At 46.1% G+C, this 143,811-nt stretch overlaps 2 protein-coding genes across 9 annotated transcripts; both read left to right on the top strand.

Annotated features, from left to right (window-relative positions):
* Positions 1-22,266: 22,266 nt before the first annotated feature.
* Positions 22,267-108,705, top strand: CCDC114 (coiled-coil domain containing 114). 6 transcript variants are annotated; one of them, XM_033961655.1, is made up of 17 exons: positions 22,267-22,540; positions 47,204-47,465; positions 48,234-48,307; positions 49,012-49,111; positions 50,641-50,830; positions 53,284-53,406; positions 53,547-53,660; positions 53,926-53,993; positions 68,190-68,377; positions 70,323-70,457; positions 70,736-70,818; positions 71,385-71,553; positions 89,695-89,855; positions 90,785-90,891; positions 91,969-92,062; positions 92,662-92,814; positions 107,155-108,705. In XM_033961655.1, exons 2-16 carry the CDS (start codon positions 47,359-47,361, stop codon positions 92,761-92,763), a joined length of 1,815 nt encoding a protein of 604 aa, XP_033817546.1. In that variant the 5' UTR covers positions 22,267-22,540; positions 47,204-47,358; the 3' UTR covers positions 92,764-92,814; positions 107,155-108,705. The 6 variants fall into 6 exon arrangements, with proteins under 6 accessions (XP_033817546.1, XP_033817547.1, XP_033817550.1 ...); XM_033961656.1 differs by lacking the exons at positions 22,267-22,540; positions 47,204-47,465 and adding an exon at positions 46,394-46,453; XM_033961659.1 differs by lacking the exons at positions 22,267-22,540; positions 47,204-47,465 and adding an exon at positions 46,762-46,782.
* A 14,553-nt stretch (positions 108,706-123,258) lies between these two features.
* Positions 123,259-140,173, top strand: MYADM (myeloid associated differentiation marker). 3 transcript variants are annotated; one of them, XM_033962002.1, is made up of 2 exons: positions 123,259-123,311; positions 137,967-140,173. In XM_033962002.1, exon 2 carries the CDS (start codon positions 137,986-137,988, stop codon positions 138,889-138,891), a length of 906 nt encoding a protein of 301 aa, XP_033817893.1. In that variant the 5' UTR covers positions 123,259-123,311; positions 137,967-137,985; the 3' UTR covers positions 138,892-140,173. The 3 variants fall into 3 exon arrangements, with proteins under 3 accessions (XP_033817893.1, XP_033817892.1, XP_033817894.1); XM_033962001.1 differs by lacking the exon at positions 123,259-123,311 and adding an exon at positions 125,742-125,901; XM_033962003.1 differs by lacking the exon at positions 123,259-123,311 and adding an exon at positions 133,655-133,764.
* The last annotated feature ends 3,638 nt before the right edge of the window (positions 140,174-143,811 follow it).

The following is a 143,811-nucleotide window of genomic DNA, read 5'->3' as shown; positions in this document are numbered from 1 at the left end:
ACCCCATTCCACCCCCAGCCCCGCCTGTTCTGCCTCCAGCTCCACCCCATTCCACTCCAGCCCCACCCCCACATGAACCTCCCTGACTTGGGACCGCGTCTGCGCATGCGCGGTATGTCGATGCGAAGAAAGCATATACTTATGAACGTGCATGCACACGCATATGACATCATCATGTTGACATTCATGCATGTGCAGACTCTCTCCAGATGCGGCCCAGATATCAGGGACTTCCAAAACCCGGACAAACTGTTGGGCTTTGGAAATCCCTACCCGGCACCCGGAGAGTGGGTTTTTCCCGAAACGTATTGGATACCCTAATTCCATGCCCAGGAAAAGGATCTAGGTGTCCATTGTTTCAGATACGTTGAAACCCTCAACTCAATGTGCGGCGACTGCTAAGGAAGCAAATAGAGCGTTAGGAATTATCAGGAAAGGAACGGAAAACAAAGATGAAAATGTTATTATGACTGCAACATGAATGCTGTTTGCAAGCATGTCAGGTCAAAAGTGCGCTGGGACAAAGGCGCGCCCAGACAATTGAGCGCAGCGTGGAGGTGCGCGCCGCTCAAAATTACTGTTTTTTAGGGCTCCGATGGGGGGGGCGTGGGGGGGACCCCCCCCCACTTTGCTTAATAGACATCGTGCCACGTTGTGGGGGTGTTGGGGGGTTGTAACCCCCCAAATTTTACTGAAAAACTTCAGCTTTTTCCCTGTTTTTAGGGAAAACGTTAAGTTTACAGTAAAATGTGGAGGGTACAACCCCCCCATAACGCCGGCGCGATGTCTATTAAGTAAAGTGGGGGGGTTCCCCAATAATCCCCCCGTCGGAGCCCCTAAAAACTGTAATTTTCTTCGGCGCGCGCCTCCGTCTGCGCTCAGTAGTCGGCGCGCGCCTTTGTCTTTCACGCCGTTGTCTATGAAACCGTTTGCAGTTCTGGTTGCCGTATATAAAAAAATTTTTTTAGTGGAATTAGAAAAGTTACAGACAAGAGCAACAAAAATGATAAAAGGATGGTACAACTTCCCTATGAGAGGAGACTAAAGCGGCTAGGACTCTTCAACTTGGAGAGGGGATATGATAGAGGTTTATAAAATACTGAGTGGCGTCTAAACGCAGCCTGCCTTCGTTGCCAGGCTCCGGAAGCATAGCTTGGGACACATGTTTTGGACTTGTCCTAAGGTGTGCAACATTTTTTGGACTGCTATCTTTGCTTTTGTGGAGAATCTTTGGCATGTCAACATTCACAGCTCACCCTTGCTTTTGTCTGGACTGTTCCTCACTACTTTCCACGTTCTAAAAGGAATTGCAGCTTTCCTTAAGTGGTCTATCCAGATTGCTCTGAAAAGTGTAGTTACTTACCTGTAACGTATTTTCTCCGTGGACAGCAGGATAGTCAGCCACATATGGGTGTTGTCCCAACACCTCCCAATTTGGCGGATAAGCTCTCCAATAGCTCAGAGAGATTTTTTTTTTTTTCTCTCTGAGCACGTGCAGTGCCCGGGGCCCCACTGGGCATGCCCGAGCCTTACCCATTTCCCCCTGCTTCCCCCTAATCCCCAGGATGTTCCTAGCTGTGGCCGGAGTCGGCCGTATGGGGAGGCGGGTGGGTTGTGTGGCTGACTATCCTGCTGTCCACGGAGAACCTACGTTACAGGTAAGTAACTACACTTTCTCCTAGGACAAGCAGGATGAGTCAGCCACATATGGGTGACTCCCTAGCCGAGGGATGTACCGACTGGACCTGCGCCTTAGCGCTTTGTGCATCCCTCGCCTGGCTGTGGAGGCCGAGCCGGGCAGGGTAATCAGGCAAAGCAGGTAAAGTTGTGGAAACAAGGTTTTAGATAAAGTGCTGTGTTAACTGAGCAATAATACTCACAGAACAATGAACTGGTCAATGACAATCAATGAACAGTGAGAAACCAACTGGTCAACAGTGACCATTCGTACTTGTATGTGAGAATTCATACTTGCCTATTCCACATTCAGTCTAGACAGGAGTGCTGGAAGACCTACTTAACTCACAGAACAGCGAAAACTGGTCAATGACAATCAATGAACAGTGAGAAAACCAACTGGTCAACGGTGACAATTCATAACTGGTCAATAGTGACAATTTGTACTTGCATATGAGAATTCATACTTGCCTATTCCACATTCAGACTAGACAGGATTGCTGGAAGACCTACTTAACTCACAGAACAGTGAAATTGGTCAATGACAATCAATGAACAGTGAGAAAACCAACTGGTCAACAGTGACAAATCGTACTTGCATGTGAGAATTCATACTTGCCTATTCCACATTCAGTCTAGGAAGGAGTGCTGGAAGACCTACTTAATCAATATCTATAACACCCTACTTGAACAGTGTTTGTCAAGGCTGTGCTAGTGGTTGCTGTCCCTCCCGTGAGGAAGAGCCACTTCCAAGACTGCTCGGCCGAATGCATTTGGAGCATGGAATGCTATGTCGAGGCAGTAGTGCTTGGTGAAGGTGTGCATGGAGGACCAAGTGCTGCATCGCAGATGTCCCCTATTGGTAGTGTGGTGCAGAAGTGCCGTTGTGTTGGCTATGGTTCTGCGCTGGTGGGCGTTGGCTCCCACCTGCGGTTGATGCTGCGCTTTTCTATAGGTGAAGGGGATGCATTCTTATATCCAGCGCGAGCGCCTGCGATTGGTGGCCGGAAAGTCCTGGTCTGTTTTGGTCGTAGGAGACGAACAATTGAGGCTTGTCTAATCTGCTGCATAGTCAGGGCCCGCACACAGTCCAGGAGGTGTTGCTGAGGTGGCAGTGTGCCTCCCTGTGGGGAGATGTAGAGTGCCGGGAGGCACGCTGAAAGCCACCTTCGGCAAGAATCGGGGGTGGGTTCTGGTACCACCCTGTTCTCATGAGGGAGTGTGTCGGTAGAATCTTCTGCAGGACTTAGGATGTTCCAACTCACAGACAGACCGTCGGGGCTGAGACGGCGATGGGTTGATCTCTTTGCGCAGAAGGTCGAGTATTTTGAGTTCGGTTCGGTTGCAAACAGGTCGATGCTCGGTGTGCCCCAGGTGCTGAAGATCTTCTTCATTCGCCGCTGGGTTGAGACACCACTCATCGGGATCCAGCTGGTGGCTGAGTCTTTCTGCCAGGTCGTTCTGCTCCCACAGGAAGCAAGTTGCCTGGATGGGGCATTGAATGGAGTTGGAGAACTCCCACATGTGGCAAGCTTCCTTGCATAGCGAGGTCGACCCTGTCCCTCCCTGTTTGTTGATATAGTGCAAGGCCACCTGATTTTCTGTTTGGGTGAGGACTGCCCTGCCTGTTTGAAGGTTTCAAGGGCATTCCCTAAGGCCCTGAGCTCCAGTAGGTGGGTAGTCAGAGGTTGAGTACACTGGTCCCAGTGACGTCTGAGGTGCCCTTTCAGGGATCACATGAGTAGTCTGGTGTGCTGCACAACAAAGACCGGAGCGTGCTGACGATGAGCTGCTGGCAGGGATGCGCTGGGCCAGGGATGTCATGGCGTCGATCTGGTAGTCCCCGTAGGATGGCCTTGGTCTGCGTGGTATTGATGACTGCCCAGATGAACGATATCCCCTGGGTGGGTATCAGGTGGGATTTCATGTAGTTGATGAGGAACCCCAGTTATTGGAGGAGGGTTATGGTGGTTGACGGGGCTGCCAGCTGTCGAGATAAGATAGGATGCGTACCCCTTGAAGGCGAGGATGTGCCACTGCCATGCACTTTGTGAATGCTCTTGGAGCCATTGAGAGTCCAAGGGGGCAGGACCTTGTACTGGAGGCGTCTGTCTTGGCTTTAGAAGCGACGATGCCTCCTGTGGGCTGGGTGCATGGGATACTAGCCAATACACGGGCTGTAACAGGGCCAAGACTGTACCCAGAGAGTGCGTCTGGACCTTGTGTATGCATCTGTTGAGCTTACAGAGATCCAGGGACAAGCGTTGTCCTTGTCCATGGTGACGCGGGGGTTCCTGGAGTAGAAACCCCTAGGTGATCTCCTCTGTTCGTCACCGCCTCTATTGATTCTGCCGAAACAGGTCCTCTCCTTGCTGCAGGAAAGTTGGGTCGTCAGATGGAGGGTGCCCCGCCCACTCGGGGGGGGGGGCGGGAGTGGAGACGAATTCGGAATCCCTGCTTGATGATGCTGAGGGCCCACTGGTCAATGGTGATCCTGGGCCAAGCCTTCGCAGACAATCTGATCCTGCTGGGCCGGAGGGTAGTCAAGGTTCTATTTTTGTCTTGGGGAGAGGGCTGTCCTTGGATGCCCCTGCCCCTCGGGCCGGTGCTTGTTTGCGTAGCAGTTATGTTACTGTTGCGAGCGCTGGGGCACAGACTGCTGCCAGTGTGGACTGGCTCAGTTGTGAGCTCGAGTCTCTATTTTATTTTATTTATTTCCTCTCACTGGCCTCCTGATAAAGCCGCATCTGGATCTGGAGCGCAGCAATTTTCGTGCGCTCAGCATTGCGCCCTCGAAGGTCTTTTTCCCCGTGGAAACCAGGGTTTTTCAGGTCCTTCCCTGACGGGGGTTGGAGGGGGGGTTGTGCTGCCCCGTTTCTCTTAAGCTACCGCAATGTCCATGTATGGCTGCTGCAGGTTGTCGAATCCCTGGGCTGGAAAGATCTGGTACTTCAATCCCAGTCTCCTTGATGTTGGTTGCCCTGAGGGAGTCAGCCAAATCTTGTCTCTGTAGTCCAGGAGGTTCTTGTGGACTGGAATCGCCACTGCCTGCGTGAAGTACTGGTACTGGTAGTTCAGGCCTTGTAGTACTCTGTCTTGGGTACTTGTTGTCCACCCACGTGGATCTTGAGAAAGGCTGTGAGTTTCTGGAGGGACTTGGGGTGAGTCCTCATTTGTGGGGGGTTTTTTTTTTTAGTAAATATTTATTTATTTTTGTGGGTGGTGACTCGGGGCGTGGCTGGAGGCTGGTGTGTAGCTTGTTCCTCCGTTGCTTGGGTGCATGGCATTCCGCTGAACCACGCCATGTTGTTGTGCGTGGCTCCCTCTAAAGGGGGACATAGTGGGGAATGTAGCCCGCTGAGAGAGGAGTGGGTCAGCAGGAGGATTAACTGTGGCTGCTGGTCCCACCCCTGGTGGTTCGCAGGTTCATGTGCTGCTCCACTTGACTGGTTGGGTGGCTCAATGTACCCCACCGCCCTTCTCTGTCCTTCTTGAGAGGGGGGGGAGAGCCTGCAGAGAAGGGGCAGGATGCACCCCTTCATCTGTGCCAGTGCTCCTGGCTGCGTTTCCCACTGTGCCTGGAGGCAGAGAAAGAGGAGTGATAATGCCTCTTGAGTGGGCTTCTGCTGCTGTACTGCCTATTGTATATTAAACTGTACAGCGCTGCATATGCCTTTCAGTGCTATAGAAATCATGAATAGTACAGAGTCCCTCATGCTAGCTGGAAAAGCACTCTTCCTAGGTTTTATGAAGAGCAAACAGCTTTTTAGATTGAGGAGTTTCAAACCCCCACCTTTGGAGAGGCATGGTCTGACATGCCGCATCTCTGAAGATATCAGCACCCTGCTGAGAAAGGCAGACTCCTGTTCCCCAACATGAGAGGGGGAGGGGGGCAGGGTGGGAAAGGTGTGAATTGTAGACTCTGCAGGACCCAAGAGGGAAAGAAACATCGAGTGTTTTTTTTTTTTCAGCATGTCCTTTATAAGCTGAACTCTGGGGCAGCATGTCTCCTACTGGGGGGAGAGGTCTGCAGGTCCCCTCCAAGGGAAAGAAGCATGGGAGATTCTTTCTCCTTAAATTCAGATTGGGAGGAGGGTGGGGCAGAGCCCTCGGGGCTGCAACAGATTATCAGAGGTTTTCCCAAAAACAAGCAGATAGGACTTACCTTTGAACCCCAATCGGCTCCCTGCAGAGGCTGGCTGTAAGAGGCAGCATGCTGTCTGGAGGGTGAAAGCCCCGATCTGTTGCTTGCAGAGGCTGTGGATTTACGCAGCAGCATGCAAGACTCCTATCGGCTGCCCTGCAGAGGATGGCTGTAGGTGGCAACATGCAGGGATTCCTGGAGAGATCTCTCGGTCTGGCGAGACTCCTATCGGCTGCCCTGCAGAGGCTGGTTCTAAGCGGCAACATGCAGGGACTCCGGGAGATATTTTCTCTACCGGGCCAAGTGCAGGCGGGGGGATTAGCTGAGCCAGGGCATCCTGGAGGCTCCTTGCCACTGTAGCTTGTGGATCCCCTGCTGCTGCATTCTGATGAGGATGGCTGCTGGAGGAAGATTCTCGGGCCTCACTTCTCTTCATGCCTGGCTGTAAGCAGCAACATGCAGGAACTCCTGGAGAGATCTCTCGGTCTGGTGAGACTCCTATCGGCTTCCTGCAGGGGCTGGCGGCTAGCGACAGCATGCAGGACCTCCGGGAGAGATTTCTCGACTGGGCAAGTTGCAGTCAGGGGGGTTGACTGAGCCAGGATGTCCTGGAGGCTCCTCACCGGATTCGTCTGTGGATCCCCCACTGCTACGCTCCGATGAGGATGGCTGCTGGAGGAAGATTCTCGGGCCTCACTTCTCTTCATGAAGTCTCTCAGTGCCCTCTTCCTTAGCTTGCGTGCACGTGGTGACATGTGCGCACAATGCAAGCCACACGGAAACCTCGAGCGCCGGATCCAATCAGTGGGCGCACAATTCATGAGGATCCAGTGTGTTCATCCTCCTCCTGCATCCCAGTTGTTTCTTTAGATGATTCAGGCATCTTCAAGTTGATGAGTAGAAAAGTTGTAATGGAGAGCTGTAGAAAAATCCGACCGATGGGAACGGGCGGAAACTAAAGACTGGGGATTAGGGGGAAGCAGGGGGAAATGGGTAGGGCTCGGGCATGCCCAATGGGGCCCGGGCACTGCACGTGCTCAGAGAGAAAAAAAAAAAAAAATCTCTCTGAGCTATTGGAGAGCTTATCCGCAAATTGGGAGGTGTTGGGACAACACCCATATGTGGCTGACTCATCCTGCTTGTCCTAGGAGAATGCATCTTGCTGAAATGGCTTGAGGCCGAAGCTCCGGACTATTCCCTCTGGAGATGTCGAATGATTTCTCTTCTGATGTGGGAGCGGAGGGATGTGCCTGATTTATCCTCTCGCCAGGGCCGCCTTTTCCAGACCACTTGGGAACCTTTTTGGTCTACTTTGACCCCTCTGGCTCCTAGCCGGATACTTAATTGAGGATTCTTGTTTGTACCTGCCTTTTTGTGTAGCTTGGTGTTTTACTTTCTTTTCTAATTCTTTGTTACTATGTACTTGGAAGGAGGACCCTGGGGTGGGAATGGGGGTGGGAGGGGGGTTGTTTTCGTTGGGGTTTGGGGGGGGGTTCTTTTGGGGACATTTCCTACTCTATTGAGCTGGTTTTGTACTTTGTTGTGTTGACCTGTTACTTTTTTTGATTGCTCAATAAAAATATATTTGACCATAAAATACTGAGTGGAGTGGAAAGGGTAGATGTTAATCACTTGTTTACTCTTTCCAAAAATACTAGGGCTAGGGGACATGCGATGAAGCTACTAAGTAGTAGATTTCAAACAAACCGTAGAAAATATTTCTTCACACAATGTGTAATTAAACTCTAGAATTTGTTGCTAGACAATGTGGCGGAATCAGTTAGGTTAGTGGGTTTAATCAAAGCTTGGATCATTTCCTAAAAGAGAAGTCCATAAGCTTGGGGAAATCCACCACTTATTCCTAGGATAAGCAGCATAAAATCTGTTTACTAGTTGGGATCTAGCTATGTACTTGGGACAAGGGTTGGCCATGGTTAGAAACAGGATACTGGGCTTGATGGACCTTCAGTCTGTCCCAGTATGGCAGCTCTTATGTTATGTGAGCCAAGTCTAAGACAATGAAGCCATTGTGACATCACTGATGAGGTTGGCTCTTAAAAGAGCAAACAAAACAAAACTGCAGATCTGTTCAAGATGTAGGCAAAATTTATTAATGACAAAAAATAATATTTATTAATGACAAAAAATTTTTATATGCAAACCCTTTTACCAATCAAGGGACCCGACACGGTCCGTGTTTCGGACACACCTTCGTCAGGGGTCCATGGTAAAAGTAGAGGGAGAAAACAAAAAAATCACAAAAATACTGTATGGTGGTAGCAAAACATAAGCGACGTCACAATCCGTCACTGTAAAAAGCCGTCAAAAGGTTGGCTCTTAGGCATTGGTGGAATGAGGCATTATGACATCACAATCTCAGCTCTGGAATGTTGCTTCTCTTTGGGTTTCTGCCTGGTACTTGGGACCTGGGTTGACCACTGTTGAAAACAGGATACTGGGCTTGATGGACCTTCGGTCTGTCCCAGTATGGCAATTCTTATATTCTTATGTGAGCCAAGTATAGGACAGTGAAGCCACTGTGACATCACTGCTGAGGTTGGCTCTTAGGCATTGGAGGAATGAGGCATTATGGCATCACAATCTGAGCTCTGGAATGTTGCTACTCTTTGGGTTTCTACCTGGTTCTTGGGACCTAGATTGGCCACTGTTGGAAACAGAATATTGGGCTTGATGGACCTTCGGTCTGTCCCAGTATGGCAGCTCTTATGTTCTTTCATATTGCTAGCTATACATGCTACATAGAATTAGACATGTAGGCCTAGATTCTCTAAACGGCACCAGGTTTTTAGGTGCCAGTCGGCACCTAAGCTCAGTGAAAAATGCCATGTAAACACCAGTTTTCACGGCGCCTAAAAATATCGACGCTGGAATTGTGCCTCCATAGGTGATTAACACCGCCCAATGCCACTGTAGGTGGCATTAGGCGGCGTGGTTCACCTCTAAGGTAGGCGCCGGAAATGGTAGGCCTGGAAAATCCTGGCCTATGTGTCCGGTGCCTACCATTGCCGGAGGTGTGATTCTCTAACTGGCGCCATTGCATGACTGACACGTGATCGGCACCAGTTAGAGAATCCAGGCCATAGTATAAGACGTATGAAACGACCAGCTCCCTCTAACGTTGTTATTGCAGGGGCTATATGTTCATTAGAATGTCAGTGCTGTTAATAAGTATCCCCCCACCCTTTTACTTAACCATGGTGTGGTTTTTAGCGCCTGCCATAGTGGTAACAGCTCCGATGCTCATATACTTCCTGTGAATGTCGGAGCTGTTACTGCCATTGCTGGCCCTAAAAACCGCGCTACGGTTTTGTAAAAAGAGGGACTGTTTCACAGTAGTCCTATTAAGTTTCCAGTTTACTGATTTAGATTTTACCTCATCCATTGAATCTATGTTTATATTTGGTCTTTTTACTCTTGTTATGTTAACAAAATTGTAAGTTCCGGCATGTCCCCCTTTTTTGAGGACCGTCCGCGTGCCCAGACGGACTTTCCAAAACCCGGCAGTTTTGGAAAGCTCTGGCCGCGTCTGGAGGCCCTCTGAGTGTGCGCGGATGACATCACAAGCGACTGCGCATGCTCGGAGACCCTCCAACGCAGCCTGGAGGTCATAAATGAAAAAAACTAGCTCTCTGGGGACGGGGCTAGAGGCCCGAATGGAGTGGGGTGGGGCTGGAGGTGGCCATGCATCCAGGATTTTACACAGCAAAATATGGCAACCCTAGCCTTGGGTGAATCTCTTCATAAAGGCAGTTAAGAAATCCCAATAAATAAATAAATAAGCTAGGAAAAAGGAGACTTGTCCTTTCCTCGGGGCTGGGATTAGAGTATAAAGGAGATCTGCCTCTTCCCTAGGGCTGGAATCAATTTTAAAGGAGTCCTGCCTCTTTTTTTTCAGGGTTATGATGTGTGTGTGCAGGTTATAAAGGAGACCTGCACCTTTATCAGGGCTGGGATCATTGCGTGCAGATTGCAAAAGAGATCTGTAGCTTCCTCAGGCTTGAAGCAGTGTTTGTAGTATGTGAAGACCTGTCTCTTTATCAGGACTAGAATCAGTATGTTTATTGTTTATTATAAGCTTCTATATTTGCAGCTGCCCTTCTCGGCCTGCTTCACAGGGTCCCGTAGTCTTGCAAGACCAGTTGACGTCACACAATCCGACTTCAAATTGAAGCCAGCAAATGAGGTGGCCATGGTACGAGGTGCTGCTGTCCTGGGGGAAGGTGTGAGAGGCCAGGAGAACTGTGCCCTGAGTGTGTGGGAAGAAGAGGACGAGAGAAAATCCACAAATCGTAATGATGCTTCTTGAGATCAAGACCTGTATAACATGTCTATGTTTGCAGTATCACCAGACATCCTGTACTGTACCTGGCTCTGCTTCTCACTCCTATCTGGTGAAGAATTGGAATAACTGTTTCTGTATGGCATTACTAATGTTGTACCAAAAAAATCCCCATGCCAATAAAATGGTTTTAGACACACACACAAAAAAAAAAAATAAGCTTCTATATTGCTAGTAATGACTGCGGAGTCAATTCTGAGTGGTTTGCATGAGCTTCAGTAATATGTGAATATATGTGCAGTGCATAAAAATGACCTATGGTTTGGTGATTTTTCGACTTGGGCCAGGGTCTGTAAATCCACAAATGGCACCTGTGGCCTGCCAGACAGGAAGGTTCCCCCCCACTCCTTTTTCCCGTCATCTGATTATGTAGATCCTTCCCTTTGCCTCTGTGACCTGGAATACAAAGAGGACTCTGTCTCAGTGAGTCCCCCCCCCCCAAAAAAAAAAAGAAACTTGCAAATTCAATGCCCTCGCTCTATCCCGATGGTTTTCCTATATTTATTTGGTCTTTCTGGGTAAAAATAGCTGCTAGTTCATTCAGGGGACAGACTGAGAACTTAGGAGGGGAGGAGGGAAAGGTTTATTTGCCAAATCTTTTTGAGTTTCTAACCACATAATATGCAACTTTTTTTTTAGTTTGTCCCCTTATTCTGTATCTAATGCCTGTTACTCTATCTTTTCCATCTCTGTGCTACTCCTCCACTTACATTCTATGCCAGTATCTCGCAAACTAATTCCAGTTACGGCACACTAAACAAGCGGCCGCGGCTCGAGGGCAACCCAGAAGTGCGTGGGCATCGCACGCGTGATGTCATCGTGCCGATGTCTGCGCATGCACGAAGGCCCTGCAGACGGGGGCCTTGAGCCGGCAGTGTGGGGGGGGGGGGAAGGTCAATGGGAGAGGCGCGGAGAGGAGTAGAATTGCCAGGGAGGAGGAGAGCCGCCGATGCCAGCTGACTGTCTCCGTGAGAGGCACATCCTGCAGGCAGTCAGCCGGCGAATTGTGGCACACTTCAACCGAGGCAAACAGTTTGCGATTCCTTCCTCTATGCTAGGGGTGTCCAACCTTTTGGCTTTCCTGGGCTACATTGGCCCAAAAAAATATTTCTGGGGCCGCACAAACGTTGCAGCAAGACAGAGGAGGGAGCCAGCAAGACAGTAAACACCCAGGGGCAGCATAGGAAAACACTGCATCGCCCTCGACTGGGGACGCACAAAATACTTCACTGGGCTGCATACGGCCCTCGGGCCACAGGTTGGACACCCCTGCTATGCTATTAAGAGTTTTTTTGTGTATTGTGTTGACCTTAAGTACTCTTCTTGTCATACTGTACACTTTTACAGTATTTGAATTTTTTTTTTTCTGCGGAAACAGTCCATTCTCTATGTCCAGATCCTTCTTGTTGTGCGTGGCCTTGGCTGAATTTCTTCAAAAAGGCAGCAAATAAATCCTAAAAAGTCAATAAATAAACAAACAGAACAAGTAGGATAAATCCAGTGCAAATCGTAACCTGTTAACTGTAAATTATGTATGTTTAAGTTGTAACCCGTTCCGAACTCTTTGGGGAAAACGGGATAGAAAATGAATTTAATTAATTAACTAACTAACAATAACAGCACTGTGTCCACCAAGACAACAATCGAGAATCAGTTATTCCAAAATAATACAGTAGACACTCAGTTAACCGGTAAACTAAACTAAACTAAACCTTAGGTTTGTATACCGCACCATCTCCACAAGTGTAGAGCTCGGCACGGTTTACAGGGTTAGGTTGAAAAGGAGCTACAATGAAGGGTTATAGGAAAGGAGCTAGGAAGATAAAGAACCAAAGAGCGGGAAGTGTTAGATTTTTGAAAAGAGCCAAGTTTTCAGGTGTTTGCGGAAGGATTGGAGGGAGCTTGAAATTCTGAGCGGGCGGTGTGAGGTTGTTCCAGAGTTCTGTGGTTCTAAAGGGGAGGGATGTTCCTAGTTTTCCTACGCGGGATATACCTTTTGCAGAGGGGAATGATAGTTTCAGTTTTTTGGGAGGATCTAGTGGAATTAGGGTTAGAGGAGTTCCAGAAGAGTGGGATAACGGGAAGGCAGGATGCCATGTAGGATCTTGAAAGCTAAACAGGCACATTTAAAGAGGACTCTGGAGTGAACTGGGAGCCAGTGAAGTTTGGACAGGAGTGGGGAGACGTGGACGAACTTGCCTTTAGCGAAAATAAGCTTGGCCGCGGCGTTCTGGATTAGCTGAAGTCTATGGAGTTTTTTGTTTTTAGTTAGACTTCAATAGATGGAGTTGCAATAATCCAGTCTAGAGAGGATGGTGGATTGAACAAGGACGACGAAGTGAGAATGATGAAAGTACGATCTCACTTTCCTCAGCCTATGAAGACTAAAGAAGCATTTTTTTACCAAGAAGTTGAGATGGTACCCATGGGGAATGATAGATGCTGGATAAATGTAATTTCTGGTTGCTTGAGAGTTACTATTAAAAGTCAGGTTTTCAGGATAGCCCTAATGAATATGCATGAGAGAGATTTGCATATAATGGAGATGACAGGCATGCAGATCTGCCCCATGCAAATTCATTAGGGCTATCCGGAAAACCTGACTGGCTAGTGGTCCTCCAGGACAGGGTTGGGAACCACTGCTATACCCCATACAATGCCATATCATAGGGTTGCCAGATTTCCTCTTTGAGAAAAAAAATGAGGACGCCTGGCCCCGCCCTGTTCTGCCCCATTCCTCTCCCCAGCCCCGCCCCCACACGAGCCTCCTCCAGCTTGAAGGCCACATTTGGAAGCCTTTGAGCATGCACAGATGTCGACACAATGACATCACACGCATGCGTGTCTGCGTATGATGTCATCACTTGTGACAGTCGCGCTTCCAGACATGGGCTTTGAGCTCAGGATTTCCAAAACCCGGGTTACTCCAGGCGCCCAGACAGTCCTCTAAAAACAGGACATGTCCGGGTTTTCCCGGACGTATGGTAACCAGTGCTCCCTCTAAGCGGGCGGGTGTTGTGAGCAAAATTTTTTCGCTGTGAGCTAAAAATATCGGGCGCGCCAGCAAGTTATGAGCCAACTCGCCCGATTCTCCTCTCGCCGCCCTGCCATCTGCCGTACGCCGTGCGCTGTGACGAGAAACTTGTGCGCTGCGATGTAGTATTTTGTGCGCCAGCGCACGCCAGCGCAGCTTAGCGGGAACACTGAGTAACCCTTCCATACCATACACTGTTCCAGACAAACTATCGGACATGTGGTAGGCAAAGTGTGGGCGTACTCAGATGTGGCGTGCCAAGTTTACACTTAAATTTCCACCAGAAATTGATTTTATTTTTATTTAAAGTTTTACAGTATTTCTTTGATTTTTTTTTTTTTGCTGGTTGCTTGAGTTCCGGTTAAGAGTCTACTGTAAATCCAATTCATAGCACATGATGAGCATTTCGCCTTTATTCCTTTATTTTTGTGAAGACGACATGTACTTATCCAGTGTTTCCCATTTACATATCAAATAGTGCTGAGCGGGATATTTTATGACCACAATATTTTCATATCCAGTTCCACCACGTTGCAGTATAACATAACATAAAACTCGCTTGTATACCGCAAATCCCATAAAGTTCTATGCGGTTCACAAAGACTAGTAATACAAATGAATAAACATCCAATATCTAACTTCCGTAAGATTCCCTAAAAAGATGCGTCTTTAAGGCACGTCGAAATTGTTGATACGAATTTGAGAATGTGAAGATGTGAGTTAAATCCCTAGACCATAAGGCTGCCTGAAAAGATAAAACCAAAAACTGTGGATACAGATGTTCTGGAGATAATTTATTAAACACTGACATATAGTAACATAGTAACATAGTAGATGACGGCAGATAAAGACCCGAATGGTCCATCCAGTCTGCCCAACCTGATTCAATTTAAATTTTTTTTTTTTTTCTTCTTAGCTATTTCTGGGCGAGAATCCAAAGCTTTACCCGGTACTGTGCTTGGGTTCCAACTGCCGAAATCTCTGTTAAGACTTACTCCAGCCCATCCTCCTCCAAACGGCCATGCACAGACACAGACCGTACAAGTCTGCCCAGTAACTGGCCTAGTTCAATCTTTAATATTATTTTCTGATTCTAAATCTTCTGTGTTCATCCCACGCTTCTTTGAACTCAGTCACAGTTTTACTCTCCACCACCTCTCTCGGGAGCGCATTCCAGGCATCCACCACCCTCTCCGTAAAGTAGAATTTCCTAACATTGCCCCTGAATCTACCACCCCTCAACCTCAAATTATGTCCTCTGGTTTTACCATTTTCCTTTCTCTGGAAAAGATTTTGTTCTACGTTAATACCCTTTAAGTATTTGAACGTCTGAATCATATCTCCCCTGTCTCTCCTTTCCTCTAGAGTATACATATTCAGGGCTTCCAGTCTCTCCTCATACGTCTTCTGGCGCAAGCCTCCTATCATTTTCGTCGCCCTCCTCTGGACCGCCTCATGTCTTCTTACGTCTTTCGCCAGATACGGTCTCCAAAACTGAACACAATATTCCAAGTGGGGCCTCACCAATGACCTGTACAGGGGCATCAACACCTTCTTCCTTCTACTGACTACGCCTCTCTTTATACAGCCCAGAATCCTTCTGGCGGCAGCCACTGCCTTGTCACACTGTTTTTTCGCCTTTAGATCTTCGGACACTATCACCCCAAGGTCCCTCTCCCCGTCCGTGCATATCAGCTTCTCTCCTCCCAGCATATACGGTTCCTTCCTATTATTAATCCCCAAATGCATCCATTCTATTAACTTTTAATTCTTATGGCTTCTATTAGGCACTTTATAGATTTTTGTGCTTAAGCTTATACTCTAATACACACCATTGCACTTTTTCGGCACATTTTTTCCTTTCATGTCTCTTGTCGATGTTTCAAGCCTCTGTATATAGCATGATCACACTTGGCTCACTTGTTTTATCTTGCAGTCGAGTTTAGACACTAATATGCATGCTCCAGATTGGCATCATAGTCACTTCTTATCTTTCTATCTTTTATCTTTCTCTTTATCATTATTCATCATTGCCTCTTCCTTTTAGGCCCCCTGAGGAAGGCGTGTTCGCCGAAACACGGACCGTGTAGGGACCGGTTGGATTTTTATCACAGTATTTTTTATCATTGTACTTTTTTAATTGAATTTTCATGGTTTTATATGTCAATGTTTAACAAATAATAATAATAATAATAACAAATGTTTTTGTTTTCACTGTGGATCATTGGGTTGCCCCATTTTTCTTTGTTGTGCCTGAAAAGATAGCAATCGTTCTAGCCCGGAGTTCTGATTCACTGTTCGTTTCAGATCTAGAGACCAACAAATCGAAGAGAGGTTTATCACCTTCAGACACAGCAACAGGAATTGCTAACAATTGCCAGACAACTGACTTATGTCGAGATAGCAACATCACCATGTAAGATTTTGTAGGTTCTATGTCAGACCTTGGTATGGTTGCACCTTGAATACTGTGTGCAATTCTGTTCATGGTCTTTGTAGTCAGTTTGTATATGTCTTTGTTTAAAATTTTTGCATTCCCCTTTTTTCATTATTGTATTCTCGCCTAAAATTATGATAGGCGTGTAATCAAATCTATAATAATAAAATGTTAAGCGCGCCTGCGCACTCTCACCGCGTGTTCCCTGAGATCTGATGTCTGGATGTGCCGGCAAGAGTGCGCATGTGCGCTTACTACGTCACCACAGGCGAACGAATGCGGAGTCCTGCCGTCGCCTTCCTGAGCCTGCTACTTACCATTATGATGCGTCCCGGGCCCGTAGCACGGCGGAAACAAGAGCGGAGCGAAACTGGAGGCGGAAAAGACAGCGGACTTCCCCCTCCCCTCAGAGCAGGCCACACCGCGCCGCCCCTTCACAACGCCAGCCACAAGGGTGATGTGTATTGGCTGGCTTGGCGGCGGGTTGGCGTGACAGCAGCATTGGCTGCTCCCGCCTAGCACCGCGGAGCGGCCGAGACCAAGGCAGCCACTGATTGGCTGGGGCGACGGCGCTCAGAAGCCCCAGCTGGGAGCACGAGACTGGCAGGGCGCTGTGGCTGTCCGGGGGTTGGAGGCGAGGCCATTAGAGTGACGAAGACCCGGCGGGGCACCGTGACGGCCCTTGGGAGAGATGGTCGTGCACAGGGAGGAAGAGCCGAGCGAGTCATTCGGCACCGGTTTTGAGTCACCATCAAAAACTCTTTTCAAAGCGCCAGCTCTCTGTTTAATTTTAGCCTAAATTGTCACAAAACAAAGAGAAACAAATCTTGCCCAGACTGACAGAGATATTGTGCAGCCTTCTCGGCTGTAATTCCAAGGCAAAGTAAGTGATTTTGCATGAGAAAAAATAAATAAATAAATCCAAACCAAGATAATTAGTCTGCAAGAAACTGCTACACCAAATGTTGAGTTTAAATCTATGATCCAAATAAGATTACTTCACAGTTCAGTAATGGACAACCATCTCCTGCATTCTCTCCCCCAATAAAAATAAATATATTTCAGACATTAATTGGAAAATCATATATATAAAATCAAATCTGTGTATATATAGGCATTTAATCCTGTTTTGGGTTAAAAAAAAAAAAAAATCCTTCGCTCATTCTGCACAGACCTAATGAAGGACAGCCACAAATACACTGCCTTAATCCAATAAAAAGGTCTCACCTACAGCTCTGCCCAACCCCGGACTCCCCGTTATCCCACGCGCCCCGGCCTCCTCCTCATCCCGTAGATGTGAAAAAAATACAGAAATACTGAAACAGGCTAAGCACAGAGAGAGAACGAAATAAATACAGACAAACACACACACACACACACATATTCTAGCACCCATTAGAGACAGAAAGAAAGACAGGCAGAGAGACAGAAAGAAATCCAGAAAGAAAGAAAGAGGGCAGGGAGAGAGACAGAAAGAAAGACAGACAGGGGGGAGAGAGACAGAAAGAAAGAAAGACAGACAGGGGGGAGAGAGACAGAAAGAAAGAAAGACAGACAGGGGGAAGGGAGAGCGACAGAAAGAAAGACAGACAGGAGACCAAGGAAAGAGACAGAAAGAAAGAAAGGGAGCGAGACAGAAAGAAAGAAATAAATGTCTAAGTCTACACATCTATTCTAGCACCCGTTAATGTAACGGGCTAAAAAACTAGTTTAAAATAAACTATGAAACTATGGTTGCCGTATCTGAGATTTCAGGTGTACCGCGGGTACACTGGGGAAGAGGAGAGGTGCCGGTCGACTGTTTACAGGACGTGCCTCTCGCAATCTCCCGATGCCGGCACCTCTTCTCTCTGCCGGTCCTTCTCTCCAGCACAAGTCCTTCTCTTGGCTCAAGGCCCGTTTGAAGGGCCTTTGCGCATACGCTGACGTTGGTGCATTGACATCACGCGCCAGTGCACTTCCCGGTGTCTCGAGCCAGGGACACTAAAGTTTGCAAGACACTGAGTTAGGAAGAGGAGTGTGTGGCGCAGTGGTTGGAGCTACGGCCTTAGCACCCTGGGGTTGTGGGTTCAAACCCTGAACTGCTCCTTGTGACCTTGAGCAAGTCATTCAATCCTCCAATAGCCCCAGGTACATTAGATAGATTGTAAGCCCTCCGGGACAGATAATAATAATAATAATAATAATAATTTTATTCTTATATACCGCCATACCCAGCGAGTTCTAGGCGGTTTACATTAAATTAGATTAGGATCCGCATAGACTTGTAGATTTACAACAAATTTATAGGATTTACAACAACTGTAGCCAAAACTTGGCAGATGAAAAGGGAAATTTACAACAAGTTTAGCCAACTTCGTAGATGAAGAGGGCAGAATTACAACAAATTTATCGGATTTACAACGGATTTTGGTCAGATTTGGTGGATGAGGAGGGAAGTGGGTAGGAGAAGCAGGGGGAGATAGGAGCTATCGTGAAGGAGAAGAGTCGGATAGGGGGCCCTGAGATTATCTGAAGGGTCAGTTAAGGGTCTTGTTTGCTGAAAAGGTAGGTTTTGAGTGATTTTCTGAAGTCGAGGTAGGTGGGGGCCTCGAGTATCATTAGGGCTAGCCATGGGTTCATCTTGGCTGCTTGGAAGGCGAGGGTTTTATCTAGGAATCTTTTGAGTTGACAAAGCTTTGGCGAAGGGAATGCGAACAGCTGAATTCTGCGGGATTTCTTGTTGGTACAGTGAAGATTTAAGTGGGGAGTGATGTATCTTGGCGAAAGATCATTTATCGATTTGTAGCATATGCATGCGAATTTGAAAAGAACTCTGGATTCGAATTGCAGCCAGTGAAGTTGGTTGTAGTATGGGGTGATGTGTTCCCATTTCTTCAGGCCATAGATGAGGCGAATGGCGGTGTTTTGGATCGTTTTTAGTCTCCTGGTGGTTTTCTTTGTGGCGCTCAGATAGATAATGTTGCAGTAGTCCAGAATGCTGAGAATGGAGGATTGTACTAGTAGGCGGAAGGAGGTGTCATTGAAGAATTTTTTTATGGTACGAAGTTTCCAAAGTACCATGAAACATTTCCTGACAATGAGGTCTGTGTTGTTTTCTAAGGATAGGTTTTTGTCTAGAATGACTCCCAGTATTTTTAAGGTGGGTACTAGGGGGAAGGTCAAAAAGAAAAACGACAACTTCAAATTGTCCAAAATACTGCTATTAAATTAATCCATGACGCCAAAAAATTTGATCATGTAACTCCTCTCTTCATCGAATCACATTGGCTCCCTATTTGCCAGCGCATAGAATTTAAGGTCTTGTTACTTATATTTAAAAATCTGATATTCAATCAACCCCAATGCATTTCTAAAATGTTAATTCCTTATAGTTCTATACGTACACTTAGATCTTCTTCCCAAAACTTACTAGTTGTTCCTTCCTTAAAAATAATAGGCACTCGACGATTAGATATGTTTTCTGTAGTTGGCCCCCAATGGTGGAACTCATTGCCCCAATACATAAAAATTGAAAAAGACATTTTATCCTTTAAGAAATCCTTAAAAACATTTCTTTTTAAACAGGCTTTTAATATCTAAAATTTATTTTATTTTTTATTACTCGAGCTTATAAAACTCCTTTATTCCCTAATGTTCTTTCCTTTAAATGTATTTTCCAATATAACAGATGTAACTTTTACCCCTCTTCCCTCCCAATTGTTGTTGGTCATGTTGATTTCTATTGTCTATATATACTGTATGTGTTTTAACTTAATTGTATTTTTTACTATGTACATCGCTTTGCATAAAGATATAGCGATTCATCAAATAATTAATAAACCTTGAAACCTTGAATTCCTTTCAGATGAATTGTGATGTTTTTTATTTTTTCCTTGGGGGTGGCTAGAAAAAATTTTGTTTTGTCCGGGTTTAGTTTCAGCCTGAACGATAACATCCAACGTTCAATCTGGTTGAAAATGTTATTAATGTAGTCAAGTAGTTCTGGTGTGAAATTGGTAAGGGGGATGGCTATTGTGATGTCGTCTGCATAGATGAAAAATTTGAGTTTGAGGGTGTGAAGGAGGTTGCCTAGGGAGGCCAGGTAGATGTTGAATAGAGTGGGGGATAGGGGGGAGCCCTGCGGGACGCCACAGGTGTTGTCCCAGCTATGTGAGATATTGTTGTCCTTGAGTACCTTGTAGGATCTATTTTTTAGGAACCCCTGGAACCAGTTGAGGACCTGATCAGATATGCCAATGTGTGCCAGGCATTCGAGGAGTATGGTGTGGTCGACCAGGTCAAAGGCACTGCTTAGGTCTAGCTGTATGATCAAGGCACTTGAGCCTAGACTGAAGAGCGTGTGAAGATAGTCGAGGAAGGAGGCTATTATGGTTTTGGTGCTGTGGTCCGTGCGAAAGCCTGATTGATTGTCGCTGAGGATGTTTAATTTTTCTAGGTAAGTGGAGAGTTCAGTCTTTACCACCCCTTCTGCTATTTTGGTGAAAAGGGGGATGTTTGCGATCGGTCTGTAATTAGATGGGGAATTTGGGGATTCTTTTGCGTTTTTTATAATTGGGGTTATCAGAATATGTCCTTGCTTGAGTACCTGATTGTAAAACCACTTAGATAACCTTGATAGGCAGTATCTATAATAATAAAACCCTAGCCACACATGTGCACTTAAAACTCCGTGCCTCCGTGCAGTGCCTGCCTCAGCTGATTTCCTGCTCCAATCTCCGATGCCGGCTGACTTCCTGCCTTCTGACTACACTGCTGGGGCGCTTCTTCTTCTCACCCCCAGATCAGCAGCGGCAGCAGCCGCTGTTTCATCAAGCAGCTGTGGGGCATTTGCTAGGCTGACCCACTTCGATAATGCGAGACGGGCCAGCCTAGCAAAAGCTCCGAGGCTGCCCAGGCTAGCGGATGCTGGACAGGGGGAACAGGAAAGGGAGAAGGGGTACTACTGGACAGGGGGGAGGTAAAAGTAAGGGAGAAGGGCTACTGCTGGACAGGGGGAGCTGGAAGCAAAGAAAGAAAGGCCTCAGCGCCCCATTGTGCTAAAAGTTTACACTTCTATTCTAGCACCCGTTAACGTAACGGGCTAAAACACTAGTATATATATATAAAAAAAACCTAACCTAAACCTAGATAGTGAACTTCAAACACCCAAACACCCACGAACCAAACTGGGTTACTGGGTTTTGAAAAGCCATCCGGACCCCCGGACATGTCCTCGAAAAGGAGGACACGTCCGGGGAAATCCAGACTTCTGGTAACCTTACTCTCAGTTCTGTGTGGTTTACAGAGTACAGATACTGGTCATTCACAGTGAATTACAATCCATTAGTTAACAAATGTACAAAACAAGTATGTTTTTAACAATTTTCTAAATGCCAGCTAGGTGCTGGAACTGGAATATAAAATTACCAAGATGTTTATCCCAAATACCGGCCTGATAAGATATAGCAATGATTTCCCTATTGCAGTCTATAAAGAAAGAAAGACTACAAATCCCAGCAAGCAATGGTGTAAACCCAGGCCTCAATCAATCCTGTCCATCACTTTAACAATACCGAATAAAGCAATAGAAGCTTGGTTCAAAGCATGCAAAAGAAGAGATCTGACTCCAAACTGTGCTTGTTCTATAAGTCAAAATTCAAGAAATGAAAACAAAGCAAAAAATAATAATAAATTCAGCTACTCCCTGCATGAACGGTCTCTTTTGGTTTTCTAAATGTTTGGAGAAGTGCAAAGAAAATGCAAAGGACGTGACATATTTCACGTGAACAAATAAAGGCACAAGTACGCTGTGCGCATGATCCGAGAAATAACACCCTTGCACCGTTGTCGAGGCAACTGGTCTTCCCGCCCCGATGTGTGACGTCAAGACGCCAACGCCCAGGGAACGGCTCTAGGGGAGGAGGGGCGGAGCTGGGAAGATGGGCGAGCAGCGAAGAGTCACGAGCGGAGCAGACATAGGACGGGCGGAGAAGTGGGGCGGGGTTCAGGGAGAAGGGGGGGGAAGAGGGGCGAAAGGGGAATGGAGGCGGGGCGAAAAAAGAGGAGGGGCGGGGTGCGCGCCGCACATGCGCAGTAAAGGGTAGCTAAAATGAGTTACGGTCGGCCTAAGGCGGCCTCAAGGTGAGAGGAGGGGGTCAAAGGTCGCGGCAGGAAGGATGAGATTATAAGGGGGGGAGACATGTCATGGGGGAGGACAGACAGGTACAGGAAGAAAAGAGACAGGAGGGAGGAGAGAGGGGAAGGGGAGAGGGAGGAGACAAGTACAAGAAAGAGGGGAAGGGAGGGAATGAGACATGTGCAGGAAGAAAAGGGGTGGGATCAGTTACAGAAAGGAGAGGGATGGTAGAGGGGGAGAAACAGGAAGTAGGGGAAAGGCAGAGGGGTGGAGTTTCAGGAGGGAGGGAGAAGAAAAGGGGAAGAGACAAGTACAAGGGAGGGGAAAGGGGAAATAGGGAGGATACAGGTATAAGAGGGATGGGGAAAGAAAGAGGTACAGAATGAATGGGAGGAGAAGGGAGGCCAGGAGGGAAGAGGAGAGGAAGGGAGGGGATGAGAGATACAGGAGTGAGGAAGAAAAAGGTTGGGGGGGGGGCCACTAAGATACAGGAGGAGAATCAGAGGAGGGGATGCTGAGGTACAGAAGGAGGTGTGGAGTGATGAACTCCTGCGATATGGAAGGGGGTAAAGGAGTCCTAATAGGGAGAAAGCAAAAAAGACACAGTTTCAGGAGAGAAATTCTAAGATGTCTGGGCTGACGTTCAGGAGAGGGATAGGCCACGTGGGTAAGGTTCAAAAAAAAGGAGAAGAGGGTTGACATTAGCTAGGCGGGTGAGGTATTTGAGAGGAGGAGGCAGGAAGGTGGCTTGGGTGAGGGACAGGGAGGAGGTCCCCTTTATCTGGCCTTTATCTTCCGTCATGTTTCTTCTATTTGCCCCCAACAGACCGCAGTGGTGTCACCCTCTTTTTAAATATCTCTTTCCCGCATCATTCACCCGCCGTACACTTCAGTGGTGCCACCATCCTCTCTTATCCACACTATGGAGCGGAGAGATAACCCATCTGGGATCCTGAAAACCAGACGCTGAGGTGCGATACAAGCGGGATGTGGCCCTCCCTCTGCTATGGTGTTCCTGGATTCTCTGGAGAGATTAACAGGAGCTTTGACCTATGGTTGGCTTTGCTTTTGATGCCTTGCTGTGTTTAGGTCTTTCTATTTCGGGAAAGACTATCCTTCCGGTTTCCTTGTTTTTGAATCTCCTCCTCAGATGCGCCTTTTTCGACTCCTCGTTTCCCTAAGCTATATTTAGTGTCTTTGTTTGACGGGCTTAGCCTTGGTTCCCCCTCCTCAGGTCTTCCGTAATTAAACAAATAAAAGGGTGTTTGCTGTCCTGTCCTCCTCCTCAGGTTTCCTTCACCGACAATCCTCTTTCAAGGTCACAGGGTGTTGTACCCTTCAATGCTTAACCCTACTCCTCTGCCCTCCAACCTAGCCAGCTGATTAACCATTCCCCTTAACTGTTTCCATGACATCCTGTTTGTCTGTCTTGTCAGTTTAGATTGTAAGCTCTTTTGATCAGGGACCATCTCCTTTGTGACTCTGTACAGCACTGCGTTCGCCTGATAGAAACAATTCCCAGTAGTAGTGTGAAGAGTTTCAGTCTTTGGGAAGCGGAGCTGAGATTGTGATGTCATAATGCCTCATTCCACCAATAAGAGTCAACCTCATCAGTGATGTCACAATGGCTCGATTGTCCTGTACTCCCCCTCTGCCCTCCAACCCAGCCGGCAGATTAACCGTTCCCCTTAACTGGATCCATGATATCCTGTTTAGATGGTAAGCTCTTTGGGGCAGGGACTGTCTTCTTTGTGACTCTGTACAGCGCTGCATACGTCTGGTAGCACTATAGAAATACCTGCAAGAGAAAAACAGCTGTATTATATAGTGTATTAGCGTAACACATAACATAACAAATAAGAGAGATATGATACATACTAAAACGGAGACATAACACTTATCAAGCATCTAATAAGCACAAATCAGAACATTTAAATAATAGAGAAACTATTATTTAAATGTTCTGATTTGTGCTTATTAGATGCTTGATAAGTGTTATGTCTCTGTTTTAGAATGTATCATATCTCTCTTATTTGTTATGTTATGTGTAGACTTGTAGGCAAATATAAACAAAAAAATCCAACGGAACTGTAGTGAAATATCACGTAGAAGAACAAAGGCAAAAACCGCAGTGGTGATGTACAAGATGCCAAGTCTTTAATGGAACGATCATAAAAATAATCTTAAATGAACAATCATAAAAAATAAATAATATAATCATATAACAGTTTGTATCCAAAAGAATTGATGAACCCTTTTGGATACAAACTGTTACACTTCTCCCTTTATATTCGCGGTTTCAGCAATCGCGGTTTCGATTATTCACAGTTTTTAGCTTGCTGGCTCCTCCCCCCCAAATTACATCAGCTTGCATAGAGAAATCGCCGATTCCAAGCGTTTACAGAGAAAATCGCTGATTCCCAGCACTTTCTTCACCGTGTTTTGCCTCTCCTTCAGGTCTCCCACCATGTTATTCGCAGTTTCACCATATTCACGATGGTTTTTAATAGAAAACAGCGAATAACATATGAAAAAGTTATTCACAGTTTTTCTGTATTCGCGGGTCTGTTAATCCCTTATCACAGCAAATACGGAGGGAGAAGTGTATATGATTATATTCATTATTTATTTTTTATGATTGTTTATTTAAGACTATTTGATCGTTCCATTAAAGACTTGACATCTTGTACATCACCACTGCGGTTTTTGCCTTTGTTCTTCTATGTGTAGACTTGAATCCAATTGAATCCTCGCTAAACAGAGTTCTAGGCAGGTTACAAACAGTTTATCATTACATAGAATTATACATAGTATCATCCATGCTTAGGGTTGCCAGATTTCCTCTAAAAAAAAAAAAAAAAAGAGGGCACTTGGTTCCACCCCATTCCACCCCCAGCCCCGCCTGTTCTGCCTCCAGCTCCACCCCATTCCACTCCAGCCCCACCCCCACATGAACCTCCCTGAGCTTGGGACCGCGTCTGCGCATGCGCGGATGTCGATGCGAAGAAAGCATATACTTATGAACGTGCATGCACACGCATATGACATCATCATGTTGACATTCATGCATGTGCAGACTCTCTCCAGATGCGGCCCAGATATCAGGGACTTCCAAAACCCGGACAAACTGTTGGGCTTTGGAAATCCCTCCGGGCACCCGGAGAGTGGGTTTTCCCGAACGTATTGGAACCCTAATCCATGCCCAGGAAAAGGATCTAGGTGTCATTGTTTCAGATACGTTGAAACCCTCAACTCAATGTGCGGCGACTGCTAAGGAAGCAAATAGAGCGTTAGGAATTATCAGGAAAGGAACGGAAAACAAAGATGAAAATGTTATTATGACTGCAACATGAATGCTGTTTGCAAGCTGTCAGGTCAAAAGTGCGCTGGGACAAAGGCGCGCCCAGACAATTGAGCGCAGCGTGGAGGTGCGCGCCGCTCAAAATTACTGTTTTTAGGGCTCCGATGGGGGGGGCGTGGGGGGGAACCCCCCCCACTTTGCTTAATAGACATCGTGCCACGTTGTGGGGGTGTTGGGGGGTTGTAACCCCCCAAATTTTACTGAAAACTTCACTTTTTCCCTGTTTTTAGGGAAAACGTTAAGTTTACAGTAAAATGTGGAGGGTACAACCCCCCATAACGCCGGCGCGATGTCTATTAAGTAAAGTGGGGGGGTTCCCCAATAATCCCCCCGTCGGAGCCCCTAAAAACTGTAATTTTCTTCGGCGCGCGCCTCCGTCTTGCGCTCAGTAGTCGGCGCGCGCCTTTGTCTTTCACGCCGTTGTCTATGAACCGTTTGCAGTTCTGGTTGCCGTATATAAAAAAATTTTTTTAGTGGAATTAGAAAAGTTACAGACAAGAGCAACAAAAATGATAAAAGGGATGGTACAACTTCCCTATGAGAGGAGACTAAAGCGGCTAGGACTCTTCAACTTGGAGAGGGGATATGATAGAGGTTTATAAAATACTGAGTGGCGTCTAAACGCAGCCTGCCTTCGTTGCCAGGCTCCGGAAGCAAGCTTGGGACACATGTTTTGGACTTGTCCTAAGGTGCAACATTTTTGGACTGCTATCTTTGCTTTTGTGGAGAATCTTTGGCATGTCAACATTCACAGCTCACCCTTGCTTTTGTCTGGGACTGTTCCTCACTACTTTCCACGTTCTAAAGGAATTGCAGCTTTCCTTAAGTGGTCTATCCAGATTGCTCTGAAAAGTGTAGTTACTTACCTGTAACGTATTTTCTCCGTGGACAGCAGGATAGTCAGCCACATATGGGTGTTGTCCCAACACCTCCCAATTTGCGGATAAGCTCTCCAATAGCTCAGAGAGATTTTTTTTTTTTCTCTCTGAGCACGTGCAGTGCCCGGGCCCCACTGGGCATGCCCGAGCCTTACCCATTTCCCCCTGCTTCCCCCTAATCCCCAGGATGTTCCTAGCTGTGGCCGGGTCGGCCGTATGGGGAGGCGGGTGGGTTGTGTGGCTGACTATCCTGCTGTCCACGGAGAACCTACGTTACAGGTAAGTAACTACACTTTCTCCTAGGACAAGCAGGATGAGTCAGCCACATATGGGTGACTCCCTAGCCGAGGGATGTACCGACTGGACCTGCGCCTTAGCGCTTTGTGCATCCCTCGCCTGGCTGTGGAGGCCAAGCCGGGCAGGGTAATCAGGCAAAGCAGGTAAAGTTGTGGAAACAAGGTTTTAGATAAAGTGCTGTGTTAACTGAGCAATAATACTCACAGAACAATGAACTGGTCAATGACAATCAATGAACAGTGAGAAACCAACTGGTCAACAGTGACCATTCGTACTTGTATGTGAGAATTCATACTTGCCTATTCCACATTCAGTCTAGACAGGAGTGCTGGAAGACCTACTTAACTCACAGAACAGCGAAAACTGGTCAATGACAATCAATGAACAGTGAGAAAACCAACTGGTCAACGGTGACAATTCATAACTGGTCAATAGTGACAATTCGTACTTGCATATGAGAATTCATACTTGCCTATTCCACATTCAGACTAGACAGGATTGCTGGAAGACCTACTTAACTCACAGAACAGTGAAATTGGTCAATGACAATCAATGAACAGTGAGAAACCAACTGGTCAACAGTGACAAATCGTACTTGCATGTGAGAATTCATACTTGCCTATTCCACATTCAGTCTAGGAAGGAGTGCTGGAAGACCTACTTAATCAATATCTATAACACCCTACTTGAACAGTGTTTGTCAAGGCTGTGCTAGTGGTTGCTGTCCCTCCCGTGAGGGAAGAGCCACTTCCAAGACTGCTCGGCCGAATGCATTTGGAGCATGGAATGCTATGTCGAGGCAGTAGTGCTTGGTGAAGGTGTGCATGGAGGACCAAGTGGCTGCATCGCAGATGTCCCCTATTGGTATGTGGTGCAGAAGTGCCGTTGTGTTGGCTATGGTTCTGCGCTGGTGGGCGTTGGCTCCCACCTGCGGTTGATGCTGCGCTTTTCTATAGGTGAAGGGGATGCATTCTTATATCCAGCGCGAGCGCCTGCGATTGGTGGCCGGAAGTCCTGGTCTGTTTTGGTCGTAGGAGACGAACAATTGAGGCTTGTCTAATCTGCTGCATAGTCAGGGCCCGCACACAGTCCAGGAGGTGTTGCTGAGGTGGCAGTGTGCCTCCCTGTGGGGAGATGTAGAGTGCCGGGAGGCACGCTGAAGCCACCTTCGGCAAGAATCGGGGGTGGGTTCTGGGTACCACCCTGTTCTCATGAGGGAGTGTGTCGGTAGAATCTTCTGCAGGACTTAGGATGTTCCAACTCACAGACAGACCGTCGGGGCTGAGACGGCGATGGGTTGATCTCTTTGCGCAGAAGGTCGAGTATTTTGAGTTCGGTTCGGTTGCAAACAGGTCGATGCTCGGTGTGCCCCAGGTGCTGAAGATCTTCTTCATCGCCGCTGGGTTGAGACACCACTCATCGGGATCCAGCTGGTGGCTGAGTCTTTCTGCCAGGTCGTTCTGCTCCCACAGGAAGCAAGTTGCCTGGATGGGGCATTGAATGGAGTTGGAGAACTCCCACATGTGGCAAGCTTCCTTGCATAGCGAGGTCGACCCTGTCCCTCCCTGTTTGTTGATATAGTGCAAGGCCACCTGGTTTTCTGTTTGGGTGAGGACTGCCCTGCCTGTTTGAAGGTTTCGAAGGCATTCCCTAAGGCCCTGAGCTCCAGTAGGTGGGTAGTCAGAGGTTGGGTACACTGGTCCCAGTGACGTCTGAGGTGCCCTTTCAGGGATCACATGAGTAGTCTGGTGTGCTGCACAACAAAGACCGGAGCGTGCTGACGATGAGCTGCTGGCAGGGATGCGCTGGGCCAGGGATGTCATGGCGTCGATCTGGTAGTCCCGTAGGATGGCCTTGGTCTGCGTGGTATTGATGACTGCCCAGATGAACGATATCCCCTGGGTGGGTATCAGGTGGGATTTCATGTAGTTGATGAGGAACCCCAGTTCTTGGAAGAGGGTTATGGTGGTTGACGGGGCTGCCAGCTGTCGAGATAAGATAGGATGCGCACCCCTTGAAGGCGAGGATGTGCCACTGCCACGCACTTTGTGAACGCTCTTGGAGCCATTGAGAGTCCAAGGGGCAGGACCTTGTACTGGAGGCGTCTGTCTTGGCTTTAGAAGCGACGATGCCTCCTGTGGGCTGGGTGCATGGGATACTAGCCAATACACGGGCTGTAACAGGGCCAAGACTGTACCCAGAGAGTGCGTCTGGACCTTGTGTATGCATCTGTTGAGCTTACAGAGATCCAGGGACAAGCGTTGTCCTTGTCCATGGTGACGCGGGGGTTCCTGGAGTAGAAACCCCTAGGTGATCTCCTCTGTTCGTCACCGCCTCTATTGATTCTGCCGAAACAGGTCCTCTCCTTGCTGCAGGAAAGTTGGGTCGTCAGATGGAGGGTGCCCCGCCCACTCGGGGGGGGGGGCGGGAGTGGAGACGAATTCGGAATCCCTGCTTGATGATGCTGAGGGCCCACTGGTCAATGGTGATCCTGGGCCAAGCCTTCGCAGACAATCTGATCCTGCTGGGCCGGAGGGTAGTCAAGGTTCTATTTTTGTCTTGGGGAGAGGGCTGTCCTTGGATGCCCCTGCCCCTCGGGCGGTGCTTGTTTGCGTAGCAGTTATGTTACTGTTGCGAGCGCTGGGGCACAGACTGCTGCCAGTGTGGACTGGCTCAGTTGTGAGCTCGAGTCTCTATTTTATTTTATTTATTTCCTCTCACTGGCCTCCTGATAAAGCCGCATCTGGATCTGGAGCGCAGCAATTCGTGCGCTCAGCATTGCGCCCTCGAAGGTCTTTTTCCCCGTGGAAACCAGGGTTTTTCAGGTCCTTCCCTGACGGGGGTTGGAGGGGGGGTTGTGCTGCCCCGTTTCTCTTAAGCTACCGCAATGTCCATGTATGGCTGCTGCAGGTTGTCGAATCCCTGGGCTGGAAAGATCTGGTACTTCAATCCCAGTCTCCTTGATGTTGGTTGCCCTGAGGGAGTCAGCCAAATCTTGTCTCTGTAGTCCAGGAGGTTCTTGTGGACTGGAATCGCCACTGCCTGCGTGAAGTACTGGTACTGGTAGTTCAGGCCTTGTAGTACTCTGTCTTGGGTACTTGTTGTCCACCCACGTGGATCTTGAGAAAGGCTGTGAGTTTCTGGAGGGACTTGGGGTGAGTCCTCATTTGTGGGGGTTTTTTTTTTTTAGTAAATATTTATTTATTTTTGTGGGTGGTGACTCGGGGCGTGGCTGGAGGCTGGTGTGTAGCTTGTTCCTCCGTTGCTTGGGTGCATGGCATTCCGCTGAACCACGCCATGTTGTTGTGCGTGGCTCCCTCTAAAGGGGGACATAGTGGGGAATGTAGCCCGCTGAGAGAGGAGTGGGTCAGCAGGAGGATTAACTGTGGCTGCTGGTCCCACCCCTGGTGGTTCGCAGGTTCATGTGCTGCTCCACTTGACTGGTTGGGTGGCTCAATGTACCCCACCGCCCTTCTCTGTCCTTCTTGAGAGGGGGGGGGAGAGCCTGCAGAGAAGGGGCAGGATGCACCCCTTCATCTGTGCCAGTGCTCCTGGCTGCGTTTCCCACTGTGCCTGGAGGCAGAGAAAGAGGAGTGATAATGCCTCTTGAGTGGGCTTCTGCTGCTGTACTGCCTATTGTATATTAAACTGTACAGCGCTGCATATGCCTTTCAGTGCTATAGAAATCATGAATAGTACAGAGTCCCTCATGCTAGCTGGAAAAGCACTCTTCCTAGGTTTTATGAAGAGCAAACAGCTTTTTAGACTGAGAAGTTTCAAACCCCCACCTTTGGAGAGGCATGGTCTGACATGCCGCATCTCTGAAGATATCAGCACCCTGCTGAGAAAGGCAGACTCCTGTTCCCAACATGAGAGGGGGAGGGGGGCAGGGTGGGAAAGGTGTGAATTGTAGACTCTGCAGGACCCCAAGAGGGAAAGAAACATCGAGGTTTTTTTTTTCAGCATGTCCTTTATAAGCTGAACTCTGGGCAGCATGTCTCCTACTGGGGGGAGAGGTCTGCAGGTCCCCTCCAAGGGAAAGAAGCATGGGAGATTCTTTCTCCTTAAATTCAGATTGGGAGGAGGGTGGGGCAGAGCCCTCGGGGCTGCAACAGATTATCAGAGGTTTTCCCAAAAACAAGCAGATAGGACTTACCTTTGAACCCCAATCGGCTCCCTGCAGAGGCTGGCTGTAAGAGGCAGCATGCTGTCTGGAGGGTGAAAGCCCCGATCTGTTGCTTGCAGAGGCTGTGGATTTACGCAGCAGCATGCAAGACTCCTATCGGCTGCCCTGCAGAGGATGGCTGTAGGTGGCAACATGCAGGGATTCCTGGAGAGATCTCTCGGTCTGGCGAGACTCCTATCGGCTGCCCTGCAGAGGCTGGTTCTAAGCGGCAACATGCAGGGACTCCGGGAGATATTTCTCTACCGGGCCAAGTGCAGGCGGGGGGATTAGCTGAGCCAGGGCATCCTGGAGGCTCCTTGCCACTGTAGCTTGTGGATCCCCTGCTGCTGCATTCTGATGAGGATGGCTGCTGGAGGAAGATTCTCGGGCCTCACTTCTCTTCATGCCTGGCTGTAAGCAGCAACATGCAGGAACTCCTGGAGAGATCTCTCGGTCTGGTGAGACTCCTATCGGCTTCCTGCAGGGGCTGGCGGCTAGCGACAGCATGCAGGACCTCCGGGAGAGATTTCTCGACTGGGCAAGTTGCAGTCAGGGAGGTTGACTGAGCCAGGATGTCCTGGAGGCTCCTCACCGGATTCGTCTGTGGATCCCCCACTGCTACGCTCCGATGAGGATGGCTGCTGGAGGAAGATTCTCGGGCCTCACTTCTCTTCATGAAGTCTCTCAGTGCCCTCTTCCTTAGCTTGCGTGCACGTGGTGACATGTGCGCACAATGCAAGCCACACGGAAACCTCGAGCGCCGGATCCAATCAGTGGGCGCACAATTCATGAGGATCCAGTGTGTTCATCCTCCTCCTGCATCCCAGTTGTTTCTTTAGATGATTCAGGCATCTTCAAGTTGATGAGTAGAAAAGTTGTAATGGAGAGCTGTAGAAAAATCCGACCGATGGGAACGGGCGGAAACTAAAGACTGGGGATTAGGGGGAAGCAGGGGGAAATGGGTAGGGCTCGGGCATGCCCAATGGGGCCCGGGCACTGCACGTGCTCAGAGAGAAAAAAAAAAAAAATCTCTCTGAGCTATTGGAGAGCTTATCCGCAAATTGGGAGGTGTTGGGACAACACCCATATGTGGCTGACTCATCCTGCTTGTCCTAGGAGAATGCATCTTGCTGAAATGGCTTGAGGCCGAAGCTCCGGACTATTCCCTCTGGAGATGTCGAATGATTTCTCTTCTGATGTGGGAGCGGAGGGATGTGCCTGATTTGTCCTCTCGCCAGGGCCGCCTTTTCCAGAACACTTGGGAACCTTTTTGGTCTACTTTGACCCCTCTGGCTCGTAGCCGGATACTTAATTGAGGATTCTTGTTTGTACCTGCCTTTTTGTGTAGCTTGGTGTTTTACTTTCTTTTCTAATTCTTTGTTACTATGTACTTGGAAGGAGGACCCTGGGGTGGGAATGGGGGTGGGAGGGGGGTTGTTTTCGTTGGGGTTTGGGGGGGGTTCTTTTGGGGACATTTCCTACTCTATTGAGCTGGTTTTGTACTTTGTTGTGTTGACCTGTTACTTTTTTTGATTGCTCAATAAAAATATATTTGACCATAAAATACTGAGTGGAGTGGAAAGGGTAGATGTGAATCACTTGTTTACTCTTTCCAAAAATACTAGGGCTAGGGGACATGCGATGAAGCTACTAAGTAGTAGATTTCAAACAAACCGTAGAAAATATTTCTTCACACAATGTGTAATTCAACTCTAGAATTTGTTGCTAGACAATGTGGCGGAATCAGTTAGGTTAGTGGGTTTAATCAAAGCTTGGATCATTTCCTAAAAGAGAAGTCCATAAGCTTGGGGAAATCCACCACTTATTCCTAGGATAAGCAGCATAAAATCTGTTTTACTAGTTGGGATCTAGCTATGTACTTGGGACAAGGGTTGGCCATGGTTAGAAACAGGATACTGGGCTTGATGGACCTTCAGTCTGTCCCAGTATGGCAGCTCTTATGTTCTTATGTGAGCCAAGTCTAGGACAATGAAGCCATTGTGACATCACTGATGAGGTTGGCTCTTAAAAGAGCAAACAAAACAAAACTGCAGATCTGTTCAAGATGTAGGCAAAATTTATTAATGACAAAAAATAATATTTATTAATGACAAAAAATTTTTATATGCAAACCCTTTTACCAATCAAGGGACCCGACACGGTCCGTGTTTCGGACACACCTTCGTCAGGGGTCCATGGTAAAAGTAGAGGGAGAAAACAAAAAAATCACAAAAATACTGTATGGTGGTAGCAAAACATAAGCGACGTCACAATCCGTCACTGTAAAAAGCCGTCAAAAGGTTGGCTCTTAGGCATTGGTGGAATGAGGCATTATGACATCACAATCTCAGCTCTGGAATGTTGCTTCTCTTTGGGTTTCTGCCTGGTACTTGGGACCTGGGTTGACCACTGTTGAAAACAGGATACTGGGCTTGATGGACCTTCGGTCTGTCCCAGTATGGCAATTCTTATATTCTTATGTGAGCCAAGTATAGGACAGTGAAGCCACTGTGACATCACTGCTGAGGTTGGCTCTTAGGCATTGGAGGAATGAGGCATTATGGCATCACAATCTGAGCTCTGGAATGTTGCTACTCTTTGGGTTTCTACCTGGTTCTTGGGACCTAGATTGGCCACTGTTGGAAACAGAATATTGGGCTTGATGGACCTTCGGTCTGTCCCAGTATGGCAGCTCTTATGTTCTTTCATATTGCTAGCTATACATGCTACATAGAATTAGACATGTAGGCCTAGATTCTCTAAACGGCACCAGGTTTTTAGGTGCCAGTCGGCACCTAAGCTCAGTGAAAAATGCCATGTAAACACCAGTTTTCACGGCGCCTAAAAATATCGACGCTGGAATTGTGCCTCCATAGGTGATTAACACCGCCCAATGCCACTGTAGGTGGCATTAGGCGGCGTGGTTCACCTCTAAGGTAGGCGCCGGAAAGGTAGGCCTGGAAAATCCTGGCCTATGTGTCCGGTGCCTACCATTGCCGGAGGTGTGATTCTCTAACTGGCGCCATTGCATGACTGACACGTGATCGGCACCAGTTAGAGAATCCAGGCCATAGTATAAGACGTATGAAACGACCAGCTCCCTCTAACGTTGTTATTGCAGGGGCTATATGTTCATTAGAATGTCAGTGCTGTTAATAAGTATCCCCCCACCCTTTTACTTAACCATGGTGTGGTTTTTAGCGCCTGCCATAGTGGTAACAGCTCCAATGCTCATATACTTCCTGTGAATGTCGGAGCTGTTACTGCCATTGCTGGCCCTAAAAACCGCGCTACGGTTTTGTAAAAAGAGGGACTGTTTCACAGTAGTCCTATTAAGTTTCCAGTTTACTGATTTAGATTTTACCTCATCCATTGAATCTATGTTTATATTTGGTCTTTTTACTCTTGTTATGTTAACAAAATTGTAAGTTCCGGCATGTCCCCCTTTTTTGAGGACCGTCCGCGTGCCCAGACGGACTTTCCAAAACCCGGCAGTTTTGGAAAGCTCTGGCCGCGTCTGGAGGCCCTCTGAGTGTGTGCGGATGACATCACAAGCGACTGCGCATGCTCGGAGACCCTCCAACGCAGCCTGGAGGTCATAAATGAAAAAACTAGCTCTCTGGGGACGGGGCTAGAGGCCGAATGGAGTGGGGTGGGGCTGGAGGTGGCCATGCATCCAGGATTTTACACAGCAAAATATGGCAACCCTAGCCTTGGGTGAATCTCTTCATAAAGGCAGTTAAGAAATCCCAATAAATAAATAAATAAGCTAGGAAAAAGGAGACTTGTCCTTTCCTCGGGGCTGGGATTAGAGTATAAAGGAGATCTGCCTCTTCCCTAGGGCTGGAATCAATTTTAAAGGAGACCTGCCTCTTTTTTTTCAGGGTTATGATGTGTGTGTGCAGGTTATAAAGGAGACCTGCACCTTTATCAGGGCTGGGATCATTGCGTGCAGATTGCAAAAGAGATCTGTAGCTTCCTCAGGCTTGAAGCAGTGTTTGTAGTATGTGAAGACCTGTCTCTTTATCAGGACTAGAATCAGTATGTTTATTGTTTATTATAAGCTTCTATATTTGCAGCTGCCCTTCTCGGCCTGCTTCACAGGGTCCCGTAGTCTTGCAAGACCAGTTGACGTCACACAATCCGACTTCAAATTGAAGCCAGCAAATGAGGTGGCCATGGTACGAGGTGCTGCTGTCCTGGGGGAAGGTGTGAGAGGCCAGGAGAACTGTGCCCTGAGTGTGTGGGAAGAAGAGGACGAGAGAAAATCCACAAATCGTAATGATGCTTCTTGAGATCAAGACCTGTATAACATGTCTGTGTTTGCAGTATCACCAGACATCCTGTACTGTACCTGGCTCTGCTTCTCACTCCTATCTGGTGAAGAATTGGAATAACTGTTTCTGTATGGCATTACTAATGTTGTACCAAAAAAATCCCCATGCCAATAAAATGGTTTTAGACACACACACAAAAAAAAAAAAATAAGCTTCTATATTGCTAGTAATGACTGCGGAGTCAATTCTGAGTGGTTTGCATGAGCTTCAGTAATATGTGAATATATGTGCAGTGCATAAAAATGACCTATGGTTTGGTGATTTTTCGACTTGGGCCAGGGTCTGTAAATCCACAAATGGCACCTGTGGCCTGCCAGACAGGAAGGTTCCCCCCCACTCCTTTTTCCCGTCATCTGATTATGTAGATCCTTCCCTTTGCCTCTGTGACCTGGAATACAAAGAGGACTCTGTCTCAGTGAGTCCCCCCCCCCCAAAAAAAAAAAGAAACTTGCAAATTCAATGCCCTCGCTCTATCCCGATGGTTTTCCTATATTTATTTGGTCTTTCTGGGTAAAAATAGCTGCTAGTTCATTCAGGGGACAGACTGAGAACTTAGGAGGGGAGGAGGGAAAGGTTTATTTGCCAAATCTTTTTGAGTTTCTAACCACATAATATGCAACTTTTTTTTAGTTTGTCCCCTTATTCTGTATCTAATGCCTGTTACTCTATCTTTTCCATCTCTGTGCTACTCCTCCACTTACATTCTATGCCAGTATCTCGCAAACTAATTCCAGTTGCGGCACACTAAACAAGCGGCCGCGGCTCGAGGGCAACCCAGAAGTGCGTGGGCATCGCACGCGTGATGTCATCGTGCCGATGTCTGCGCATGCACGAAGGCCCTGCAGACGGGGGCCTTGAGCCGGCAGTGTGGGGGGGGGGGGAAGGTCAATGGGAGAGGCGCGGAGAGGAGTAGAATTGCCAGGGAGGAGGAGAGCCGCCGATGCCAGCTGACTGTCTCCGTGAGAGGCACATCCTGCAGGCAGTCAGCCGGCGAATTGTGGCACACTTCAACCGAGGCAAACAGTTTGCGATTCCTTCCTCTATGCTAGGGGTGTCCAACCTTTTGGCTTTCCTGGGCTACATTGGCCCAAAAAAATATTTCTGGGGCCGCACAAACGTTGCAGCAAGACAGAGGAGGGAGCCAGCAAGACAGTAAACACCCAGGGGCAGCATAGGAAAACACTGCATCGCCCTCGACTGGGGACGCACAAAATACTTCACTGGGCTGCATACGGCCCTCGGGCCACAGGTTGGACACCCCTGCTATGCTATTAAGAGTTTTTTTGTGTATTGTGTTGACCTTAAGTACTCTTCTTGTCATACTGTACACTTTTACAGTATTTGAATTTTTTTTTTTCTGCGGAAACAGTCCATTCTCTATGTCCAGATCCTTCTTGTTGTGCGTGGCCTTGGCTGAATTTCTTCAAAAAGGCAGCAAATAAATCCTAAAAAGTCAATAAATAAACAAACAGAACAAGTAGGATAAATCCAGTGCAAATCGTAACCTGTTAACTGTAAATTATGTATGTTTAAGTTGTAACCCGTTCCGAACTCTTTGGGGAAAACGGGATAGAAAATGAATTTAATTAATTAACTAACTAACAATAACAGCACTGTGTCCACCAAGACAACAATCGAGAATCAGTTATTCCAAAATAATACAGTAGACACTCAGTTAACCGGTAAACTAAACTAAACTAAACCTTAGGTTTGTATACCGCACCATCTCCACAAGTGTAGAGCTCGGCACGGTTTACAGGGTTAGGTTGAAAAGGAGCTACAATGAAGGGTTATAGGAAAGGAGCTAGGAAGATAAAGAACCAAAGAGCGGGAAGTGTTAGATTTTTGAAAAGAGCCAAGTTTTCAGGTGTTTGCGGAAGGATTGGAGGGAGCTTGAAATTCTGAGCGGCGGTGTGAGGTTGTTCCAGAGTTCTGTGGTTCTAAAGGGGAGGGATGTTCCTAGTTTTCCTACGCGGGATATACCTTTTGCAGAGGGGAATGATAGTTTCAGTTTTTGGGAGGATCTAGTGGAATTAGGGTTAGAGGAGTTCCAGAAGAGTGGGATAACGGGAGGCAGGATGCCATTTAGGATCTTGAAGGCTAAACAGGCACATTTAAAGAGGACTCTGGAGTGAACTGGGAGCCAGTGAAGTTTGGACAGGAGTGGGGAGACGTGGACGAACTTGCCTTTAGCGAAAATAAGCTTGGCCGCGGCGTTCTGGATTAGCTGAAGTCTATGGAGTTTTTTGTTTTTAGTTAGACTTCAATAGATGGAGTTGCAATAATCCAGTCTAGAGAGGATGGTGGATTGAACAAGGACGACGAAGTGAGAATGATGAAAGTACGATCTCACTTTCCTCAGCCTATGAAGACTAAAGAAGCATTTTTTTACCAAGAAGTTGAGATGGTACCCATGGGGAATGATAGATGCTGGATAAATGTAATTTCTGGTTGCTTGAGAGTTACTATTAAAAGTCAGGTTTTCAGGATAGCCCTAATGAATATGCATGAGAGAGATTTGCATATAATGGAGATGACAGGCATGCAGATCTGCCCCATGCAAATTCATTAGGGCTATCCGGAAAACCTGACTGGCTAGTGGTCCTCCAGGACAGGGTTGGGAACCACTGCTATACCCCATACAATGCCATATCATAGGGTTGCCAGATTTCCTCTTTGAGAAAAAAAATGAGGACGCCTGGCCCCGCCCTGTTCTGCCCCATTCCTCTCCCCAGCCCCGCCCCCACACGAGCCTCCTCCAGCTTGAAGGCCACATTTGGAAGCCTTTGAGCATGCACAGATGTCGACACAATGACATCACACGCATGCGTGTCTGCGTATGATGTCATCACTTGTGACAGTCGCGCTTCCAGACATGGGCTTTGAGCTCAGGATTTCCAAAACCCGGGTTACTCCAGGCGCCCAGACAGTCCTCTAAAAACAGGACATGTCCGGGTTTTCCCGGACGTATGGTAACCAGTGCTCCCTCTAAGCGGGCGGGTGTTGTGAGCAAAATTTTTTCGCTGTGAGCTAAAAATATCGGGCGCGCCAGCAAGTTATGAGCCAACTCGCCCGATTCTCCTCTCGCCGCCCTGCCATCTGCCGTACGCCGTGCGCTGTGACGAGAAACTTGTGCGCTGCGATGTAGTATTTTGTGCGCCAGCGCACGCCAGCGCAGCTTAGCGGGAACACTGAGTAACCCTTCCATACCATACACTGTTCCAGACAAACTATCGGACATGTGGTAGGCAAAGTGTGGGCGTACTCAGATGTGGCGTGCCAAGTTTACACTTAAATTTCCACCAGAAATTGATTTTATTTTTATTTAAAGTTTTACAGTATTTCTTTGATTTTTTTTTTTTTGCTGGTTGCTTGAGTTCCGGTTAAGAGTCTACTGTAAATCCAATTCATAGCACATGATGAGCATTTCGCCTTTATTCCTTTATTTTTGTGAAGACGACATGTACTTATCCAGTGTTTCCCATTTACATATCAAATAGTGCTGAGCGGGATATTTTATGACCACAATATTTTCATATCCAGTTCCACCACGTTGCAGTATAACATAACATAAAACTCGCTTGTATACCGCAAATCCCATAAAGTTCTATGCGGTTCACAAAGACTAGTAATACAAATGAATAAACATCCAATATCTAACTTCCGTAAGATTCCCTAAAAAGATGCGTCTTTAAGGCACGTCGAAATTGTTGATACGAATTTGAGAATGTGAAGATGTGAGTTAAATCCCTAGACCATAAGGCTGCCTGAAAAGATAAAACCAAAAACTGTGGATACAGATGTTCTGGAGATAATTTATTAAACACTGACATATAGTAACATAGTAACATAGTAGATGACGGCAGATAAAGACCCGAATGGTCCATCCAGTCTGCCCAACCTGATTCAATTTAAATTTTTTTTTTTTTTCTTCTTAGCTATTTCTGGGCGAGAATCCAAAGCTTTACCCGGTACTGTGCTTGGGTTCCAACTGCCGAAATCTCTGTTAAGACTTACTCCAGCCCATCCTCCTCCAAACGGCCATGCACAGACACAGACCGTACAAGTCTGCCCAGTAACTGGCCTAGTTCAATCTTTAATATTATTTTCTGATTCTAAATCTTCTGTGTTCATCCCACGCTTCTTTGAACTCAGTCACAGTTTTACTCTCCACCACCTCTCTCGGGAGCGCATTCCAGGCATCCACCACCCTCTCCGTAAAGTAGAATTTCCTAACATTGCCCCTGAATCTACCACCCCTCAACCTCAAATTATGTCCTCTGGTTTTACCATTTTCCTTTCTCTGGAAAAGATTTTGTTCTACGTTAATACCCTTTAAGTATTTGAACGTCTGAATCATATCTCCCCTGTCTCTCCTTTCCTCTAGAGTATACATATTCAGGGCTTCCAGTCTCTCCTCATACGTCTTCTGGCGCAAGCCTCCTATCATTTTCGTCGCCCTCCTCTGGACCGCCTCATGTCTTCTTACGTCTTTCGCCAGATACGGTCTCCAAAACTGAACACAATATTCCAAGTGGGGCCTCACCAATGACCTGTACAGGGGCATCAACACCTTCTTCCTTCTACTGACTACGCCTCTCTTTATACAGCCCAGAATCCTTCTGGCGGCAGCCACTGCCTTGTCACACTGTTTTTTCGCCTTTAGATCTTCGGACACTATCACCCCAAGGTCCCTCTCCCCGTCCGTGCATATCAGCTTCTCTCCTCCCAGCATATACGGTTCCTTCCTATTATTAATCCCCAAATGCATCCATTCTATTAACTTTTAATTCTTATGGCTTCTATTAGGCACTTTATAGATTTTTGTGCTTAAGCTTATACTCTAATACACACCATTGCACTTTTTCGGCACATTTTTTCCTTTCATGTCTCTTGTCGATGTTTCAAGCCTCTGTATATAGCATGATCACACTTGGCTCACTTGTTTTATCTTGCAGTCGAGTTTAGACACTAATATGCATGCTCCAGATTGGCATCATAGTCACTTCTTATCTTTCTATCTTTTATCTTTCTCTTTATCATTATTCATCATTGCCTCTTCTTTTTAGGCCCCCTGAGGAAGGCGTGTTCGCCGAAACACGGATGGTGTAGGGACCGGTTGGATTTTTATCACAGTATTTTTTATCATTGTACTTTTTTAATTGAATTTTCATGGTTTTATATGTCAATGTTTAACAAATAATAATAATAATAATAAATGTTTTTGTTTTCACTGTGGATCATTGGGTTGCCCCATTTTTCTTTGTTGTGCCTGAAAAGATAGCAATCGTTCTAGCCCGGAGTTCTGATTCACTGTTCGTTTCAGATCTAGAGACCAACAAATCGAAGAGAGGTTTATCACCTTCAGACACAGCAACAGGAATTGCTAACAATTGCCAGACAACTGACTTATGTCGAGATAGCAACATCACCATGTAAGATTTTGTAGGTTCTATGTCAGACCTTGGTATGGTTGCACCTTGAATACTGTGTGCAATTCTGTTCATGGTCTTTGTAGTCAGTTTGTATATGTCTTTGTTTAAAATTTTTGCATTCCCCTTTTTTCATTATTGTATTCTCGCCTAAAATTATGATAGGCGTGTAATCAAATCTATAATAATAAAATGCTAAGCGCGCCTGCGCACTCTCACCGCGTGTTCCCTGAGATCTGATGTCTGGATGTGCCGGCAAGAGTGCGCATGCGTGCTTACTACGTCACCACAGGCGAGCGAATGCGGAGTCCTGCCGTCGCCTTCCCGAGCCTGCTACTTACCATTATGATGCATCCCGGGCCCGTAGCACGGCGGAAACAAGAGCGGAGCGAAACTGGAGGCGGAAAAGACAGCGGACTTCCCCCTCCCCTCAGAGCAGGCCACACCGCGCTGCCCCTTCACAACGCCAGCCACAAGGGCGATGTGTATTGGCTGGCTCGGCGGCGGGTTGGCGTGACAGCAGCATTGGCTGCTCCCGCCTAGCACCGCGGAGCGGCCGAGACCAAGGCAGCCACTGATTGGCTGGGGTGACGGCGCTCAGAAGCCCCAGCTGGGAGCACGAGACTGGCAGGGCGCTGTGGCTGTCCGGGGGTTGGAGGCGAGGCCGTTAGAGTGACGAAGACCCGGCGGGGCACCGTGACGGCCCTTGGGAGAGATGGTCGTGCACAGGGAGGAAGAGCCGAGCGAGTCATTCGGCACCGGTTTTGAGTCACCATCAAAAACTCTTTTCAAAGCGCCAGCTCTCTGTTTAATTTTAGCCTAAATTGTCACAAACAAAGAGAAGCAAATCTTGCCCAGACTGACAGAGATATTGTGCAGCCTTCTCGGCTGTAATTCCAAGGCAAAGTAAGTGATTTTGCATGAGAAAAAATAAATAAATAAATCAAAACCAAGATAATTAGTCTGCAAGAAACTGCTACACCAAATGTTGAGTTTAAATCTATGATCCAAATAAGATTACTTCACAGTTCAGTAATGGACAACCATCTCCTGCATTCTCTCCCCCAATAAAAATAAATATATTTCAGACATTAATTGGAAAATCATATATATAAAATCAAATCTGTGTATATATATAGGCATTTAATCCTGTTTTGGGTTAAAAAAAAAAAAAAAATCCTTTGCTCATTCTGCACAGACCTAATGAAGGACAGCCACAAATACACTGCCTTAATCCAATAAAAAGGTCTCACCTACAGCTCTGCCCAACCCCGGACTCCCCGTCATCCCGCGCGCCCCGGCCTCCTCCTCCTCCTGTAGATGTGAAAAAAATACAGAAATACTGAAACAGGCTAAGCACAGAGAGAGAACGAAATAAATACAGACAAACACACACACATATTCTAGCACCCATTAGAGACAGAAAGAAAGACAGGCAGAGAGACAGAAAGAAATCCAGAAAGAAAGAAAGAGGGCAGGGAGAGAGACAGAAAGAAAGACAGACAAGGGGGGAGAGAGACAGAAAGAAAGACAGACAGACAGGGGGGAGAGAGACAGAAAGAAAGAAAGACAGACAGGGGGAAGGGAGAGCGACAGAAAGAAAGACAGACAGGAGACCAGGGAAAGAGACAGAAAGAAAGAAAGGGAGCAGGGAGAGAGACAGAAAGAAAGAAAGAAATGTCTAAGTCTACACATCTATTCTAGCACCCGTTAATGTAACGGGCTAAAAAACTAGTTTAAAATAAACTATGGTTGCCGTATCTGAGATTTCAGGTGTACCGCGGTACACTGGGGAAGAGGAGAGGTGCCGGTCGACTGTTTACAGGACGTGCCTCTCGCAATCTCCCGATGCCGGCACCTCTTCTCTCTGCCGGTCCTTCTCTCCAGCACAAGTCCTTCTCTTGGCTCAAGGCCCGTTTGAAGGGCCTTTGCGCATACGCTGACGTTGGTGCATTGACATCACGCGCCAGTGCACTTCCCGGTGTCTCGAGCCAGGGACACTAAAGTTTGCAAGACACTGAGTTAGGAAGAGGAGTGTGTGGCGCAGTGGTTGGAGCTACGGCCTTAGCACCCTGGGGTTGTGGGTTCAAACCCTGAACTGCTCCTTGTGACCTTGAGCAAGTCATTCAATCCTCCAATAGCCCCAGGTACATTAGATAGATTGTAAGCCCTCCGGGACAGATAATAATAATAATAATAATAATTTTATTCTTATATACCGCCATACCCAGCGAGTTCTAGGCGGTTTACATTAAATTAGATTAGGATCCGCATAGACTTGTAGATTTACAACAAATTTATAGGATTTACAACAACTGTAGCCAAAACTTGGCAGATGAAAAGGGAAATTTACAACAAGTTTAGCCAACTTCGTAGATGAAGAGGGCAGAATTACAACAAATTTATCGGATTTACAACGGATTTTGGTCAGATTTGGTGGATGAGGAGGGAAGTGGGTAGGAGAAGCAGGGGGAGATAGGAGCTATCGTGAAGGAGAAGAGTCGGATAGGGGGCCCTGAGATTATCTGAAGGGTCAGTTAAGGGTCTTGTTTGCTGAAAAGGTAGGTTTTGAGTGATTTTCTGAAGTCGAGGTAGGTGGGGGCCTCGAGTATCATTAGGGCTAGCCATGGGTTCATCTTGGCTGCTTGGAAGGCGAGGGTTTTATCTAGGAATCTTTTGAGTTGACAAAGCTTTGGCGAAGGGAATGCGAACAGCTGAATTCTGCGGGATTTCTTGTTGGTACAGTGAAGATTTAAGTGGGGAGTGATGTATCTTGGCGAAAGACCATTTATCGATTTGTAGCATATGCATGCGAATTTGAAAAGAACTCTGGATTCGAATTGCAGCCAGTGAAGTTGGTTGTAGTATGGGGTGATGTGTTCCCATTTCTTCAGGCCATAGATGAGGCGAATGGCGGTGTTTTGGATCGTTTTTAGTCTCCTGGTGGTTTTCTTTGTGGCGCTCAGATAGATAATGTTGCAGTAGTCCAGAATGCTGAGAATGGAGGATTGTACTAGTAGGCGGAAGGAGGTGTCATTGAAGAATTTTTTTATGGTACGAAGTTTCCAAAGTACCATGAAACATTTCCTGACAATGAGGTCTATGTTGTTTTCTAAGGATAGGTTTTTGTCTAGGATGACTCCCAGTATTTTTAAGGTGGGTACTAGGGGGAAGGTCAAAAAGAAAAACGACAACTTCAAATTGTCCAAAATACTGCTATTAAATTAATCCATGACGCCAAAAAATTTGATCATGTAACTCCTCTCTTCATCGAATCACATTGGCTCCCTATTTGCCAGCGCATAGAATTTAAGGTCTTGTTACTTATATTTAAAAATCTGATATTCAATCAACCCCAATGCATTTCTAAAATGTTAATTCCTTATAGTTCTATACGTACACTTAGATCTTCTTCCCAAAACTTACTAGTTGTTCCTTCCTTAAAAATAATAGGCACTCGACGATTAGATATGTTTTCTGTAGTTGGCCCCCAATGGTGGAACTCATTGCCCCAATACATAAAAATTGAAAAAGACATTTTATCCTTTAAGAAATCCTTAAAAACATTTCTTTTTAAACAGGCTTTTAATATCTAAAATTTATTTTATTTTTTATTACTCGAGCTTATAAAACTCCTTTATTCCCTAATGTTCTTTCCTTTAAATGTATTTTCCAATATAACAGATGTAACTTTTACCTCTTCCCTCCCAATTGTTGTTGGTCATGTTGATTTCTATTGTCTATATATACTGTATGTGTTTTAACTTAATTGTATTTTTTACTATGTACATCGCTTTGCATAAAGATATAGCGATTCATCAAATAATTAATAAACCTTGAAACCTTGAATTCCTTTCAGATGAATTGTGGTGTTTTTTATTTTTTCCTTGGGGGTGGCTAGAAAAAATTTTGTTTTGTCCGGGTTTAGTTTCAGCCTGAACGATAACATCCAACGTTCAATCTGGTTGAAAATGTTAGTAATGTAGTCAAGTAGTTCAGGTGTGAAATTGGTAAGGGGGATGGCTATTGTGATGTCGTCTGCATAGATGAAAAATTTGAGTTTGAGGGTGTGAAGGAGGTTGCCTAGGGAGGCCAGGTAGATGTTGAATAGAGTGGGGGATAGGGGGGAGCCCTGCGGGACGCCACAGGTGTTGTCCCAGCTATGTGAGATATTGTTGTCCTTGAGTACCTTGTAGGATCTATTTTTTAGGAACCCCTGGAACCAGTTGAGGACCTGATCAGATATGCCAATGTGTGCCAGGCATTCGAGGAGTATGGTGTGGTCGACCAGGTCAAAGGCACTGCTTAGGTCTAGCTGTATGATCAAGGCACTTGAGCCTAGACTGAAGAGCGTGTGAAGATAGTCGAGGAAGGAGGCTATTATGGTTTCGGTGCTGTGGTCCGTGCGAAAGCCTGATTGATTGTCGCTGAGGATGTTTAATTTTTCTAGGTAAGTGGAGAGTTCAGTCTTTACCACCCCTTCTGCTATTTTGGTGAAAAGGGGGATGTTTGCGATCGGTCTGTAATTAGATGGGGAATTTGGGGATTCTTTTGCATTTTTTATAATTGGGGTTATCAGAATATGTCCTTGCTTGAGTACCTGATTGTAAAACCACTTAGATAACCTTGATAGGCAGTATCTATAATAATAAAACCCTAGCCACACATGTGCACTTAAAACTCCGTGCCTCCGTGCAGTGCCTGCCTCAGCTGATTTCCTGCTCCAATCTCCGATGCCGGCTGACTTCCTGCCTTCTGACTACACTGCTGGGGCGCTTCTTCTTCTCACCCCCAGATCAGCAGCGGCAGCAGCCGCTGTTTCATCAAGCAGCTGTGGGGCATTTGCTAGGCTGACCCACTTCGATAATGCGAGACGGGCCAGCCTAGCAAAAGCTCCGAGGCTGCCCAGGCTAGCGGATGCTGGACAGGGGGAACAGGAAAGGGAGAAGGGGTACTACTGGACAGGGGGGAGGTAAAAGTAAGGGAGAAGGGCTACTGCTGGACAGGGGGAGCTGGAAGCAAAGAAAGAAAGGCCTCAGCGCCCCATTGTGCTAAAAGTTTACACTTCTATTCTAGCACCCGTTAACGTAACGGGCTAAAACACTAGTATATATATATAAAAAAAACCTAACCTAAACCTAGATAGTGAACTTCAAACACCCAAACACCCACGAACCAAACTGGGTTACTGGGTTTTGAAAAGCCATCCGGACCCCCGGACATGTCCTCGAAAAGGAGGACACGTCCGGGGAAATCCAGACTTCTGGTAACCTTACTCTCAGTTCTGTGTGGTTTACAGAGTACAGATACTGGTCATTCACAGTGAATTACAATCCATTAGTTAACAAATGTACAAAACAAGTATGTTTTTAACAATTTTCTAAATGCCAGCTAGGTGCTGGAACTGGAATATAAAATTACCAAGATGTTTATCCCAAATACCGGCCTGATAAGATATAGCAATGATTTCCCTATTGCAGTCTATAAAGAAAGAAAGACTACAAATCCCAGCAAGCAATGGTGTAAACCCAGGCCTCAATCAATCCTGTCCATCACTTTAACAATACCGAATAAAGCAATAGAAGCTTGGTTCAAAGCATGCAAAAGAAGAGATCTGACTCCAAACTGTGCTTGTTCTATAAGTCAAAATTCAAGAAATGAAAACAAAGCAAAAAATAATAATAAATTCAGCTACTCCCTGCATGAACGGTCTCTTTTGGTTTTCTAAATGTTTGGAGAAGTGCAAAGAAAATGCAAAGGACGTGATACATTTTCTGTAACCGCTTTGAACCTAACGGATGTAGCGGTATAAAAGAAATAAATTACATTACATTACATTACATTACATATTTCACGTGAACAAATAAAGGCACAAGCACGCTGTGCGCATGATCCGAGAAATAACACCCTTGCACCGTTGTCGAGGCAACTGGTCTTCCCGCCCCGATGTGTGACGTCAAGACGCCAACGCCCAGGGAACGGCTCTAGGGGAGGAGGGGCGGAGCTGGGAAGATGGGCGAGCAGCGAAGAGTCACGAGCGGAGCAGACATAGGACGGGCGGAGAAGTGGGGCGGGGTTCAGGGAGAAGGGGCGGAAGAGGGGCGAAAGGGGAATGGAGGCGGGGCGAAAAAAGAGGAGGGGCGGGGTGCGCGCCGCACATGCGCAGTAAAGGGTAGCTAAAATGAGTTACGGTCGGCCTAAGGCGGCCTCAAGGTGAGAGGAGGGGGTCAAAGGTCGCGGCAGGAAGGATGAGGTTATAAGGGGGGGGGGACATGTCATGGGGGAGGACAGACAGGTACAGGAGGGAGGAGAGAGGGGAAGGGGAGAGGGAGGAGACAAGTACAAGAAAGAGGGGAAGGGAGGGAATGAGACATGTGCAGGAAGAAAAGGGGTGGGATCAGTTACAGAAAGGAGAGGGATGGTAGAGGGGGAGAAACAGGAAGTAGGGGAAAGGCAGAGGGGTGGAGTTTCAGGAGGGAGGGAGAAGAAAAGGGGAAGAGACAAGTACAAGGGAGGGGAAAGGGGAAATAGGGAGGATACAGGTATAAGAGGGATGGGGAAAGAAAGAGGTACAGAATGAATGGGAGGAGAAGGGAGGCCAGGAGGGAAGAGGAGAGGAAGGGAGGGGATGAGAGATACAGGAGTGAGGAAGAAAAAGGTTGGGGGGGGACCACTAAGATACAGGAGGAGAATCAGAGGAGGGGATGCTGAGGTACAGAAGGAGGTGTGGAGTGATGAACTCCTGCGATATGGAAGGGGGTAAAGGAGTCCTAATAGGGAGAAAGCAAAAAAGACACAGTTTCAGGAGAGAAATTCTAAGATGTCTGGGCTGACGTTCAGGAGAGGGATAGGCCACGTGGGTAAGGTTAAAAAAAAAGGAGAAGAGGGTTGACATTAGCTAGGCGGGTGAGGTATTTGAGAGGAGGAGGCAGGAAGGTGGCTTGGGTGAGGGACAGGGAGGAGGTCCCCCTCCCTTGCTCTTGCTAGGGTCTGCACTTGGTCCACGCTCTGCATGGACTTTTGCCCTTCCCTAGCATAAGTAGTTCAGTGCTCGAGTCCTTGACCCCTCTGTGCTGATCATTAAGCAAGTGGGGATTCGTACGCTGCATCTTCAAAGAATGGGACAGCAGGGCATGGAGGGAGATCTAGGCTTCTGTATATCTTTCAGATCATTTAGAGTGCCACCTTGTCTTCTCCCTTCCCTGTTCCTGCTACAAATTTGTCTGTAAGTGATTGAATAAGTGGAGATAGGAACAGAGACTAAAGAAAATGTTTACAAATGGGTTTGACCTCTGCGCTTTTTAAGGACCTCTCCTGTCCCTTTCCCTGTAGTAGAGGACTAAGAGAACTTGGGCCAGGCTGTCCTGGGTTATGAGACAGTACATGGGGAGGCCTCCTCCTTTTCCTAGTGGTAATACCATCTCATTGACCATCCTTACGATAAAAGAGAGAGAGGTGCCATAGCTTAGGAGCTGGGAATGTCAGCATTTTTGGAAGATCTCACTTGGTAGTAACTCTGCCAGGCTGAACCCCAACCATCCAGGAAAGAAAACTAGAGACTGAGGACAGGGTAGTAGCACCAGGACTGATGTTGGATTAGTAACCAGGCAACCCAGCTCCCAGTACTTATTTCCACCGTCTCTTGGCCGCAAGGTGAGGGGGAGAGGAAGGCGCTCTGTTTCCTAGAGATTGTTGCTAACAACTGTAGAGGCAGGAGTCCTGCTAGCAAGAGAGCGGTGAGGGAGGGAAGGCAGCCAGCCAGGGCTCTTGCACACTTCAAGGTACTGCATTTTCACTATTATGCTTTGCTGTACAGATTCCCTGCTAGTGCAAAGGTGCATATTTATGCAGGGTGAGGGTGGAAGGGAGTATGAAAAGATGATTTTATAAGGAAGTAGTTCTTATCATTGGGATTTGTCCACATGCACGCTGCCCCTCCACAGGACGGGCACAGCAAAATGTAAATGTGGGTTGTTTTTTTTTTCTGGCACAGGGCGAAGATGCCTCATATGCGTGCCGGAACCAGCTTGCACTCTGAAGGCAGCGAAATGGAGTTTGAAAGCATGGGTATGCTGGCTCTTTCATTTTCTTGTTTCCCTCCATCCTGGAAAAACACAAGAATGGCGTGGTCCGCACATACCACAGGATCTGGCAGGATACCATCGCACGATAGTACCTCTGTGCCTTGGCACATCAGTTCTTTCTTTCCCGTCAGGCCTTTGTGGGTGAGAAACCTAGCCATCGTCCAGTTTTCAGTGCATGGTGCTAAAGAAAGTTGCTGGATTTGGGGGATGGGGAGAGAAAATTCTGCAGGCAACACAACCAGCCAAAAGTGAAATCTTTGTGAAAAAAGCACTAGGATGGAAGTGAGGGCTTTTTTTTTTCTCTCTAGAGCTTATTTTGTGAAAGTTTTTTCCCCCCATGATATAATTTTATTGAACTTCCTGAAATTGAATGTTCCCCTTCTGTTTACAAACCGTGCAAGCACGCTGAACTGGAGTTCACAGCCTGGGCTTTCTGTTCCAATTCTCATCTGCAGTATATGCCCAGTAGGGACAGAGAAAGTATGGTGCTATGTACATCTGGTAGTGGTATAGAAACTCTGTGCTCTCCCTCCCCCCACTCCATCTCCACTTTCTTAGTAACTCCTGTGATATGCACGGAACACGCTCGGCCCAAAGCTTCAGATATATCCAAGATCTTGCACCGAGGTGTGAGCGATGTTGCCTGCGAGACTTCTAAAATGTCTTCTTGTTTTTCTGCCATCCTAGCGGAGAGTGATCTGGCAAAACTCCAGTGCAAGTTCCGACTGAAGGAAGGGGACCGGCAGGCGTACAGCAATGAGTCGCAAGATATCATACGGAGACAACTGTGCGTATCCCCTCCTTCCCCCTCTCTCTCGTCCTTTTCTCTGTGCCCTTCATTTTAGAAAATGTACCTTCTACCTCAGTCAACAGTGTCTCATGACCAAGAATCAAACTCCTTTCAGTGCATGGTCAGAAGCCACCCTCCGTTGGGGAGGCGAGTATTTGACCTTCCCTTCTTTCGCTGTTTCTCTCTAGCCCAGCCATTATAGCAATAGACCCAGGGCTGGGGGCCATAGATTCCCCGCTTCTTCCAGAAACTCTAAAGATGTGATACCTTGAGGCTGGCCACAGTGTTTGTCTCTGGCAGTGTTCAAGGCCCAGTTAAAAGCCCACCTCGTTGAGACTGCTTTCAGTTCTTAACTCCTCTCACCTTGGGTTCTGCATCACCAACCCTATAATAATAATAATAATGACTTTATTCTTATATACCGCCAACAATCTTGCGACTTCTAGGCGGTTTACAATGAAGAGAAACTGTAAAGACAGCGAATTACAGAGTATAGCATTGAACATCTAGTGATAGTAACAGGAGAGTTACAGGGTCTGTGTATTACACGGTTTCACAATGAGTAGCATTATACAGTCGACGATATTTAGAGCATAAGTAGGAGAAGAGAAAGGAGATTGCGCTTTGAGTTACAAAGGTGCAAGACTGCGAAGGTGAAAAAGATAACATAAGATGTTGATAAGAAGTAAGTTGTTAACTTGGTACATTTGAACGAAGGACGGGCACCAATGGGAAAAACTGGTAACAATTAAAGATAGAAATTTTGGCAGAAGAGGGTAGACGGACTCCTTGGGATGGGAGGAGGCTCCGATTTTAGGGGAGAAGTGAGGTAGTAGGTAGCTGGGGGCCAGTCCCCAGATTAGTTTATAGCAGAGGCAGGAGAATTTGAATAGAATTCGTGCTTCAATTGGTAACCAATGAAGGAGTTTGTAGAATGGACTAACATGATCGCTCTTCTTTAGTCCGAATATTAGACGGATGGCCGTATTTTGAACTATTCTCAGTTTTCTCACATTTTTTTTAGGTATTCCCAAGTAGACAATGTTACAGTAGTCCAGGGTGGATAAAATCAGTGATTGTACCAATATATGTCATGTCTGTCTGTCCAAGATAGATTGTAAGCTCTTCTGAGCAGGGACCGTCTATTAAATTTCAAAATGTACGGCGCTGCGTACACTTTTCAGTGTTATATAAGTGATAAATAGTTGTAGTTGTGTTTCACCATTATTACCAGCCTCTTCCCCTCCAAGTCTGAGGAAGTAGGGGAATGTGAATTTCACAAATGGTTAGTACTTGAAAAACATGTGCTGTTTTCATTTTGGTCGCTATCCTAGGTTTTTAAGCAATAAAACCAAACACATCCCAACAGCTGGATGGGGATCTAGGGACAAGTTTTGAATCTCTCTAGATCACAGGTAGGCTGAGACTGGTGCTGGCGCTAATAGGCCTGCTGTCTTTCTCTCTGTCCCCCAGCCCCTCCCACTAGCACCTGCATCCCATCATTGATCCCATCCATCTCTCTTCAGAACAGAGATTCAAACACTGGAGAAGGAACAGCGGGAACTGCAGAAGAACCTGGAGGTGGCAGGAAACCGGGGCAACCAACTGCGAGATCAGGAGAGGCACGACACCTTACGTTCCCTGCTAGAGCAGAAAGACAGAGTGGAGGAACAGCTGAGCCGGGAAATGAAGCTCATTTCGGACTTGGAGAAGGAGGTGAGGAGAGCTGCTGCCCATCCTGTACCCTCTTGGTAATAAAAGGGTCAGAGTTGGCAACCTTGGATGGTCTGGAGTCCGTAAATGGACAAAGGTCGGGAGGAGGTTCTCAGTATGTCCTTTCCCAGATTCATAAATTCCTCTCAAACAGCCCCTTCAGTGCAGGGGGCCCTCCTTATAGCCACGTTCGTATCTTCTGAGATGGACCCCATATAGAGAATGACGGGGACAAATTTGTCCCCGTCCCCATGGGGTCTCAATTTCCTGTCCTGTCCCCACGCACTGTTCCTGTCCCATTCCTGCAAACTCTGTCCCTCATCTACACAAGCCTCAAACACTTTAAAATCATAAGTGTTCGAGGCTTGTGCGGTTAAGACAGAGCTTGCAGAAATGGTACAGGTACGGGGACAGAACCCTCGGGAATATTGAGATCCGATGGGGACAAATTTGTCCCTTTCTCATTTGCTCTGAGGGCCCTTTTCAAGGGATTTTTTCATTAGAACTTTAGCCACTGTTCGTTCCCTATGGATTATAACCTCTACCTCCATACTTTACTTTTTTGGATCATCATCAATCTGTTCGTCTGATTTCTATTGATCTTTCATCAGCTTTTGATACAATTGACCACAATCTTCTTATAGACAGGCTCCAGTCTATTGGCATCTCGGATCAGGTCCTTTCTTGGTTTATATCTTATTTTGCAAACCGCTCCTCCGTTGTGTCCTTTAACAATTCAACTTCTGAAAGCTTTACAACAACATATGGTATTCCCCAAGGGTCTATTCTTTCACCACTTATGTTCAATCTTTTCCTTGCACCCTTGATGACTCTCTGCCAATCCATTGGCTTGAATGTGTTTGCCTACGCAGATGACATTCAGCTTTTGCATCCGCTAGATTCCAATAATCCTCTTGAAACAATAGCAATCAATAAGAAAGTCGAACAGATGCACTATGGCTTGACACTAACAGATTAGCTCTTAATGTTAATAAATCAAATGTTATGCTATTTCCCTGGAAAGACGGCTCTAAGATCATTTTCCCAATTACTATCAAGGGTACTACTCTACAGTCAATAAGTAGCATGAAGATCCTAGGGGTCATCTTTGACCATAAATTAACCTATCATGACCACATTAGTAGTATTGTTAAATCAACATTTTTCAGACTTCATCAAATCCGTTCAGTTTCGAAATTCATTCCTTGGTAATCTCTAAAATTGATTATTGCAATACTTTATTCAAGGGAATAGCCCAAAATGAAATCAAACGTTTACAGATTATTCAAAATGCTTCTATTAAACTTTTAACGAAATCTAAGAAATTTGATCATGTGACACCTCTCCTTAAGAAAGCGCATTGGCTCCCAGTAGTCTGCTTACTTTCAAATCTTTGCTATACAAAACTCTTGCTTTTATTTATAAATTACTGATTCCCTACACCTCAAATAGATTATTGAGATCAAACGATCAACATTTATTAATAATTCCCTCACTTATTTTTTCTGTCACAGCCCCCCAAACATGGAACTCACTCCCTATCTATTTAAGTGAAGAACGTGACTTGGACAGATTTTTTTTTTTTTTTACATTCTTTATTCATTTTAAATCATACAAGTGTACAAAAATACAACATAAGAACAATCATACATCACTTGTATATCTTTCATTACTATCATGAATACATAAATAAATAAATTCCCCCCCTCCCCCTACCCACCATTTTGTTATCATGAAACATTACATACCCCTCCCCCCCTCCCTCCCCCTTTATATAACTAAAATTTCTTCAAAGGAAAACAATGCCTATTCATTACAATATAAATCTTTATAAAATTATTATAATTACCTTTCTGCAAAGCAATTACTCTCTAAATCTTAAAAATATGACACAAAGAATTCCACCAAAATGATTTAAGATTTAAGAGCAAATTAAAAAGCTTTCTTTTTAAGAATGCATTTGATAATTAGAAAGCCTGGTTAGTAGCCTTAATTCAATTGCATTTCTTTACTTCTCTGAAGGACATGATCTTTCCCTTCCCAGTGTAGTTTCCCAGATATGTCTTATTTATTATCAAACAACTTGTATTTCTCTTCCCTTTCTTTCCTTTTGTTTGAATATATTTGTAATATTAGTTTTTAATATGTTTTACAAGATTTAGTTTGTGTCGTCTGTTTTGTTGTCCCCAAATTTTATAATTTTACTGATTTGTACATCGCTTAGAACTTTGAATAAGCGATCAATCAAATTTATATTAAACTTGAAACTTGAAGATGTAAATATCACACCAGGTTTGCCAGAAATAATTAAAGTGGTCACTGATCTTATGGGGAGGTTCCATCATTTAGCATCATGCCAGGTGCTGGGCTTGATGGGCTTTTGGTCTGAGCCGATATGTTACATCTTATCTTTCTCTTTTGCCTTTCCCACCACGATTCCCTCCCTTCTTTGTCAGATACGGATATGGGAGAAGAAAGTGATGGAGCAGCAGAAGCATTCTGGGGGAACCAAGGGGCCCATTCGCCGCATCCCCCAGATGCGGAAGCACATTGAAATCATGGAAAACAGGCTGGACCGGGTAAGACTGGTACACATACCCATGCCCTTGGCCTGCATGTCTAAGCTCTGGGCCACTCTGCAGAAACTCAAGGTGTCCTGGTACGGACCCACTTCACGTCTCCAGACCTCCTCCCCTAATGACGGCCTCTTGGGTTCCAGGCCACAACCAAGTTCAATATCCAGCTGGGGAAGAATTCGAAACTGCGTGGGGAAATTGACATCCTGAGGGTCGACCGCTCCCGTTTCGAACAGCTGTATCGGAGGCTGGAAAAGGTAAGGGAATGAGGTGGTGGAAAGAGGTGGCACTGAAGGCTGAAAGAAGCTAGGAGAATAAAAACAGAGGTGAGGCAGGACAGGAGTGAAACCAGCCCAGTGACCAAAAGGCAGGGGCAGAGGTGAAGTTAAAATGGTGGGGGAGAGGGCAAGAGCCTTTCCCTCCCCAAATTGAAATACCTTTGCTGAACTTTGGAAGCCCCACGGAGACAGGAGGGAGGAGGGGGATGGGACCTGCCACTCACACCAAATTTTGCTTTTTCAGGAACTGCGGGACACACGAAAAGAGATAAGCACTGTTATCAACGACTCTACTACAGCTTACATGGCCAGGTAGGGGCAAAATGCAAAGTGTAAAGTTAAAAGATTGGGGTAGGGGGGTGGCCTTCTGAAACCAGAATGCCACCAGGTTGACATTCAAAGCAATTTATCCAGCCAGGAATGGCCCGTGGCAGGTTAAATTGTTTCTTCGGTAATATCATCACTGACCACTAAACTGAAAGCCAGCTATAGCGTGGGCAAAGTTGGCCTTTATGTAGTTTTACGTGCCGGTATTCAGCACTTAAGCCCCTAAGTTTAGCGGTTAAGTCCGTCAGCATAAAAGTCAGTCTTATCTTTTTGTCATGTCGCTAAGGTGCTAAGTGCTGAGTATCACACTGAACTGGATAAGAGGTAGACAGCCACATAAACCCAAATATTCAATGATGATGCCTGAAATTAACCTGGCATTGAATATCCACTGGGTTTTTTTTATCAGGTATTCTGATGAGTGATGCTTTGATTTATGATCGTGTAGGTATGGTTTGATTGTACCCCGCTTAGAACCGAGTATGCTGGTTATAACTCTTTTATAGATAAACAAAATTGTGGATGTTCAATATATCCAGGCTCCAGAGGAAATTGGGGACCTCTGCAGGTCAACAAAATGCTTAAACTGTTGTAGGGTAACACAAGCTTCGGAAAGCGTGCATATCCTGTTCCTCACTTGTGTTAGCAAGGCAGACAGAAGAGAATCACTAAGTAGGAGAAAATATTTTTTCATTCAACACATAGTTAAACTCTGGAACTCATTGACGAAGAATGTGGTAAAACAAAGCAGCTGGGTTTAAAAAGGGTTTGGACAAATTCCTGGAAGAAAAGTCCAGAAAGCTTTATTAAGGTAAAAGCAGTTAATATAGCTGAGTTTAATAAAAGGTTTGAACAGATTCCTGGAGAAAAAGCCCACAAATCATAATTAAGGTAAAAGCATTTAATGTAGCTGTGTATAAAAAAGGTTTGGACAAATTCCTGGAGGAAAAGCCCACAAATTGTAATTAAATAAAAGTGGTTAATGGGGTAATGTAGCTGGGTTTAAAAAAGATTTGGACAAATTCCTGGAGGGAAAGTCCAGAAACCACTATTAAGATAGAACTGGGGAAAGCAATTGCTTATATCATGGGGTCAGTAGCGTGGGAGCTTTTTTGCTGCTTTTTTCAGATTCTTCCAGGTACTTGAGACCTGGACTGACCAATGTTGGAACCATAATACTGGGCTAGATAGATCTTCGGTCTGACCCAGTATGGAAGCTGTTTTATGATTTTCATACTGCATGTTTTTTTTTTTTTTTTAATTATATTTTTATTATTTTCAACTTAAATTTCAAGTATTACACTTGTACAGAAAGCAAGAATAGAATGGATATCAAATACAATAGTAATATAATTCCTAAGTTAACAATTATACTATTTATGCTCAAGTCCACAAATTAAGATCCAAGAATTAAAGAAACTTGGTGAAGAAAAAAAAAAAAAGAACAGTAATAATAACAGAAAACTGAGAGCTATAGCATTGAGATAGGGGTCACAATTTCTAAATTATAGGGCTCAAAGATTGTTAACATTCAGACGAGACATAGCCACGAAGTTAATCAGTTGTGATGGTTCAAAAAACACATATTTAAACGTACGATAATATACAATACACTTACACGGATGTCTCAAATAAAAAGTTGCCCCCAAAGATAAAACCCCAGGTTTCAAAAGAAGAAATTCACAGCGGCGCCTTTGCGTCTCCCGTGCCAGATCTGGGAACATTAATATTTTATAACCAAGAAAGCTTTTTTGTCTATTTTTAAAGTAAAGTTTTAACAAACATGTTTTGTCAATTGGCAAAGCTAAGGTGATAATCATAGTGGCTGGTGATGCTAAATCCTTCTCAGATGTTTCTAAAACCTGTGAAATATTTAAAGGTTCTTGATCTGAAGATTTTACTTTTGGTTGTTGATTTTGTTCTTTATCAGGCAAGTAATAAACCCTTGAAAATGGTGGTAATGAATCCATACTGCATGTTTAAGATAAAATACTTTTTACGTACAAATGCCTGAAACAAAACTATAAGCACCCCTCATAGAGTACCTGTGAACTTTTTGTTCCTGCAGTCTGCTTTTCCAGAGCAAGAATGCATATAAATCTGAAAATACAATCTACATGCCTAATTTTTCTCCCCTCCCCAACTAAAACACATCCTGATGACGCCTCTCCTTAATGGGCAGGACCGTTTCTATCTAATGAATTGTAGCTTTGAAAATTGTTCTCCCTGTTCAGAGACTGGGCAAGTGAATTTTCCTTGGTAGAAGTACTCAGCAAAATGTTCCTACGAAAATGTAGATCAGAGAAAAGCCAAGTGGGAAAATAGAGGTGGTTCCAAACATGGACTTTTATTGAAAGCGGGGACTTGTGCTCTGATATGTTTCTAGTGCTTCACCATCTATGTTTTTTAATATGTTTTTTTCTTTTTCATCTGTTTATGCTTTTAATGACTGGCTTTTTTTTTTTTTTTTTGTAATATCATATTTATTGAGGCAGAGGACAGTCGGAAACACAATACAAGGTCAAAGGCATACAAAGCAAGGTCGTACTTAACAAGGTCATACATAACAATGATAAATGGGCAGGGTAAGAGAAGAAATGCATATATCAATGTCGAGTATAATACCCCACAAAACAGAAAAATTGGGTAATAAGATGACCAAGAGGAGATCAGTGAGGCAAGCCCCAGCATGAAGCAGGGAATGAATGTATTGCCGACTGGCGCTGCCGCTTTTGAATAGAAAAGAACAAACAGAATCCCCAAACGATTCTAAACACACGCACACACCAAAATCACGCGCCAGACAAAGTCACACATACCACCACACATTCAATCTCATACAAACGCATACATACTCGACAGAGGTGTGATTATACAGTGGATGCTCAGGAAGAAGAAAACAGGTCAGAAGCAGAAACAGACGAGATCACATTCCCCGGAAAGGAAAGAAGAGAAAAAAAATAAAGAAAATATAGGAGAAGATGGGTGCCAAGGGTCCAGGACATACACCCACCTGCATGCCCATAGCATCTTCGAGGGGGGGGAAAACAAGATCACAGAGAATCAAAGACAAGAACATAGAAACATAGAGTATGACGGTAGAAAAGGGCCGATGGCCCAACAAGTCTGCCCACTCAAGAACCCTCCCTCCTCTCTCCCTCCTTCGGGAATCCATTTTTTAAGCATTCCTCTGGAGCGACCCCCTCTGTCTGTCCCATCGTCCCTAAACTACCTGACGTGGAAGACCATTCCATCGATCAATTACCCTTTTGGTAAAGAACTACTTCCTGGTGTCCCCAAACCACCCACAAACAAACGCTCTCCAGTCCTCAAACATTAGTAGACAAAATTTGATCCCAGAGGTTACAATAAGATTTCCATAAATCTTGAACACGAGCAGAATAGGTGTCCAATTCATATTGGGCCTGAGTTCTCATCAAGGGGAGCCACATACGGTAGGTTAGAACCTCCTCCGAAGCCCAATGGCTTAGTATAAGTTTCTTTCCCAGGAGAACAGCATGTAGCACAAATTTCTGAGAAGCCTCATCCAAACCCTGTTGAGTAAAGTCCTGTACATCCCCCAACAACAAAGCAGGGAGATAACATAACAGGGAACTCTCGAGGCATCTCTGTACTGGGATCCAAAAAGTCAGCAGGGGACACTCAAAAAAAGGAATGGAGAAAGGTACCTCTCTGAGTCTTACATTAAAAGTTTGAACTGGGTCTCTTGAAGGGACACCACTTTGATATAAGAGTAGAGAGTGTTGAACAACTGGTGTAGGTCATGGAGAGAGACCACCATACTCAGCTCGACGGACCACTCCTTAGCCAAGTAGGACATGCAATCACTCCTCATGAGATCTCTACCCTCTCTGTACCAGGTAGAGATTCTGTTGGAAGATGAAGGGACAGCAAGAAAAGCCAAGTCTTATTTACCATAGTCCCATATTCTCACTGATGGGTGATGTAACCGACGGAGCCCCGGTACAGACACTTGAAAAGTGAATTGCAACTTTAAGTTTAGAAAGTTCGCGATTCGCCCGCACAGCGCATGCGCGAGTGTCTTCCTGCCTGACATAGGTGCACGGTCCCTCAGTTTTCTAGTTTCTGCAGAGCTAGAAAGATACGTTTTCAACACTCTGTTGAATTTTTTCTATCACTTGCCTTCCGCTCTCGCGACTTGTGACTTTTTTGTCACAGTTCTTTCTTTTTTTTGTCTTTTCTTTTCTGTGTTTAAAAAAAAAATCTCTTTTTTTTCTGTTTACTTTGCAGTCGCGGGCTTTTGGTCCAGCAGGGCCTTATGGACTCTTTTCACCATAAAGTTCGATTTGTCAACAGCTGTCTTCCTGTCCATGTCCTGCCCGCCAATGGGTTTCAAAACCAAAGAGCGGTAGTAGTGTTGAATTTGAAAATACGTGTATGAATGACTAGGAGGAAGATTCCAGTGAGCCTGTACTAGGGCGAGAGAAGGAAATTGACCACCCTCCAAGCGCATGAGAGTACCCATGGTAGTGTTTCTCGCCCCCTCAGTCCCGCCACACCCGGTTTTAAAGTCAGGGTTGTGGATTAGGGCCAGGAACGGCAGAACATTAGACAACCGACCCTGGTGCACCCTCCACCATTGCCAGGCCTGGCCAAAAGGTAAGAGAAATGGGAAAGTTGCTGAGGGAGAGCCTGTCCAACCCTGTCCACCCCGACGAATAAGAAAAGAAAAAGACGGGGCAGGCAACAATCCCTGAGAAGGTCCGGAGGGGAGTATCGCCTGGAAGACACCAGAGACTTGTGAATCCAACGGAAGATGGCTGCCACATTTTAAAGGCGCAAGTTAGACAAACCCAGGCCACCCTGTGCCTTGTCCTGAGTCAATTTAAGAAGACTAATACGGGCTGCCTTAACCATTCCAAATAAAGGTGCGAATAATCTATTGAAAAAGCTGCATTCCATACTTACTTGATGTAATAGAGAAATTTGGAAAATTTTCAGGATACAAGATTAATTGGAGTAAATCAGAAATTCTTCCGCTTAATGTGCATTGTACAAAAGGTTTGTTTGACTCATTTCCCTTTCTATGGAAAGAAGATGGAATAAAGTATTTAGGCATTTAGATTAAAAAAAACATAGGATTAAACAATGCAAGTGAATGAAAAAGTTTTATTACAGAAGGTAACAAAAATGTGTGAGCAATAGAATCCTTTACATCTTTCTTGGTGGGGGAGAGTCCAAACTATTAAAATGATGATATTGCCTGTGGTTTGTTATCAAATGGGTACGTTACCAGTTTTCTTTAAGGGGTGCTTCTATAAGAAGTTAAATAGTATCCTTACAAAATTTATTTGGCTGGGTAAAACTCCTAGAATAGCTTTAGTATCTTTACAAAAACCAATTACGGAAGGAGGGATAAATTTTCCCAATTTTTATAGGTATCACCAAGCCTATATTTTGCGCCAAGGTATGTATTGGGTCCTCCCAGAGCTCATTGAAAATACCCCAGATTGGTTATGGTTGGAATGGCGACTCATGTTTCCTCTGCGAATATGCCATGTTCTCAGTATCAAAATGCCTAGATTATATAAGGAAAACAGAGTACTTGTAGATACGTGGAAAACGTTACAATATGTCAATAATTTAACACCTATTCCAATTCACAAATCAACAAATCAAACTTTGGCTAAACTCCAAGATTCAAATTGGCGGATTTAAGGTCATCTGGAAGCATTGGATGATAGCAGGAATACGTACTTTAGAGGATGTTATATCTAATGGTAAGCTGCTTGACTTTTCACAGTTGCAACATAAATTTGGACTTAATAAATACAAAGTTATAGATGGTTGCAACTGAAGCAGGTAGGGTTCTCTGAATGGAAAAAATTTAAATAATCAGTATAGTTTGGAATTCTTATGCTTTCAGGTAGACTTCCTGGGACACCAGGCCGCACAATGGTATAAATTGTTAGCTGGATTTATAAATAAGAAACCAAAAACTGGTCTTAGGGACATTTGGAGTATTGAGATTAAGCACCAAATTCCTGCATCTCAATGGCCACGAATCTGGACTTGGAGGGTGAGATGTACAATGTTGGCATCTATGAGATAAACTTGGTTTTTTTCTGTTGCATAGAGCATTATGGACCCCTGTTCGGTTACAAAAGTTGGACAGCTCTAAGTCTAATAAATGTTGGCATTGTCATCTCGAAGCAGGGACTTTAGATCACTTATTGTTCTACTGTCTATTTATTTTGGCTTTTTGGAAATCAATATGGGGCCAAATAAACTGCTTGTTAGAAAATCCAGTGGCATTATCCTATGATACTGTGCTTTTTGGCATGTCAATGAGAACTAAAAGTCAAATATCTAAAAACAACAGGCTTTTATTAATAATGACAGGAGTTGCCATCAACAAATTACGAGCAATTGGAAGAATTGAACGAGGCTTAATTATAGTTTTTGGTGGAATTCATTGTGTCATGTGTATAAAATGGAAAGAATATTAGCCATTCAGAAAGGGAATTTTAAGAAATTTCAGGAGATTAGGGAGCTATTAGCAAAATACTGTAATGTTTAATTAATGTTTTTCCCTATGTCATGCACATCCGGGAGGGGGGAGGATGGGGGGTCTGTTAGATTAATGAATTTAGATATATTGGGGTTCATTATAGAAATGTTATGTGATTGCATTGTGATGGTTTAGGAGGGAGGGAGGACTAATTCTGAAATGGATATAAATGGAATATTTAGTGTATTATTTATTTTTTTTTTAAGTTCAACCAGTTTTATTAGCATTTTGTCATATAAATGCAAACATGGACCTCATATTCATAATAAGTCTTTACAGAGTGTAAGTACAGGCAGTCCATGACATATCAGGAAAAACAGAACAAAGAAATAAGAACATAACCCAACTAACAAGCTCATCAGTCGTGTGTACAGATCTTAGATAAACACACAGGTATAAGAGGATATAATAACATTGAAGTGTGTCACGTAAAATTATAAGGTGGCTCATACAGTCATATACTTCAAAAAGATGATACAATAAGACACTTCTTGTGTTCGTGACTCATGACTCTGGCTCACCAGGACGGCGATGAGGTAACTCAAAATGCTACTTCACTGGACAGTGGTGCCCACATGTTTGTGAACTTCCGGAGCGAGTTATTGCGTTCAGCAGCAACCCTTTCATATCGGGCGTGCAAATAAACAGTGTTCCACCACTCATTATATGAAACATTAGAAAAATCTTTCCAATTGGCTAAAATAATTCAAATTGCAATTAGTAAAAGTAATTGTATTAAGTGGCTCATCTCATGCATAGAGGGGTCCTGAGTGGAGTGCATGATAGACATCAAGCATGTATTATTGATGTATAAAATGTGGTATTTATTGTTACACTTACTGTAAGTTTTGAAAATAATAAAGAATTAGAAAAAAAATGAAAAAGCTGCTCATCAGTTGGAGAAATCCAAACTGGGATGGTCTGGAGATGGTACAGCAGTTTTAGAAAGAGCACCATTTTTATCACGGCAACTCTACCCATCAAGGACAGGGGGAGCGACCTCCACTTATGGCAAAGAGTTTTTATTTTGCCAATGGTAGCTGTAATGTTAGCGTCGTACAACTTTTTAGGATCACAATAGAGCATAATGCCCAAACATTTCAGTTTTCCCTGCGCTATCCCAATGCCCAATCGCTCCCACCAAGGCTCCGATCTCGCAGGGGAAGTGCCAAGTAATAAGGCCTCCATTTTATCGAAATTGATTTCACTGCACAACAATTTTTTGGTTAAGTCTTGATTCCTGAAAAGTTTTTGGTGATTATGACAGGTACCAACTTGGTATGCTCAAATATGGTTTTGGTTTTACTGCATCACGTAAGAACTATGAGAAATAGACATTTTTATGTTTACTGACAATAAAATATATAGTCAAGTTTACGTTTCGCACAAGCGACTAAATGAAACAGAATTAAAAGTGTTTTGCTCCCGAGTTTCTTTTATATTTAGTGTCTGGTGCATCACGTTGTAGCATCCAACAATAGTCGGCAAGCATTGACGGATTCCAATTGCCCTGGTATCGTTTCTCCATCGTAGCTATGTCTTGATGAAACCTTTCACCGTGCTCGTCACTCACAGCACCGAGATTTGCGGGGAAGAAGTCCAAGTGTGAATGGAGGAAATGAATCTTGAGTGACATATTGCACTTCATTCTCTTGTATGCTTTGAGAAGTTTGTCTACCAGCTGAATGTAGTTTGGGGCTCTGTAATTGCCCAGAAAATTGTCAACAACGTCTTTCAAGGCTTTCCAGCCAATTTTTTTCCGGCCCAACTAACAGATCTTCAAATCGCTTGTCACTCATAACATGTCTGATCTGGGGGCCAACAAAAATACCCTCTTTGATCTTGGCATCAGTTATTCTTGGGAACATCTGTCTTAAATAACGAAAACCTTCCCCTTCCTTGTTCATTGCTTTCACAAAATTCTTCATGAGTCCCAGTTTAATGTGAAGAGGAGGCAAAAATATCTTTGTCGGGTCAACAAGCGATTCATGTGCTACATTTTTCTGTCCTGGAACTAACTTTTTACGGAGTGGCCAGTTCTTTCTAGAATAGTGCGACTCTCTGTCTCGGCTGTCCCATTCGCAGATGAAACAGCAGTACTTTGTATAGCCAAGCTGCAGTCCTAGTAACAGAGCAACGACTTTGAGGTCTCCACAGATATTCCAGTTATACCTGGTATACTGGACATACTTTAGTAACATTTCCATATTCTCATATGTTTCTTTCATATGTGCTGCATAGCCAACAGGTACTGAAGGATAAATGTTGCCATTGTGCAACAGAACAGCTTTCAGGCTTAACATTGACGAATCAATGAAAAGACGCCACTCTTCCGGGTTGTGATCACAACCAAAGACCGAGAACAATCCTTCAATGTCACAACAGAAACAGAGACTGTCGACTTGTGCAAAAAATTTGGTTATATCATGATGCCGGTCTCGAAACACAGAAATTTTCGTACCTGGTGATAGCAAACACCATTCCTGCAGTCTCGAACCTAGCAGCTCAGCTTTCGCTTTTGACAGACCCAAATCTCTGACCAAATCGTTCAATTCGGACTGTGTTATCAGATGTGGATCGCCTGATGAGGATGGTTCAAAATCCGGGTCAATGTCACTGTTAGAACCCTGCACTGCAGTTTCTTCATCTGGTTCGTCTAAGGTCCAATCCTCTGGTGGTTTCGGAACTGGAAGACTGTCATCATGTGGCATGGGTCTCATTGCTGAAGGCAGATTAGGATATTCAATTGACTTCTTGTTTTTGGCAGAGAAACCAGACACATTAGTCAAACAGAAATAACAGTCCGTCACATGGTCTTTCTGTTCTCGCCATATCATCGGAACAGCAAATGGCATCGTCTTTCGAGTACCTCTGAGCCAGGCTCTCAGACTAACAGCACATGTCGCACAGCAAATGTGAGGCGCCCATTGCTTGTCTTGATCACCTATTTTGCAGCCAAAATACAGATGATAGGCTTTCTTTACAAGGGCAGTCATCGAACGTCTCTGAGGCGTAAGTGTATATTCCCCACAGATATAGCAGAATGTGTCGCGGCTGTTACGACACCGACGAGACATATTGCCCGACACCAAAACGTCTATAGCATCAAGCTTACTTACTGTTATATTGCTACAGCTACTATACTACTATACTTTACTATACTGATACTATATACACACACGGACTATCTATATTAACCAAATGAGCAGGATCAGTGTATGGAAGCCACCATTATAGCATGGTGAGACAGCGCAAGCTCGTTCAGACCTGCCCAGACATGCCCAGGATGTCATCTTCCATAAAACAGCTTCCAACCTGGCTAGATTTTATGCATGGACATACCCAGGCGGCACAAACCGTTGTTGATAAGACACTTATGGGAGAAAAAATTGTTTGCATCCAAATATAAGAAAAAATCACGACAAAATTGAAGATTTCTCTGAAATGGTACGTGATGGGTAATTTTTGATGTAATATTCATGATCAGCACCCAAAATTCTATAAGAAACACCCAGCAGTGTTCAGGAAGCAAAAACTTTGTTGTGCAGTGAAACCGGAGAACTGCCTGTACGAAAATTAGTATGGACATAAGTGCCGGCACCGTTCTATCGGCGTGATTGGCATACAGAAGCATGTCGTCGGCAAACATGCTGATACGAAACTCCCGGGTGCCAACACACAGGCCCTCCAAAGCTGCATCTTGACGTATAAAGATAGCTAAAGGTTCAAGGGTCAAAAGAAATAAAAGAGGGGACAAAGGATAGCCCTGTTACATGCCGCGGCCCAATGGAAAAGAATCTGACACCCCACCATTTACCAACAACTGGGACCTGAGATTGTGATAAAGGGCAGCTAACCAGTGGACAAAATCCCCTTGGATACCATAACGTCCCCAAACCCAAAAAAGGTGGGTCAAGGATACCATGTTGAAAGCTTTTTCGACATCTAAACTCGTAATAAGAGCTCGGTCTGAGGCGTGATGGTGGAATTGTAGAACAACCAGGACCTTCGGAAGATTCATTGAAACGTGTCTACCTGGGTCAAAGCCCATCTGATCATCGTGGATTAAAGAAGGAAGAAAATTATTAAGACTCGCTGCCAAAACACAGGCCAGAATCTTAATATCTTGATTAAGTAGGGATATCGGTCTATAAGATCCCAGAGCATCCAAGGGATGACCAGGTTTGGGAAGAATAATAATGTGGGCCTGATTGTGGGATTCCCCGGGGGGTGTCTGATTGCAAAGCCCCATAAAGTAAGCCTGTAAGGGAAGGAGAGCTGCTGGATGTAAAAGTTTATAAAACTCTGGACTGAAACCGCCGGCACCTGGTGTTTTGGCCAATTTAAGCTTTCAAATGGTCCGCTGTATCTCTCTCCAGTAATATGGGCGTTCAAGAGCAGCTGCTGATCATCAGATAACTGGGGCAAGTGGAGCCCTGCAAAGAATGATTCTTGGGCAGAAGCGTCATCAGGGGGGGGGGGCAGTGTACAAATCGGGCAGTGTACAAATCTGAATAAAATTTCACAAACTGTTGCATAATAGCCTGATGATGAGTATGAATTTGGCCCTGTTTGTCTTTGATAGAGGTTATAATTTGTTTAGCTTTTGGGGGGGGGGCGCACTAAGTTAGCTAACAGTTTGCTCGATTTATCTCCCCAGCGATGAAATTTATATTTGTAACAATAGATACTACGTGCCGCACACTGATGGAGCAGGTCAAGAATCTGACGTTTCACCCTCCCCAAGGCAGCAAGGGAATCGTTTTCGAGACGCAAAATATGGGTCTTCGTAAGCGTTGTCGTTCCTGGGACAGGGAGAGGAGGTCCCAATCTCACTTCTTCTTCAGGGACGCAGAATAAGCCAGGATATGCCCTCATAACCTTTTTAGCGGCCTCCCAATATGTGACAGAGCTAACATCTCCCTCATGATTCGTTGAAAGGTAGTTCTTCCATTTCCTCCGAAAATGAGGATCAAGATATAAGTGAGGAGGCATTCTCCAGATTTGCTTTGCAGAGGAAGGGTTAAACTGCAAAGTTAGGCCCAGCAAGGCGTGATCAGACAACCACAGGGCCATTAAATGGGCCACTTGGAGTTTTGGAAAAAGTGAGTCGGAGATGAGGAAATAATCTATACGGGAAAAGACCGCATGGGGAGACGAATAGAAAGAGAAATCTAGCTCATCTGGGTGGAGGGTACGCCAGGTGTCAAGCAAACCCAGTTCCTTCATAAGAAAGTTCACCCCTCTGGAAAAATGTCCCTTAGGTGTATGCTTGGCTGGTTTGCAGTCCATCCCAGGGTCAGCCACTACATTAAAGTCCCCATCCAGAATAAGAGGGGCTGGACTGAGGGGAAGCCAGGAGGCCCACCAAGGACGAGAAAAGCTATGGGAGTACACATTGGGTGCATAGATATTACAAAGAACAAGAGACTACCCCCACAATTCCCAAACCAATATGACATATCGCCTATTTGGGTCTGCTGTTTGAGTGTGCAGATGGAAAGGAATATTTTTGTGAATGAGTATGTCCACCCCACATTTCCAGGCAGTAATGAAGGCATATCCCACCTGTCCCACCCACTCCCTCCAAAGTTTGGCATGTTCTACAGGGGTCAAGTGGGTCTCCTGAAGGAAAGCTATATCAGTGTGTTCTTTCTTAAGATATGCTAGTATTTTGGTACGTTTAATTGGGGAATGGATCCCATCTACATTAAGCGACTTGATATTCAATTGTGCCATAACCAAGTAGGACTAAATAGCTGCAGCAAAAAATCACATAATACCATTGAGAGATTAGGGCGTCCCAGCTAAATCCCCCCATAGCTCATAAGCACTCAAAGTAAACAGCAGAAATAAGCACATCACACACTTCACAGCCCGCTTCCAATCTACCACATTCAGACACCATACACTCCCCACCCCCCATATATACCACCCCCCCTTTGCAACACCCCAATCGTCGCATAAGAAACTGAGCACACAGAATACAGAACAATAGGCAGCTCTGGGCCACGCCCATAGAAAAAGGCATATGGGAGTCAAAATACACCCACAAATCCAGCATAAAGAACACAATAAACAAGGTAAACGTATTTCAACTGCAACACAGTTCAAGTCCAAAAAGAGGAATAAAACTGCCCCCCTCCCACTCATTGCAAGAAAGAAGCAGGTCTGCAGGCAAAGGGCGCTGGCAAACCCCCCCGGCTTGTGCACCGCAGGCCCCGACGTGCCTATAATCAGCAGGCAGCAGCCCTGCGAAGCACCAGTGACCGGCCCAATTAGGGAAGTGTCTGGGCCCAGGCATTAGCGCGCTTGTGCGCCCCGGGCCCCAACAAGCAGCAGGCAGCCGTCCACCGACCTCCAACATCTAAAGGTATTGCCAGGTTTTTTTGGGTTTTTTTTTTTGTATATTCGCTTCAGAAGACGCACCCTTATTTCCACCCACTTTTGGGGGGAAAAAAGTGCGTCTTATGGAGCGAAAAATACAGGTATTTTGGTTTCTTTGTATTTGTCATCCAATGGTTTGCTTTGTTACGTAAAGTATACATTCTATTTGATATTAATTTGTATGTTGGATTTTATAGTGACTTTTTTTTAAAATTTATCTGTGGATGTTCTTATTCCAATAATTATGGGGTCCTTTTATTAAGGCGCACTAACCGATTTAGCGCATGCTAAATGCTAAGGCATCCTTTATATTCTATGGGTGCCGTAGCATTTAGCTTGCGCTAAATCGGTTATCACGCCTTAATAAAAGGACCCCTATGTGTTCAATCTATTTGTAGACTTCTGAAGAAAGTACAGGTTTCTGTACCGAAACATCCTGCAGCGTCGAGTCCTTCGCTTTTGATAAAAGTTCGTGTTTGGAAACATCTCTATTTTCCCACTTGTTTCTTCTCTGATCTAAATTCATAGAAGCCAAAAGGTAGAACAGTCCAAGATGAAGACTTCTGGGTTGTTGTTTTTTAATGACAAGCATCTGACGTGGCCATGTTTCGCCCTCAGTCTGCATCGGGTAAAAACTGCAAGGGAAAAGTGCTACACAACCCTTTCTTTCTCTACTTGTTCTGAGAGCAGGGAGTGCTGTTTGCTTGAATCAAGATCAAACCATTTTGCTTTGTGAACTGGATGTGCTAACCAGCAGGGGTTGTGTTAATCAGTTTTCCCCTGACGCAGCCTGAGAGCGAAACGTGGCCAAGTCGGCTGTTTGTCATTTATAAATCGGATGTCTTCATCTTGAACTGTTCTGCCTTTTGATTTTTTTTGCTATATATCTTATGGCAGGATAGGAAATGAGGGAATGACCAGAGTGGGTAGAAAGCTGGTTTGGAGGAGAGAGATGAGGACTCATAGGGTGGGACCAGGAAGCGAGAGCACAGAAGGGGACTTGACTGTAGAGACTCCAAGGCTGAAGACAGGCAGGGAAGAAACTAAGAAAGCAAGGAAAATCTATGATCCCCACCCCGAGATGTGTGGTACATGGAGATGGGAAACAAGAGTAACAGTTCAGTGACAGTCACCATTTCAGAAGTGCGTATTAGGGACAGATTTAAGGGTAAAACAGATAAATTATTCCTGTAAATCAGTCACCACTGTTTTGAGCCGAGCACCTCCTCCTTCGTGTCCAGGGATGAGGCTCAGAGCAAGATTGACCAGCTGAAGGAAAAGGTGGAGAAGGACATCGCCCAGCACAGCGCTGAGGTCCGTGAGCTGCAGCGCGTCATCGACCACGATTGCAAGCTCAGAGAGTTTCTGGGGATCAAGACACAAGAGCGTATCATCAGCGAAGAGGTGCTGGAGGCCCGGCGCAAGCGAGGTAATGTACACACCCCCACTCACCCATTCTTTGATCAAACACATGCTCTACATCCTTATCAGACTGGTTTTCGAACTTCACATTCCACAGAATTATCATTACTTGGTCTTATTACAACTATACAATACTCCCACGATCACTTAAAATCAGTAATATTAATTTCCCTCGATTTATCTGCAGCTTTTGACACTATCGATCATTCCCTTCTCTTATCTAGATTAGCAGATTGTAACATTACAGGTCACGCTCTCAACTGGTTCATATCCTATTTTCATCAATGTTATTTTAAAGTTCATGCAAAAAATCAAACTTCTTCTCCAATAACTCAAACTTTTGGAGTTCCTCAAGGCTCTATTTTATTCCCACTACTATTCAATATCTTCCTTTCCCCTCTCCTTTCTCTTGCCCAATCACTGGGATTCTCAATTTTCGCCTATGCTGATGATATACAGCTACTCTTCCCGATAAATACTTCAAACCCTTTAGAAATAAATGATCTTAATACCAAACTAGATATTATAAGTGATTGGCTTTTCTCTAACAAACTTTCACTCAACATTGATAAATCTTGTGGTCTTCTCCTCCCCATCAAAAAATCTGAAACTTTACCAGGAACTGTTTATATCAAATCCACACCCTTAGTTATGGATACTAAAATAAAACTATTAGGAGTAACCATCGATAGAGATCTTACCTTTCATGACCACATAAACTCAGTAGTAAAAACTTGTTTCTTTAAATTGCGCATCATCCATTCACTCAATTCTATTCTAAATACTGATTCAATTAACATCTTAATTCATTCCCTAGTCATTTCACACTTAGATTACTGTAATTCTTTGTTAAATGGACTACCTCAAAAAGAACTTCGACGGTTGCAACTTATACAAAATACTGCAATTAAACTAGTCTACAAAATAGGTAAATTCGAACATGTCACCCCTCTTCTTAAAGAGGCTCATTGGCTCCCAGTCACGCACCGTATAATCTACAAAATCATACTGCTCACCTTCAAAATCAAACAATTTCACTTACCTTTATTCCTCGATAAATTATTAATTCCCCAAAGTTCTCCCCGATCCTTACGATCCACCGATCAAAAACTTCTTTTTATTCCGTCTCTAAAAGAATCCTACTATACTAGGAAGACTAATTTTGCTATTACTGCCCCAACCCTATGGAATTCTCTCCCTCAACTCCTTCGGGATGAAATTGATCTACAAAAATTTAAAACTAATCTTAAAACTTTCCTATTCCAAGATGCCTTTGCCAAATCCTAATCTTTATTTCATCTATTAAATTTTCAACACTCTCATAATTCTCATCCTCTACATTAGCGCATCTCATAACATCACGCACAATTATCCTTCATGTTCTTTCCCTTCCCACTATATCATTTCTTCTTATATTGTGTAACTTTTCCCCTCCTTCCCATTCATCCTCACGGTCGTGTTTGTCTGTATATGTTTAATATGTTTTTCCCATTATTTTTAATACACTATTAACTAGTTCCTATTCTCCTATTTTAAATTTTTTTTTATTGTTAACCGGTCAGATATTTGCTTTATGATCGGGATATGAAAAACTAATAAACTTGAAACTTCCTCTGGGCCCCCTCGAGTAGCCCCACCGCCATCTGCAGGAAAAGACTGACCTGGCTGCTGATACCAGGAGCAAAAGAAAGACAAAAACTTTTCCACCATTAACTTATAATGAAAGGGTCTTTTGGGTGTGCAGATGAGTGTCCATGCCAATTTTCTATTACAAAATTATGACACCTGAGTCAGTTATTAGAATTGATACTCCCTGTGTTACGTCAGGGCCCTCAAAAGGAGGCGCCACCCTATAAAAGTGCCCCCTAAGGGTGTTCCTTCCAGCTGGAGCTCCCCAGTATGGAAAGTCGCCATTCATTTACCTTGTCTGTTTTCTTTTTTCGGGTTGGCAGAGAGAGCCGAGATAGAAAGGAGGAAGAAGGAGAACAAGGAGGAGTCCAGGGAGACCTACGAGACAGCCTTTCAGCACATCAGCAGCATTACGGGCGAAGAGGACTTGGACCTCCTGGTGCACAGGTTTATCGAAGGTGCAGCTGGGCTGGAGGTGGAAGGGTCATCTTTTGTTACTCCTTTGTGCGTTAAATCCTCAGGGAGTAGGGGCGTGCACAGGCCACAAAAGACCCGTGTCATAGACGGGTTCATGCTTGTGTAGCTCCGAGAGGAGAGTTGCTCTATAGTTTAGTTTTATGGCTGCCTTCGTCAGTGGGGGAGGGCTGGGAGGCAGAAGAGAGCCTTGTGTTTATTGGCGTGATGAGGTCTCGTAGGTGCGGCCCTTATATCCCCACATCTGTGTTTCCTTCTGCAGTGGAAGACCAGAACTTTGCCCTGTTCAATTTCGTCAACGAGCAGAATAACGAGACAGAGATACTGGAAGGACAGATCGAAGAGGTGAGAGCGAGGAACGTGGCTTGTTGGAGAGATACTAGGAGGTATGGTGCCCTCAATCACACCCCTCCTCTCCCTAGTTGAAGACCTTAACTCCTCCCCTGGAGTCTAGCATCTCCCGTCCCCTCAAACAAGATAGTATCTCCTTTTCACCTTTCTGCTACTCCAAAGGTGCCTAGTGTTTATTTATTTACATATTTATTCTCCACCTGCTGGTCATGATTGGATATATACCCACTCGTAAAGATTAACCACTACTGGTCTGAAGAAACTTGAAAGTAAATTAGCCTCCCCCCCCCCCACCTGCTCTCATCGGGCAGGAGGACATTCATGCACTCCTGCCCAACGGCGATTTGTTGGAAGCTTTTCCAAAACCCGGACAAAGTGCTGGATTTTGAAAAACCATCTGGACCCCCGTAGATGTCCTCAAAAGATGTCTGGGGACATCTGGTAGCCATAGGCAAAACCAGCCCTGCTTTGATAGGTTTCCTGGATGTCACCAGCTTCTGATCCATTTGCGGACAGGATGGAAGTCTCGGCTGTTGATGAATGTTTTGTTTTGCTTCCAGATCAAAGGAAAAATTGAAGCTTTCAAGGCCCAAGGGATGCGCGAGGATGAAGGGCACAATGCTCTCTTGCTTGAGATGGAAGAGAAAGAGCAGGTGGCCAGGTCACTGGCAAGCAGCTACGAAGAACATCTGAAAGGAATACTGAAAATTATAGAACAGTTGAAATTAGGTAGGAAAAGGAGGGACCGAGGTCCCAAGATCTTCCCACTCTGGACCAGTATGGGGACCTCAGACTTTTTACCTCATTGTCAGAGGGAGGTCTTGGTCTAGAGGCTTTGAGGCTGTTATACAGAGGTGGACTACCTCTCGGTGAGGGCTATGTGTGAACTGCAGACATTGTAGAGCCCAGAAGCTTCAGATACCCTTCTGCCTGATCTGAAGCTTCTCTGAAAGATTTCCCTTGGTAACATAGCAAGTGAGTACAAACAGACTCTGCCCATTGAAGTGCTCAGCTGCCTGTGAATTTCACCTCCTAGACACTATTGAGCCAAAAGAAACCGCCCTCCAGATTTCCTTCTTGTTTTCTTTAAGTGATTCTGATGGTGACTCTCTGTCTCATGCTAGTGGCAGTGATGTAGCAAGGATGGGGTAGGGAGCTCGGGGGTGCTGGAGTGGTCATAGGTCTGCGGTCCACTGGCTCCTGCCCCCTCTGACATCAACTTCCTGTTCTGGTGCGTGGTCCAGCAGAGTGCACAACTGATCTGTTCACCTTCCCACTGCCTGGAGGAGAGGGCTTCTCTGCCCTGAGTTCCCGCCCCGCCAGGTATGCCACGGGCTAGTGATAGGCCTTTAATTTCCCCTTTTGACCCAGGTCCTTCATATTCAAGACTCTTCCTGAGGAGGTCCTTGAAATTTAGTTGTTTGGCTTCATTCCACCAGATTTGCGCAATTGTGGTGGTGGGAGTTCTATAAAATCAACCCCGAATGTTCAAAAATCAACACTTAGAGGAAAGCGTCACCTGCGGTTGTGGGTTACATTTTCAGGGGTTATAATTAGTACAGCTTACAAGAGGTATATAGACGGGGGTTACAATGGAGGCACAATTGTCATTGCTGGGGTAGTAAGAGTGGATTCTTTGTCTATTTTAGCATTGTTAATAGTACGTGAAGTTAGGGCTGTTTCAGGAATTTCTTGAAAAGTATAGTTTTTATTTATTTTCTGAATGTCTTGTAGTCTGCGGTGGTCATCAGCAGGTTGGAGATCCTGGTATCTAGTTTTGCAGCTTGAGTGGCTAGGAGGCCGTCGTGTAGTTTAGATCGTTTTACTTCTTTGATCGGAGGAGGTATGAATGGGGAATGCGATTTTCTGTGTCTGATTGTGGATGCTTGGAAGAGACGGTTGTTTAGGGAATTAAATAGCATGCAGTAGAATTTGAATTTTATTCTTTCTTGGGTTGGTAGCCAATGTGAGTTGATGTAAGCTTCTGTGATGTGATCATGTTTTCTCAATGAGTAGATGAGTCTCAAAGCTGTATTTTGGATTGTTTGAAGTTGTTTGATCATAGTAGCAGGGCATGGGAGGAAGAGGATGTTGCAGTAGTCCAGCAGTCCTAGGATTAGGGATTGCACTATGAGCTGGAGTTGTGTTCTTTCAAAGAATTTCCGGACTAGTCTCAGATTTCTCATGATTGCGAAGGATTTCTGGATTGTTTTGTTTATTTGTGGTTGCGTGGTACAGCATCTGTCTATGGTCATTCCTAGTAGTTTTATGGTGGTTTGGATGGGGTAGTTGATTGAGTTGAGTTCTAAATTTGTTAAGGTTTGGATTTTGTCATTTTCGAAGAGGATGAATTTAGTTTTGTCTGGGTTGAGTCTGAGTTTGTGATCTTTCATCCAGGTCGTAACTGTTTCTAGTGTTCGATGTAGGATGTTTGACATGGTGGACTTAGGCTGGTCATATGGTATGAGGATGGTAATGTCATCCGCGTAGCTATAGGTGGTTATGCCTATATTGTTCAGATGTGTTCCGAGGGAGGCAGTGTATAGGTTAAAGAGGGTAGGGGATAGTGGGGAACTCTGTGGTACTCCGCAGGGGTTTGACCAAGGTACTGAATTTTCTTTGTTTGATTTTACGCTGTAGGTTCTGGATTTTAGGAAGCCTTCAAACCAAGAGTATACTTTGTCTGAGATACCTATTGCATCCAAGATTTGCAGAAGGATGTTATGATCAACAAGGTCAAATGCTGCAGTCAGGTCCAGTTGTATGAGAAGCATTTTTTTTCCTGTGCTGAGGTGTTGTCTGATTGTGTCCATAAGGGAGCCAAGAAGAGTCTCTGTGCTGAAGTTGGTTCTGAAGCCAGATTGCATGGGGTTATCCAGATAGATAGTGAGTAGTTTGGCTACTAGGCCTTCTGTAAGTTTGATGTATAGCGGTATTGAGGCAATAGGTCTGAAGTTGGATGGTTGGTCTGGTGGTCCTTTTGGGTCTTTTTGGATTGGGGTGATGATGATTTCGCTGAGTACAGTGGGGAAAAAGCCGTCTGTGAGCGTGGTTTGAATCCATTGTAGAAGTAGAGTACGGAATTTTATACTGGAGGTAGTAAAAAGATATGAAGGGCAGTGGTTGAAGTCACAAGAGGCGTGGCTGTATTTTTTTTTTTTATAATTTTGAATACATTACAATATCCAATAATTCAAAAAAAAAAGGAGAATCACATAAAAACAATACATAATCAAATCATACATACATAGTTCCTTTCAAGCCCACATTAATGGGGAGTATATCTTGCTATTTCTAATAGAATAAAGTTCAAGAAATATAAAGGACAATAATTCTTGGTTCATACTAATGAACCCTGAATCATTCCTTAAACTGGGATACTATTTATATTAATTCTCCTCATATTCTCAGCTAGGTGAAACAAATCTCATTTCTATTTCTTTTCTCTTGCAATTAAAAATTGTTGTAGTTGTATAGGATCCCAAAAAAAATATTCAATATCTTGTAACTTAATCAAGCATTTACAGGGAAATTTCAGGTAAAAGGATGCATCCAGTGCCAACACTCTATCCTTCAATTTCAAAAATTATTTCCTCCTCAACTGTGTGGTTCTGGATACATCCGGAAAAATCCTAACCAAATTCCCACAAAATTTCATTAACCTGTTTTTAAAATAAAGTCTCATTATCAACATCTTATCCATCTCGCTCATGCATGTTATTACCAGGGTGGACCGGCTCTGAATCATATCCTGTGTATCTTCCAAAAATTCAGTCAAATTTACCTCTGGTGTGGTCAGATGGTCCACCTCCTGGGCAGATTCAAGTTTTTTTGGAGGAATATAATAATAGTTATTTATTGGAAAATTCTCAGCATTGGTCATTCCCAGTACTTCTTTAAAAAACTTCCTTAATAAAATCTCAGGTGACAATAAATAAGTTACTGGAAAATTGACCAAGCGTAGATTTTTCACTCTATTCATGTTCTCCATAGATTCAATTTTAGAATGTATCACTGTAGAATCTTTAACACCTGATACCGAGACAGCTTGTAAATTATTACATTGCGTGGCTGTATTTTTTTGTAGAGATTGTTGAATTCGGACCATTGTATGATGGGGAATTGAGACCATGTTCTGTCTGCTGCAGTTGAATCTTTTTCTGTGGGGTGAATTGTGATTACATTTTGGTGGGATGGGGTAAGATTGAGGGTGGCTCTGGCGTTAGTTATTTTGTTCTTGAAGAGATCTGCTAGGAGGGTAGCTGAGGGGGGTGGGATATTGTTTGTGGTTGTGTAGGGTTTGGTGTCTGTTAGATCTTTTAAGATTTGGAATAGTTTTTTGGGGTCTTGGGTTTCTGTGCCTATAAGATTTGTGTAATGAGTTTTCCTTTTGGTCTTTAGTAGAAGTTTGTATTGTTTGTTAATTTTTTTCCAAGTAATTTTTGTTTGATCTAGGCTTGTTTTTCTCCATTTTCTTTCTAATCTTCTACACTGTCTTTTGAGTTGGAGCAGTTACTTGTCAAACCATTGGTCTGATCTTCTGTTGGTTCTGGTTTTGGTTTGTAGTGGGGCTAGTTCATCAGGGATGTTGGTGGACACATACTTCCAGTGAGAGATGAAGTTTTTTGGGTCGCAGTCTTGGATTGATTCATCTACTTTTGTCCAGAAGGTGGTTGGCTCAATATGTTTGCGTGAGGTGTATGTTATTTTTTTGGATTGAGGTGTGGTTTTGGTCTTGGTCCAGTTGATGTTGAAGTTGTAGGTGTAGTGATCTGACCAGAGGAATGGGGACCAGGTTCCGTTGGGAGTTTGAATTGCTGGGATGGATGGTTGGTGAGTCATGAATGCTGCAATGTCCAGTTGATGACCTTTTTCATGTGTGGTTTGTAGGTTTAGGATTTGGAAGGACAGGGCGGTGAGGAAAGATAGACAGTTATTTGCTGGTGTGGAAGTTGGGTCTTCTAGGTGAAGGTTTAGGTCTCCTAGGATAAGGTTGTATTCTGCTGTTAAGGAGTTTTGGTAAATTAAGTTTTCAAATTCAGGTCTCACTGTGGTCCAGTTGCCTGGCGTTATATAACAGAGCATGCAGTTTAGAGTGTTTTTGTTTGTTTTTTTTTTTATAATTCTTTATTCATTTTCATATTTTACATGAAGTGTACAAAATATTGAGTTACAACTAATGAATACACAATATCACTTTTATATCACATAATATTCTGAACAAATTTTTTTTATCCCCTCTCCCACCCCCCTTCAAGTACTTTCCAATCAAAATTAGAGTGTTTTTTAGTGTTGTGCTTGTGAGATGACAGGCGAGGAAGTCCATTTGCGGGGTGGATGTTTTTTCTAGTATGTTTAGGGTTAGGGAGTCCTTAATTATTATTGCTAGTCCTCCTCCGCATTTTTTCTTTCTGCAGGTTACTGTTATTTTGTACCCCTGAGGGCATACCTCAGTTATTCTAGGGTCTGTGTCTGAGGTTAATCAGGTTTCTTTGAGGAAGAGGCAGTCTAGGTTTTCAGTTATTATCCAGTTTTTTATGTGTTCTGTTTTGGGTCCTAAGGCTCTGATGTTTAAGTAGGCGCAGGTTAGGGAAGCGATGTCTGTTTGATGGTTATGAGGCGATTTACATTCAAAGAGGCCATAAAATCTATGGGAAAATACAAAAACAATAATTCTTTATCGGCACAGAAATGGATGGGTTTACGCTCTTTTGCCAGCAGATACTAACTTTGGCTTCAGAACAATCAGTCTTTTCTTAGTCTCCAGCAGGTGGAGTGGTAAGATTGTGCAGTCTTGTGCTGAGGTTTATTTTGGGCCTGTTGGATCTGGTTAGGGAATTTTTCTGGTCCCTTTTGCTGTCTGGATAGACCCTCTCAGGGGTCCTACACTTGAAAGGGTCGAGTCCCTCCCTCCATTTCCCCCACCTACCCAGATTTTATGTGTTTAGAGGAGCCTCAACTGTTTGCCTTACCACCGATACCGTCAAAATATATAGAAACGGGGCAAGCACTTTAAGCAAAAATATACTTAAAGGAGAGTGACTAAAGTAATGTTGCACAAATAAAAAAGTCACTACATCACAATTGCGACAATGTTACTATGTTGCTCATATAACATTCAATAGAACTCTGCTCAGAGACATGAAGGCAATTTGTTCCTCCTCACCACCCAATCATTGCAGTGTTCAAAAAATGTATATATATAGCCTTGCTTTCACTTGTATATTGCTAGCTATTACAGCTATGCTAAGCTTTCTAGCCAAGTAACAGAAGTTTGAAAAATAGTTTGAAAAACTTAACTTTAGAATTTGGCTGGTTCTGACGTGCCACGTTTCGACCCTGCGTCAGGGAACCGGCAGCAAGAATAATTACAATGGAGGTGAAAGCTCATGAAAAAACCACGAATGCGCTGAATTTTGCTGTACTTTAAAATGCTGTATCTCTAAAAGTGTACGCAAATGCCAGCACACCAGATGGAAACCACTGATACCGGCACAGACTACAGTTTAGAGTGCTTTATGGGGTCTGCTCTAACTTGAGCCAGTTGGCGAGCTGTGAAAAGTTTTTTAAAAAAAGACACAAGAAATAAACGGAGCATAAAGTGGTCCTTAGGCTGCCGTTTTTGTACGGTGTTGTGCGTGGGTTTTTGCCGCATTCAGTATGAGTGCTTCAAAAGTGCAGAACAAGTGCATTTTATGTGGGTGCCAAGTGGTGGATGGGGCTGGTGGATGCACAAAATGTTCCGGCCGCCTCAAGGGGGACTCTGCTTCTAGTGTCAGCATGTCAGGCTCCCCTTCCCGCTCTCCGGGTTCTGTCTTTTCACATGGAAACGCTGAAATCGGTAATTCTGGCCGTTCAGCCTGGGGAATTTTAGACTTTTCTCTCGACCTGACAGAGGCCTGTCTGCATGTTCCCATTTGATTCTCTCATCAACCTTCCTACGTTTTGCGATTTTGGGAGAGCATTATTAGTTTTGTGCGCTTCCTTTTAGTCTAGCTACAGTGACACGCACTTTCAACAAGTTTATGCTTGTGGTGGCAGCTGCCTTGTGCAACAAGGGCATTCTTGTGCACCCCTATCTGGACAATTGGTTAATAAGAGCAAAGTCGTTTCAGGAGAGTTCCCGGGTCACGGCTCGAGTTGTGGAGTTTCTCCAGTCCCTAGGCTGGGTGGTCAACCTGGTCAAGAGCCGGTTGACTCCGTCTCAATACTTGGAGTATCTCATTGTGCTTTTCGACACCAGCTTGGGGAGAGTTTTTCTTCCGGAGGCTAGGGCGTAAAAATTGCAGGTGAAGATTCACTCTCTGATGAATTGCCGATGTCCACTGGTGCAAGACTTTTTCTGCAGGTCTTGGGGTGCATGGTAGCCTCCTTGAAAGTGATCTGGTAGGCTTGGGCTCACATGCGTCCTCTTCAGTATGCGCTTCTTCGGCAGTGGTCGCCACAGATTCACAATCTAGACTCTCTGGTTCAGGGAGTGAGTCTCGATCAGCCTCAATGGACCGTGCTTCTCATGGACGTCAGTTTCCTAGGTTGAGGAGCTCAATGTCTTAATTACTCGGCTCAGGGCAGCTGGACACCGATGGAGGCGTCCTGGTCGATCAATGTTCTGGAGACCAGAGCTATTCAGCTAGTGTCAGTTGAGTTCCAGTCCTTGCTGGAGGGCAAGTCAGTTCGAGTTCTCTCAGACAATGCCACAGCGGTGGCATATATCATTTGTCAGGGGGACACCAAGAGTTGTCTGGTGGCGCTGGAGACCTCTCTGCTCATGGAATTGGCAGAGGCTCATCTTTGGGACATCTCGGCTTCCCACATTGCTGGTGTGGACAATGTCCAGGCAGTGGATCCCGGCGAGTGGTGTCTCGTGCTGGAAACCTTTGAGTTGATTGTTCGAGCCTGGAGTTGGCCAATCACGGATCTCATGTCCACGAGTATGAACGCCAAAGCACCGAGATTCTTCAGTCGGTTCAGGGATTGCCAAGCTGAGGGGCTGGATTCTCTTGTGCAAGCTTGGCTGACGAACAGCCTGCTGTATGTCTTTCCTCCATGGCCTCTGGTGGGCAAAGTTCTACTTTGGATTGACTGGTACGTAGGCCGCGTGATTGTCGTGGCTCCAGACTAGTCCAGGCGCCCGTGGTACGCAGATCTGGTTCGTGTGCTAGTGGCAGATCTTCTCCTGCTGCCCCTCTCGCCCGATCTTCTGACTCAGGGTCCCATTCCAATGTTCAATCCAGGTCCCTTTTGTCTTACAGCTTGGCTCTTAAAAGGGCTCACCTAAAGAAGGAATATTCAGATAGGGTGATCTCCACTCTCATAGGGTGTCAGAGAACCACTTCTCTGGCTTATGTCCGTTTTTGGCATCTTTTTGAAGAATGAGGTCGAATCAAAGGAGAATCAGGAATAAGACCTGCATGAAAATGTAGGCGGAAGATGACGCAAGCATAAGACCTGCATATATTGTAGGCGAAGACCCCTGTGATACCCCAAATAGTTATATTTCTAAGAGAGACATTATGCATATGAATTCAGACTTCTTAGCAGTCATTTTCCTCTCTGTCAGCAAAAGAGAGAGAGATTCACCTTTGCTCCAGAAACCAGCAGTCAGATTTCCTGATTGTGGCCTTATTGTTTTGGGACATGATATGATGTTCTCCTAAGAAGCACTAGCAAGAACAATGTAACTCAGGAAGGTGGGGGGTCTGTTCTCCGGAGTTATTAGCCTTAGTATTGGAAATACACCTGTCAGGGAAATATAGAAAGGTCAGTTTTGGTACCAGGTGACGTCACATTTCAGTATGGCTCCATGATAATTATATAGATCATCCATCCAATACAAATGACATATGTGACAACCAATGAGAAGTGAGTAACTAGGAGGTACCCTAATCTACTGATATAATGTATATAAGGGACATGCTGGATGGTATAAGAGATGGTAGGAGGAAGGAGGAGAGAAGCGAGAGGAGTCAGACCCAAAAGAACATCAGATTGCTATTTCGTATGTATGCATGCTATCCTTTGCAGCCAACATGCTGTACTTAGCTGTTTCATGTGAGTTGCCTTATGCTTATTACTAATAAACCTATCTTATTGTAACTGTCGCTGTCACGAGGTCTTTTATTATGGGCTGATGATATCGCAGCCAATCTTATCAAGAGTCATGTTCCGCGTGTGGTGTGGTTCCCCTTCGTGCTGCTTTGCCTCACATCCTGGAGATTCTGCAGGATGGCCTGGAGCGTGGCCTTGCCTGGTCCTCCCATCAGGTGCAGATTGCCGCTTTGTCTTCCTTTTGTGGTCTCTTTTGGTGTAAACATTTGGCCTCTTCTTTGGATGCAATTCTGTTCTTGAAGGCTGTGAAATTGCTCCGGCCACCAGTTCAGCCATCGGTTCCTGCCTAGGATCTCAATCTTGTTCTCTCCATGCTCATTCATCCTCCGTTTGAGCCTCTCGAGGCCTGTACGTTGAAGGACCTTACTGTTAAGGCAGTTTTCTTGGTGGTCATTACTTACTGAAATAGGTTTCAGAACCGCAGGCCTTTTAGAGTAGGCCTCCCTTCCTGGAGTTTTCTAGGGAACAGATAATGCTACGGCCAGATCCCTCCTTTCTTCCAAAGGTAGTCTCACCGTTTCATGTCAACCAGTCCTTGGTCCTCCTGGTCCTGGGGAGTCGGGAGGGCTCATTGGAGCAGAAGCAGTTGCACAAGTTAGATGTCTGTAGGGTCTTTCCTTTGCTCCAGAAACCAGCAGTCAGATTTCCTGACTGTGGCCTTATTGTTTTGGGGCATGATATCATGTTCTTCTAAGAAGGACACGGTACTACTCGAAAGGGTCCAGAGAAGAGCGACTAAGATGGTTAAGGGGTTGGAGGAGCTGCCATATATTGAAATATTAGAGAAACTGGGCCTCTTCTCCCTCAAACAGAGGAGATTGAGAGTGTACATGATTGAAACATTCAAGGTACTGAAGGGGATAGACTTGTAGATAAGGACAGGTTGTTCACCCTCTCCAAGGTAGGAAGAACGAGAGGGAACTCTCTAAAGTTGAAAGGGGTTATATTCCGTATGAACGTAATGAAGTTCTTCTTCACCCAGAGAGTGGTAGAAAATTGGAACGCTCTTCCGGAATCTGTCATAGGGGAAAACACCCTCCAGGGATTCAAGACAAAGTTAGACAAGTTCCTGCTGAACAAGAACATGCGCAGGTAGGGCTAGTCTCAGGGCGCTGGCCTTTGACCAGAGGGCCGCCGCGTGAGCGGACTGCTGGGCATGATGGACCTCTGGTCTGACCCAGCAGCGGCAATTCTTATGTTCTTATATTCAGCGGACCCAGGTGTTTCGTAAGTTGGACCGTCTTTTTGTCCTCTTAGTGGGTCCTCGCAAGGGGGACGGTGCTTCCAAGGGTACCATTGCGCACTGGATCAATGAGGCTATTACATCGGTGTACCTTCTCCAAAAGAAGCCTGTTCCAGAATTTCTCAAAGCTCATTCTATTCGGGATCAAGTAGCTTCTTGGGCTGAATTTTCTCTTGTACTTCCGGTGGATACTGTAAAGCTGCGGTTTGGTCGTCTCTTGTTCAATACTACCGTGTGGACATTCAGGTGCATCGGGACGCGGTGTTCGGTGAGCGTGCTCATGTGGCAACTCTTCGGAGGTCCCACCCATGATGGGTACTGTTTTGCTATGTTCCATCCATTTCTGTGCTGGTCTGGAGGGACGCTAAAGAAGGAGAAATTAGGTCCTTACCTGCTGATTTTCTTTCTTTTAGTCCCTCCAGACTGGCACAGACCCCACCCTATGATTTTGTTTGGTGTTTTTGTGAAGAGTACGTTTTTTTTCTGTGGGTTTATTTGGTTGTGTTCGTTTGTTGGGAGAGTTTAAAGAGCAGTGGCATTTGGTTCCGCTGGTTTAGCTGGCAAACTGTGGGGCGTTCTGAAAGGTTCTTGTTCTAATCAGTATTCAACAGTGTTCCCTGGTCCAATTTTGGACTATTCCGTTGTTTTCTCCATGTGAGTGTGGAGTTGTTCATACTTGTTCAGCTTAGTGGTTTTCTGCTTGGCTATTCGTAAAGACTGAGTGTAAGAGGGACTGCACAGCCCACTTGTACTGTAGCCAAAAGTTAATGACTCAGTCTCCACCTGCTGGCAGAGGAGTGTAAACCCATCCATTTCTGTGCTGGTCTGGAGGGACTAAAAGAAAGAAAATTAGCAGGTAAGGACCTAATTTCTCCTGAAAATATCATCATAACATGAATATTACAAAAAGTCGTATAAAAAAGTGAACCTGCTGGGACAGATAAGGAAAATGGTTTGGCACCTGATTTGTAACTCGTTCTGAGCTTTGGAAGGACGGGTTAAAAAAAAAAAATCAAATAAATACGAGAAATGTAAATAAGACATTCTGTAAAGGGTACGCTTACAGCAGCATTAGGCGTTGTAAGGCGCCTCCATGGGTGGGATAATGACAGTCTTTCTGGAGGTGCCCTTAGGCGCCTTCATTTTTTTAAAGCTGAGTTTTAATTGGTTTTTAATTGGCACTGCCAATTAGTGTGCTGACTAAACCCAATTAAATTAGGCAGCAGTAGAGCGCCTTCCTCCGCCTAGCTTCAGGTGCAGTTCTTAGAATCGGGCTCTAAGTGCCAGAGCCTGAATATGGCCCAGCAGCCCAAAAAATTGCTGACCACCACGGCTGAATATTTATTCCTTAGCATATTTCTTCATCCTTTGAGAGATGCATCTCTTTGCAAATTAGGCATATACTACTACTATTTATCACTTGAAAGACGTATGCAGCGCTGTACATTTTGACATTTAATAGATGGTCCCTGCTCAGAAGAGCTTAGAATCTAACTTGGACAGACAGACAAGACATATAGGGTTGGGGGATGCAGAACCCAAGGTGAGAGGAGTTAGGAGTCTAAAGTAGGTGGGCTTTTAACTGGGCCTTGAACACTGCCAGAGATGGAGCCTGCCGTAGGAATTCGGGCAGCTTGTTCCAAGCATACGGCTCCGTTTCTTGGGGGGGAGGGTTTTTTCCAATGCTTCGGTTTCCTTCTGAGCTTGATCACAGCTTGGCTTGATAATCGTCTTTTTTTTAACATCTGTTAGGGCAACATTTGAGGTCACTGGGGGCTCCTTTTACTAAACCACAGCAGAGCTTTTTACCGTGGGCTGGTGAGGTAAATGCTCCACCTTCATTCAGTTCCCTTGAGTGTTGGAGCATTTGCCTCGCCAGCCCGCAGTAGAAACCTCTACCATGGCTTTGTAAAAGCCAGCTTAGGCTTTTGTAATTTCTTGTTCTGTGAAGAGTTTAGAAATGAATCGCAATTTTGGGGTTTTAGGTTGCATGACACGTGTCCTTTTTAAAACTGTGTAGTGAAAAACATCAACTGTAACACTCTCCGAAAAGTGATCCATGTGGCCTGCAGGATGGTGGAGGCACGGGACCACCAGCTCATCAGGAGGGAACTAACGGTTGGACGACAAAATCCACCAGACACCATGGGAGTAGGACCTTGCGGAGAATCTAGACAGACAGATGAGGAGGAGACCCGACAGAACCTGGAGGAGGGACTTGAGGACTGCGCCACCGACACAGACCTGAGACCAGAGAGACAGTTGAGGAAGGGGAGATCTGCTATCGTAGTGGGAGACTCAATCCTGAGAGGAGTGGACAGTCACATAGCTGGAGGGAGAGAGGACCGTCTAGTGACATGTCTCTCGGGGGCAAGAACAAAGGACGTCATCGACAGAGTTGAGAGTATCCTGGAAGGGGCCGAGACCGAGGAGACAGCTGTAGTAATCCATGTTGGAACTAACGACATCAGCAGGAGGGACTACAACAGGACTGCACTAACTGATCAGTTCAGGATCCTGGGGAGGAAACTGAAACTGAGGGCAAGGAAGATAGCCTTCTTGGAGATCCTGCCAGTACCGAGAACGGACGCAAGGAGGCAGAGCGAACTACAAGCAATAAACGGTTGGCTCAGGAGATGGTGCGAAGAGGAGGGTTTCCTTTTTGCACGGAACTGGACAACTTTCTTGGGAAAGAATAAGCTCTACAGGAGAGATGGACTGCACCTGAGCACGACTGGGACGAGGATGCTGGCACGCAACGTCCAGAGCGTCATAGATTTGGTTTTAAACTGAGAAAGAGGGGAAAGCCGACAGTCGATCTGACACATCGGACAAAAGTATCAAGTAAGGATACTGAGCAAGGACATTGTAAAAGAGGGCTCGGGACTGAGTAGAAATTTTTGGAAAAAGGACCTAAGGATGCATTACAGGGGCCCAGGGCCATGGACATGGAGCGAGGACATTGTAAAAAAGGGATCGGGACTGAGAAGGAACTTTTGGAAAAAGAACCTAAGGATGCAATGCAGGGGACCCGGGCCAAAGATATTGAGCAAGGACACTGTAAAAGAGGGCTCAGGACTGAGTGGGAACTTTTTGAAAAAGGACCTAAGGGAGAATTGCAGGGGTCTAATGCACGAATAAAACTGGCAAGCAGCACTAATAGAGAACAACGGAATCCAGAGGGACAACCAAAAACAGGGAAACAAGCTGAGGACGAAACAGACACACCACAGGAGGAGGATGACCGAGACGAGGCTTGGGGTCTGGCAACTCACGAGGGGGACGCCAGGAGCGCCAAACCACGAGGAAAAACAGCAAGAAAGGCGAACAAACGGGACTTACTTTGCCTATACACTAATGCTAGGAGCCTAAGGGCTAAAATGGGAGAGCTGGAAGTCCTAGCCAGCAAAAAGGGCCTAGACATAATTGGAGTCACAGAAACGTGGTGGACTGATGACAATGAATGGGATGTGGCTTTACCAGGATTCAAACTCTACAGGAGAGATAGGTCACACAAAAAGGGTGGAGGAATAGCGCTATATATAAAAGATTCCATACCTTCAACCAGGATGGAAACAACAGTAAGGGCGGGCGACTTGGAATCACTATGGGTTAAGCTACCAGAAGGAACTGGAGCAGACATAAAATTGGGTCTGTACTATCGCCCACCTGGACAAACGGAAGAAATCGACCAGGATCTGGAGGCTGAACTGAGGCAGGTATGCAAAAGCGGAAGTGTGGTGGTGATGGGAGACTTCAACTACCCGGGAATAAACTGGAGTATTGGGCACTCAAACTGCATGAGGGAGACCAAATTCCTGGAGGTCACGAGGGATTGTTTCATGGAACAGCTGGTCACGGAACCAACACGGGGTGATGCCACTCTTGACCTAATCCTCAACGGACTAGGGGGACCCGCTAAGGAGGTGGCGGTACTAGCCCCACTAGGAAACAGCAATCACAACACGATTCAATACAGTCTAGAAATTGGATCATCAAAGGTGAAAAGAACTACAACGACTGCACTTAACTTCAAAAAAGGGAATTATGATGCCATGAGGAAAATGGTGGGAAAGAAACTCAACGACAGCGCAAGGAAGATGGAGTCCGTAGAAAATGCCTGGACAAGGGCACAGTGCACAAAGCACAGAACTTGTGCATCCCCAAGTACAGGAAAGGGTGCAAAAAAAATAGAACAAAAAACCCAGTTTGGATAACAAATGCAGTGAAAAAGGCGATAAGTGACAAGAAAGCATCATTCAAAAAATGGAAAAAGGACAAAACAGAGGAGAACCAAAAGGAACATAAAAAACACCAAAAGGAGTGTCACCGAGTGGTTAGGAAAGCAAAAAGAGAATATGAAGAGAGACTGGCGGGGGAAGCAACAAACTTCAAATCATTCTTCAGGTACGTTAAGGGGAAGCAACCAGCAAGGGAGGAAGTGGGACCCTTGGATGATGGGGACAGAAAGGGAGTGGTAAAAGAGGAAAAGGAGATAGCTGACAGGCTAAATAAGTTCTTCACGTCAGTTTTCACGAGGGAGGACACAACCAACATTCCGGAACCCGAGGAGATCGTAAAAGGAGAGCAGGATGAAAATCTGGTCCAGCTAGAGGTGAGCAAGGTGGATGTCCTCAGGCAGATAGACAGGCTAAAGAGCGACAAATCGCCAGGTCCGGATGGCATTCACCCAAGGGTACTCAAGGAACTAAGGAACGAAATAGCTGAGCCACTTCGACAAATATGCAACCTATCCTTAAAAACTGGAGAGATTCCGGAAGACTGGAAAATAGCAAATGTCACGCCCATCTTCAAGAAAGGCTCAAGGGGAGACCCAGGAAACTACAGGCCAGTGAGCTTGACCTCGGTCCCGGGAAAGATGATGGAAGCACTGATTAAAGACAGCATCTGGGAACACATCGACAACTATGGGCAGCTGAAGTCGAGCCAGCATGACTTCTGCAAGGGCAGGTCATGCCTCACGAACTTATTATACTTCTTTGAGGGGGTAACCAGCCAGGTGGATAAAGGGGAATCCATAGATATCATTTACCTTGACTTCCAAAAAGCCTTCGACAAGGTGCCACACGAAAGACTACTAAGGAAGCTATGGAACCACGGGGTGCAAGGGGAGGTCCACCGATGGATCAAAAACTGGCTGGCGGACAGGAAACAGAGGGTTGGAGTAAAGGGTCATTACTCGAACTGGCAACGGGTCACGAGCGGAGATCCACAGGGGTCAGTGCTGGGACCGCTCCTATTCAATATATTCATTAACGACCTGGAGGCAGGAACAAAATGTGAGGTTATTAAATTTGCGGATGACACCAAACTATATCGCAAGGTCAATAACATGGAGGACTGCGAAGATCTCCAAAAAGATCTGACAATACTGGAAAAATGGGCCAAAAAGTGGCAAATGAGTTTCAACATAGGGAAATGCAAGGTCATGCATATAGGGAAAAAACCCCGATGTTCACTTACAAAATGGGGGGATCAGCGCTAGGGGTGAGCGACCTTGAAAGAGATCTGGGAGTGATGGTAGACACAACATTGAAAGCATCGGCGCAGTGTGCAACAGCCTCAAGGAAAGCAAACAAAATGTTGGGTATCATTAAGAAGGGTATCACGACCAGGACGAAGGAAGTCATCCTGTCACTGTATCGTGCTATGGTACGCCCGCACCTGGAGTACTGTGTTCAATTCTGGTCACCGTACCTCAAGAAGGACATGGAGGTACTTGAGAGAGTCCAAAGAAGAGCAACTAAGCTAATAAAGGGCATGGAGGACCTCTCATATACTGACAGATTGAAAAAGCTAGGGCTTTTCTCCCTGGAAAAGCGGAGACTTAGAGGAGACATGATAGAAACCTTCAAGATCATGAAGGGCATAGAAAAAATAGACAGGGACAGATTTTTCAAATTATGGGGATCAACAAGTACAAGGGGGCACTCAGAGAAATTGAAAGGGGAGAGGTTTAGAACAAATGCCAGGAAGTTCTTTTTCACACAGAGGGTGGTAGATACATGGAACGCGCTACCGGAGGATGTGATAAACAGGAGCACGCTGCAGGGGTTCAAAGAAGCTTTGGATAGGTACTTGGAGGACGAAAGGGATTGAGGGGTACAGATAAGAGTAAAGGTAGATTATAGGGATGGGATTAAAGGTAAGTTATAAAATTAATCAGGGACCACTGTTCAGGCACTAGGCCTGATGGGCCGCCGCGGGAGCGGACCGCTGAGCAAGATGGACCTCTGGTCTGACTCAGCAGGGGCAACTTCTTATGTTCTTATGTTGGCATCAACCTATTTGGATTACTGTAACAGTTCACTAGCCGATCTCCTGTTCAGACTTGCTGCGACACTGCAGGTTGTTTCAATGTAGCTGAATGAATGGCGTTTGATGGAGCCCAGATGCGTTTCTGTCTCTCCTTTGGCCCGTCACTGCCCATATCCAATTCAAGATCCTAGATTTTAGCTTTTCACATTTTACAAGGGTTTGTCCTCTTCCTTTTCTGTGTTCCAGCCAAATACCTTTTTTGTTGATTCATACTCTTTAAGATCAGGCAGCCAGCCAGGATTAGAGCAGAGTGCTCTTCAGTCCCGGCCCCTTTTCGCTGGAATAAATTTCCAAATGAGTTTAGGCATGCTGAGATTACTCAAAGTTTTCCCAAAAGAGCAAGGTCCTGACTCTTTCAAGAATGACTAGTTTCCTGCTGTTTCTTTCTACCTATTGCTTTGTTTCGTTGAGTTTATTTTCAGTGTATTTTTATCAGGATTGTCTCCAGCTTACCTTTTTCCTCATTTTGTGTTGCATAGACCATCAAGAGAAACTAGAAACTTCTACTTATTTGCTTATCCCAAAATGAATGGGTGTAGATATAAGACCTTCTTAGATAGGACCCTAGCATTTCAAACTGGTAGGCAACAATCTTGGTTAGATAAATGTATTCAGCAAGCTATGTTATCCTATTGTCATCAGTTTTCGGAAATTAATTAAGACCACTTTATTCGATAAGTTTATTACTTAGTGAGTTTTATTATTGAAATTCTATTTTACAAATATTTGTATTTTTGTACTCTATTATTGTATTTTGCTGATTGTCCAGCTCTTTTTAGTGTAAACTGCCTAGAACTTTTGGTTATGGCGGTATAAAAGACTAAAGTTATTATTATTATTATTAGGAATGGATCTCCTTTCATATAAGGAAAGGCTAAAGAGGTTTGGGCTCTTCAGCTTGGAGAAGAGACGGTGGTCTTCAAAATCCTAATGGGTAGATGAGAATTGGTTGTTTACTGTTTGAGAAGTACAAAGACTAGAGGCATTCAATGAAGTTATATGGAAATATTTTTAAAACAAAGAGGACATTTTTTTTCACTCGACAAAACAGTAAAACTCTGGGACATGTTTCTGAAGAATATGGTAAAAGCAGTTAATGTGCTTGGGTTTAAAACAGGTTTAGACAAGTCCATCATCTTCTATTAAGATGGACTTGGGAAATCCACTACTTATTCCTAGGATAAGCAGCATTAAATCTGTTTTACTCCTTGGGATCTAGTTAGGTACTTGGGACCTTGGTTGGCCACTAATGGAAACAGGACACTGGGCTTGATGGACCTTCAGTCTGACCCAATATGGCAGCTCTTATGTTCTTATGTGAATCAAGCATAGGACAATCGAACCATTGTAACATCACTGATGAGGTTGGTCTTAGGCATTGGTGGAATGAAGCATTATGACATCACAATCTCAGCTCTGGATTGTTGCAACTCTTTGGCTTTTTGCCTGGTTCTTGGGACCTGGATTGGCTACTGTTGGAAACAGGATACTGGGCTTGATGGACCTTCAGTCTGTTCCTGTATGGCAGCTCTTATGTGAGCCACGTCTAGGACAATTGAGCCATTGTGACATCACTGATGAGATTTGCTCTTAGGCATTGGTGGAATAAGGCATTATGACACCACAATCTCAGCTCTGTAATTTGCTACTCTTTGGGTTTCTGCTTGGTACTTGGGACCTGGATTGGCCACTGTTGGAAACAGGAGACTGGGCTTGATGGACCTTCGGTCTGCCCCCGTTTGGCAGCTCTTATGTTCGTATGATGAAACATTGGCATTACAAACAGGGCGGTTAGCAGCTTGCTATCATGTTTTTGCGTGGTGGTTTTAAAGAAAGGTGTGCTCTGCCTGTTATCTGTGCCTGATTACATGTAACAGATTTTGTTGGAGATGTGTGCTTGCGTGTTTATGTAGCTGTGTATGTCAATTGCATGTTTGTGTGTATATATGCAGGCCATGTTCGTCCCAGAATTTTTGCCAGCCAAGTGGGGGGACCATTGCCCAGAATTATGTTAAGTTAAACAGGTGGTTAATGAAATCACAAGGTTCCAGGGCGGACACCACATGTGCAGAGACCATTTACTCGTGTATTTTGTGTCTAGATGCTGTTGATATGTTTTGGGGTCCTGTGTATTCAAATTGTCTAACTATCTGTGTTCCTGTTCTTCCTCTTCCCCCCAGGCATTGATGCCACGTTTCGGAAGCTTCACTGTGACCAGGGTACGCTGGATGAAATGTTGGGTGCTGGAACCCTAAGGGATAATGTCATTATGCAGTACCTGGGCCTCATTGAGTACAAAACCAACGAGCTCCTGGCAGCCAGATCTTTCCTCGACTCCAAGGTACGGTACAATAGAGAGATAGAGAGCAGTTGTGGGAAAAAGGGGGAGGGAGAGAGGAAGAGAGCGAGAAGGAGCAGAGAGTGAGAGAGATGGAACAGTGATGGAGGGAGAAAGAGCCGAGAGCAAGAGAGACAGGGCAGGGATGGAGGGAGTAGGAGCAGAGAACAAGAGAGGCATGGCAGGAATAGGAGGGGAGTAGAGAGCCAGAGAGACGGGGCAGGGATGGAGGGAAAATGAGCAAAGAGTTAGAGATAGAGACGGGGCAGGGTTGGAGGGAAAAGGAGCAGAGCCAGAGAGACAGGGCAGGGATGGAGGGAAAAGGAGCAGAGAGTTAGAGATAGAGACGGGGCAGGGATGGAGGGAAAAAGAGCAGAGAGTGAGAGATAGATGGGGCAGGGTTGGAGGGAAAAGGATTAGAGAGTGAGAGATAGAGACGGGGCAGGGTTGGAGGGAAAAGGAGCAGAGAGCCAGAGAGACGGGGCAGGGATGGAGGGAAAAGGAGCAGAGAGTTAGAGATAGAAATGGGGCAGGGATGGAGGGAGGGAAAAGGAGCAGAGAGTGAGAGATAGACGGGGCAGGGTTGGAGGGAAAAGGAGCAGAGAGCCAAAGAGACACAGGGCAGGGATGGAGGGAAAAGGAGCAGAGTGTGAGAGAGACAGGGCAGATAAGAAGCAGAGAGAGGGCAGAGATGAGGGGGAGGGTCTGAGAGTTTGAGAGAATTTAACCACACAGAATATCTTTGTAACACATGTATACAGACTTATCATTTCAGTAAAGTTCCCTGAATCTGGTTTTCAAGTACTGTATATCAGTAAGAGATGTCCTCTGTAAATAATCCTAAAGCCTACTTGCTACCCCAGCCCCAAACGCAAGCTAATTTTTTACTTTAAAAGCCTCTCACTTTCTGCTTCTTTCCACCCCCCACCCAGAACTTCGACAAGCCCTACAGCTCTGAGGAGACAGCCCTGCTCCTGTTGGGTCAGATGAAAGAAACAACCCGACGGATCTCTGATATCTCCCAGCTCCCATCCACAGGGTGAGGAAGAGCCAACCACTAGCTACAAAGGGAACACCTGCAGCCACCGAACCTCTGAATACTCATAAACTCTTTCTGCATTTCTCTGAGGGTGGTTGTGTCCTTCAAGTGCCTCTTAAGCTGAGAGGTGCTACCCAGAATATTTGGGGTGGTTTAATGGTGAGGGATGGGCCTTTTGTTAGGGCCAGCTGTAGGCCGGTGTGAAAGCTGTGCTCAGCGGCAGTGATTGTGAGGGAGAAAGCACGTAGATGGTGGTGGGGTGCCGGTAGTCACTTCCTGTGCGGTTTTGTGGGTGCTAGGACCAGTCCAGGGATCTTTTCCACTTTTCAACCTCCCTTCAGATCTCGTGGAAAAAGGGAAACAGGTTGAATACAGCAGGGATATGGGTGACTACAGCTCTTGAGGGCTGTCACCTGAGGAATAGACCTCAGTAACACACCCTGGACTCCCCCCCCCCAATATATCCCCCAACATTTATTTCTACATACATGTACTCTTCCACCCTTTACTAACACCCCTTCCCATACCCCAAAAACATACACACCCCTTCCTACCCCATACAAATACACACACATATTCTGACATTCCTTCCCACCCCCTACTAACACATACACCCTGACACCCCCTACCACAAATATACCCTCTGCCACTCCCTGCCATCCCTTACTACCCCCTGCAACCCCTTACTAACATACATGCACACATACACCGTGACACCCCTTTCACAGACCCCAAAAACATACACACCCCTTCCCATCCCCTACTAACACCGCCCCCCCCTGGTTTCCATACTACAAAAACATATACCCTGACACTCCTTTCCACCCCTAACAAACACACAGACATATCCTGATATCCCATACCTCAGAAATATATACCCTGTCACCCATTCCCACCTCAAACACACACCCTCTTTGTCACCCCTTTCCAACCTCTACAAACACACAGATACACACAAATATTTTGAAACCCTTCCCATCCACTATTGTGCAATCATACCTGGTCCCCATGATTCCTTTGATTTCTTTAATGTGGCTATCACAGCGACATAGCGCTTTCCCTTCCTCCCTCTCCTAGGGAGGAGTGCGACAGCGATTCCGAGTACCTGGCAGTGGATCAGGAGGAGAGACCCCTAACGCAATCGGAGATTCGGGAACGGATCCTCAAAGGAGTAAGTTCATATCCCAGAGCTGATCCATTCAGACTGTAATGCATATGCTGCTTTTTGTGATATTGATAACATTGGGGGAGAGGGGTTTATCCTTGCCACAGTACCACGGGGGAGAAGTCAGAGACCCTGGGGAAAAATGCACAGGTAGATAAAATGATTAGGAAGCATGATGCGAGGGCAGGACTTGCATTTGTCTCCCAGGTTCTGCAGATTTTTGCGAAGAGGACAAGTGAAGGAGATAGGAATGGTTTCCTAGCACACAATCAGGTTAACTTGGTTCTAATCCCACCCCTGGTTTGAGGAGGGGGGAGTCAGGGATGTCCAACCTTCAGCCCCGTGAAATATTTTGTGCGGCCCCGGTCGAGGGCGATGCAGTGTTTACCTCTGCTGCCCCCGGGTGTTTACCGTTTTGCCGGCTCCCTCCTGTGTCTTGCTGCAGCGTTTGAAAGTTTCTGCGGCCCCAGAAACATTTTTTTCAGCCAATGCGGCCCAGTGAAGCCAAAAGGTTGGACACCCCTGCCCTAGACTGTCCACTCCAGAGGTGACCACAGGCTCGTTTTGTTTCTTCCCCCTGCGCTCTCCCCCATCGTTCCCTACAGGTGCGGAAGAAGGAGTTAAAGGAGCCAAAACCGATGGTCGAGTCGACCTTGATGAAGGGCACCTTCAGCTCCATGCAAAAGCAGCGCCCACTAGAAGCCTGATGGGAGAAGGGGAAGACATGGGGTGAACCCCCTCACCCGGAATCTCTACAGGTATGTGCAAAGGTGAGGGGTAGGAGGGCAGTTCCCCTTCCAGTCTATGTTCCAGGGAGTAAGATCTGGCTTCTGCTCCCCTATACCTCACAAGCGTGCAAGGTGTACCCAAATGTTCATTCAATATGACCTGATTTTACCCTTAAAAATTGACATGAGTCTAGATGCTGATGATATTTATGCCTCTTACCCTACTTTTCAAAGGAACTAAAGGCTCGATATCCAGTGCTATGTAACCCAGTAACCGCTGAAAATCCTGGCAGACCACTGTGGGTCTATCCAGTCAGTGCCAAGGCTGCCTGGGGTGTAGTCAGGGCCATGCCTGCAGTTACCTGGGTACCACTGTTGAAGAGAAGCAGTGCCCGGGTAATTCTCAGCAACCTCCAGTATTCTGCGTGCATTTCCAGTGTAACAGAAGCCTGCCTGAGAGGAGGGACAGGGATAGAGTTCCAGATGTCTGGATTTCCCCAGACATGTTTTCCTTTTGAGGACATATCCGGGGATCCGGACGGCTTTTCAAAACCCGGCACTTTGTCCGTGTTTTGAAAAGCTTCCTCAAATCGCGTGAGGCAGAGAGGAAGTCCACGCTTGTGCAGATGCCACGTGGCACGCGTGACGACATGCATGGTATTTTGCATGCACGGACTTCCTCCGTGCCCGACAAGATCAGGCAGCAGGGGATGGGGCTAGGGCAGGATTAGGGCATTACAGGGCAGGGATGGGTGGAACTGGGGGCGGGTCTAGGGGGTCCGGATTTTCCAATTGGAAAATCTGGCAACCCTAGAAAGGGACTGTTTCATAGACCCTGCGCTGATGGTCACTGTGCAGATCCTTTTTTCTTAAATTCTTTATTCAGTTTTAACTCTTGCAACAAGTGTACAAAATTCAATCAAATAATTCATACAAATCACTTGACATTCTAACAATTATTGTCAAATGCATATAAAAAAGATCCCTCCCCCACCCATCCCATTCATCAGGAATAAACCCATGAAATCACATAACATACCTCCCCATCCCCACATTAAATATAGTCCTGTGTAATAAAAAGGTGTCCAAGGTGTCTAATCATTAGAATATGCAATCAATGGCCCCCAAATCTTTTTGAAACTATTATAATTTCCTTGCTGTATAGCAAGCACTCTCTCCATTTTATAAATATGACAAACTGAATTCCACCAAAAGGTATAATTAAGTTTAGTATAGTCCTTCCAGTTTCCAGTAATATGTTGAATGGCAACCCTCGTCAGTATTAACAAAAGTTTATTGTTATTTGCTGAAATTTGACTCTTGAATCTCATAGACGTTCCAAATAAAATAGTATCATAGGATAGGGCAACATGATTTTCTAACACTGAATTAATTTGGGACCAAATTAACTTCCAAAAGGCATTGACAAAGGGACAGAAAAAAAGTAAATGATCTTAGAGTCCCAGCATCTAAATTACAGTGCCAGCATCTATTACACTGTGCAGTAGAGAATGACACGGTGGCGGTTTACCCGCGGCCACCGCATTTTAGCCGCGGGTCACCCGCCGAAAACAGGGAAGAAAACTAGCAGTCGCTGCGGCGACGGGGACAAGGCCATTCACCGCCCGCGGGGCGGTGAATGGTCTTGTCCCCCGCAGTGAGGCATGAAGGATCGCGCGGTCCCCGCAGCTCACACCCGCCCGCCCAATCGATTCCAGTGTCCAGCCAGCTCTCTCCCCTCTCCTCACCCCAGTCCGCAGATCCTCCTCCTCGGCGACCTGCACGCTACCAGAGAGCCGCGCACACCCGCCGCTGCTCAGCCTCGATCTTCTGCTCTGACGCAACCGGAAACAGGAAGTTGCAGCAGAGCAGAAGATCGAACACTGAGCAGCCGCGCGTGTGCAGCTCCCTGGGAAAGCGCGCAGGTTGCCGAAAAAGAAAACCCACAAACCAAGGTGAGGAGAAGGGAGAGAGCCGGCCAAACACCAGGATCGACCAGGTAGGCAGGTAGTGGCCGCGGGGACCGTGCGATCGCTAGTGTTCCCAGCTCAAATTGGAAGGAGGGAGTGAAAGGAAAAAGGCTTATATGGATGCAGCGGGGACGGTGACGGGGCGGTGAAAGGGATGGCGGTGACGGTGACGGGGCGGTGAAGGGATCGGCGGTGACGGGGCGGTGCAGAGGATGGTGGGCCGGTGACGGGGCGGTGACGGGGACAGATTTTTTCCCCGTGTCATTCTCTACTGTGCAGATCCAAAGAGAGGGGGGAGGAACCCTGTTTCTTTGACCACCTGTATTGGTAATAGGACCCCATTTGGGGGCTACATGCTAAGGGTGGGGTGCAAAATCCTTCCTCCCCCATCCCCATGCTTGGAAACCCTCCCTCTCAGCTGGGGATGGTGTAAAGATGTGGTTGGGCCACCAGGTGGCAGTGGAACTCCAGGAACAGGGGAAAGTTTCCCTCCTAGGAGCCAACGCAGATTTTGGGTGGGGCTTCCGCCAACCAGTTCTCAGTAGGACGCTGGTACGAGCAGCCTAGGGGTTAGTACAGTGGCCTGAAAACCAGCAGAACAGTCCAGTTCCCACTGCTGCTCTTTGTGACCCTGGGCAAGTCACTTTAACCCTCCATTGCCCCAGGTCCAAAATAGGTCCTGTATATAATATTGTAACCCATCCCCCTCCCCTTTCCCTCATACTAAAGAGTGCCCCTTTTCCCGGTCCCATCACTGGTGTTTATTGAAGTGGCGGAGGGGGAGAGGAAGGAACTAGAAGCACAGGCATGCCACACCCAGATTGCTCTAGAAGAAAGATGCCATCATGCAGGCGCCTGAGCTGACTTCACCCTTGCTCGGTGTGGTGTCATAACGACTACAGCCTCAAGCATGTACCCAGGTCCGGAGAGTCCTTGGTTGTAGCTGGGCTTCTTACAGACTTTAGAACTAGAAATCCCAGCTGTAAGGGAGAAGGGGGTTGGTAAAACCAAGACCGGATAGCACTGCAGAATTCCCCTGACCCAGTGGGGGAGGGGAAGTTCTCTGGGATGTCTGTGGCTAGTGCATCACCTAGCTTGCTTTTGGAGATTCCTTTTCCTGGAAATAGAGAGCCCCTGGCTTCGGGCTCACAGTGCCTTGGAAAGCAGAGAGGAAGAAAGTGAAGCCTGCAGGGCATCCCAGAGGTTAACTGCTGCTGTGGTGGCTTCATGCCTGGGAGGGATGGAAAGTACAGTACTGCTTATGGCCTCCAGATAATACTCGCTTATTTCTTGACTCACCTCCTGAGGTGTCAAAGAGAGAGCTAGTGAGGAAAATACCTTCAGAACCAGTTGCTCTAGCCACAGCTACTATAAATTAACTTTCCAGCCTCTCCCAGTTCCTACCCCCCCTCTCTCTCTCTCTCTATGGCTCCAGCAGTCCCATTTCCCAGCTCTGACCCCTCTGTCTCTGTCATTCTGCAGTTAATTCTACCAGGTCTGGCCTCTCTCTCTCTCTCTGGCTTCTGCAGTCACATATCCAGCCTCTCCCCAGCTCTGGCCTCTCTCTCTCTCTCTCTCTGGCCTCTCTCTCTCTCTCTGTGCTCCTGCAGTCACCTCTCCCAGCTCTGGACTCTCTTTGTTGTTTGTCAGAGCTCCTATAGTCACCTCTCCCAGCTCTGAACCCTCTGTCTCTGTCATTCTGCAGTCAATTCTACCAGCTCTGGCCTCTCTCTCTCTCTCTCTGGCTCCTGCAGTCACATATCCAGCCTCTCCCCAGCTCTGGCCTCTCTCTTTCTCTCTCTGTGCTCTTGCAGTCACCTCTCCAGCCTCTCTCAGCTCTGGCCTCTCTCTCTCTGTGCTCCTGCAGTCACCTCTCCAGCCTCTCCCAGCTCTGGCCACTCTCTCTCTCTGTGCTCCTGCAGTCACCTCTCCAGCCACTCCCAGCTCTGGCCTCTCTCTCTCTCTCTGTGCTCCTGCAGTCACCTCTCCAGCCACTCCCAGCTCTGGCCCCTCTCTCTCTCTCTCTCTCTCTGTGCTCCTGCAACCACCTCTCCAGCCTCTCCCAGCTCTGGCCTCTCTCTCTCTCTCTCCCTGTGCTCCTGCAGTCACCTCTCCAGCCTCTCCCAGCGCTGGCCTCTCTCTCTCTCTCTCTCTCTTTGTGGTCCTGCAGTCACCTCTCCAGCCTCTCCCAGCTCTGGCCTCTCTCTCTCTCTCTCTCTCTGTGCTCCTGCAGTCACCTCTCCAGCCTCTCCCAGCTCTGGCCTCTCTCTCTCTGTGCTCCTGCAGTCACCTCTCCAGCCTCTCCCAGCTCTGGTCTCTCTCTCTCTCTCTCTCTCTCTCTCTCTCTCTCTCTCTCTCTGTGCTCCTGCAGTCACCTCTCCAGCCTCTCCCAGCTCTGACCCCTCTCTCTCATCCTGCAGTCAACTCTACCAGCTTTGGCCTCTCTCTCTCTCTCTCTCAGCTCATGAAGTCATTTCTCCAGCCTCTCCTAACTGTGATCTTTCAGCCTGCTGTAGCTTCTGGCCCAGCAGTGCAGTGGTTCTAGAGGTATAACCACAGGGACAGGAAATAAGCAGAGCCTAACTGTGGGTGGGTGTTGCGGGTATCAAAAAAGTTTGAAGGTGTTGACTACTTCTGATGAATTAACCTTTGTTGTAATGCCAGCTTCATCTCACTGCCCTATTACCTAATTTATTAAAAAACTTCAGGTTTTTTTTGCTTTTAAATGTGAACCTGCAGAGCCATACAGTAAGGTTTTTTTTGTGTAATCTTTAATAAATAAATTCCCCTTTCAGAAGCTCTTATTTGCATACCACTCACGCTAGACCTGAGAGACATGTTTTTTTGTTTCTGTCCCCTGTATGTATCCTGTTCCACAGTCCAGATAAATCACTGAGCATAGAGAGATCAAAATTATATCGTACTCCAGAATACATCAAGGTGTGTCATATGCTCCAGGTTGGACCTTGTACACTTGCGCCATGGCTGGTCCCACTCAGACCTCAGACAGCTGCGCCTCATTCTCCATGTACAATCTCGTTCAGATCTTAAACAGCTGCGCCTCGTGCTCCACTCGTGGTCCCCGCTTGGATCTTGAACAACTGCACCTCTTGTGGTCCCGCTTGGATCTGAGACAGCTGCGCCTCGTGCTCCACTTGTGGTCCCCCTTGGATAAGAACATAAGCATTGCCTCTGCCGGGTCAGACCAGGGGTCCATCGTGCCCAGCAGTCCACTCCCGTGGCAGCCCCCCAGGTCCATGACCTGTAAGTTCTCCACCACCTATATTGTTTATACCCTAATCATTAAATAACCTTTATAGTAACCCTCTATCTATACCCTGCAATCCCTTTCTCCTTCAGGAAGTCATCCAATCCCTTTTTGAAACCCAATATTGTACTCTGTCCTATCACCTCTCCCGGAAGCGCATTCCAGGTGTCCACCACCCTCTGAGTGAAGAAGAACTTCCTAGCATTCGTTTTGAATCTGTCTCCTCTCAGTTTTTCTGAATGCCCTCTTGTTTTGATGTCCCCGCTAGTTTGAAGAATCTATCCCTCTCCACCTTCTCTATGCCTTTCATGATTTTATAAGTCTTTATCATGTCCCCTCTAAGTCTCCGCTTTTCCAGGGTAAAGAGCCCCAGCTTCTCTAGCCTTTCAGCTTATGAAAGGTTTTCCATGCCCTTTATCATCTTTGTTGCTCTTCTCTGGACCCTCTCGAGAATCGCCATATCCTTCTTAAGGTACGGCGACCAGTATTGGACGCAGTACTCCAGATGTGGGTGCACCATCGCTCGATACAGTGGCAGGATAACTTCCTTCGTTCTGGTAGTGATACCTTTTTTGATAATGCCCAACATTCTGTTCTCTTTCTTTGAGGCCGCTGCACATTGTGCTACTGGCTTCATCGTTTTATCCACCAATACCCCCAAGTCTTTTTCTATGTTGCCTTCCCCCAGTACCCTCCCTCCCATCGTATAGCTGTACATCGGGTTCCCTTTCCCTATGTGCAAGACTTTACGTTTCTCTACATTGCGGCTCATCTGCCATCTTTTTGCCCACTCACTCAGTTTGTTCAGGTCACTTTGTAGTTCTTTGCATTCCTCAACAGTTCTGACCTTACTGGAGAGTTTTGTGTCGTCCGCGAATTTTATAACTTCACACTTTGTCCCTGTTTCCAGGTCATTAATGAATATATTGAACAGCAGCGGTCCCAGCACTGACCCCTGTGGGACACCACTCGTGACCCCTTTCCAGTCAGAGTAGTGTCCCTTTACTCTTACCCTATGCTTCCTGTCCGCCAGCCAATTTTTGATCCATCTGTGCACGTCCTCTTCCACCCCGTGGCTCCACAGCTTCTTTAGTAGGTGCTCGTGGGGTACCTTGTCGAAGGCTTGGAAATTCAGAAATGCGATGTCTATGGGGTCACCTTTGTCCAGTTGTTCGCTTATCCCCTCAAAGAAATGCAGTAGGTTCGTTTGGCATGAATTTCCTTTACAGAAGCCATGCTGGCTTGTTCTCATCAGATTATTTTTTTTATATAAGCTCATTGATACTTTTCTTGATCAATGATTCGACCACAATCCACATTCACTCATCTATCCTAAAACGAATCACAACTACCAAACAGAAACCACCACCCTTAAATGTGCCTACTTAAACATCATGACCATTTAACCCTACCCATAAATATGCATATAAATTAAGAATGTAGAATTATGCAGAACTTTCAAAATGTCTGTTCAGAATTTTGTTTATTTTGCATAGAATTTACCAGGCTTCTTGTTCATTGATTCACTGGTTCCTTTAAACAACTTATATGAGTAAATTAGGACTACAGTTGTCCAGTTTTGCTGGACCTATGGTATGGACCTATGGTATGCTGGACCTATGGTATGAACAGATCTGATTTCTGTCTTCAGCCTTCATTTGCCTCCAAAACATAGCTAAGAACATAAGAATTGCCACTGCTGGGTCAGACCAGTGGTCCATCATGCCCAGAAGTCCACTCATGCGGTGGCCCTCTGGTCAAAGACCAGCGCCCTAACTGAGACTAGCCCTATCAGCATAGGCCCAAAAACAGAACTTATAAAAAACTGGATAAAAAACGAAAACCTAGACTGCCTCTTCCTCACAGAAACCTGGCTAACATCAGACACAGACCCAAGAATTACGGAAGTCTGCCCTCAGGGATACAAAATTACAGTGACCTGCAGAGAGAAAAAAAGAGGAGGTGGATTAGCAATCTTAATCAAAGACTCCCTAACCCTAAACATATCGGAAAAAACATCCACGCCTTACATGGACCTTCTAGCATGTCAAATCTCATCCACCACACTAAAAAACGCACTAAACTGCATGCTCTGTTATATAACACCGAGAAACTGGACCATGGTTAGATCTGAATTTGAAAACTTCATATACCAAAATTCACTAACAACAGCACACAACTTTATCCTAGGAGATCTAAACCTTCATCTTTAAAACCATTCATCCAAGCCAGTAGACAACCTCCTTTCTTTCCTCAATGCCTTATCCTTCCAAATTTTAAACCCACAAACCACTCATGAGAAAGGACACCAACTTGACATTGCAGCCTTCATGACCCATCAATCATCTACTTCAGAAATTCAAACGTCTAACGGAACCTGGTCTCCATCCCTCTGGTCAGACCACTACGCTTACACCTTCAACATCAACTGGACCAAAAACCAAACCAAACCAATTTCCAAAATAGTAACCTACACATCACGCAAACGCATCGAGCCCTCCACATTCTGGTCAAAAGTAGATGAAACAATCCAAGAAGATAACCCCAAAGACTTCATTTCACACTGGAGCAATTTGAGCAATAACATCCTTGATGAACAAGCCCCACTACGAACCAAAACCAGAACCTGCAGACGATCAGACCAATGGTTCGACGACTAATTACTCCTACTCAAGAGACAATGTAGACGTCTGGAAAGAAAATGGAGAAAAACCAACCTAGATCACATGAAAACTGCCTGGAAAAAAAATTAACAAACAATACAAACTTCTACTAAAAGAAAAGAGGAAAAAACATTACACCAACCTAATAGGCACGGAAACCCAAGACACCAAAAAACTATTCCAAATATTAAAAGATCTAACTAACACCATACCCTATTTGACCACTAACAATAACTCCTCCCCTTCAACCTCCCTCCTAGCAGAACACTTCAAGAATAAAATTACAAACACCAGAGTTACTCTCAATAGTAACCCAGCCCACCTAATTGAAGTCACAATACTTCCCACAGAAAATGAATCTTATGCTGCAGACAGAAAGTGGTCCCAATTCCCTAAGATACATTGGACCGAATTCAACAAACTCTACAAATAAGTACAGCCACGCATCCTGTGAACTCAACCACTGCCCGCAGAATCTCCTGTCATCAGTGAGCACTAAGTTCCGTACCTTACTCCTACACTGGATACAAACCATGCTCACAGACGGCATTTTCCCGACTGACCTCAGCGAAATCATCATCACCCCAATCCTAAAAGATCCAATAGGACCAACAGATCACCCATCCAACTACAGACCAATCGCCTCAATACCTCTATTTATCAAACTAACAGAAGGATTAGTAGCCAAACTCCTCACCAACTATCTCGAGGACCATAACTTACTCCATCCCACGCAATCCAGCTTCAGAACTAATCAGCACAGAAACACTACTAGGCTCCCTTATCGACGCAGCAAGACAACACCTCAGCATTGGAAAAAAATGCTGCTCATACAATTGGACCTGATGGCGGCATTTGACTTGGTAGACCATAACATCCTACTGCAAATCTTGGACTCAATAGGCATCTCAGATAAAGTATACTCCTGGTTTGAAGGTTTCTTAAAATCCAGAACATACAAAGTAAAATCAGACAAAGAAAAATCCAAACCTTGGTCCAACTCCTGCAGCATTCCACAAGGATCCCCACTGTCCCTTACTCTCTTCAACCTATATACGGCCTCTCTTGGCATTTACCTGAACAAACAAGGCCTAACCTCTTATAGCTATGCTGATAACATCACCATCCTCATTCCTTTTGACCAACCAAAGCTCTTAATGACAGCCACACTACACCGAACTCTAGTTACAGTTACGACTTGGATGGAAGACCACAAACTGAAACTCAATCCAGACAAAACTAAATTCATCCTCCTAGAAAATAACACAATCCCAACCATAACCAACTTAGAAATCAACTCTATCAATTACCCTTTGCAAACCACCCTAAAACTACTAGGTATGACTATTGACAAAGGTGCACCATGCAACCACAAATAAACAAAACAATACAGAAATCTTTCGCAGTAATGAGAAACCTTAGACAAGTCCGAAAATTCTTCGATAAAACACAATTTCAGCTCCTAGTACAATCTCTAATCCTAAGTATCCTAGACTACTGCAACATCCTCTACCTCCCCTGTCCTGCAATAACGATTAAACAACTACAGACAATTCAGAATACAGCTCTGAGACTCGTCTACTCACTGAAGAAACATGACTACATTACTGAGGCTTTCATCAACTCACATTGGCTTCCAATCCAGGAAAGAATACAATTTAAATTCTACTGTATACTATTTAAAACTATAAATGGAGACAATCCAATCTACCTGAACGACCGCCTCATCCAAACTACCTCTACCAAGCATAGAAAAACACACACCCCATTCACTTACCCCCCAATCAAAGAAGTAAAACGGAAAAAACTATACGATGGCCTACTAGCCACTCAAGCTGCAAAAATAGATAACCAAATCTCCAACCTATTGATAACTACCCCAGACTTCAAGATGTTCAGAAAGGAAATAAAAACTATACTCTTCAAGAAATCCCTTAATAAAACTTAATACCATGAATACCCCTTCTTACCTTCCCTTCCCCAACCCCTGATCCTTCTTATCCCTCTCTTGGAAACGATCTCTGATCTAACTGTGTAACCCTTCTTCCATAACCCTTGTTGTAATCCGCTTTGAACTGAAAGGTAATGGCGGAATAGAAATCTGTAATGTAATGTAATGTAATCTTCCCCGGAACTGAGGTTAAGCTCACCGGTCTGTAGTTTCCTGGGTCGCCTCTCGATCCTTTTTTGAAGATAGGTGTAACATTTGCTATCCTCCAGTCCTCCGGGATTACCCCTGTTTTCAAGTATAGATTACAAATCTGCCGCAGTAACTCTGCTGTTTCGTCTCTGAGCTCTTTCAGTATTCTCGGGTGGATTCCGTCTGGGCCCGGAGATTTGTCAGTTTTTAATCATAGAAACATAGAAATAGACGGCAGATAAGGGCCATGGCCCATCTAGTCTGCCCACCCTAATGACCCTCCCCTCTATCTATCTGCTTGAGTACGTCTTCGAGGTTTATCTCCATGTATGATAATTTTCCCTCTTGATCCCCCTTGAAGATTTTCCGGCACGTTGGATGTGTCTTCTCTTGTAAAGACCGATGCGAAGAACATGTTTAGTCTGTCAGCCACCTCTTTTTCCTCCTTCACCACTCCCTTCCTGTCTCCCTCATCCAGAGGTCCCACCTCCTCCCTCACCGGCTGCTTTCCTTTCACATATCGGAAGAATGGTTTAAAATTTTGTGCTTCCTTGGCTAGTCTCTCTTCGTATTCTTTCTTTGCTTTTCTGACCACTTGGTGACATTCTTTTTGCTGCTTCTTGTGCTCTTTCCAATTTTCATCAGTTTTGTCCTTTTTCCACTTCCGAAATGATTTTTTCTTGTCTCCTATCACTTTCTTTACTTCATTGGTTATCCATCCCAGGTTTTTTGTATGATTCTTTTTGCATCCTTTCCTAAATCTGGGTATATACAGGTTTTGCGCCTCGTTTACCTTGTCTTTGAATAAGGACCAGGCTTGCTCCATAGTCCGTGCTTTCTTGGTGGTGTTTCTGAGTTTCTTCCTCACCATTTGTCTCATGGCATCATAGTTCCCTTTCTTGAAGTTAAACATTGTTGCATTGGTTCTCTTCCCCTTTGGTAATCCTATTTCCACTTTGAACCGGATCATGTTGTGGTCACTGGTTCCTAATGGTCCCACTACATCCACTCCCTTTGCAGGTCCTTTCAGCCCGTTGAGGATTAGATCCAGAATCGCTGACCCTCTTGTTGGTTCCTTGACAAGTTGTTCCATGAAGCAGTCCTGTACAGCCTCCAGGAACTCCGTTTCCTTTGTACGTTTTGAATTTCCAAGACTCCAGTCTATCCCGGGATAGTTGAAAGCTCCTACAACTATGGTGTTAGCGTTCTTGCATTCCCGCCTCAACTCGGCTTCCATTTCTGTATCATTTGCTTCAGTTTGCCCAGGTGGATGGTAGTACAGCGCTATCTTTATCTCGGATCCATTTCTACCTGGTATTTTAACCCATAGTGATTCCAGTTGGTCATTTGTCGCTGCTGCGTCCACTCTGGTCGAGTGAATGGTGTCCTTTATGTATAGTGCTATTCATCCTCCTTTCTAATATGTCCTGTCTCTTCGGTAGAGCTTGTACTCTGGCAGTACTATGTCCCATTTGTTTTCCTCGTTCCACCATGTTTCCGTGATCCCTATGATGTCTAGGCTCTCATTTTTGGCCATGACTTCTAATTCCCCCATTTTGTTCTTTAGTGTACATGCAGTTCAAGTCCTGGTATTTTCTCTTCCTTGCTATTTTTCCTTGCGTTTCATTCTTCTTTCTGTCCTCTTCCTGACCTGCCGACTCCTGATTTTTGTCTCTTTTGTCTTCCCCTTGTGGTATGTTCCTATTGTCCTCCTCTTGTTCCTTCCCTTTGTCCAGTTCCATTTTGACTTCCCCTTGTAGTACGTTCCTCCTGTCCTCCTCTCGCTTCGTCCGTCTCCCTTGTTTTTTCAGCTCCTGATGTTTGCCATTTGTGTCTTCCCAGCGTTTTTCCCACTCAGTATCTTCTCGGGATACTGTCTTCCGAACTGTCGACACCAGGTCAGCTGTTGGCTTTCCCCTTCTACTTAGTTTAAAACTTGCTCTATTGCTCTTCTGACGTTATTAGCTAATTGTCTAGTTCCCGCCGTGCTCAGGTGTAGTCCATCTTTCTTGAAGAGCTTGTTCTTGCCTCAGAATGTTGTCCAGTTCCTCACGAAGAGAAATCCCTCTTCCTCACACCATCTCTTCATCCACGCATTTATTGATTGTAGTTCCGTCTGCCTCTTCGGTTCTGCCCTCGGTACTGGCAGGATCTCTGAGAAGGCTATCCCCTGAGTCCTCATTTTCAGTTTCCTTCCTAAGATCTTGAACTGTTCAGTCAGTGCATTCTTGCTGTAGTCTCTCCTGGTGACATCGTTTGTCCCGACATGGACTATCACTGCTGTCTGTTCTGTCTCTGCTCCCTCCAGGATTCTTTCAATTTTGTCGACGATGTCCTTTGTTCTTGCTCCTGGGAGACAGGTCACTAGCCGATCCTCTCTCCCTCCTACTATGTGACTGTCTACTTGCCTTAGGATTGAGTCTCCCACCAGGATTGCGGATTTCCCCTTTTTCAGCCTCCGCTCAGGTCGCAGGTCCGTGTCCTTGGTGCACTTCATTTCTTCTCCCTCTAGGCACTGATAGAGTCTTGCCTCTTCTTTCTACGAGATTCCTCCATGGGTACCTTCTATAGTGGTGTCAGATGGATCTTGTCCTCTATTCTGTGTGTCTTCCTTGTTCCTGTGCTGCTCGTGTTCTTGTTCTTCCACTCTCCTGTAGGCATCCTTGATGAACTTCTCGAGCTCCCTGACTTGTCTTGAGCTCCCTGACTGATCTGAGACAGCTGTGCCTCGTGCTCCACTCGTTGTCCTGCTTGGATCTCAGACGCTGCACCTCATGTTCCACTCATAGTCCCACTGGGATCTCAGACAGCTGTGCCTCTTGCTCCACTCGTGGTCCCGCTTGGATCTGAGACAGCTGTGCCTCTTGCTCCACTCGTGGTCCCGCTTGGATCTGAGACAGCTGTGCCTCGTGCTCCACTCGTTGTCCCGCTTGGATCTGAGACAGCTGTGCCTCGTGCTCCACTCGTTGTCCTGCTTGGATCTGAGACAGCTTTGCCTCTTGCTCCACTCGTGGTCCTGCTTGGATCTCAGACGCTGCACCTCATGTTCCACTCATAGTCCCACTGGGATCTCAGACAGCTGTGCCTCTTGCTCCACTCGTGGTCCCGCTTGGATCTGAGACAGCTGTGCCTCTTGCTCCACTCGTGGTCCCGCTTGGATCTGAGACAGCTGTGCCTCGTGCTCCACTCGTTGTCCCGCTTGGATCTGAGACAGCTGTGCCTCGTGCTCCACTCGTTGTCCTGCTTGGATCTGAGACAGCTTTGCCTCTTGCTCCACTCGTGGTCCTGCTTGGATCTGAGACAGCTGTGCCTTGCTCCACTCGTTGTCCTGCTTGGATCTCAGACAGCTGCACCTCATGCTCCACTCATAGTCCCACTGGGATCTCAGACAGCTGTGCCTCGTGCTCCACTCGTTGTCCTGCTTGGAGCTCAGACAGCTGCACCTCATGCTCCACTCGTGGTCCTGCTTGGATCTTGAACAATTGCACCTTTCGTGCCACTCATGGTCTCACTTGGATCTTGAACAGCTGTGTCTCATGCTCCACTCATAGTCCCACTGGGATCTCGGACAACTGCGCCTCATACACCACTCGTGGTCCCACTTGGATCTCAGACAGCTGAGTCTCATGTTCCATTCGTGGTCCAGCTTGGATCTGAGATAGCTGTGCCTCTCGCTCCAACTTATGGTCCCACTTGGATCTCAGACAGCTGCGCTTCGTGCCCTGTGTTTGTTTATTTTACCGCACTTCACTTTAACTTCAGTGCAGTTTGTAAAAACTAAGGAAGAAACGAATGCTAATATTAGAAGAACAGAAGCAAAAGAAAAAAGGTCTATTAGTTGCTGTGGGGTCAGTTTCCACCCCAAAAATACAAGTTAAAATACAAATCCTAAGTATAAAAGCTAATCGAAAAAGGTAGGTCTTCAGTAGAGTCCTAAACTTAGAGTAAGAAAGCTCACAACGTAACTCATTTGGATCTCGGACAGCTGCGCTTCGTGTTCCATGCCTGATCCCGCTTGGATCTTGGACAGCTGTACCTCACTCTTTACTCATGGTCCCGCTTGGATCTCGGACTGCTTAGCCTTGTGCTCCACGCCTGGTTCCGCTTGGACATCAGACAGCTGCTTCGCAACCAAGCGAGATTGCACATTGAGCAGTTCAGATAGCAGTGTTGCTGGGACCTCAGATAGTTTCATCTCGTGCTTCTTGTGCCCTTTCTCAGGGATCTTGGACAGCTGCACTTCATAGTTCAACTGTGCATTCTCATCGTTTTAAAAAATATAAGCTCTGTATTGCATCTGACCCTGTTTCTTTTCTGCTTCGGTTCTAGGGATGCTAGTGGCAGACCTGCTGACAAAATGGAGAGCTGACTATCTACTCGGAATACGTCCAGCACAGAAGATGGTTCCATGTAGGGGGCTAATGACCACGCCTCTGACAGGAAGGAAGCTGGGCCTTGAAACTTTGAGTCCGAGCCTCCCTCCTCTTCCAACCAGCTCTCTTTGCCTCATCCCCACTGCATTCTACCAGTCCAGGACAGATCAGAGAATACCAACAAGAACTATACCAATCACCAATTGGGACATTAGAAGGACCAAATAACAGCTGAAGTGAGTGACAGTGCTGGAGTCACCCTCCTAAAACTGTTTCCCCCCAACCCTAATCCAGTGATCTCCAGTTTTCCTCACCTTCTGCTCTACATGGTGACTGATGGATTCATGTCTAGTCTGAGGCACTTTCCATGGCACAGTCCCATACTTAGCGCATTCCCTGGTCCAATAGGGTTTCCTCTAGGTGCGTCCCACAATTCAGCAAATGCTCTGGTCCCTCAGAGTCAGGTAATCATGCTCTTTTCTTAGTGTTCTCACCAGACCAGTTCATCACACGTTCAGGGTTAATATAAAGCTTAAATACACTCTGGAAATGTGTTATTTTACGAAAGGAGTTTAGCTCCCAGTATACGGTTAGACACCCCTGCCTTTGAAAATCTTATTTCTTTGATGTATTATTCTGCTCTATGAGCAGAGACCGCAAAATGTAGCTTTTCCTCCTATCTTTTCCTTCTCCAAGTTTGAAAAATGTTTCCCCAGCTCTCCCTCGCCTCCAATGTGTATGGTGATGATGTCTTGAGAGGTCAATTTTGGACCATTTCTGGAGCAGGTCTGGTGTTGGCCAAGGAATTCTTCCTGTCTAACTCTCCCCAGCGTCTTGGACAATCTGAACTGTTTTGTGATGGTTTCTATTTTTTTTTTTTTTTTTAAATAATACCGCAAGTCTTTTAAAAGGAATGAGAATGATCAAAGACTGTGTAATGTAGTACAGCATGGGTGGAAATATAGGGCAGTATTTCTCTTCTGCTCTGTCGAAATTTAGATGGAAGCTGGTCCAGTCTTCAAAAATGGTTCTCACCTCTCACCTTTGGAATTAGCCCTTGTAGACTTAACCCCCTCCCCCCTTTTACAAAACCGTAGCATGGTTTTTAGCGCCGACCGCGGAGGTAACAGCTCCGACACTCATGGAATTCCTATGAGCATTGGAGCTGTTACCACCACGGCCGGCGCTAAAAATCGCACTATGGTTTTGTAAAAGGGGGGGTTAGTAAATATTACCAAACTATTTATATAACATCACAGAACAGAACTGGTTCTAAATCCGAGAGGTGGATGGTAGACGCTGTGAAGATTTACTAGGGTTCACAGTCTGTTTGGTTTGTCTTCTTTCTTCTACTTTCTTTCTTATTATTGCTGGAGTTCATTTTCCTTTGTGGTTTCTTTTTCTTTTGGTTTTTAACAATTGTTCTTATTTTGTTAACTGCTCTACTATTGCCTTAAGAAAGAGCGGTACATTAAATACATTTAAACCATAAACCATTGTAACTGCATCAACTGCATTGTGTATTCCTTGTGATCACAACCCAAACCATGACACAGTGAATTATACATAGTTAGTCACGCAAAACCTGCGATCTCACAGGTAAATCACTCTTTCTTTAGTGTCCATTGACCACTAGTTCTGGACTGGTCTGGTAGGACTAAAGGAAAGAAAATTATCAGGTGAGACATAATTTTTCCTTCTTTAGTGTCCATACCAGATCAGTCCAAAACTAGTGGTCGCCAGTGACAATTCTTTCCAGAATACTCGGATCTTCTTCATACTGTCTCAGAAACTGGGTCACAACCTCCACACGCTGTTGCTTGTGCAGATCAGTAAGCTGTTTGGGAGCCCATTTTATGCAGACTTTTCTGTATCCCAAGTCATCATGTATTATCCCAGGACAAGCAGGTAGCATATTCTCTACATGTGGGTGACGTCACCGATGGAGCCCCCTAGCGGACGTTTTCGCAAGCAGACTTACTTGAAGACCTTCAAGCTTGTGAATGTATCGCGCATGCGTGAGTGCCTCTCCCGCCCGACTCAGGGCATGCATCTCCTCAGCGTGTCCTCAGTTCTAAGTTTTCCGCAGAGCCAGAAGCCCTGCTCCCTTGCTCTGTGCGAATTTGTAGTGCCTCTTTGCACCGCGGCTTACTTTTTTGTTTTCGGGTGAGTCGCTGTGCTGTGCGTCTTTGTTTTGTACAAGTTCCTTCCTATTTCTTTTTTTCTGACTGGGTGGTCAGTTTTTGTCAGGCTGCCTGGCCTCGCGGGGCTGCGGCTGTATTTTTTCCTATGTCCTGGCCTCTGACCGGGCTTAAGAACTGCACTAAGTGCAACCGGGTGATCTCCATCACTGACCCTCATCGTTGGTGTGTGGAGTGCCTGGGTGCTGAACATCGAGCCGAGTCTTGCCCCCGTTGTGCTACTCTCCAACCGCGGGCTCTTCGTCGGCATGTGGCCAAGATTCTTCAACTTTTTGGCCCCATGGAACCCGAGGGGTTGACCTTGGCCTTGGCCCCGGTTGTCGGGGCCTCGGCTTCGAAGGCCTTGACCTCGATGAAGTCACCCTCGAACTCGAAGACGTCGACCCCGGCTCCGCCTGCCGCCTCGGCTTCGGGTAAATCTCCTCTTCCCTCCTCAGGTGTGCTGGTGAAGAAGCCGACCTCGGAGTCTCTTGCGAGTGCCGCATCTTCAGCCTCGTCGAGACATCATTTGAAGCGTGCCTCCTCACGTAGGGAATACTCTTCCTCGAGGTCGCCCCCGAAGGAGCGCACTGCTGCACCTCAACTCCAGCGTCCTTTGGTTTCAGTGCCTATGTTCGAGGACATGCTTAAGGCTATCCTTACTACGCAGATTTCCTCGGTTCTGGGTCAACTAGCTCCGGCCTCGGCCTGGCTTCCGTCTGATCAGCTTGGGTGTTCCCCCGCGGTTGCTCAGGGTCAGTCCCTCAAGTCTCGCAGGTTGCCCTCGAGCGATTCTTCTTCACCTGATTCGAGGCCTGAGACTTTACGGGTGTCCCGGGCGGGACCCCGCACTGTGCCTTCATCTTCTTTGACCCTGGCCCTTTGAAGCGGCAGAAGACTTCTCCGCCTCGTCGAGGCAGGTCCCCGTCTGCTCATTCCTCGGGGCCCTTTGTGGTCTCGTCTGGGGGCACCGACTCTTGTCTGCATGCTACTCCTCCGGTCTCTTCGGGGTGGAGATTTTCTGCTTCGGCGCACGTTGGGGACTCCTCCTTCACGCCTACATCTCCGAAGCTTCGGATGGTGGTTCCTTGGATGCCGGGGTCCTCCCCGATTTGTCTGCAGCGGGGCCGTTCTTTGACGCCCCCGTGGGAGTGTAGCAGAGCCTCCTTGGTGTCCCGAGCTCGGGATTCGGAGGCCCACGCTTATTATTCCAGGGAAGTTTCCCCCTCTTTCTCAGCTGCCCCGAGATCTAGATCTTCCTCGCCTTCGGAGGATGAGTCTTCTTCTCATACCTCCTCCTTTACCCGGTTTGTTTTGGACATGGGCCGGGCTCTTAAGCTTGATCTCCAATCCAAGTTCTGGTATACTCAGGAGTATTTGGCGGAGATGGGGCTTCCTCATCCGCCTCGGGAAGCTTCACGCTTGCCCTTGCATCAGGTGCTCCGGCAAACTTTCCTTCAGAATCTGGAGACTCCTTATGCTGTCACTGCCATTCCCTCCAAGATGGAGTTCCGTTACCGGACGGTGCTGACCAAGGGCTTCGAGAATGCACAGCTTTCCCATCAGTCTCTGGTGGTTGAGTCCTCCTTGAAGAAATCTAACCCATCCAAGGTCTACGTGACTGTCCCTCCGGGCAGGGAAGGGCGTATGATGGACAAATTCAAGTCACCGCCTCTATCAGAACTCGATGATGGGGAACCGGGTTCTCAGTTATAATTTCACCTTCACGTCCTATCTCAGGTACTGTGTGGACGCTCTCCTCTCATTCCAGTCTGACGTGTCTGCTCTTCGTAGGCAGGAGTTCTGTCTGCTTCATGAGACTCTTTCTCAGCTCCGTCTCTATATGTTTCAGGCGGCTTACGACGCCTTTGAGCTGTCCTCGAGAGTCACGGCCTTTGCGATCGCCATGCATCGCCTGGTCTGGCTCCGGATTGTGGACATGGATCCCAACCTCTAGGATCGTCTGGCTAACCTCCCTTGTGTGGGAAACGAGCTGTTTGATGACTCCATCAAGGCTGCCATTAAGCGCCTGTCAGAGCATGAGTGGTCTTTTGCCTCCTTGGTGAGGCTCAAGTCGAAAATTTCGCCGGCTCGTTAGTACAAAATTCCTCTTCGGCGATATCCGCAGAAGTCCACTCCTGCATTCTCTTGCCCGCCCCAGAGACACCTGCAGCAACAGCAGCAGCAGCGTCTTCCTAAGACTCAGCCACCAGCTCTGTCGAAGCCTGGGCCTTCTTTTTGACATTCCCTGTCTGAGCCTGCCGGCTGTCTTCCTCCTGGAGCCCTCCCTCTTTCCCATCAGGGGACGCCTCCATCATTTCTATTCTCAGTGGGAGAAACTTACCACGGATCTGTGGGTCCTTTCCATCATCCGAGAGGGGTACTCCCTTCACTTTAGTTGGGTACCCCCAGATCTTCCGCCTGTAGAGTTTCCTTCTCCCCGGTTTCACCTTCCCCTTCTTCTGTGGGAAGCGCAGGCCCTCCTTCGCCTCAGGGTGGTCGAGGAGGTTCCTCTGGATCAGCTCAACATGGGGTTTTACTCCCGGTTCTTTCTGGTCCCCAAGAAGATGGGAGATCTGCATCCGATCCTGGACCTCAGGGCTCTGAACAAATTTCTGGTCAAGGAAAAGTTCAGGATGTTCACTCTTCCTATGTTGTATCCCCTGATGGACAACAGGGGACTCAAAGAGGCTTACACGCACATGCCGATTCATCCAGCTTCTCACCGGTATCTGAGATTCCGGGTGGGGGATCTCCACCTCCAATACCGTGTTCTTCCCTTCGGTCTGGCTGCCTCCCCAAGGGTGTTCACGAAGTGCCTGGTAGTGGTGGCCGCGGTCCCTTCGCCTGCAGGGGCTTCAGGTGTTTCCCTACCTCGACGATTGGCTCATCAAGGCCTCGTCCCACCAGGCAGTTCTGAGGGCGACGAATCAGACTATCTCGCTCCTTCAGAGACTCGGCTTTGAGGTGAACTTTCCAAAGTCCCAGCTGTGTCCGTCTCAGTCCCTTGAACTTATCGGGGCGGTACTGGACATGTGTCGTCTTCGCTCCTTCTTGCCTCGACCTCGTCAGGAGGCCCTTATCCATCTTTGTCGAAAGGTGGCTCTCCTGTCCTCGGTCCCGGCCCGTCTCATGATGGTCATGCTCGGTCACATGGCCTCCACGGTTCACGTGACTCCTTTTGCCAGACTTCACCTCCACATTCCTCAGTGGACTTTGGCGTCTCAGTGGAGCCAGGATCGGGATCCGATGTCTCGACACATTGTGGTGACTCCTTTGTTGAAACAGTCTCTCCATTAGTGGATGCTCTCTACCAATCTTTCCAGAGGTTTTCTGTTTCACGCTCCTCCTACGCAGAGGGTTCTCACGATGGACTTGTCTGCCTATGCTTGGGGAGCGCATCTGGACGGTCTTCGCACCCAGGGACTTTTTTCCAGTGCGGACCGTCTATGTCACATCAATCTGCTGGAGCTCAGAGCAGTGTTCAACGCTCTGAAGGCTTTCCATCATCTGCTTCGCGACAGTGTCATGCTGGTCCGCACGGACAACCAGGTCACCATGTATTATATCAACAAACGGGGGCACGGGATCTCTCTCCCTGTGCCAGGAGGCGATGCAGCTCTGGGATTGGGCGATCTGCCGCAACATCTTTCTCAGGGCGGTCTACATTCAGGGCCACCAGAACTGTCTGGTGGACAAGTTGAGCCGTCTTCTGCAGCCTCACGAATGGTCTCTCCATTCCTCGACTCTGTGTCAGGTGTTTGCTTGGTGGGGGACTCCGGATGTCGATCTGTTTGCTTCCCCCCCTCAATCACAAGTTGCCTCGCTTCTGCTCCAGGGTCTACACCCCGCACCGAAGCAAGCCTTCTGGACTGGACGAACCTTTTTCTGTATGTGTTCCCTCCATTCCCTCTGATCCTGAAGACTCTCGTCATGCTCAAGTCCACTCACGCCACCATGATTCTGATTGCTCCTCAGTGGCCCAAACAACCGTGGTTCTCCCTTCTGCTGCAACTCAGTGTCAGGGAGCCTCTTCTTCTACCTGTTTTTCCTTCGCTGCTTACACAGAGTCGGGGATCTCTACTTCATCCCAACCTGCAGTCTCTTCACTTAACAGCTTGGTTCCTCGAGACTAGATGGCTTCTTTCCAGTTGTCTCAGTCAGTCCTGGATGTTCTTGAGGTGTCTCGGAAGGAGTCCACTCGCCAATGTTACCATCAGAAGTGGACCCGTTTTTCGTCTTGGTGTGCTACGCAGCGTCAGGAGCCGCACTCTGCCTCCTTGTCTTCTGTGCCGGATTATCTGTTGCACTTATCTGGTGCTAGTCTCCAATCCAAATCTATTCGAGTCCACCTCAGTGCCATTGCTGCTTTTCATCAGCCGATTGATGGGGAAACCTCTCTCTGTTCATCCTGTGGTTTCCTGATTCACAAAGGGTCTTTTCCACGTCCGTCCTCCCCTTAAACCTCCACTGGTGGTTTGGGACCTTAATGTGGTTCTTTCTCTTTTGATGAAGCCTCCGTTTGAGCCACTTGCTCGGGCTTACTTGAAGTATCTAACTTGGAAAGTTGTGTTTCTCATTGCACTCACTTCTGCTCGCAGGGTCAGTGAGCTCCAGGCTTTGGTGTCGGACCCGCCTTTCACTGTTTTCCATTATGATAAAGTGGTTCTCCGTACGCATCCTAAATCTTGCCTAAGGTTGTTTCGGACTTTCATATTAACCAGTCCGTGGTTCTTCCGGTGTTTTTTCCAAAGCCCCACTCTCATCCTGGAGAAGTGGCTTTGCATACTCTTGACTGTAAGCGTGCGCTGGCCTTTTACTTGAAGTGCACTGCTCCTCATAGGTCTGCTCCCCAGCTTTTAGTCTCTTTTGACCCCAATCGTTTGGGGTGCCCTGTTTCAAAGCAGACCATTTCTAACTGGTTGGCCGCTTGTATCTCCTTCTGTTACACTCAGGCTTGTCTCTCCCTGCCGGGTCGAGTCACAGGGCACAAGGTCAGGGCGATGGCGGTGTCTGTTGCTTTCCTCCGGTCGACTCCGGTGGAGGAAATCTGCAAGGCTGCCACTTGGTCCTCGGTTCATACTTTATTGCCAACACTCCCACCATCCCATTCTGGATAGCTTGGAGGTCAACCACATGTGAGAATAGGCTGCCTGCTTGTCCTAGGGATAAAGCACAGTTACTTACCATAACAGGTGTTATCCAGGGACAGCAGGCAGAAATTCTCGCAATCTACCCACCTCCCCGGGTTGGCTTCTTTGCTTGCTCTCTGAACTGAGGAGACGCATGCCCTAGGCAGGGCGGGAGGGGCACTTGCGCATGCGAGGTACATTCGCAAGCTTGAAGGTCTTCAAGCAAGTCTGCTTGCGAAAATGTCCGCTAGGGGGCTCCGTCGGTGACGTCACCCACATGTAGAGAATATCTGCCTGCTGTCCCTGGATAACACCTGTTACGGTAAGTAACTGTGCTCTATGGCAAATGCAGATCCATAGCTGATATCCAAATCTGTAGCCAACTGAGACATCGTTATCCATCGATCTTCTTTAATCAAGGTATCCGCTCTGTCAACGTGCTGTCGTGTGTGCGATGTTGATGGGTATCGAGAACTACCTTCGTCAGTTACACCTGTTATTTGCACTTTAAACCTTTTAACCAACTCATAAATCTTTCGTTGATTCATGGTCCTGTGTCCATACTGAGTCAATATCCAATGGTGAATTTCCACAGGTTTCACTCCCGCTACCCAAAGAAATCGAACTGCACGTTGCTCTTTGATGGTGCAATCTTGCAATGGAGAGTCCATATGTTTCTCACCTCATGGCTGCCGCATGACTAAAGGCGGTCTACATTCAGGACGAACTATCCAACAGGCAATGGACGAGTACATCCGTTGCATTTCGTTAGCTCTGTTCCAATTATCGGGTAATTTAACAATTACCTTTAATTTTTGATTTGCCCTTGTACAACTTAGCATTGAGATGTGGATGCCAGAATGTAGCATCAACAGAGCAATCCTGGGAATGTGGAGGGACGATGCTGACCAATCAGATCATTCAGAATCTGACTGAAGATTCCAATAGAATCTAGGAACATGAAGGGATGATGCCGATCAATCAGATCACTCAGAATCCAATTGAAAATTCCAATTCAGAGTAACACGGGGACAAATTTTTCCCCGTCCCCATGGGAACTCATTTTCCCGTCCTGTCCCCATGAGTACCGTCCCTGTCCCTGCCCCATCCGTGCAAGCTCCGTCCTCATCTGCACAAGTCTCAAACACTTTAAAATCATAAGTGTTCGAGGCTTGAAGCGGTTAAGGCCGAGCTTACAGGAATGGGGCAGGGACGGGGGACAGCGGCAAAACTCAAGGGGACAGGATGGAGAAACTGAGTTCCTGCGAGGTCGGAGAAAAGTTTGTCCCCGTGTCATGCTCTAGTAGCATGCTTAATGCAAGGTCTATCATGGCTTCAGCAGTTCAATGACTGTGTAAGTTGGCGAACCTAAGTGTACCATGCAACAAACACAACTGATTATATTCTCTTATTGTATAAGTTGTCACTTGACATCACATCCATGTACAGTATACACCCCTCGCGGTTATGCGCTATGCGACTTTGGCACATGCATTATAGAATAGCCTATTCTTGCCAGCTCTGATGCGTGCAAGTGTTTTATTCTATAACATATGTGTACATTTTGGGCTGGATTCAGCAAATGATGTCAGGAAAAATTCATGCTCGGTGCTATTCTATAAAGGATGCTCCAGACTGAGCGCTTTTTATAGAATAACGCTTAGTGTGTGGTTCGGGCACACAGCTTTGAGCAAGAGGACTTATTCCGACCAAAATCTGGTGAAAATCCTGGCATGCAGCTTGGACACGCGGTCCCTGTTTGGGCTGGTGCGGAAGAGGGTGCCAATCCAAATGAGAGCCAATTAACTTCATGAACTGATCATTAACATCAACTTCCTCCAACAAACGGGTGTGCGACCTGGCTTCGCTAGGGTTGAACCTCGAAAGCAGCAAAAACCAACCAAGCGGGAATGCGTTTGGCAGTTGCTTCCAATGAGTTTCTGTTGCAGCTCGTGATGGTGAAGTAATAGAGTCAGAGGTGATTTCATCTCGACTACAACGCACCTTGTGCCTAATAACTGCGTAGATAGCGCAGGCTAAAACAATTGGGTCGGCCAGAAAGATGAGATAAGGCACATATGCTCATTCTATAACTTAGTGCTTAATATTATACACCAATCCGCAGATTCTATAAATGGCGCTCAAATTTGGATACCCCAAATTGTATACTATCCCGAGATCAATCAATTACAGTAACATCTCAGCTATCCAGCATCCACAGGGATTGGTGGATGCTGGATAACTTTTTTCCCAGTTGGTTGAGAGTGCTGTGTTGGAACGCAGATCTCAATCCCCCCTCCCGCCCCGAAGCACCAGTGTAGCAGTTGTCCTGAGCCACAAAGCCCTCCTCCCTCAAGCCCTGAAGCGGCGGAAGCATGCGGCGTTCCTGAGCCGCGAATCCCCTTAATCCCTCTCTCCCTTCCCTACCTGAAGCACAGAGGACAGGCTCCGCCGGGACTGGCTGTCCTTCAGTTAAGGAAAAGGAAAGGAGCGAGAGAGGGGGTTCGCGGCTCAGAACCGCCTCCTGCTTCTGTCGCTTCAGGGCTTGAGGAAAGGCGGGAGGGAGGGGGGGGGCTTTGCGTCTAAGGGCCACTGCCGCACTGGTGCTTTGTGGAGGGATTCCCATCTCACCTGCTTGAGGGAGGGAGGCAAGATTTGCGGCTCAGGACACTACCGCGTTGGTGCTTCGGGTCGGAAGGGAGGTGGGGGTTCCCGGCTCAGGACTGCCACCGTTTCAAGTTCTTTGGGGCTTGAGGGAGGGAGGGGGGTTTGCAGCTCAGGACCGCTGGTGCTTGGGGGGGGGGGGACATTGTTTTTTCCACCTGCAATATTTATGCCAGGTGGGTAAGAGTGCCGGTTAACTGAGATTCTACTGTATTGGCTGATCTCTACTCTTTACCTGTTTATTGATTTAGCCTCTTTTTACTGCTTCCTTGAGACGCTTTACTTTTTGCAGCAATCCTCGGCGAACACAATATACAGGCACTTTGTTACTTATCTTCATTTTTTTATGGTATGTCCCAACCTTTTTCACCATGGACCCCTGACGAAGGTTTGTCCGAAACACGGACCGTGTCGGGTCCCTTGATTGGTAAAAGGGTTTTATTTTACTTATTTGCATTTTAATTTTGGTACAATAAATTTTTGCCTGCATCTTGTACACAGTCTGCAGTTTTGTTTGCTTCTCCTGCATCAGGAAAGTGAACAGATTTTCAAGACACCCCAAGCCTGGCCTGGTGACTTTTTTATGAACACTTAGAGATAATATGTAGAAATAAAGCAAAACAAAATGAGTTCAGGTGATATTGCTTTTATTGGACTAACTAGAACATGGTTAGATTAGTTTTCGAAGGTAGGCCTTCAGATCTGAAATAAGCAAATGTAGACAGTTATTGGTATATAAGCATGAAACATCAAAGTATTCAAATGATGGTCTCACAGGAAGAGGAAGGGGAGTGTGCAAGGCAGGGAGATAAGGGAGATAAAAAGGTGTCAGTGCAGTGACAATTATGTTTTGTAATGCCCCTAAGTCCTCTCTGTCAAAATGCTTTTTTATCATTTTGTTCTCAAAGGTCTTGCGTTCCTGGATTGTCTTCAAATTTCCTTTTAATACCCTCACCACAAAATCATTGAGAGGAAAGGCAAACTCTCCCGGCTCTATGACTTTCCCATGAGTTTCTGTAACTTTGTAGAATTCAAAAACACCTCATGCAGTCCAAAGGTGTATAATGTACTTTGGCACTGGCAGTGTGACGATACTCAGATTCTCTGTTTATCTTTTGTAGTTCCAAGTTTAAGGCATTCAATAAATTGTTCTTTCTGGGATTAAAAAAAAAACATACACTCCTCCCGTCCCAAGATCCCAAAACATCACAGTGATCAAACGCAGTCTGAGCGAACACGGTAGCTCCCCTCTGTCAGCCCTGTCACGTCCGTCTGTCCACAGGAGATGACGACGCCCATGGCACAGAGAGGTATAGAAAGCAAACAACAGAAATGGGCAAAAGTGACTCCAGGTCCTGACTGGAGCTAGACTGTTCCTGCTGCTATTAGCACTGGCTGTTTTTCAAAGCACATGGAGTTCCTGCCTCCTGGAACTTACATTTCAGATGAGACAAATAGGAGCCTGCTCACTACAGGTCCTTCAGTCTACAAAAGAGCACATTTTCCATTTGCTCATAAACTACGGAATGTGCTCCTTAAAAATTACGACCACGAGTGTGGTTATTTGTCATTTAGGCTTGACGATAAAATCCCAATCGTTTCTGCAATAACGTAATGCTTATGCAGCAGCTTTGGGCCTGATGGTGAAATGTGCTTACTTGGACTCGGAGATGAATGAAACCCGAATCGTGCTTCTTTTCCAGATTCTAAGCGGCCTATTCAAAATAATTTTCTTATAAAATTAAATTATGGCGAATGGTAGCGTTCCTGCTCGAGCTGGGAGGTGCTGTTTTAATTTTCGCCATCTGCCTCTCCAAGTCTAGCTTAAAGGCTTAGCAGACCAGCACAGGCCCTCTGGGTTCCTACTAGCAGGGAGTCTGGTGACCTATTTGCAACCCCCTCTTCCTCCTAGTTCTCCCTTTTCTGAGCAGAGGCGCTGGACATATATCCACCAAACAAGTTTAATATTTAAAGCACGGGGAAGAGTGTTCTTTTGTTGTTGTTTTTTTTTTAGCTCTGGCCATTGATTGAATTAGACCCAGATGATCAATGTCATTCCCGTATCTGGGTATTGCCGCTTAGTAGTTGGGGCTAAGATAGCAGGAGTTAGCCAACGTTTGGCAATGGTATCCGGCCATTTTGTCCCAGCTCTGCCTTTCTTCCACCTTCGGACCACCCAAAAGTAACCAGAAAACGCCCCAGTCATCACAGAGATGTTCTGTGGCACTCTTTGGAACCACTGCTGTGATATTTCATATACCAAAGAAAAATGGGGAGACTCGATCTACAGTGAAAACAATCCACCGATGAAAACAAAAACTGTGGATACAGATGTTCTGGAGATAATTTATTAAACACTGACATATAAAACCATGAAAATTCAATTTAAAAAGTACAATGCTAAAAAATATTGTGATAAAAATCAAACCGGACCATACACAGTCCGTGTTTCGGCGAACACGCCTTCCTCAGGGGTCCAATGGTTTGCAATCTCACATATAAAGAATTGGCCTGAAAACAGTCTATTGTCTTTAAACGTGTGAACCAAGACCACCGCAGACAAGCTGAAGTAGCAAAAAAATGCCAGTGTTTAATAAATTATCTCCAGAACATCTGTATCCACAGTTTTTGTATTTGTTTATATTTCATATACCACCATTCGTGGTAAAGCGTTACAGCCATTCACAAAAAAATACAGTAAAATGCTCCTGGCCCCAATCGCTGTGGTTTAAGTGAGCATCGACCTGTTCTACCTAATTAAACCACACCAAATATGAATATTGACCTCTGGATGTTCAAATAGGCAGGAGCATTCTGGGAGGACTAGTATATGAGATGGCTATGATTGTCGATTTTATATATATTTAGCTTAATTTACCACCAGTGTGATGGGCCATGGGTTTTGGTCAGAGCATCTAATCCCCTTGGACTGTCCGTGGACAAAGTCCAGATGTATTGGAGCAGGGCCCTGCAAATCCACCGCTCTTGTTAACATATCCTCGACCCTTATATCAGCACTTTGTGACTCATTAAGGGAGAGGACAGGAAATGAACCAGCAGCGCTGGCAGTCTAGTGATCTCACTCTGAAAAAAAACAGACACGCTGGATGCTATGGAGACCAGAAACAGCCCACCCCAAACACTGCTTCTCCCCCAACTGTGGCTTCTGAGGCTCCTGCCTCAAGTAGATTCTGTGGTTGCTGCCTCAAACACAGCTTATACCCAAACACACACACGCGTGTGTGTGCTCGTGCAGTGATTAAAGTTACTGCCCGAGCACCCTGAGGTTGTGGGCTCAAACCCACGCTGCTCCTTGTGACCCTGGGCAAGTCACCTAATACCCCCATTGTCCCAGGTACATTAGATAGATTGTGAGCATGCCAGGACAGAATTGGAAAAATGCTTGAGTACCTGAATAAATTTACGTAAACCGTTCTGAGCTGCCCTGGGTGAACAGTATAGAAAATTGAATAAATAGTGTGAAAAGTTTCAGCGTCATAACCAGAGCTGGTATTGTGACATCATACTGCCTCATTCCACCAATAAGAGCCAACCTCATCAGTGATGTCACAACTTACAATTGCTTGATTGTCCTAGACTTGGCACACTTTTACTACATTTTGATTTCTAGAGTGGTGCAGTGGTTAAAGCTACAGCCTCAGCACCCTGGGGTTGTGGGTTCAAAACCCACCGTGCTCCTTGTAACCCTGGTCAAGCCAACTTAATCCCCCCATTGCCCCAGGTACATTACACAGATTGAGAGCCCGCCAAGACAGATAGGGAAAATGCTTGAGTACCTATGGAAACAAGACAGAAAGAAGATTGACTCATTTGAGATTTGGTGCTGGAGAAGGATTTTAGGCCAGTGGTGTAGGAAGGGGGAGCAGGGGGTCTTCCTAAGGGCACAACACCCCTCCTTGGCATATCGTCTTTATGAACTTCTAATATCAGATCCTATTGTCTGACTGGAATTTACTTTATTTCATTTCATTTATTTTATTTTTATTTATTGTTTTCTCAGGTACTTTAGCTAGATTGTGAGCCTTCGGGACAGCTAGGGAAATCCAAAGTACCATGTTTATTTATTTTATTTTAATGTATCTTTAATCTATCTTCATTGTAAACCGCTTTGAACCTCACGGTATAGCGGTATATAAGAAATCAAATCAAATTCTCTCTTTGTTGTGCGCATGCGTCCCTTGCCTTCCCCCATACCTTTTTTTTAAATCCCTGGCACAAGGTTGCTGCCCGCGTCAGCGCTCTCTCTGATGTCACTTCTGGGATCCGCGGCCAGGAATTTACATCAAAGGGCGAGCCAATAGCAACGTGGGCATCCTGCTGACACCGTAGAAGTTAAAAAGGTGCGGGGGAAAGAGAAGGGGGGCGTGCACGTAGCAGGGGGGAGGGCGGGGATGGGGGTGCCACTGTTTTAGGCGTACTGTGGACCGCCAGAAGAACTAACAAATTGATTCTGGAAGAGATCAAACCGGCTCTGTCACTCGAAGGCCCAAATGATGAAGTTACGACTGTCTTATTTTGGTCACATTATTAGAAGAGAGAGACAAAGGCGCGCGCAGACAATTGAGCGCAGCACGGAGGTGCGCGCCGCACAAAATTACAGTTTTTACGGCTCCGACCGGGGGGCGTGGGGGGGAACCCCCTCCACACTTTACTTAATAGAGATCGCGCTGCGTTGTGGGGGCGGTGTGGGGGGTTGTAACCCCGCACATTTTACTGAAAACTTCACTTTTTCCCTGTTTTTAGGGAAAAAGTTAAGTTTACAGTAAAATGTGGAGGGTTACAACCCCCCAAACCCCCCACAACGCCGGCGCGATCTCTATTAAGTAAACTGGGGGGGCTCCCCAACAAAAACCCCCGTCGGAGCCCCTAAAAACTGTAATTTTCTTCGGCGCGCGCCTCCGTCTTGCGCTCAATTGTCGGCGCGCGCCTTTGTCTTTAGCGGGGTTGTCTATGAACCGAGAGATCACTGGAGGAGGACATCATGTTTGGGAAGATCGAAGGAATCAGGCGAAGAGGGTGACCTGCAATCAGATGGCTGGACACATCAAAAACAACCATGGGGATGACGCTGGAGGACCTTTCCGGACTAGCGCAAAACCAATTTTTTTCTTAGATCCGCAATTCAAGTCGATGGTACCTAACAGCAACAACCTGAATAAATTCAAGCAAACCATTCTGAGCTCCCCTGGGAGAACGATATAGAAAATGGAATTAATAAATACATTCTTAGTGTAAACCAGCTTCCTTGGTTCCCACCCCAAACATAGATTCTGTGGCTCCCGCCCCATTTCCACAGCAAAACAGCCTTTGTGGTTCTTGCCTCCCACACAGCTTCCACAGACCTCATCCCAAATACGGCATCCGCTGCCTCCATCTTAAACATGGCATTCGGTTTTCCCACCCCAAACCTGACTTCGGTGGCTCCTATGATATCGACAGCTCCCTATCACAAAGGTGTCTACAGCTTTGACTTTGCAAATCAGCCCTTAGAAATTCTGAATGACAAGTCCATTAATGCAGTGGGGGATAAAAACCAGGTGTGAGTTGTCCTCATGGCCTCCTCAGCACCATCTCACTATGTCTAATCTAATCTTTTTAGTGCATCACTCATACCTATACAGGCTCAAGGCGACTAAAGAGAGGGGAGAGGATGGAGAGGGAGGGAGAGAGAGGGAAGGAGTATAGGTAGGAGGGGAAGGGAAGGGAAGAGATAAGAGGGGGAAAGGAGTTGGGAGGGGAAAGGGAGACGGAGAAGAGGAGAGGATGCAGGAGATTAAATGTCGAACAGACAGGTTTTCAGTTTTCTTCAGAAGATAGTAACATAGTAAAGACCCAAATGGTCCATCCAGTCTGCCCAACCTGATTCAATTTAAATTTTTTAAATTTTTTCTTCTTAGCTATTTCTGGGCAAGATTCCAAAGCTCTACCAGGTACTGTGCTTGGGTTTCAACTGCCGAAATCTCCGTTAAAACCTACTCCATCCCATCTAAACCCTCCCAGCCATTGAAGCCCTCTCCAGCCCATCCTCCCCCAAACGGCCATATACAGACACAGACCACAGATGATGCAGCAAGGTTCAGTTCTGGTCATTTCTGGAAGTTTTTACTCCTAGAAAGGTAAGCATGGAGTGGAAAACTTGTTTGTAATTAAGATCTTTTGTGGATGGGAGATTTATTAGCATCCGGTTGTAGGTTCTGCGATAAGTAGACCACGCCATTGAGAAGAGCTGGATGAGTGGGACTGCAGAGTTTCCATGGAGCTTCAGAAACTACAACTCCCTGCATGCAATGTAGTAAAACCAGGCATGGATCAGCCCATCCCTGGATGTGGCAGTAGCACAGAGGATAGCTCGGGGATGGTCAGCTTTGTATTTTCACCCATCCCATTTGAATGCAAACTATATAAACCAGGGGTCTCAAAGTCCCTCCTTGAGGGCCGCAATCCAGTCGGGTTTTCAGGATTTCCCCAATGAATATGCATTGAAAGCAGTGCATGCACATAGATCTCATGCATATTCATTGGGGAAATCCTGAAAACCCGACTGGATTGCGGCCCTCAAGGAGGGACTTTGAGACCCCTGAAACCAAAAGTTAAAGTATGATACATGGTGTAGCCAAATGTCTTGGATCCAGCCTGGAGACTTGTTGGCCAGGCCCGGTTTTGGATGGGATTTGTAGTCCCTCCAGGTTCTATAAAGCAACAGGATATGATTGTTAGAAGTCCAGGACTGGACTAGAACCTGATAGCTTGGCTTGTTTGGATACAGAACAGGAGAGTACAGACATTTGGAAACCATTTCCAGAGGGGGGGGGGAAAGGTCAAAGCTGCATCTTTCTCTCTATCCCCACCCCATTTCCCTTCCAGGTTGGCTTTCATCCCTGGTTTTAGTTTGGTTTTCCAAACTCGAATGGTCTGCGGCCACTCCACCCCTTGCTTCTGCCAACCACCCTCTTGTCTTGGCTTTGGTTTCTGAGGTTTCGGGAGAGGGTGGCAGTGCAGACGGAAGAGGAGTAGAGGGATCCAGCTCTAGAATTTTTTAAATAGAAATTCTGTTACCTTTTTCCTTTGGTGAGGAGGGGGAAGAGGGGCAGTGGGTTCAATATGTTTATGTGACCTGTAGTTGCCAAAGGAGATCAGAAAGCAACGGTTTTCTTTCCGATGATTCAGAGACCCGACTTGTTATTTTTCTGCCGCCTTTCACTTCCCCATTTTAGCCTGAGATTAAAAAAAATATTTCATTTTCTTGACTTTAAAATATTTTACACTTGTTGAGGGTACAATGGGCAGGGAAGGGGGAATGACAAAGCACAATCTTTTCACCTCTACCCTGTCCCCATTCCCTAAATCCTACTGTTCAGCTGTCTGTGCTGTATTCATGTTTGAGGTGTATCAGTGTGACATCTGGATGTGGCTCTGATAACTATCTGCTCTTCAGCTCTCTGTGCTGTATTCATAGGGTTACCATATGGCTCTAGAAAAAAAGAGGACAGATTAAGACATCTGGGTTTTACTTCCATTGAAAGCAATCTGTCCTACTTACTTCCATTGCTTTTAGTGGAAGTAAAACCCAGATATCCTAATCCGTCCTTCTTTTTCTGGAGCCGTATAGTAATCCTATGTAGTCATACTTTTGTATATTATTATATGGTTGCAACCAAGAGTCCATCATGTTTGGCTGCCTATATCAGCGGTAGGCAATTTCGGTCCTCAAGAGCCGGAACCAGGTCAGGTTTTCAGGATATCCACAATGAATATATATGAGATGGATTTGCATACACTGCCTCCTTGAGATGCAAATCTATCTCATGCATATTTATTGTGGATATCCTGAAAACCTGACCTGGCTCAGGCTCTCGCAGACCGGAATTGCCTACCCCTGGCCTATATGGTTGGCATGGCAGAGAACTGACAACTAGGTGTTCAGTCATGGCTAGCGGGGGGAGCTCTAGCCACCCTCTTGGGCAGAGTGGATGTACCATGCAAGTTTAGATCTACCATAATTTACTGTGTTACTGGGTTATGAGCTAGGGAAGGGGTAGGCAATTCCGGTCCTCGAGAGCCACAGGCAGGTCAGGTTTTCAGGATATCCACAAAGACTATGTATGAGATGGATTTGCATTCACTGCCTCCTTGAGATGCAAATCTCTCTCATGCATATTTATTGTGGATGTCCTGAAAACCTGACCTGCCTGTGGTTCTCGAGCTAGGGTTACCATATGACTCCAGAAAAAGGAGGACGGATTGAGACATCCCAGTTTTACTTCCACTGAAAGCAATGGAAGTAAGGAGGACAGATTGGAACATCCGGGTTTTACTCCTGAATTGTTTTTACCTATTAAGAATGTACTTGTCTCCCTCTTTCTCTCTGTTCCAGTTTGTCTGTTTACGACCCCTGCATGGGGCTTTGATGATAGGTCCACTGTTCAGTTGTTTGTGCTGTGTTCCAGCTTCACAGGTATCCTGACCCAGGCCTCCACCCCTTTCCTTCCCCTTTTCTAAGCCCACCCTCCAGGGTTGGGCAAACTCTATCTAGTCACTCCCTGTTCCTGTTGAAGGAGAGTTGGAGTAGGATCTCTTGTGCCTTGGCTGCCTCTGACAGAGCCACACCCTCCTCTGCCTGTGTCTAGCTTGAGCAGAGAGACCATCTCTCTCACTTTGTCTTGCATCCAGCCCGGCGGAGACAGCTCTCTTGCTTTCCAAACCCAGGTACCTCCTACTGCCTGCTTCTTTTGCATAGAGATGGGATGTCGGCTATCTTTAGACCTGTCAGAAACAATTATAAAAGTAGACGCAGAGTTTCCTACAGGGACACTTTACAGAGAGTTGTGCAAATAGCGGCTGATTGCTTGTGAGGCTAACGGGGTCGGGTTACCATATGACTCCAGAAAAAAGAGGCTGGATTGAGATATCCGGGTTTTACTTCCACTGAAAGCAGTGAGGATGGATAGAAGAGACATCTGGGTTTTACTTCCACTGACAGCAATGGAAGTAAAACCCGGATGTCTCAATCTGTCCTGTATGGTAACCCTGAATTGGGTGCAGGAGAAGACAAGCACTTCTGCTACCTGGCACCAGAGGTCCCAAGAAGAGAGAAGGAGGGGGTTACTGGGGTTACAGAAAGAGAGTGCAAAACAGGGGGGAAAAAACGGGCTGGGAGAGGATCTCAAGGGATTATCTAGCATTAGAGAAAGATGGGGCTGGGAGGGACCTCAGGCGGTCATCTAGACTCGGAGCAATTCTCCCCCTAAGGAGTGGCTGGGTGCATGCAGTTTTTTTTTTCTTCCTGTGAGCAACAAGTTCTAAAAGCCAACAATTTTTGATCGGAAGTCGGGTTGGGTCAGTATTTTTTTGTGAGTGACCATATAAAATGTATGAGGGAACATACATCTAGAGTCAGAAGAAGATGGGGCTGTGAGGGACCTCAGGAGGTCAGCCAGAGTCTAAAGGGAATTCAGAATCAGAGAAAGATGAGCCTGGGAGGGCATCATCCAGATATCAGAGAAAGATAGGGCTATGAGAGAGCTCAAATGATCAACTAGAATCAGAAAAATATGGGTCTGGGAGGGACCACAGGAAGATGATCTAGAATTAGAGAAAGATGTGGTAGGAAGGGATCTCAAGAAATCATCTGTAATCAGAGAAAGATGAGGATGGGAGGGATCTCAGTAGATCATCTAGAATCAGAGAAAGATAGAGCTGGGTGGAACCTCAGAAGATAATTTAGAATCGGAGAAAAATGGAGATGGGCGGGACCTCAGAAGATCATCTAGAATCAGAAAGATAGAGCTGGGTGGGACCTCAGGAGATAATCTAGAATTAGAAAAAGATGTGGCAGGAAGGGATCTCAAAAGATTACCTATAATCGGAGAAAGATGAGGATGGGAGGGATCTCAGTAGATCTAGAATCAGAGAAAGATGGAGCTGGGTGGGACTTCAGAAGATAATTTAGAATCAGAGAAAAATGGAGCTGGGCGGGACCTCAGAAGATCATCTAGAATTGGAGAAAGATGGAGCTGGGTGGGACCTCAGGAGATCATCTAGAATCAGAAAAAGATGGGAGGAATTAGCTTATCTTTTGCCTCCTAGACATGATCCTACATAAGTAAACCCTGTTACAAATCCTTGATGTGTCAGGGACCACTCCCTTCCCTGGGTCATTGGTGTGGTTCTTGCTAATGTCTAATCTCACAGGTTTAAAGGTTTTTATAAATCAAATTTCAGAGTTTAGATTGGTAAGATTTAAGTTTGACTCAAATAAGATTGGTGGGAGAGACTTTTCAGCATCTTCTCTCTGGAGCAGAGAAGCTGAGTCTTTAGAAGTGTCCATAGACTCTCAGTTGTGTCAGATTTAAGAAGATCAGCCCTATTCAAATACGTTTGGATTTCTGGATTTTTCCAAATCCGTACTGGACACTGGATAATTTAGTTAACCATTATTTCTGAAGGGGTGTGCAGCCGCCACTGAGATGCAGGACAGATCAACACTTTGTGCCTTTTCACAGGGAAGAAGGAAAAAAAAAAAATATACAAATACAATGTGAGGGGTCAGTGACAGAGCCGGGTATTAGAACTGAGACACAGAGACAGAAATCACTCAAGAATCACACACAGAGAGACAGTGATAGAGCCGGGGATTAGAACTGAGGCACATGTGTATTCAAGAAGCCAGGTAGAAAAACTGTTCCCTCTATTGTCGAAAATTCTAAGTGTGGTTCTGAAACTCGGTCATCACGCATGTACCCCCCCCCTCCCCCCGCTCTACATGCAACATGCATGAACTCATAATACTGTATGCAGATGACGGTGTGAGCTTGCAGTCCCTCTAGTATGTCCCACAGGGGGAGCTCTGGTATGCATAGTCAGGGTCGGGAGGCCTGACTGGGTGTCTTCTTGACACCACTGAGCCCTGTCCCAAGATTGTTACTTTACAGAAGAATTTGAGTGCAAATCCAAGCACAGTGGTTTCTCTCTTGTCTCTTTGGAGCAAAGGAGCTGAGTCTTGTGCAAAAATGGGTCCATAAAGAAGATTACTTTTGATTCTTTTGAGGGCACTCTAAATTCTTTTGTTTCACTGCTGCCTTCTTCTACTTTATCATACTTTCAGGGTGTATTTTTGCCGTCAAAGTAATGCCCCTTTGTATTATAACTAGTGAAATAAACTTTTCAGCTGTTTGTGCTGTATTCATACTTTACTTGTGCCGCTGTGATGCAGGGGCACAGCCAGCTTTCCAATTATGGGGCAACCAGGAGTGACCTGGGGGTCAATGCATTAGTCTCTCCACCTTCTTACGTACAGTGTCCAAGTCGGTCCCCTCCTTCTTGGGCTGCTTCCTTCATGCTGCCAATGACAGGACTTCTCATGCCATCAGCCGATGAAGGCACGCTGCCAACATCTGCATGAATGAAGCAGTGCAAGGAGAAGGGGATCGGCTCAGGCACTGTATTTTTTGGCTGGCGGAGCCTTAGCATTCCCACCAGCAAAGGGAAAGGGATGCTGCAGTTCTGGAGGGGTTCCCAGACCCAACATGGGATGCGTCCCTCCCCCACCCCTGGCTAAGCCACTGGTATGATGCCTGCATAGTGCTTTAATGCATGCATGCTTTGAGTGACATCTGTATAGGTCTCTGATGAAGATCTGCTCTTCAGCTGTTTGTGCAGTTTTCAAGCTTTACTTGTGTGAGTCTCTTGCCCATATGGAGCTCTGATGAAAATATGCTCTACAACTGTCTGTGCTGTTTACAGACTTGTGTGAGTCTGATACCCACCTGAAACTTTGATGAAGATCTGGTCTTCACCCGTCTGTTATGTTATCAGGCTTATGTGAGTCTGGTGCCCATATAGAAACATGATGACAGATAAAAGCCCATCTAGTCTGCTCATCCGCAGTAACCATCATCTTTTTCTTTCTCTGAGAGAGCCAAGTGCCTATTCCAGTCCCTCTTGAATTCAGACACAGTCTCTGCCTCCACCACCTCTTCCGGGAGACTGGTGCTCCGATGAAGATCTCTTCAGCTGTCTGTGCTGTTTTCCGGCTTTACTTGTGTGAGTCTGGTGACCACATGAAGCTCTGATGAAGATCTCTTTCACTGTCTGTGCTGTTTTCAGACTTTACTTGTATGAGTTTCTTGCCCAAATGGAGCTCTGATGAAAATATGCTCTACAGCTGTCTGTGCTGTTTACAGACTTTGAGTCTGATGCCCATCTGGAACTTTGGTGAAGATCTGGTCTTCATCTGTCTGTGCTGTTTTCAGGCTTTACTTGTGTGAGTCTGATGCCCATCTGGAGCTCTGACGAAGATTTGCTCTTCAGCTATCTGTGCTGTATTCATGCTTTACTTGTAGTGTGATGCCTCCAGGGAGCTCTGATGGAGATCTGCTCTACAGCTGTCCATTGCTTTTTTCACATTGTTGAGCATTGGTGGTGATGCTCTTGTGGGAAGGAAGGGGAGCGCTAATGATAATCTGCACAGCAGCTCCCTTCCCTGTGCTCTTCCCTTTCAGGTCTATAAGTGTAAAATATTTCTGAGACGTAAAATACAGAATTTTGCTGTAAAAAATGTAAGTTGAAATCACCTAAGGAGTGTTTTCAGAACTATATTAATCTCTGCAACAATGAAGGACCTGGGCTAGGTGCTTCTTGCATGCTGTCATCCCCACTTCCACAGCCTAGCCTTCATCTGGCTGTTCTACACTGCAGTACTCTTTTTTTTTTTTTTTTATCAGTCCCTTTTTTCAGGCTTGGTCAGTGGCCTGCTTTCCACAAGAGGGGAAGGGGACCTACGTTGCGATCCTCTGGCTGGGTCTATGTTTCACCCCTGATGTTTGGAGTCTTATTCAGCATCTACCTTTGATTTCTCGGTTTAGAAGCTGGCAGCAGCCTTCAGTTTCTCAGTTCAGCCCTTAGTCATCAGGCAGGGTTTGGCGAGGAAGCAGCACACAGGATAGATATCCTTCCTTCCATCAGATGTCTGAAACCAGTGTGAAGCTAGATAAACTAACTTGTCCTAGCCCTATAATAATCAGCAGGAAGGCCAGGGACAAATTCTCCAGTTTCAAATTCTCCTGGGTCTCTGCTATTTCTGAAACCGGTTTCAAGCCGCATAATGAGCTTCTTCTGGTTCCTGTCAAGCTGTTTCTGAAACCAGTTTCATGACGGATAATGAGCTTCTCCTTGACCCTCTCAAGCTGTGCTTGAGCTCAGGAACCAGCTCAAGCTATTCTTGAAACTGGTTTGAAGCCCTCTCAAGCTGTTTCTGAAACTAGTTTGAAGCTGGATAATAAGCTTCTCCTGGACCCTCTCAAACTGTGCCTAAAACTGGTTCGCAGCTGGATAATGAGCTTCTCTTGGATCTTTTCAAGCTGTTCCCGAAACTGGTCTGAAGCTGCATAATGAGCTTTTCCTAGACCCTCTCAAGCTGATTCTGAAACCGGTCTCAAGCCAGATAATGAGCGTCTTCTGGACACTCTCAAGCTGTGCCTGAAACTGGTTTGAAGACAGATAATGAACTTCTCCTGGACCCTCTCAAACTGTGCTTGAAATCAGTTTGAAGTTGGATAATGAACTCAAGCTTGAAGTCTGATAATGAACTGAAGTTGGATAATGAACGCAAGCTATTCTTGAAACTGGTTTGAAGCCAGCTTCTCATGGACCCTTTCAAGCTGTTTCTGAAACGAGTTTGAAGCTGGATCTCAAATTTCTCAAGGTTATTAAAATTTTGATGAAATGCTAATCATAAATTATAAGCATTTTACAATAAAAAGGGGAACATTTATCATACTAAATAATGGCAGGCCAAAAACATGACAGACGTATAAAACGAGAGGAAAGTGGGGGGAGAACTACAATTTAAAAGAAAAAGAGAACATATATGGTAAAAACAGAAGGGATTGAAGGTTGATAAGTTGAAGGGGATCAAGTTAATTGAACAGGGCATTCACAGAATTCGTTCAGCATTCATATGCATCTTTAAAAAGGTAGCAGTTGAGGCTTCCCTTAAATTTATCTAAATTTTGTTCAGCCCTAATATGGGAAGGTAAAGAGTTCCAGATTGTTGGAGCTGTAGCCGCAAACGAAGATGCCCGACGAGTACTAATGAAGTTTAAAGATGGTACGTGAAGATGTTGAGAGGCGGGTCTTAGGGCTCTAGAGCTGTGTGTTTCACAGTGGTGTGCCCCGAAGAGATTCCAAAACTTTACTTTGGTTTTAAAAATTCTCTTCATAAGTATACTCTAGAACAGTGGTCTCAAACTCAAACCCTTGGCAGAGCCACATTTTAGATTTGTAGGAACTTGGAGGGCCTCAGAAAAAAATAGTTAATGTCTTATTAAAGAAACTAGTATTTAAACCCGTTACATTAAGCGGGTGCTAGAATAGATGTGTCTATCTGTCTTTCTGTCTCTCTCTGTCTTTCTTTCTGTCTCTCTCTCTTTGGCCGCTGTCTGTCTTTCTTTCTATTTCTCTCTCTCTCCTTGGCCGCTGTCTGTGTGTCTGTCTGCCTTTCTGTCTCTCTCTCTCGCTCTGTGTGTCTGTCTGTCTCTCTCTCCTTGGCCGCTGTTTGTGTGTCTGTCTGTCTTTCTCTCTCCTTGGCCGCTACCTGTCTTTCTGTCTCACTCTGTCACTTTCTGTGTGTGTCTGTCTTTCTGTCTCTCTCTCTCTCTTTGGCTGCTGTCTGTCTGTCTGTCTTTCTCCTTGGCCACTATCTGTGTATCTGTCTGACTTTCTGTTTCTCTTTCCTTGGCCACTGTCTATCTTTTTGTCTCTCTCTCTCTCCTTGGCCGCTGTCTGTCTGTCTGTCTTTCTGTCTCTTTCTCTCCTTGGCCGCTGTCTGTCTGTCTTTCTGTGTTTTTCTCTCTCTCTCTCGTTGGCCGCTGTCTGTCTGTCTGTCTTTCTGTCTCTTTCTCTCCTTGGCCGCTGTCTGTCTGTCTTTCTGTGTTTTTCTCTCTCTCTCTCGTTGGCCGCTGTCTGTCTGTCTGTCTTTCTGTCTCTCTCTGTCCTTGGCCGCTGTCTGTGTGTTTGCATGTCCTTTCTGTCTCTTTCTGTCCTTGGCTGCTGTCTGTGTGTTTGTCTGCCTTTCTGTCTCTCTCTCTCTCCTTGGCCGCTGTCTGTCTGTCTTTCTCTCTCTCCTTGGCTGCTGTCTGTGTGTCTGTCTGTCTTTCTTTCTCTCTCCTTGGCCACTGTCTGTCTGCCTTTCTGTCTCTCTCTCTCTCTCTCCTTGGCTGCTGTCTGTCTGTCTTTTTGTCTCTCTCTCTCCTTGGCCACTGTCTGTCTGTCTTTCTGTCTCTCTCTCTCTCTATCTCCTTGGCCGCTGCCTGTCTGTCTTTCTGTCTCTCTCTCGCTCTCTGTGTGTCTTTCTGCCTTTCTGTCTCTGTCTCTCTCTCTCCTTGGCCACTGTCTGTCTGCTTTTCTGTCTCTCTCTCTCTCTCCTTGGCTGCTGTCTGTCTGTCTTTTTGTCTCTCTCTCTCCTTGGCCGCTGTCTGTCTGTCTTTCTGTCTCTCTCTCTCTCTCTATCTCCTTGGCCGCTGGCTGTCTGTCTGTCTTTCTGTCTCTCTCTCTCTCTCTCTCTCGCTCTCTGTGTGTCTTTCTGCCTTTCTGTCTCTGTCTCTCTCTCTCCTTGGCTGCTGTCTGTCTGTCTTTCTGTCTCTCTCTTGCTCTCTGTGTGTCTGTCTGTCTGTCTCTCTCTCCTTGGCCGCTGTCTGTCTGTCTTTCTGTCCTTGGCCGCTGTCTATGTGTTTGTCTGTCTTTCTGTCTCTCTCTCTCTCTCTCTCCTTGGCTGCTGTCTGTCTGTCTTTCTGTCTCTCTCTTGCTCTCTGTGTGTCTGTCTGTCTGTCTGTCTGTTTCTCTCTCCTTGGCCGCTGTCTGTCTGTCTTTCTGTCCTTGGCCGCTGTCTGTGTGTTTGTCTGCCTTTCTGTCTCTCTCTCTCTCTCTCTCTTTCTCCTTGGCCGCTGTCTGTCTGTCTTTCTGTCTCTCTCTTGCCTTCTGTGTGTCTGTATGTCTTTCTGTCTCTCTCTCTCTCTCCTTGGCCATTGTCTGTGTGTTTGTCTGCCTTTCTGTCCTTGGCTGCTGTCTGTGTGTTTGTCTGCCTTTCTGTCTCTCTCTCTCCTTGGCCGTTGTCTGTCTTTCTCTCTCTCTCTCTCTCTCTCTCTCCTTGGCCACTGTCTGTCTGTCTTTCTCTCTCTCTCTCTGTCCTTGGCCGCTATCTGTGTGTTTGCCTTTCTGTCTCTCTCTCTCTCTCTCTCCTTGGCTGCTGTCTGTCTGACTTTCTGTCTCTCTCTTGCTCTCTGTGTGTCTGTCTGTCTTTCTGTCTCTCTCTCTCTCTCTCCTTGGCCGCTGTCTATCTCTTTCCTTGGCCACTGTGTTTCTGTCTCTTTCTCTCCTTGGCCACTGTCTGTCTGTCTTTCTGTCTCTTTCCCTCCCTCCCGTTCCCTTCCTGCGCCGCGCTCCCCTTCCTTTGTCCTCCCCCTTCCCTCAGCTCCCCCACCCCCTCTCTGCGACAGTGCCACCAGCCTCCAGCGCCATGGCAGCGAATAAACATCTTCATCCTCGACCTGCCCAATAAACTCAAATTCAGAGGTAAGGAGTGTTGGTTTGCCGCCGGGTGGGCAGAGAGCGTGGCTCCTGTGAGCTGCAACGGTGCTCTGACCCAGAGGGGAGAGTGGAGGCAGAGGAGAAGACCGTGCGACCAGGGAGCGGCAGTGGTTGTGGCCTTCCCTCCCCTAGCTCCGTAGCTCGGTCGCTGCCACCTCCTTCTCTCCCCAGTGTTAGTTCCGAACGTGTGCACACGCCGCACGCCACAAATTGAACACGGCCACCGTGGTGGTGGCAGGGATCACAAAATTGTAAGTGCGCATGTGTGCTTAAGGTTTTATTATAGAGGATGACAATTTTGCATGAGGTAAAATTCTTTATAAATCTTTCCTTTTGGCTAAGTCTTAATAATAATATTGTCATTTATAGCTAAAGAGACATATAATCAAGAAACTGTTTTATTTTACTTTTATGATTATGATAAACATACCGAGGGCCTCAAAATAGTACCTTGTGGGCCACATGTGGCCCCCGGGCCACGAGTTTAAGACCACTGCTCTAGAATAAATGACATGTATGTTGTACATAAGAGTCTGTCAATGTTATGAGCGGCTGTGTGCGTTAAGGATACAACCGCCCAGACAAGCATCATTCTTTGACGTGATTGGTCCTTGAAAACGAACGGCAAATAATTTTTAGTTTAGTTTTTTTTTTTTTAAATGCAGTACTTCTCCTAATTTGAACAACAAAGCAATCGAGGATTTTTTTTTGTTGGTTTTGCAATTTTATAATTTCATTTATAATGTGCCACAAAAAAAAAAAACATTTGCTCCGTTTAGCGTGCCGGAACTAAAAATGTTTGAGAGACACTGCTCTAGAGGGATCATGAGGAATGAGGAGCAGGTTCTTTGGTGTTTTGGGTTTTGAAGGAAAGAAGAGCTATTTTATATATGATTCAGGTATGGTATTTGCAACCAATGTGCACTCTTTAGGAAGGGGGGTGACGTGATCAAATCTCTTCGTGATAATTTTTATGGCACAGTGTTTTGTATCAATTGAAGGCGTTGAATATCTTTTTGACTGACGCCTTTATACAATGAATTACAGTAATCGAGCTTGGCTATAATGAGGGAGTGAATTACATAGAATGTTAAGGGACTGAGGGGTCTAGAATGCTTGCTAAGGATCTGATCTTTCTGAGTTTGAAAAAAACCAGTTCTTAACTACTGCACTAATTTTGAAAACGGTAGGATACTTTACTGTCTATTATTGCTCCAAGAATTGTAACTGAACAAATGGAAATTGATGGGTGTGTCATGAATGGTGACAGGAAATGTAAGGTGGATATTTTCTCTCCATGGGAAGAGAAGGCAGTTGGTTTTGGAAATGCTAAGTGAAAGCGTGTTTTCACAGAGCCATTTGCTAATTTTGTCTAATTTCGAGCTGATGAGGTTAATATCTGAGGGACTGGATGCGTCGATAGGATGGATGATTTGTATATTGTCCGCGTAGGCAAAAGCAGTGAGACCAGTAGACTGACATAGTGTCAATATAGGGGCCGGATAGATCCTTGTGGAATACCAAAGTTATTTTGAAAGGCTGATGATGTGGAGTTATTGAAAGAGACAACGGAGGTACGGTTTGAGAAATAAGAAGTGAACCAGTTAAGGATTTGCTCAGAGATCCCAACAGCGGCCAGTATTTGAAGTAAAAGCAGCTGAAAGATCCAAAGAAACAAGAATAAAGAGCTTCTCCTGGACCTTCTCAAGCTGTTCCTGAAACCGGTTGGAAGCCAAATAATGAGCTTCTCCTGGACCTTCTCAAGCTGCTTCTGAAACCGGTTTGAAGCCAGATAATGAGCTTCTCCTGGACCTTCTCAAGCTGCTTCTGAAACCGGTTTGGAAGCCAGATAATGAGCTTCTCCTGGACCTTCTCAAGCTGTTCCTGAAACCGGTTGGAAGCCGGATAATGAGCTTCTCCTAGACCCTTTCAAGCTTTTTCTGAAACTGGCTTCAAATCCTGGACCCTCTCAAGATGTGCCGTTTATATTTATATTTTGGAAGTCAATTTGGGGACAAATACATTTAGTTTTAGATTCAAATGTTCCACTATCATATGAGGCTATAATTTGTGGAACGATATTACATGTGAAACCCACTCTAGATAAATATAAGAGTTGTTTATTTATGATCCTGACAGGAATAGCCATTCAATTGATTACGAGTAACTGGAAGAATCATGATAGAATAAGTTACACTTTTTGGTGGGTGAATGTGTGCACTACTTACAGATATGAACGGATTAATGCAGAGTGTAAGGGATTTAGTGAGCTATTTAATAAAGTTTGGAGCCCATTGACTAAAAGTTGATGGTCTATTGTGTCAAAAGCAGCTGAAAGATCCAAAGAAACAAGAATAATGAGCTTGTCCTGGACCTTCTCAAGCTGCTTCTGAAACCGGTTTGAAGCCGGATAATGAGCTTCTCCTGGACCCTCTCAAGCTTTTTCTGAAACTGGCTTCAAATCCTGGACCCTCTCAAGCTGTGCCTGAGACCAGTTTGAAGCCATCTTGGCCCTTAGTTGGGAATGAGCTTTGTATGACTCACTGCTATCTTTTCCTGGAAATGGTTTTAATTTTTTTCCTTTCTGGGGCCTGAGAGCAGGCCTGTGTCTCTATGTCATATAAGGATTCCGGCTTGAATCCCTGCTTGCCTCGCCCTTTCTTTATAAGGGTTGCTTTTTTCGAACTCTGCTCAGGATTTTGTTTTCCTAATGGAAAATCTGGCTCCCTTCCCTGGGCTACAGCCTCTTCCTCTCAGTCTCTCTATCCAGCCAACATCTGGCTACATATTTTCTTCCCCTCCCCCCAGCAAATATTCCTCATCTGGACTGATCAAGCCTTCCTGCCTTCTCCAGCTGCAATCTAGCCGTCTCTCTCGTTCATTAGTCCAGTCTGGGTTGGAATGGGGGATGCAGAAAGTGGTCAGGGATCACATGAAGGGGGGATTAGACACTTCCTTTGTTCTGGTCTTATTCCTCTCATCTCTACCACAAACCCTGCTGAAATTTCAACCCCCCTCCCTGCCTCTTGTGCCCCTCAGCTTCCCTGCTCCCTCACTCTGAATCGTGGGAAGGGGGGGGGGGAGATGATAGGAAATGAGCACATCCCCTCCTGTCACCCCCTGGATCCATGCAACCCCCTTTCCCACCACTCTCAAGAATCTATCCATCCAGCATTGGCCCCACGGTGGCTTTTCTCACTCTCTTTCCTCTCTTTCTTACTCCTAAATGTACATTTTTTTTTCCAGCTTGCTGCAAAGGTTTTGAAGCTGTTTTTCATTTGCCTGGAAGGCAGCCAGGGGTGACTAGCTTAGAGGAGGGGAGAGAGTGAGGGCCTGCGGAGGACTGCTGGGAGGCCCTGGATCAGGCAAGCAGGCACTGGGACAGAGGAGGCTTATTTAGAAAGGCTCATATCGTGTTCTCTGCCCATGGAAAATAGCTTAATTGCATAAGGAAAGCAGACCACAAGAGCAAACAAAAACCCTCCAGACCCTGCAGGTTCCTCCCCCCCTTCCTTCTTCACATCTGCAAATCCTGGCTGCAACTTTAACCCTTACCCTACACTCCCCCTACAAAACTCACTGATCATGAGGACTTTTTGTGCCCTTCCCAAGATTTACCCCCCCCCACACACACACACACCACCACCACCACCATTGATGAGCCTCTGTGCCCCTCCCAGGCTTTAACCCTCTCTTCCCCACCACTAAGGATCCTCTGTGCCCCTCCTAGACTTTACCTCTCTCTTCCCCACCACTGAGGATCATCTGTGCCTCTCCCAGACTTCATCCCTCATTCTCCCACCACTGAGGATCCTCTGTGCCCATCCCCCTCTTTTCCATAAGGAAATATTTCCAAGTTGCATTGATATCTCTGCTGGGGCTGCTCTGTCCCTCTGTGGTTTGGAACTGTCTCTCTCCTAAGCCTTCCCTGTCTCCCCTGTCCTGGATATTCGAATTCAGGTTATCTGATGGATTTGGTGTAGGCCTCTGGAGTTCCAGCCTCCAGAACTGAACCCAATTTATCAAGTGAGATCTTGCCACTGATCTGCCGCCCTTAGGGTACAATCGCCTCCCTTTCCTGGTGGTTCTGCCTCTCCCTGTGCATCCTCCTGAAACAGAGAGTACTGTAATATAATTTCTACTGTATATGATATTTAATTTCACCCATATCTCCTCTTTCTCTCCAGCCCTGTAGGTTGTGCCACCATGCCCATCCAGCGTACTACCATGACAACCAACACCGGTTCTCTGATTAGTCCTGTGGGCATCATCCGTCTCCTGGAAGTGCTCTTCACCTGTGTGGCCTTCAGTCTGGTGGCGCACAAGAACGCCTGGTATACTCGTACGGGGGACTGGTGTATGTTCTCCTGGTGCTTCTGCTTTGCCGTCACTCTCCTGATTCTGGGAGTGGAGTTTGCCGGGCTGCAGGCCCGCATGCCAGTCTCCTGGAAGAATTTCCCCATCACGTTTGCCATGTTCGCCGTCCTCATGTGCCTCTCGGCATCCATCATCTACCCCCTCTACTTCTTGGACAAGAATCGAGGCGAGATGCGGGACTACCAGATTGCAGCCACCACTTTCTCCTGCCTGGCCACGGTGGCCTACATCTGCGAAGTCTCCATGACTCGCGCCAAGCCCGGTGAGGTGACTGGCTACATGGCCACCGTTCCAGGCCTGCTGAAAGCGGTGGAGACTTTTGTGGCCTGCGTCATCTTTGTCTTTATCAGCGACCCGCCAATCTACGACAGGCACGATGCCCTTAAGTACTGCCTGGCGGTGTATTGCATCTGCTTCATCCTCTCAGTGGTGGTGATCATCCTCTGTGTGGGCGAATGCACCGGGTGGCTGCCTATTGCCTTCGACAAGTTCCTCAGCGCCTACGCCCTCCTGGCTGTGCTCCTCTATGCCTCTGCCATGATCATCTGGCCCATCTTTAATTTCGATCGTAACAATGGTGGAACCCCCAAGCGGCCCAGAGGGTGCAGCAGTTACAGCCAAAGCTTGTGCATCTGGGACAAGCAGTTGGCTATCGCCATCTTGACGGCAGTCAACTTGATCATGTACGTTATAGACCTGTTGTACTCCGCCCATCTGATCTTCATTCAGGTGTAGACGGGTGGGAAGGAGAGCATGCCACTGGATCCTGGGACCTGTTGCCCCTTCCCGTCACTCCCTAGATGTATGTTTCTCCCTGCTTTTCCCTCTGCATGGCTTGCTTCTCTCCTTCTTGTGTCCTTTTCTGTAAATCTAGGGGCTTCTCTGGTACAAGAATGGTGAATAGGGAAACGCACTAGGCTCCAGCTAAAGTTAATAGTGACTGAGGTATCTGGCACGGTCAAATGTTGTGTTCTGTGATGGACGGCGAGGTTACTGTTGCCCTCTCCAGTGAAGGTCCTGGTTTCATCGCAGGAGAAACTCCTGCCGCTGTGGCTGCCTTGAATGTACCTGTCCTGCGTGCGTGCATTTGTGTATCTTTCCTGGGTGCTGAATGTGTGTTGTGGGGTGGATGTTTGTACCTGTGTTGTTCTTGTGTGTGTGTGGTATTGTCACTGCTCATGCTGTATTTATTCTAGTTGCTTTTCCTGCCCCCTCTCTCTTTTTAGACTCCCCCCTCGTCCTTGAGCATCTACCCAAAAGCCTTCAGTCCTTAAAGAAAAAATCCCAGTATTTAAATGGAATAATATTTCTGCAGAAAGCCGCTTTTCCCAGGTGAACAAATTTCAGATTGTACAGTGTGTTTTTGGGACAGTATTTGGGGAGGGGGGGAAGTATTTTGTCAGTAAGCTAACATGATCCTGTTGAGATAACTTAGGTTCTCCCTATTGGCTTCTCATGTCCCTGTGGAATTGTTAATTCTCAGCCTAATCTGCTCTTGTCCCAGTTTTAGTCTCTGGAAGATCTTTTAAAATGAGTAAAAATGGTTGTTATCGTACCCTTGCCCTTTAAGGAATGAATTTGCATATGTTGATGGAAAAGTAAATCTTGCCAACCCCAGCTTGACAATGTAGATCATCATCTCAGTTGAAAGAGCCAAAGGGAAAACAGTGTTGCCTAAGTTTCAATATTTTTCTGGAGGTCAAAAATTCCTGTCAGCCATGTTTTTAAAGGTAATGCTTGAATTCATATTTGTTTTTTGTTGATTTTGTTATGTTTAGCAGTAGCTGCTTTCACTGTCAATTTATACATATATATATATAAATATACTTTTTTTGTACTTTGGTGCCTTATTCCAAAAAAGCTTTGCAGCTTATCACTTTGAAATTGTATAAGTCCTTTTTAAAAAAAAAAAGATGAAATGGAAAATGATTTTCTATATGGTTCTGACTTGCTGAGATTTTTGTAATTTGCTTCTTAAGACATGGCAAAAGTTAAATACAATTATTACACAGTAAGAGTCTCACTGTCTCACTATCAAGTTTGGAGATCATTTTGGATGTGTAAAAGTGATGCCATCTCCTCCCCTGAAGTCTCTCTTCAGCTGTCTGTGCTGTACTCGGGCATTGGATGTATCAGGATGGTACCTTCATAGTGCCTCACTCCCAGGGCACTTGGAGCAGTAACCTGGCACAACTGCAGTTAAAATCTCTCTCGAGGAGCAAAGTTGAGGTGAGGTGGGATTGAGGGGGGATGGATGGTAGTAGGGGTGTTAATTTACACACATCCATTCAGATCATTTGAGTGCCGAAATTTCTTTAAAATATTTCTATTTGTGTGTAAAAGTAACATGTAAACAGTGGACTGCAAACAATGTATGTAATGAAACTGAAGCAAACTTTTTATCCCAGGACAAGCAGGCAGCATATTCTTAACGCATGGGTGACGTCACCGACGGAGCCCCGGTACGGACCTTTTTAACTAGAAAGTTCTAGTTGGCCGCACCGCGCATGCGCGAGTGCCTTCCCGCCCGACGGAGGAGAGCGTGGTCCCCAGTTTCTTCGTTTCCGCGGAGCGAAGAAGACGCATGTGTTTTCAACGGCCGTTGAAATTTCAGATTTTGCCTTCCCGCTCGCGAAATTCTTCCTTTTTTGTTCTTTTTCCCTTCGGGTTTCTTTTTCGTTATTTTTTTGTAAAAAAAAAAAAACAAAAAAACTTTATTTTCTTTTATTTTTCAGGCCGGCGGGGCCTGTTGCCACCATACAGGCCTCCGGTTTTGATTTTGCGGAGGCCGTGTTTCCCTTCATGCCCCCTCAGCCGGGCTTTAAGAAGTGCCAGCGGTGTGCACGCCCGATCTCTCTCACTGACCCGCACAATTGGTGCCTACAGTGCCTGGGTCCAGAGCATCGGGCTGACACCTGCACCCGCTGTGCTACTCTTAAAAAACGTACTTTAAAAAATAGACAGATCCAACAGAACATCCTGTTCGGTACCGGGTCTGCCATGGAATCGGCCGCGCCGTCATCGGCACAACAAAAGTCGGCACCGACTACTTAGACGACGCCTGATCCATCCTCGGGGTCGCTGGCACCAGGTAAGCCGGCTAAGAAGCCTTCCACTTCCCTTGAGCGCCCTCCTGCCACACCGGCGACACCGGTCCTCCCGGCATCACGCCGACCCCGCAAACGCTCCGCCCCGATCTCGGTGAGTGCCTCGTCATCGGCCTCCTCATCGCCGGGGCATGGAGCGGCACCTATGGTACCGACAAAGAAAAAAGCGGTACCGGTGCCTCCTCTGGACGAACCGCATTGCGGCCATACTCCATAGTCAATTGCAGGAACAACTTCAACAGCAACTCCAGCACTTGTTGCCCGCAATATTGGCCCCGCTCCTTCCGGTACCGGACCGGCCCGAGCCTCGCACCATACCACCGGTGTCGACACCATCGGTACCGTTGAACACCTCCATGCCGGTACTCGCGGCTGAACCACTTCATCCTCCGGTGCAACCCCGCTCTGATGCAGACCCTCCCCGACATCGAGACCGACAACAGTCCCCCCGTGACCAGGACCGACACCGGTCTTCTTCCCCCGGTACCGTCTCGATGCGCTCTGGCAAATCTCTCTCTAAGACTCGCCACACTGAGCCGTCCGCACTACCGTCCCGCCCCGTGCACACCGACGTCAGGGACCCGGACTTATGGGAAGAATCCCCACCCGGTACCGATGATGAGGCTTCATCAACAGATGAGGAACCCTTGATGGTCGATACCAGTTCCAAACCTGAACAGTCCTCGTTCACAAAATTTCTAAGGGAAATGTCGGCAGCTCTATCTATCCCTTTAGAGTCCGACTCTAAGAAATCCCAGGCTTTCCTTGACGCCCTGGACTTCGAACAACCTCCCAAGGAATTTTTAAAGTTACCCTTACACGACATCTTACGGGAAACTTTTTACAAGAATTGGGAAAACCCCCTCACGGTACCGGGTGCCCCTCGAAAACTGGATAGTTTGTACAGGGTCATTCCTATCCCGGGGTTCGATAAACCTCAACTGCCCCATGAATCCCTTCTTGTGGAGTCTACCTTAAAGAAAACCCAGGGTTCAAGTGTCTATGCCTCCACACCTCCTGGCAGAGAAGGCAGAACGATGGATAAATTTGGCAAGCGCCTTTATCAAAATTCCATGCTTGCCAACAGAGCTAATAATTACACCTTCCACTTCTCCTTCTATCTGAAGCATTTGGTGCAACAACTCTCCTCCATCCAAAAGTACATCCTTGAGCGTAAGATCCCGATTTTTCAACAGCAAATTTCCAGCTTACTCCAACTCCGGAAATTTATGGTGAGATCCATTTATGACTCTTTTGAACTGACCTCTCGAGCCTCTGCCATGGCTGTCGCCATGAGGCGCTTGGCCTGGCTGAGGGTTTCTGACCTTGATATCAATCACCAGGACCGCCTAGCCAACGCACCTTGTCTTGGTGATGAACTCTTTGGGGAGTCCCTGGACTCAACTACCCAGAAACTCTCGGCACACGAGACCAGGTGGGATACCCTGATCAAACCCAAAAAGAAGACTCCACCTGCTCGCCCCTACAAACAGCAGTCTTCCTACCAACGCAGGTTTTCGGCCAGACCCCTCAACCCGCCTCAGCATCAACAGCCTCGCCGACCACGTCAGCAGCACCAATCTCAAGCACGTTCACAGTCTCACCAACCGGCCAAGCCTCTCCCGCAGTCAAAACCATCTCAGCCCTATTGACTCTTTTCTCCAGAGCATAGCCAGTCTCCAATCCTCGGTGCCTCTTCCTCAACCTTCCTCGAAGCCAGCCTCACAATTTTTCCTCAACCGTTGGGAGGTCATCACATCAGACCAGTGGGTACTCAACATCATCCGCCATGGCTACTCCCTCAACTTCCAGACTCTTCCACCAGACAATCCTCCCGTAGAGTCTGCTTCTCATTCCTCCCAAACTCCACTCCTCCTGAGGGAGATCCAATCCCTCCTTCTTCTCAATGCCATCGAAGAAGTTCCCCCAGACCTAAGGGGTCAGGGATTCTACTCCCGCTACTTGCCTGGTATCCAAGAAGACGGGAGACCTCCGTCCCATCCTCTATCTCAGGGACCTCAACAAGTGTCTGATCAAGGAAAAGTTCAGGATGCTCTCCCTGGCCATGCTTTACCCTCTTCTCTCTCAACACGACTGGCTATGTTCCCTAGACCTCAAAGAGGCCTACACTCACATTCCCAATCCATCCTGACTTCACGTCGCTACCTCCGATTTCAGATACAGCACCGCCACTATCAGTACAAAGTGCTACCCTTTTGGCCTCGCATTCATCGCCCAGGGTGTTCACCAAGTGCCTTATTGTGGTGGCAGGCCTTCCTCAGGTCTCACAACCTCCAGGTGTTCCCCTACTTGGACGATTGGTTGGTGAAAGCACCTACGTCTCCGCTTGTGCTACAAGCCACTCAACACACCATCTCTTTCCTCCATCTCCTGGGATTCGAGATCAACTACCCAAGTCGCATCTGCTTCCCACACAGCGACTTCAGTTCATTGGAGCAGTTCTCGACACCACTCTGATGAGGGCGTTTCTTCCCTCCGACCGCCAACGGACCCTGCTCCATCTCTGCCGTCAGGTGCTCCTTTGTCG

Source organism: Geotrypetes seraphini, chromosome 10 (genome assembly GCF_902459505.1).
Source record: "Geotrypetes seraphini chromosome 10, aGeoSer1.1, whole genome shotgun sequence".
NCBI lineage: Eukaryota > Metazoa > Chordata > Amphibia > Gymnophiona > Dermophiidae > Geotrypetes > Geotrypetes seraphini.
The sequence above is the reverse complement of the archived record's forward strand: the minus strand, read 5'-3'. Positions and strand labels throughout refer to the sequence as shown.

Excerpts from the sequence above, each read along its gene's own strand:
- CCDC114 (XM_033961655.1), top strand. The coding sequence starts at position 47,359 with ATGGGACAGCAGGGCATGGAGGGAGATCTAGGCTTCTGTATATCTTTC. Across the intron at positions 48,308-49,011 it reads AATGGAGTTTGAAAGCATGG|CGGAGAGTGATCTGGCAAAA; the intron begins GTATGCTGGCTC and ends CTGCCATCCTAG. Across the intron at positions 89,856-90,784 it reads GATCTTTCCTCGACTCCAAG|AACTTCGACAAGCCCTACAG; the intron begins GTACGGTACAAT and ends CCCCCCACCCAG.
- MYADM (XM_033962002.1), top strand. The coding sequence starts at position 137,986 with ATGCCCATCCAGCGTACTACCATGACAACCAACACCGGTTCTCTGATT.